Below are 125652 nucleotides of genomic sequence, written 5' to 3'. Positions count from 1 at the left end.
TTGTCTAAGAGTTGCCCTGTGACATAATATATGATCTATTTTTGAGAAGAATCCATGTGCTGCTGAGAAAAAAGTGTAACTGCTTGATGTTGGGTGGTATATTCTATATATGTCAATTAAGTCTAGGTTATTATTTGTGTTATTGAGTTCTATAGTTTCCTTATTCAACTTTTGTTTGGTAGGTCTGTCCAGTGGTGAGAGAGGTGTGTTGAAGTCTTTCATGATTATTGTATGGTGGTCTATTAGACTCTTGAATTTGAGAAGAGTTTGCTTGATGAACATAGGTGCTCCATTGTTTGGGGCATATATATTTATGATTGTTATGTCTTGTTGGTGTATGGTTCCCTTGAGCAGTATGTAGTGTCCCTCTTTATGCCTTTTGATTAACTTTGGCTTGAAATCTATTTTATTTGATATGAGTATGGACACTCCTGCTTGTTTCCGAAGTCCATATGAGTGATATGATTTTTCCCAACCTTTCACCTTCAGTCTATGTATGTCTTTTCCTAGCAAATGCGTCTCCTGTAGGCAGCATATTGTTGGGTCTTGTTTTGTGATCCATTCTACTAGCCTGTGTCTCTTAATTTGTGAGTTTAAGCCATTAACATTTAGGGTTATTATTGAGATATAGGTTGTTCTTCCAGCCATATTTGTTTATTTATGTTACTAAACATGATTTGTTTTCCTCTTTGATTATTTTCCCCCCTTTACTGTACTACCTCCCGCTGTTGGTTTTCATTGTTATTTTCCATTTCCTCTTTGTGTAATATTTTGCCGAGGATGTTTTGAAGAGATGGTTTTCCAGCTGCAAATTCTTTTAACTTTTGTTTATCGTGGAAGGTTTTAATTTCATCTTCCATCCTGAAGCTGGATATACAATTCTTGGTTGGAACCCATTTTCTTTCAGTGTTTGAAATATGTTATTCCAGGATCTTCTAGCTTTCAGAGTCTGTGTTGAAAGATCAGCTGTTATCCTGATTCGTTTACCCCTAAATGTAATCTGCTTCCTTTCTCTTGTAGCTTTTAAAATTCTTTCCTTATTCTGTGTATTGGGCATCTTCATTATAATGTGTCTAGGTGTGGATCTCTTATGATTTTGCACATTCGGCATCCTGTAGGCTTCTAGGATTTGGGATTCTGTCTCATTCTTCAAGTCTGGGAAGTTTTCTTGTATTATTTCATTGAATAGATTGCTCATTCCTTTGGTTTGGACTTCTATACCTTCCTGTATCCCAATGACTCTTAAGTTTGGTCTCTTTATGTTATCCCATATTTCTTGGATGTTCTGCTCATGGTTTCTTAGCAGTCTTGCTGAGCTGTCTATGTTCTTTTCAAGTTGAAATACTTTGTCTTCATTGTCTGATGTTCTATCTTCTAAGTGTTCTACTCTGCTGGTAGTATTCTCAATTGTGTTTTTAAGTTGGTTTATTGCTTCCTGCATTTCTAGGATTTCTGTTTGTTTGTTTTTTATAACCTCTATCTCCCTGTATATTTGATCTTTTGCTTCTTGGATTTGTTTATGTAATTCATTGTCGAAGTGATCTTTCATTGTCTGATTTTGCTGTCTCATGTCTTCCTTGAGACTCCAGATCATCTGAAGCATGTATATCCTGAATTCTTTATCTGACATTCCATCTGCTGCAGCTATTACCTCTTCTAAAGTTGAGTTGACGTGCATTGCTTGTGGTCCTTTCTTTCCTTGTTTTTTCACACTGCTCGCATTTCTTTCTGCTTGGTGAAACTGTTGTGTTATTGAATTTTCCCCCTATATATTTATATTGCTCTTGTATAGTTGAAAAGTCTCCCTTCCAGGGGCAAGCGGCGGCTGTGCTCCTCTTCCAATTGGGGTGATCTGTCTACCACGCTGATGGGTCGCTGGGCCTGTTCTGCCGGTCAGTCGCAGGTCTGCCTACCTTGCAGGCGCGGGCGGCGGCTCTGCTCTGCCCCTACTCCAATTGGGGTGACGTGACTACCATGCCGGCAGGCCGCTGGGCCTGTCCCGCCAGTCGGTCGCAGGTCTGCCTACCTTGCGGGCGCAGGCGGCGGCTCTGCTCTGCCCCTACTCCAATTGGGGTGACGTGACTACCACGCAGGCGGGTCGCTGGGCCTGTTCCGGGCGCGGGCGGCGGCTCTGCTCTGCCCCTACTCCAATTGGGGTGACGTGACTACCACGCCGGCGGGTCGCTGGGCCTGTTCCGGGCGCGGGCGGCGGCTCTGCTCTGTCCCTACTCCAATTGGGGTGATGTGTGTACCATGCCGGCAGGCCGCTGGGCCTGTTCCTCTGGTCGGTCGCAGGTCTGCCTACCTTGTGGGCGCGGGTGGCGGCTCTGCTCTGCCCCTACTCCAATTGGGGTGACGTGACTACCACGCCGGCGGGTCACTGGGCCTGTTCCGGGCACGGGTGGCGGCTCTGCTCTGCCCCTACTCCAATTGGGGTGATGTGACTACCACGCCGGCGGGTCGCTGGGCCTGTTCTGGGCGCGGGCGGCGGCTCTGCTCTGCCCCTACTCCAATTGGGGTGATGTGACTACCACGCCGGCGGGTCACTGGGCCTGTTCCGGGCACGGGCGGCGGCTCTGCTCTGCCCCTACTCCAATTGGGGTGATGTGACTACCACGCCGGCAGGTCGCTGGGCCTGTTCCGGGCGCGGGCGGCGGCTCTGCTCTGCCCCTACTCCAATTGGGGTGACGTGTCTACCATGCCAGCAGGCCGCTGGGCCTGTTCCGCCGGGCGGTCACAGGTCTGCCTACCTTGCGGGCGCGGGCGGCAGCTCTGCCCTGCCCCTACTCCAATTGGGGTGATGTGACTAACACGCCGGTGGGTCGCTGGGACTGTTTCGGGTCGGGTGGTATGATTTTTAAAGATAGAATTTTGGGTCCCACCAAGTCTTGGGAATCTTAATTTTCAACATATCGTAATTCTTATGTACACAAATGTTTGAGGACAGTGTAATTAGTCCAATAAAGACAGTAGTTTAAAATGGAAAAGGAATATTTGTATGTACCATCAGTCATTTAAAAAATATATGTTGTTTTTCAGTTGTAGTTAGACACAATACCTTTTTTTTTTTTTTTTTTAATGTGGTGCTGAGAAATGAACCCAGCATCCTGCACGTGCTAGGCAAGCGCTGTACTGCTGAGCCACAACCCCAGCCTCCCCATCAGTCATTTTATTCTATCTCCCCTTAAATATTCCAGCCACAGTTCACCCTCAGTTGAAACTGCACAAAATAAAACTGTTCATTCAGTTTAAAAGACAACAACTGAGAAGACATTCATGCATTTTACTATTAAATTGAAAACACCTAATTGCTAGCTCCCTGCCATGTTCATCTGTGTGAATTTATCTTAGCTACTGATATACACATGTTTGAGTATATGTAATAATAGTTGCTAAAGCTCACCTAAGAATTTATAAATGCAAACTAGCACTTTTTTTTGTATACATTTAGGCAGGGAATTATACCTAGAATTCTTTTATGGTTATATCTTTTATGATATAAATCATACCAGAATTGAATCATCCTTCAACATGCCAAGCCTTTCAAGAATACAAATATCTAACACTTAAATTTTATATGATAGAGTATATGATAAATTCATCCATTCAGTGTGAATTGTGTGCATGATTCTCTGTGGCCTGTGTTGAGTGCTGGACAAAGAGAGAGAGACACTAATCTCTGCTCACAAGGGACCCGTGCCCTCTTGGAAGATAGGCATATACTCTGTAATACAGTGAAATAATGGCTGTAATGGAATTTTATATGCAGTGTAATGAAAGACAGAAGTCATTAGTACAAGGAAATCTTTATGAGGAAATTGAACTTGAATGCAAATGTGAATGATTTTTTTTTTTTTCGGGAGAACATTTGGGAATGAGAAATCAAGGTCAGACTATCAAGTGTGAATGTACAGAGGTGTGAAAGAGCATCATTAGGGTGATCAAGCGATTTTGTCAAACAAGATACTTTTGAGAGTAAACAGAGGTATTTTCAGTACTGCTAAGAGCCACAGCAGAGTAATATGATGCATGCCATTTTTGGTTGAAAGGTGAGGCCAGCTAGCCATTGAGATGATATGATTATGTTAAGATTTACATTCATATGGATATTGGACTCCTGCTGTTCACCTTGGCCTGCTGCCAAGGACTCCTGGAGAGTTCCCATTGGTTGGGGAAGTGCAGTAGGAGGGAATTCCACGGGAGGAACTTGCTCTGGGGTTCCGGGAGAACTGGGGGGGGGGATGCCGCATGTGATCTTCCAGGGCGCGTACCGGGCGTTGGCGGCAGTTTCAAAAAATAAAGTTTGTTCCTGCTTGAGTGGCTCGTGATTTTGTGCTCAGCCAGACTGTGGCACAGTATTTGGCCTGGACAACAGGTGTACCATTGTAATATTCTAAGCACACCAGGGCTGCCAGAAAACGTGTCATTTACAAGAGAACATTTCACTACCCCTCAATGTTCAGATTCAGGGATTTTGACAATCAATGTACACTTCCATATTCAGGCTATGCATAGTACCAAACTAGACTTCTTTCATCAACAGAACTTTTGTCATACTAAAAAATGAATTTTCATTAAAGACACAGATAACTAAGTTTAATGAGACATTAGTGGTAAAGGACTGCAATTTCTATTTCTTGAAAAGGTTTATTACCTATTGAACAACTTCAAGAGACATAAATTAGACTTAATGAACATTGCATTTGAGATTCTTCAAAAATGTTACAATTTAGAAAATGAATTGTAAAAGCTTGCTTATATTTCATAGCCCCTGTAGCTGATAATGAAAAGATGTACAGTGATTTTTGAAATTCAAAATCACCTTGAACTCTGCAGAACAGTAGTTTTGCACATTTTAAAATACTGTTTTATCTGGCACATCTTCTGAAGTGAATGAAATTAATTGCTTTGGAGACAGAATAAGGAACTTGGGTTCTAGCCCCAGTTCTCTTATTTCCTCCTGGGTAACCTTGGGACAAACCTGTTAATAGTGCTGGAAGTTTAGTCCCTAATTTGCAAAGTGAGCTGGTTGAGCTAGATGACTACTGAAGGCAGTTCTGGAAACGATTAAAGGTTAATGCTAATTTCGAAAGCTTAGGCTTATGTGACATTTGCCAACATGTCATATTGACCTAAAAATGACTACACTCTGTGTCAGCTTCTCTGGTTTCAGATCCAGGGACCAAATGCTTAGTGCTGCTTCTATGTGCTGATTTCCTTCAGTTTTATTGTCAGTCCAATTCTATGGGATATTATATTTAGAAATACATATATTTTTAAGTCAGTATACAATAATCTTTAATAAGATTGTATAAGCTTCTTATATAATGACTTTTTTAACATTCTATTTATGATTTTTACATTACATTTATAATCAAACTTTGACAAGAATTCCTTTTGGGGCTACATAGAAAATAGCCACAAAATTCGAAACAGAACCTATTTACTAATTTTATATAATATAATTTTATATTTTCCTAATTCTATAGTTCAAAATTAGGATATTATTGATCAAAGGAGAAAGAAAGTTTTTACATTTAAAAAAAATTTTAAACTTGTTCTAATTAGTTATACATGACAGTAGAATGCATTTTGACAGATTGTACACAAATGGAGCACAACTTATTTCTCTGTGCAGTGTCACACCGGTAGTGTAGTCATACATGTATACAAGGGAGAAATGTAGTTTTGATTGGTATTTGCATCTGACAGAATGATTTGAAATTCTTTTAAACCTTAAAACCAAGATTGTAATTGTCCTTTCTAGCAGGGGAGGTAAACGGCATGCTCCTCTTTCTTGTTGAGTTTCTCTGATGAGGCCACATTTATTTTTTATTGAATATTAACTGGTGTGTGAGAGTTTCTTTTCCCTACCTAAAGAATGCTGTCCATATTTTATAAGGTCAATTTAGTTGGTAGATTTTCTTCTTATTCTTTAAAAATATATTTTATATAAAACATTTAAATATTTTAAGTAAATATATTATGCATATAATTATTAGGGATGATTTATTTTCAACAATAAATTCAAAGAAAAATGTTAGTGATAGATATTAGTATTCAAATGACAACATGGCCTAATGTAAACATAGTCTCATTCTTGTTTCTTAGGACCTCTTTGCTAAAGCATAAGAAGACATTGGTTTTGCTAATAGTGCTGTTATGGAACCAGTACAATTATAAACGAAGCAGCTGGATTCTGTGCTGCCTCCTGTATTTTCAGCAGCATTGTTATTTAAATTGTGATTGAAATGTCTTGATCACTGGTGAATAAGAGGGAGATGGGAGAGTCTGATTGTCAGACCTCAGGTGTGCCTATAGGCTTGATAGCAAGAAGAAGGACTATTTTATCACTAAATTAAGGCAATTAGATTCATAAGTCATTATGTAGGTAAAAAGATTACTATAAAATATGGAATTTTACTACAAAAGAGAACCAAGCAGAGAAATGAGGGTATGTAAGATAGGGAAAAGTCATTTATAAAAAGAGTGCTATTGTGGACATAGAATGGGAAAAAATAGTGATTAAGAGGAGAAAGTGGAGAACTATATGTGCAAAATTTATCAACAGTGAACCGAATCCAGGAGAACAAGCAGATTCTCCCCTGGGCTTCGGAGGGTTGAGGAGAAGCCAGGTGGGGATGTACTAGGTCCCTGTGGTAGTGAGAGCACATGGAAGTTCATTTTGTGATTGTTTCTGTGAAGTAGGAAGCAAGGTCTCAAGGAGAGTGAGAAGAGAGTTTTAGGTTTGAATGAGAGGTCTAGATAGGGTGACTAATGGAATGGAAATGTATTGATCATGAATTTCAATTTTTATAAGATTGTCCCAATTCCAATATTTATTGCAATATTATAATATTATAGTTGCCATGACAACCAAAAAAGTTATTTTCTCACATGAAATGAGTACAGAAGGTGGACAGGGTTTTTTTTTTTTTTTTTTTTTTTTTTTTTTTTTTTTTTTTTTTTTTTTTTTTGTTGGTGTTGTCTGTTTCTTTGTTTTTTTGGTATGGTAAACTCACATAGCCTTTATCTAGAGTTTTGTATGTCACTGTAGTCAGATCATTACGAAGTCTAAATAACATGCTAAAATGGAATTATGAAAGGTGGGGATTTTGTATCCTATTTTTTTTGTAGCTAGAATTAAATATATTATGGAAGGTCTGCTTCAGGAAGCCCTATCTGTCTTTTTTGTGTTAAGAGTCCATGAACACATCAGAGGATGCTTTTATCTTATTTTCTGAGGGTTGGTATAATTAGGAAACATTGCTAGTTATTGATTATAGCTATTTAAATTGTCTTAAAATTACTAGTTTCTTAGATTACAGTCTCCTCTTTGAACATAGTACAAGGATCATCAAACTTAGGGAGGAAGGATCAATTTTATAAATTACTCAAAATGTGTATGTTACTTCCTATATGTGAGAATCAGTTTTGAACTTGGCTATTTCTGTATCATAAGGCCTTATTACTTTTCTGTTCGCAATCTGTTTTTTTTTTAATGGAAGATCTTTATTTTTGTGTTTTGATAAGTTTTAAAATGCCTTTTACATTCTTCTTTTCCTAAATCCTTTTTATTTTTATTTTTGAATGTCACACAGACTTCTTGTTCTTGAGAAGTGAATCAATAGTGATGACATGTTAGCTTAATTGATTAGCATTTGTGAATATCACCCTGAAAAAATATCAAGTGTATCAAAACACACACACACACGCACACATACACTACTTGCACAGGCTCTGCATTCCATCATGAAATAGTTTTTTTCTACCCCTGGTAACATGATACGTATTACAGGATGCTGAGGAAGGACCCTAGGATCCAGAGTCTTGAAAGCAGGGAGTAGATTAGATTTTATATAAGAATTATATCAGGGAAGTAAAGTCATAGTAGTGTGTTAGAACCTTTGACTAGTTCTCCCTCTGAGAGACAGAGAACATTGCTCAGCATCCTCTCCATATACGGATGGGCAAAGTGGAGACCAAGAGTGCAGAGGATTTGCTCTGAGGTCAGAAAAGCTGAGAAGCGGCAGAGCTATGCTTTCCAGATTCCTCTTGTCTCTTAACTCTTGACCTCCATTTTCTTCTAGAGCATTTAACCATCAACTTCTGTTCAAAATACAAATCTGACTATAAATAACTGACATAAAAATTCTGGTTACTTTCACTAGTCAATTTTAAAGCTCATGTAGTTCAAAGTTCAGAGATGTATTTGCTCTAATAGGAGAGTTTATTTAAATAGTGACCTCACTAAGGATTAGGCCCATCTGTGGTTATCCTTATAAAATCCAGTTGTAACAAAGAACCCTAAATCAATTTAGCAAAAACCTCTCACCCTAGTTAATTGATCACCAGATATGATCAGGTTCCTTGTCCTTCTTCACCTCCAGGTAATGTCTGATCACCCTGGCCTGTCTTTAGCAAGAATCCTGTTAGGTCAGTTCACCAGAATCCCCTGACCCCTGAAATTTCCTTTTTTGTCAATTTTCCTTCCACTCACCCTTTATCTGCTTCTTGGCTATAAATCCCCTTTTGCCCATGCTGTGTTTGGAGTTGAGCCCAATCTCTGTACCCCACTGCAAGGTCTCATTGCTGTGATCCCTATACCTGTTACAATGGTCCTCAGTAATGTTTCCTTACTGTATTCAAAAAAAATATTGAATGGCTTGTTTTTCTTTAACAATTTTTAGACTATTCTTTGGTCTAATTTTAGGAATGAAGAGAAACCTCATGCTAAAACCAGTAAAGAAAATTAAGCAGCTCATAAATGATAAATTGATTGAAAACACGATGATTTGTTGCAAAAAAATAGGTTTATACAAATGATCAGAAATCATTTTTGGACTAAGCAAAGCACATTTTTACCTAGAAAGTGACTTGTATATTTACAGTTGATTTTTAGGAAGTAAAAAGGACCAAGGACAGAAGAAAGAAACATGCTGCAGAAGGAAGGAACAGACTTCTTGTCTGGATGTGGCTGCTTTTTAGTAACTCTTTTGTGAAAGTAGAATGGACAGTTCTTAAAAACCCATTTCCTTCTGAAGTATGCTTTGTTCCTTAAAAGTTCCCTCTGAATAATCTGTGGTTTCTGATGTAAGCAGAAGTTTGAAAGTATGACCTTTTGTGTGTCTCATTGTTTATAACCATAGCAATGAGTTTTTATTACTTCGTATGTTTCCAAAGAAAACAAAGCCCAGGATGCAGCAAATGTGAAAGAACCATTTTGATAGAGGTCAGTGATTACATTCATCCATCAGTGGTCTTCGGCCAGAATAATCGCTGTTTATAGTTGATGAGGTTTCCAGAGCTGTCTTATAATTCAAGATAATCAAATCAAATATTTTAAATTAAATCATGGAGGAGGAAAAGGGAGGATACAAATGGTGTCATAAAATCAAGTGTTGTGTAGTCAATTGATTATAGAAATAGATGTCAACATTACAGCATCACATTTCAAAATGTCCTTTCAAAATTTCATGAGATTGTTTAATAGTATTTCCTACTGAAAAAAAGAAAACTTGGAAGTGATATTTTGATTATATATCATGTGCCCAGTATTGTGTTAAGTATTGTTCAAAATTTTCAACTTACATAATGAGGCAGTAGTATGGTATTTATTTATATCACAAAGGCATTCTTCAGTTTGTGAAAGGACTCCCTCCCCTTTGGGCAAGTAGACACAGGAAGGAGCCGCAGGACAGGATCTCTCTCCCCTGAATGAGTGATACCTGAGGAATGTTTTTGGTCCCTGCTGGTCATTGCTGCTATGACTTAGAAAAATAAAGGGTAGGAGAAAGAAACAATCTCAAAACAGTGAATAATAAGAAGTTTAAACAGCCTGTGAACCGTAGATTGTTGGGTGGCTCATATAACAACTCTACCTACCAATGCACTCCTATCCATCTAATTTGTGCATACTTGATACCAACCTTATTCTTCTATTTCTTTGCCATTTTCTGTACTTCTAGTCTACTCTCTCTCTGGCCCCCACTCCAGCTTTCCTTCTCCCTCTGTGTCTGTGCCCTGTCTCCCTATCTCTGATAACTCCCTCCATTTCTTCCTGTCCCTTTTTCTCTATTGTATGACTCTCCCCCCCCCCCTTTTTTTTCTCATTGTCTTCTTAATACTTTGTTAACTGGATTCAATATAGCATTGAAGTACTTATCTAAAACATGTGAGACATTTTGTACTTTCTCTTCTTAATATGGTAATGAGGTGACTGACCTGGTTTTATTCCATTCCTTCGTTCATTCATCAAATATGTTTGGAGTGCCTATTGCCTGTTTTCTGCCAGGAGCTAGATAGGAGGGGTTCAGAATTAAGCAAGACCTAGTCGCTTTCAGAAACTAACAGTCCTGTGGTAGAAGAAAATAAAATAAGCATTACTATGGAAATCTTAATGCAGTTAAGTTACCTGTAAACGTAACTTAAAAAAAAAAAAACTTTGTGATTTTCCAACTTTTTAAAAATAAGTGGTCTTGAATTAATCAAGTTCTTGCATTCTTGTTTAAATCTCACTACATTTAAAATATGACTTGGCTTTTAAAAATTTAGTGAATATTTAATTGCCAGAAACAACTTTATTTAAGGAATAGAAGATCATGGTACTTAAAAATTTCATGAAATAGGAAGTTAATAAAAGTTTTATTTATCTCACCTTCTTATTTTTTCATCCTAATAAAATCTTTTCCATAATTATTCTATTGAAGTACAGAAAAAGGTTTCCAGGTAAAGAATAACACTATCTGAAAATTGTGTTTTAGAATTTCGTTATTATTAAAAAAACATAAAATCTCACTGATTGTTGAATAGTGTAGGAGTGTTACCTTGCATGACACCAGAGCATGATTTGTGTGGAGGTTTACTTGAACCCTCCCCTGCCCACCCCATCCTCTGTGCAGTGAAAAGCCTGTCCTGCTGTGTGTCGGAATGCTGGTTGGATAATAATCTCAGGTACCATACAGAAACCTAATTGATGGGCATTATGATCTTTGGATCAATATAGCCTTAAAAATTTTGTAGTAGACTTTTTTGACCCAAGACATAGTAATAGTTCCTAAGAAATTACTTGTATTAATCTTTTTAGGTTTGTAAGTCAAGTGGCTGATATTCTATCACATCTCCATTGGAAGTGTTCAAGTTAGTAAAAAGGTCTCTTATGTTATTTAATTTTCAAAGATATCCAACTTTATGATTTGGGAAATCTTTCTGGAATTTATATAGGGAAAAGGAAGCTCAGAAACAAATAATTCTGAACACTACAGGAAAATAGAGGTCAAATACAGGCATTTATATGAAGGCACCTAATCCATTGGCAAGATCAATAGGTGACATTGCATATTCCAGTGGCATGATCATGTGTCACTCAGCAATGCATGTGCAGGTGAGGCCAAGGCTGGGAGTCTGAGCCTCACAGGGAGTGTGTTTTCTCATAAAGGAGTTTATTTAGCTGTAAAAGTAATGATGTCCTGTCAGATGCAGCAAAATGTAGAGAAACAGAGGACATCATGTTAAATGAAATAAGTTGGATGCAGAAAGACAAATTCCACATGTTCTCCTTCATATGTGGGTGTTTTAAGAAAAAGATGATCAGATTGTGTAATAGTGACTATTAGAGGCTAGGAAGGGTGGGGAGGAGGAATACTGGGAGGTTAGATAATGGGGGCAAATGGGTAGAAGTTCTTATAGTAAATTTTTGTGTTCTGCAGAAGAATGGAGGGCTATGGTTCATATTGAATTAGAATATATTTTATGAATAACCTCAAGAGAGCAGCTTAGGGGCTCCAAACAAAAAGCAATGGGAAGGACATGGAAATGCAACTTGCTCAGTTCGTGTTTTGTACATGTGATGGAATATCACACTGAACCCCCCCAAAATAGGAACAGCTGTTATGTTATTAAAAAGCTAAGGAGATGGAAATGTTAACTACATTCTATAATTAATTATATACACATATTGAATTGACACACTGCACTCTGTAAACTACCACAATTAAAATAATAATTTAAAATAACAGTTAACTAATTCAGTTAAAATCAAAGCCACTTTTGAATTATGAAATCAGAAAACTATTGCATGTGCATGCAAACTAGTTTTTTTTAAATTGCTTAATTATGAATTGAATTTTAATGAAAACAACTTAATGTTCATCTGGAATTCAGTACATATGCCATTACAAAATAAAACTGAAATAAAGTCTTTTTGGTAGTATTTTAAATGAAAAGAATAGGAAGGACATCTGCTGGGATTTTTGCTTTTAGAAATAAAAAGCAATAATAACTAACTTTCAGGCTCAAATCATCTCAAAGTTGTAGTAATAGTAATGAGAAGGAGAAATAATGAGTTTAGGAGCAAAAGTCAGCTATTGTGTTGTAAATGGTGAATCTAAACTACAGATCCTCATTAAAAATAAGAAGCCCATAAATTTTAAAAATGTTATAGAGTTCAGAACAGGTCAGTCATTTAATGGAACATATCTATAATTAAAATGCAAAATAAAGAGAGGGTAAAATATGACTGCATGCTTGGATAGATGCAGACCGTATTTGCTCTCCAGCAACATGTATTTTATCTCATTGACTTAACTAATTTCTTCAACTTATTTAAAGATATTTGTCTGACTGCTTTCTGGCTAATGTAAATAGGTTATTAAAAATCAAAATGGTAAATATGGAGTGCACATAAACATACCTAGTGTAACTCAGAGAAAATAAAGAAGTTTTATTCCAGACATGTAGGAAGTGAACACATATTATGATGTACTAAGCTGATGGGAATTCAGTCTTCTTAGTTTAGGACAAAGTTGAAGGGCAGTCCAAAGAGTTGTATCACCTGAGTGCCGGATGCCTGAGTCTTGCAGACTCTGGGGACAGAGATTATAAATCTTCTACTGTTTTAAGAGCTAAATGACAGTCTTCTGATTAGAGAAAGAAATTGATCCTTAGGGTGAACTTGAAAATCTTTAAAGGCTGCACTCTGCTCCTAAAATTCTAGTAAAAATCTGGCCTGTGATAGCCTCAGATCCCAATTGACCAAACAGGTTGTTACAAAAATGCTGCTTAGAGTAAAAGTCAGATCCATTAACATGGATCAAATTTTTAAGAGAGAGAGAGAGAGTATAGAAGAAAAAGGATCAAATTAAAGAACAGGAATAGAGAAGAGTATAAATGAAAAAAAGGCTAGAGCCCCCAAGAAAAGCTAAATACACCCTAATGGTGAGAATAAGTCCTGTCCATTTCATATGAAGGAGGGCATCTGTAAAAAACTTTACAAGTCCTTTCTGGAAACAGAAGAAATCAGAAGGATTAAATTCTCAAAATCCTAAAGAGAGAGAGAGAGAGAGAGAGAGAGAGAGAGAGAGAGAGAGAGAGAGAGAGAGAGAGAGAGGTGTATACCTCCATGGGTGCATTCTCTTGTTTATTGTGATTTATCTTCAAATTTTTTTGTTGATTATAAACTTATTATTGAAATTCTGTACAACAAATCCTGTCTTATTTTATTAGTAGGCAAAAAGGAAAAAAAAACCCTAGCTTTTCCTAAAAATAAGTTAATAAACATAAATAAGAATAAAGAGAATGTTTTACCTTGAGCAGTGCAATATTGAGTTCTGCCTATTTTTATTTATAAGGCTGGGTAAATTCCATGCTGCCAGACAACTTTAAAAGAGTCATGTAGTTCAGAGATTTTTTTTAAACCTCAAATACTGTGCATGGCATTATGACTTTAATAGCATAAATAGACACATTGGATTGGGGAACCACCCTATCCAGCTGCATATAGATCCTTTGACCTTAGAACCTTGTCCCCTATTCTTACCTGTTGCTATCACGTCACCGTGTTGCTCTGTTCTGATATTGACCAGCTCCATCTCTAATGCCATCATCTCTGTGAGTCCTTTTCTGGGAGTGAGGGTAGAGACCTTTCCCGTTTCATTGACTTAAATTCCCAGCCTCGGTACAGTATTGCTTACTTGATTTTAAAGTTCAGTGATACATCTTAATTTTCCCTTAAAAAAAAAAACAGTATCTACTGCTACAGGGAAGGATATACATCTGAATTTAGCTTCATATCTGTTTACTGCTTTTAGCATGCTATTTGTATATAAAAAATGCTTACGTGTGTAGATAGAGTGGTGAATTTTGTGAAGTTTAATGTTTTATTATTCTTTGCCATCCTGGAATTTATTCAGAGCTTTTGAAACTCATCAGTAGGTCTTGTGTGGTGTCACAGGGTGGAGTGGAAGAGATGACAACTGAATTGCTACAGAATTGTAGTCTGGCCACCATCAGGCACAATGCCCTCTTCCCTTTTGAGTCTCTGGGCTGTCAGAATCTACTACATATTATTGGAAACTCAAAGGCAGTGATGTTTCCAGGTGTAACTAATTATGAACAGTACAATTTTTTGTGGATAATTGGACAGTAGGGAATGGAGAAGAGCAAGAAATCTAAATTAAAAGAAAATGAGAAACATAGAATTATAGACTCTTATAGTCAATCAATCTCAGATCATAAGGGAAACTCAGAGATGAAAGTGGTTGAGTGCTTCATGTTCACTCTGAAGAAAAGAGCAGGCCTGAAACTGCCTATTAGAAAGGCCTGCATACAACGGAGGCCTTTTTCTGGTCCCTGGTATTTGACTGGTAAATAGCTCCCTACACAAAACAAAGCACATTCCCTAAAAGACAAGGGTGGCTCTGTGTACTTAACCTGTGTAAAGAATGTGTTGGTGTCTAACACCTGCCTGCCTTTCAGGAGTCTAGAACTTTGGCAAATGCTAGTAGAGGGTGCCTCCCTACTTGCCACCAGCGAAAACCATTGGCAGAGAGCCTCCAGGGAGCTTCTCTGGTAGACACATTTACCCCGTGTTGCCACACTTGGAGGAGTTGAAAGTGCTTTGGGAAGTTCCCCTGGGATGGGACTCCAGGAACCTTGCACCAGGTTTCCTCCAGACCTTTCCCTGTGTCCTTTTCTCCTTTGCTGATTTTGCTGTGTATCTTTTCTTTGTAATAAATCTTTGTTGTGAGTACAACATTATGCTGGGCCCAGTGAGATCTAGCAAATTGCAGAACCTGACTGTCAATCCATTTGGGATGCTACAATGAAATACCATAAATACTGAAGTTTGTGAACAACAGAAATTTATTTCTCAGTTCGAGACAACTTCCGAAATCCTTCCCTCTTAACACTACCACCTTGCAAGTTAGGATTTCTTTTCTTCGAATTTTTAATTGGTATACTATATATACTATACTATATATCCTATTATATACTATAGTTATATATAGTAGTGAGATTTGTTGTCACATGTTCACAATACATGTGCACAATATATAATATAATTTGGTCCATTTCTTCCCCCAGTTCTTCCCCATTCCATCTCCTCCTTTCTTCCCCTAGTCCCCTTCCATACTACTGGTTTCCCTTCTATTTTCAGATATCTCCTCTCCCCGTTTTTCCCTGTCACTTCTTCATATGAGAGAAAAATACAACCCTTGACTTTCTGAGTTTGGCTTATTTAGTCCAACATAATGCTCTCAAGTTCCATCCAGTTTTCTGCAAGTTACATAATTTCATTCTTCTTTATGGCTGAATAAAACTCTGTTGTGATATTTCACATTTTCTTTATCCATCCATCCATTGAAGGACACCTAGTCTGGTACCATAGTTTGGCTATTATGAATTGTGCTGCTATAAACATGGGTATGCATGTATTGTAAAGTATGCTGAATTTAATTCTTTAGGATAAATACTAAGGAGTGGTATAGCTAGATCATTGGTGATTCCATTCCAAGTCTTGTAAGAAACCCTGAAGGCTACAATGTCATATGAATTTTTTAGGGGGACACAAGCATTCAGACCATAGAAGCGGGGGTAGTCTTGGGGAACCTTGGCACATTCACTTTGTAGGATCCAGTCCAGCTAATGTCCAAAGTCAATTCTGACCAGGATAGACAGGCTCAAAAAGCTCATCACCACCAGGGAATGGGGCTGTAGGTAACTATTTTACTCTAGCCCCATATCTGGTCAGGCCATGTGAATCCAGAGTATCTGTGTGCCTATTCTCTATGAGTGAATTTTTTTCCCACAAATTTCTGATTGTATAATGTAGTTTTCTAAAAATTCTGTGCTCTGAGTTGGATTGCCAGGGTTTGAATCACAGCTTTGCCACCGCTAGCAGTAAGATTTTGGGTAAAATAGTTAATTGCTGTCTATCATTTGTTGGATAATAACAATAAAACTTACCTTATGAGCTTGATGCTAGGATTAAATGAATAAAACATTATCACACTTATGAAGTATCTGAAACATGTTTGATTATTATCATAATAGGTTTTATAAATAAGCAACAATAATTTTTTATTATTTTATCTTTCAGAACTTAGCAGGGAGGTTTTCTCCCTGAGGATGAAAATCTGAATGGCTAAATAATAAAATCTGTATACTCAGTTGTAAAATGAAATCTTCATTTTCTTCTCAGAAGAATCACTACTGTGGAATAGTTTCAATTTTATTTAAAATAAAATATTTTTTCTTTGAATTCATTATTATTTATGTTGTATTAAAATATTAAGCTTTGATTTATTTTATAAATAATTTAAAGGTAAATAAATTAATGATAAATTTTTATGTAGCCACTTGTTTTACACATTTTGAAATTTCCAGGTCAATTACTTTGCTTATAGTATGCCTTTTATACTTAACATGTAGTTTGTTTTGTTCCTTGAATCACCGAGAAATTAGTTATTTTTAATTTATTGTTGTTGTTTGGGCAAATCCATTGATATTTAATGTTATAAAATTCTTGGTCTAAATTATACCATTTAACTATCCTATTTTTAGTGCTTTTAAAGTGTTTCCTTTTCGTTTGTTTGTTTGTTTGTTTTGGTACCAGGGATTGAACCCAGGTGTGCTTAGCCAATGAGCCACATCCCCAGCCCTTTTTATTTTTATATATTTATATATTTTTTCATTAAAAGATTTTTTTTAGTTGTAGATGGACACAGTACCTTTATTTTGTTTATTTATTTATTTTTTATGTGGTGCTGAGTATCAAACCCAGTGCCTCACACATGGTAGGTGAGCACTCTACCACTGAGCCACAACCCCAGCCCCTATTTGAGACAGGGTCTTGCTGAGTTGCTTAGGGCCTCACTAAGTAGCTGAGGCTGGCTTATGAATTTGGGATCCTCCTGACTCAGTCTCCTGGGGTTACAGGTGTTTGCCACTGCCATCCAGTTTAAATTATTTCCTTTTCTTTTTCTTTTATATATGATTATCTTTCTGATAAGGTATATAGAATGCTTCTTGGGCTGGGGATGTGGCTCAAGTGGTAGCGCGCTCGCCTGGCATGCGTGCGGCCCGGGTTCGATCCTCAGCACCACATACAAACAAAGATGTTGTGTCCGCTGATAACTAAAAAAAATATATATATATTAAAAAAAAAAGAATGCTTCTTGTTCTACTAAAGGTCCTCTTTTAGGTGATAGCATGTTATTGCTTCAAAGAACATAGATATTATAACATAACTCCTAGCCTTTTTGGCAATACTAATTTTATTATTAGCTGGGATTTTCCTCTGTTTCTTATTTTTATTTTTTTACTATATAGTTTTATAGGCAATGAATTGTTTTATAATATTAACCAATTATTTGGACTTAATCATGTTTTAACTAAGTTGCTTGCTAGTCATGTTTATTTCATACAATGACACTACCTATCCTAGCCCCCTTATTAGTTTGACTGGATTAATTAGCTAAATAAGAATTTTTAAAGAAGGATTCATGAGGTAATATTTTCTAAATTTTCCACATATTTAATATGCCTTTATATTATCTTTATACAGGAATGACAATTTGGTTTGATACTGATTTTTTGAATTGACTTCAAGTATCTTTAGCTATTGCTTTTTTAGCTCCTGTTTAATTATTGCTATGGTCAGGCTGACTGTTATTTTGTCCTTAATAGGTGACTTAATAATTTCTCCTAAAATCTTGAAAGTTCGCTTAATTTTTTCCAGGATATGCTTTCTGTTTGTAATTAATGTTTGTCCTCCCTCCTCTATGCTATATACAGGTCCCATCCCCGTCTGACCAATCTGGGTTAGTGGTCAATCAATAAGTATTTATAGAATTTAGTGCACCCGGCTTTGATCCTATGAAATGGACACCTTCAGGATCAGAAGTATTGTGCTGATTCTTTTAGTTTGGCTCAAATGGTTTTACATTTTGACCATTTCTTTAAATTAGTAGTGTAACATTATTATTTGCAGACTTGGTGATATATTGTTGACTATTTTGACTTTGTGTCTAGTTTGGAGAGGAAGATTGTTTCAAGCCTCTGTCTATACTGTCATTTTTCCTATAAGTAAATTTATCTTAAGATGTTAAAATTTATTATAAATAGAACTACAAGATGCTGATATTCATTTTTTTCTGAGTTCACAAGTAGCAGAGCAGTAGAAAACACCTACTTCATTAGTAAGAAAGGAGATTAAATTTCATTGAGCATCTTTTAACTTCTAAGTGCTGAGCCTATAAGTATTACCTCTAATTTCTTGCATTACATTTAAAAGTATTACATTTAATTCTTTCAACACTTTATAATATAGGCATTAGTCCCCCCTTTCTAATGATGAAGAAACTAATACACAGATAAGTGAAAGTTACTAACCACGCTTATTTAACTAGTAAGTTGCAGGATTGGAATTCAAACCTAGGACTGCTTGATTTTAAGGATGTTTGTCTATGTAACATACTATCTCATCAAAATGTGATAAAAATAAACACCAATTTTCAAAAATTAAAACAAGGGGTCAGGGGAGAAGACTCTTATTTACTGAATATAATTTTTTGATTGCATAAATATGGCCAAATTGTTAGATACTTTTCCAGCAGAATTTGTTTTCTGTGGTTTCATTTTTGTTCTCATTATGGACTTTTGGAAACTAAAGCTTTAACTTACCTTTTCTACACTCTTACATATTATTAGACTTCTGGGTTTGCTCTGAACATTTCCATTTTAAATCATGTAGGAAAAATAGGTCTTAGCTGAATGCTCAGATTGTATTTTTGGGTCAAACATTTAAAGATATTCAGTAATAGCAATATTTAGAAACATATTCATCACTAAGAAGCAAGATTATATCCTGCTTTGATACTGTTAATGTTTGGGTCATACATTTATGTATGTGTACCTTAACTTAAAAAAAAAATAATAATTTTTTAATCAGAAAATTCTAGTACTTTTTTTTCCTTTTTTTCCCCCAGTACCTACTTTTGTTTCATAAGGACTATTTCAGCAGAAACACCAACCAAAAGATTTTTATGTCAATCTCTAAAGAACTTCTTTTTTAAAGTTTTAGGGAAGTCTAAAGCCAACAAGCAAGATCCCTATCAAGTACTATATTCCTCATGACTTTGGGTCTTTTCAACATTAAATCTTTAAATATTTTGAAGTCATTTTGCTTTGTAAATTTGAAAATAAATTATGATTTCTAAATCTCAAATATTATTTTGGAGGACTAATATCACTGGGGAGATTTTCAGAGTTAGGAACTGTATTTTCTTTACCTTTGTATCCTTGCAACTTATTTCAATGTCTGGGTGCAGAGTACATTCTACATTGTTTCTGAACATTTCTTTGGATTGATTTTTTTTGTTTTTGTTTTAGTCACAGAAGTTATTCATGAGTAACTTTCACATGAGTGACTTTGCACTTCTTTAGCTCCTTGGACAGTACTCCAGATATACAACAATAGGTAATTAGGCATTTAAGTAGAAATGATAGAAGATAACGATAAGAGATCATTGGGAAACCAACCTGTTTTCATTTCACAAAAAAATTGCTCTTTGAAATAGCAGGTTCCTGAAACTTCCAAAAGTTCAAATTTGCTCCAGTGTTAGTGTGATGCTTATTTACTTGTGCACATGCACATACACACACATACATACACACACATACTCACACACATACATGCATATACACACAGGAACCCTGGAAACATGGGACTATTAGCCAAAACATCAATTTTGTTGAAATATAAGATTCAGACTAAATAGAATTGGTTTTAAGTTAAAACTAGCATCTCAGCTGCCAATTACTGACTTTTATCAGTCGAATCTTCTGCTTTATTTCACATTAACAGGGAGTGATGTCAATAAGAGATTACTTATGCCCACTGTTGCTGCAGAAATGAAGAAATGAGTTAGGCCCTAGGTCAGGTGTAGTGACAGACTTAGTAGACCTCTGTAGTCAACTTGGAATTTCTGTTGTATTCAGTATGGCAGATCAAAACAGTTTTTATATTTCTTAGAATCAAGAAAACTTTTAGTAACAGAGAAGTTTAAATTATTTTTGTTCTTTTGGTTACTACTTCCTGGTCCTAAAAGATTTTCTGCTTGTCTGTCTTTCACACAGTATTAGGATTACATATGTTATGCAGAGAATGGTAAAACTGACACTATAAAAATATCACCATGTTGACAAATATTTATAATGAGATCAGAGATTAGAACAGTGGAGGTTTATGAAATTTCAAGAAAATATTTCTGCTCTACTGTCCATTGGGAATAATAAGGCATCAATGCCTGGTAATTTTAGTAGCAATGTATAAACTAAACAAGCCAAGACGAGATCAGAATAGCACCTGAAAGACTGCCTGAGATACATACTTGTGATGGTTAATTTTATGTATCAACTTAGCTTAGCCACGATGCTCAAATATCTGGTCAATGTTTTTCTAGATATTTTTGTGAAGACATTTGTATTAGTTTTTTTTTACTACCATAATGAAAGACCTGAGATAAGCTAACTATAGGGAGAAGAGAAGTAGATTTAGCACATAGTTTGAGAAGTGGAAGCCCAAAGAGCCACAAGTTCTGGAAGGGCCCCCCACTTGACTGTTACCTGAGGTGAATAGCAATGGTGGGAATGCGTATAGGAGGTAGGCAGGTTCTCATTTCCATTTGAAAAGTCAGAGAGAGGCTGCATGGGCCAGAATCAGACTTTTATAACAACTCTCTTAAAAGAACTACTGAGGCCAAGGGGTCCTACGAGGACTATATTAATATTTTCCAAGACCAGTGCCCCCAGTGACCTAAACACCTCCCCAAAAGCCCCATCACTACTACTATTACTACTACTACTACTACTACTACTACTACTACTACTACTACTACTACTCCTCCTCTTACTACTACTTCTTCTTCTCCTTCTTCTTCACACCAGGGATTGAACTCAGGGGCACTTGACCGCTGAACCACATCCTCAGCCCAATTTTGTGTTTTATTTAGAGACAGGCTCTCACTGAGTTGCTTAGTGCCTCACTTTTGCTGAGTCTGGCTTTGAACTCACCATCCTTCTGTCTCAGCCTTCCGAGCTGCTGGGATTATGGGTATGTGCCACTGTTCCTGGATAGCCCCACTTCTTAAAATTTCCATCAGCTTCCACACTGCATCACTAGGAACCAAGCCTCCAACACATGGACCTGTGGGAGACAAACCATACCCAAAGTACAGCAGTAAATTTTAGATAATATTAATATTTAAATCAGTTGACTTTTGAGTCAAGCAGATTGCCCTCTGTAATTTGTGTAGACCTGAAGAGAAAAGACTGACTTCTCTGGAATAAGAGGGAATTCTGCCCTCTAACTGCCTTTGGACCTGACTGCATTGTCAGCTCCTCCCTGAGTCTTTAGCCAGCTGGTCTACCCTGCAGATTTGGACTTGCCAGTCTCTAATCAATGAGCCAATGTCTCTTTTCCTAACACACACACACACACACACACACACACACACACACCCTATTAATTCTTTTTCTCTGGAGAAAGCTGATTAACACAGAGCCAATGGCAGCTGAGTGTGATGGCCTAAGCAGAGAACATTGGCTAATGACGTGATTATCATATATCTCTCCTCTTACTTTCTTTTCCTGTGCTTAATCTTCTTTCCTAAATGGCGAGCTGCTAGAGGTCAGTGGGAACAATATCAAAGGTCTGGTATGAATAATGACTTTGAAGGAGAAGATCTTTTAATCCTTATGATTAAAGCAGTCAGAAGGAACTTGAATGCAAAAGAGGTCGCCTTGTCATACAGATTCCCATCTCCACTGGTTATTAGAAAGGCACTTCGAGGCTGCAGACATCCCGTGGAAGCACACTAGATGGAAAGTCTAGACTTTGCTCTTCAGGAGGTGCATGACATTACATGGCTTTTCCCATTTCTCCATGCCTCTGTTTCTACTTGTTGATTAATCAAGATAATAGAATTTCCTGTGCCTAGGAAACTGGGCAAAGCTAATCTGTGCCATTGTAAGCCAGGATAGTGGTAATCCGAAATAATGAGAAAGGGGCATACAGGTACATAGGGTAATAATGTCAGATTCATTCTACTAGCCTTCCTACTCCTATGCCTCCTTCCCTCTCTTCACTTCTGTCTACCTAGTCAAAAGTAACTCTAGTCTACCCTAGCCCCTCCCCCTCATTGTGAATTAGCATCCACATATCAGAGAAAACATTAGGCCTTTGGTTTTTTGGGATTAACTTATTTCATTTAGCACATTCTCCCAGCTCCATCCATTTACTGGCAAATGCCATAATTTCTTTCTTCTTTAAAGCTGAATAATATTCCATTGTGTATATATACCACATTTTCTTTATCCATTCACCTGTTGAAGAACACGGAGGTTGGTTCCACAGTTTAGCTACTGTGAGTTGAGCTGCTATAAACATTGATGTGGCTGTGTCACTGTAGTATGCTGATTTTAAGTGCTTTGGGTATAAATAGAGCAGTGGGATAGCAGGGTCAAATGGTGGTTCCATTCCAAGTTTTCTGAGGAATCTTCATACTGCTTTCCATAATGGTTACCAGCAATGTATGAGTGTACTTTTTCCCCCAAAATCCTTGCCAACATTTATTATTGCTTCTATTCTTGATAATTGACATTCTGACTGGAATGAGATGAAATCTTAGAGTAGCTGGACATTACATTTCAATAAAGTGTGTTTTGAAAGTGCATATACTCAGTGTTTTAAATATTAATATATTTTTTTTTCAGTAGGATGCTAAAGTCTTGCTGTGTCCTAAGAATAAATAATCAAAAACAACTTGTTGTTAGCAGTTCCCTTCACTAGTTTCCATGAGAAAATTAGATTCCCATTAAAGGCAAACAGAAAAGGTGGCAAAGATAGGCAAAAGAAAGACAAGCTTTTTGGAGGTGCATTAACTGATTTTCAGTACATCTACCTAAATTGTATTTTAGAACTTTGATGCTAATGCTTATCTCAGGACTGTAGTGAGGTGGAAAGGTTATATTTGTGAAAGTGCTTTTTGATATTTGTAAAAACTTGAAGGAAAAGTCACATAATGGTTGTACTGCCTCTTTATAGATCATAAAAGGAACAAATAATGTCTTAAAAGTGCAGCTTCCCAGGTCCCAGTCAGAAGACAGAATCATTTAGTGTTTTAATGAGGCATTGGGACTTCCCTCTCTTTACAGATCATCCACTTGCCTACTTTTAATATCAAGAAGAAAAGGATAGATAGAGTTTCACATACATAAACAGGTATTGGAAACAATAAAATATACAACATGTCCTGCAGATCCCCTTTGACCAACTATTTAACAAAAGAGCCAAGTCCCAAATTAATGAAGTTGTTTTTTTAAGTACCCAAGTTGCTGAGGGGCCTTTATATTGAAGATGTGTTGGTCACTAGGGCTGGATATCAGTATATCTCAGTATTCTTTTTTGGCCATTTCATATTCCTGACATTTTTTTTCTACTTTCCTTTTGCAAATATAAAGAAATACACCATTTAACTCCAGATTTCTATTGCATGAAAATGCTGGCTAGAGAAGGCAGTTCACTGGTAGCTCATTCAGTATTTCAGGTTACAGAAATGCTGTGCACTGCCTGCAGAGGAAGAGGCTCTCAGGAAGAGCTTCCTTTACATTGATCGAAGCAGGTGTTCTCTTTCAGTCGTCAAGTCAGCTCCCTTCTGAGAATCTCAGATAAGTGGTCCAAATTACATCTAAGGAAAATTTGCCACAGCATAATTACTTTTCATCAGGGTGCCACAAATAATGAAAGGAAAGGAACACTGGGAGTACATTGTAGTCTACTTAATCACCATCATTTTAAAGAGCTGATGTAGAATTCCTTACTTCAAGACAAATTGTATAGCTTTGGTGGTAAATTAGGCATATTTTCCAAACACTAAATTATATTTCTTCTAATTTACATTTGGCTAAGAAAAGCTGACTAGCATTGGAATATAAGAGATAAGGTTTGCAGCTGCCATTTTCAAATAGTGCATTTCTGTCTATTCTTCAATAGCTTCCTGTGTTTCTATTCACATTGAATGAATCCCCTACTTTATCTTTCTTGGTGAGATAAATTTCATAGGGCTGCTGTCTTTGCAGGATGCTGGCCGATTCCTTACTTCACCTTGCCTCTCCTTCCTGCATTCCCCCCACCCCACCCAAGAGCTAGACTTGCAGAGAGCAATAGATGATTAGTATGGGTAGAAATAGTAAAGATTTGCCTGATGATAAACCACTGTCCAGCCTATGAAATCCTCATCAACAGAATTTTATGTTATCCTTCTCTGTATTTAGAATTTGGGAGGAATTCTAGAATTGGATAATTTCAGTTGAGGCACAGTGGTACGTCTGAGACTGATAAATTGAGGTTTGATTACAAGTGCAAACACTGAATAGATATGGGGAACATGCTTAAACTCTGCATGCCTTGGTTTATTCCTCTATAAAATTAGGAGAACACCAATCCTATAAGGATCAAATAGCTTAGCAAGAACATTTTCAAGGATTGTGCTTGATTAATAATAGTAATCATAAAGGAAAGTGAATGTTTTTGAGAGGGTACATAGATTATTCCCCTCACATGAAAACATCTTTTAACCAGGGTTAAGACCTTCAGCTCAGCTGTTTCTCTTGTTGATCTCTATTTCTTCCCCACCAGTGGCTCTTCTGCAGTGCTCACTGTTGGTCCTGAATCATCAAGAGCCCCCCACCCCGACAGTGTCTTGCTCTTTGCACCCTGTATTTAGTGATTGTTCCCTTTCTTCCTTCAGGCAACTAACTAGATGAAATAGAAAAGCCCATTCATAAAATAGGCCTCGAAGGTGACATACTTTTTCAACCCTCTGAGGCACACAACATACTGATTCCATTTCTAGTAGAGGAATCCTGGGCACTGAGAGGTTAAGTAGCCTGCCCAAGGTGACAGAGCCAGTGGAGCTGGGATTCCAATTTAGGCATCCTGGCTCCAAATTGTTGCTCTTAGCCACCTCCCACCTCCACATACCATCTGCATGTCATTCTGCAAGAGCTGGGAAGGTTACTATTTCAGTCCAGTTATCTCTGTATGCACATTAGAAATAAGAACCCAGGAGACTCAAGTGACTTTGCTAAGGTAATGGGCATCATTGACAACTGAGATTATTCTATAGATTACTTAATCACTGCCGCTACCGAGGACTTAATGAAATGCTTCAATTTATCCTTCACAAACACATAAAATTCTTTTTTTTTTTTTTCGAGAGAGAGAGAGAGAGAAAGGATTTTTTAAAATATTTATTATTTATTTTTTTTAGTTTTTGGGCGGACACAACATCTTTGTATGTGGTGCTGAGGATTGAACCTGGGCCGCATGCATGCCAGGCGAGCGCGCTACCGCTTGAGCCACATCCCCAGCCCACATAAAATTCTTTTAAAAATGAATAATCACCTCTAATTTCTCCTTTTAAATGTATATTTCTATAACCAATTTCAATTTAATGGAACAAATATAGAGTTTGATTTTTAAAAGGTAGAATTTTAACATTCTGTTAGGCAATCCCCTATCAAGCTGCCTTTCTATCTTCAGCTCTGACCTTTTTCCCAGGCTCTAAATCAGTAATTCTTAAGCCTCAATGTACTTAGAATAAGTGATGCTGCCACCACCCCACTATCTGAGAAATTCTCATTCATTGAGGATCTGGTAGAAGATTTCAAAAGGAAACTCCAAGATCCTACTGTGTGGCCAGGGCTGTGAAGCACTCCTTTGCAATGTCATTTGATTTTGTCTGCCTAGAGTGTCTACCTGCATTAACAGCTCAGATTTAAAATACACCTGGCAGGAAACCTAACTGATGTTTATGATACACAGGATATAATCAATAAAGATGTGGCCACATTTCAACTACGAACAGAACTTGATAATTGCAGACGAACTGTACTAACAGCTATAATATTCAATCAGTTTCACATGAGTGAGACCTTTGGATTGACCTGCAGAGCTGCAGAACCAAACTGACCAAGAGTCCAGGATTCTATGAATCTGTATGGCTCAGATAGAGGTGGTTTTTTTCCTTTTATGTAGCTGTCATGCTGGGAGGGATGAAGATGGAAGAAACAAGTATTTTGAAGAATTAGGTTTGCCACCATTCTTCACCTACTTACAAATATATAATTATTTAAAATAGAAGACTTTGGAAAAGCAATCATGTGTAGAATAACAGGATAGAAAGAGATCATCTACCTATGAGAACAAATAGAATAAAAATTACCAGGGACTTGAGACAGTCTAATTACTAGTATTGCACACTAGATTCATCTGTAAGTTTTCTGGCAGTTAAGGCAAAAAAGGAAACATGTTGAGTTTAAAAACAGCTCTCACATTTGTCTGCAGATAAAATTGTTATTTTTTTTTTAAAGCTAAACTCAACCAATAATTTAACGCAATTATCCTTGAGATAACACAGTTGAAATTGTCTTCACCAAAATTTGCTGAAGTCATAGAAGTTAGTGGACGGTAGTTGAATGGATGAGCTAAAATATTATGAGCTAGTAAAGCCATTTCTGCAGTGGATCACTCATTCTTTTATTCCTTTAATCATTTATTTGCTTTTAACTCTATAGTTGGTACAATGTTAAGTTCTGGGGAGATGGTGGTGAATAAGGGGCTCTTCTTTTCAGGGAGCACTTTAAAGGCAGAAATGCTCAGGAAAACCAGCAGTTCCGAGCAGAGGCAGGAGCCTGAACTAAAGATGTATGATTGTTTGAACATACTTTTGTCAAAGGTAGGTAGGTGCTAAGTTTAAACTTGCTAAGTTTAACAAAGATAGGTGCAGTTGATATGAGATGCCATGGGAAAACAAAGAAGGAGCCACTGGGGGATCAGGAAAGATCACAGACTTAATCGGATACATAAGCAGTGCAAATGCATGCCAAGAGTCAGAAGCAGAAGAAGTGGGAAAACAGAGTGTGTAGAACTTTTGGAAAATTAAAAATATCCCCCCCCCTAAACTGAATGGTGGGGTTTATTTGGTAATGTGGAGTTAGAGATTCCAAAGGGTCCAAGGGTTAGGTCGAAACATGGGAAAAATCACTTCAGTATTTATGTAGTGGAATCCCATGATTTATGTTTTAGAAAGATCACTGTAGTTAAGTGTGGAAGGAAAACAGACTGGGAGTCACTTAGGAGGCTGTGGGTGTGATTCACTGCTTCCGTGTTAAGGACCTGGAGGAAAGCACGAGATTAGGGAAAGAGCCTACAACTAGTTTGGAGATTGGCTTGTTTGACTAGGTTCATGACTATGGGGAGGGAGGAGGAAGGAGGGAGGAGCCAAGTCAAGTTTCCTGGCTCTGGTGCCTGGGTTGCTGGTGGCACAATTCATGGAGATCAGGAACAATAGAGGAGAATCCCATTTGTGGGTAGGGAGCAAAGAGTGGAAGGTGGTGAGATGAATTCAGTTGATCCTTATGGGACATGCAGTGAAGAATTCCCATACAGTTGAGATCTGAGCAGAAGGCAATAGATTTGGAACTCACCAGCATGTAGATGGCAGCTAAAGCCATGTACGTCAGTGATCATCTAGTGATATGTAAAGAAAGAGAGCTTGGAACTCTGAGGAACACTCACACTTAGAAGGCATAGAGGAACACAGAGTTTATGAAAGTAAAAATAAACTAGGAGTATGCAGGGGGAAATAGAAATGGTAATAGGATGTATATAAACCACCTCCTAATGTAATTTGGAATAGAAATAGAAAGAAAGTGTGCATTAAACTGTCCCTGTGAAATGGCAATCATGCCAGGAGGGACTTGGTAAGGTGATGGGTCTCTGGCTGGTATGTTCTGATTTTCGTTCATTCTTTTCTTTTCCTTTTTTTTTTTTTCTGGTGATGCTGGGAATTGAACCTACAGCTCTGAACATGTAGGACAAGCAATCTTCCACTGAGCTACATCCTCAGCGCTTTTTATTTAATTTTGAGACAAGGTCTCTCTTTGTTGCTGAGGCCACCCTTGAACACACAATCCTCCTGCCTCAGCCTTCCAAGTACTTGGAATTACAGGCGTGAGCCACCATGTCTTGCTGAGAAATTTCTTAATAGGGACCTAAAATAGTTTATATGGTTCAGTGGACAGATTTAGATATCAGATGTATTTCAAAATTTGAGATCCAAACTCTTCTAACTTACATGTTATCTTTACACATTTGAATCCAGTTGTGAATGCAGAATGAATTTCCTCAAAAATCTTGAAAACAAGCACTTGGATAAAATGAGGTGAAAATGACAATGTCCCAGATGATTTTAGTTGACAAAAATTTGAGGCTACTTTTTATCAATTAAGCACTTCACTGAACAGAAACTAAGTGTGCTCAGCAGAATATATGATCTTAAATAAAACTATCCTGAAGTTCTTGCTAGGATGAATTAACTGCTGATAGGAGCACCATGTAACTGAATGCACCCTCAGGGTGAGTAGGGTTATTTGAGGCTTACCAATTTAAAAATGATGATTTTTAGTTTGGGTATGGTTAGTGCTTAATTTTCCAAAGGGAATTTTATTAGACTCTATGTTTAACTGCTTCTTAAAGACCTTTTCTTGTTAGGAATAACATAAATCAAGTTTCACTGATAGCTTGATCTTTTTTGCCTTATTTGTGGACCCTTAGCTTGCTGGATAACCTTTTGATTTTGTACGTCCTTGAAAGCTGTAGTCACACTGTGACTTCTCTCTGGACACCATGGAGGTACCCTGTGTACCCTGACTCCAGGCTGAATGGCAGAAGCAAAGCTCCCCGGGGGACTTTGTCAGTCCCAGGATTATAGTATTCTTAGTTATCTCTCCTCTGTTTCTGCCATCATAACTATTCACATTTCATAGGGGGGAGGACACATTATTGTTTGTTTTTCTGGAAACTTATCCACTTTCTGACGTTCCTGACCACAGCACCACTAATTGCATCAGAGTTCCCAACCATATACATTCCTTGGTGCCCCATAAATTTCAAGCATTATGTGTAGTTTCCCCAATTTTCAACATCCACTTATAAAAAATCTTAAACTGAATATTTTATACAACACAAAAGGGAATTTTAGGTCCATATCAAAATGCCAGTGTGTACCATAAATAAGGAGAAAGGAGAAATATTTTACAACCAAGGAAAGTCATTATATAAACACAACCATTTTGTTTCTAGCAGATTCTTCACTAAGGAATCAAGAAAGAGGACTAAAGAATTTAAAAATTTTCCTGCAATTGTAGAATTTTTAAAAACAGCCTCTGCATGATTAATATTAGACCTGTAATATTAATATCAACAATGGACATGTGATGCTTGTCTCTTTGTTTGCTGTAGAAGCAGGATCCCGTCTCATTGACTTCCCCACTGTACCTGAGCATTTTGAATGGTATCAAACCACTATGACACATATTAATAGCCTAATCTAGAGTAAATTATTAGAATAGTTGTTGCTCTTCAAAGTGTGGTTCACAGGCCAGCAGCACTTCTATTACATAGAAACTTGTGAAAATGCAGAATCTCAGGCTTCCACTTAGGTTTGCCGAATCAGTATCTGCATGGTAATGTGTTCCCCAATTTGTCTGCACATTAATATTTGAGAAGCAGTGGTCTAAATGAACAATAATCATATTTATTTCTAGAAAATTATAATGAAAAAGTCTGTTGCTCAAAATATTTAATAGAATCTTTACACCAGGCATTTTTTATATTTCACTGAATCAGATAATTAGCTGCAATGAAGAAGACATTAGCATTTTTTTACAGAGAAGAAAAATCGTGATTTTTTTTCCATTTTCCAACTGTTTCAGTTTCTAAATTCATTTTTGTTCTACAGTTGATTTAAAGATCCATAGATCTAAAGAATTAATTTTTAAAATGTCTCTTTAGTGACTTGATTAAGTAAATAAATCTCTTTAATTGTGTACCATTTTGTCTATAGTAGGTATTTCCTTGATATGAGTTAAATTTAATTGATGAGCTACACATCCCACATACAAAGCTCTTACATTAATAAAATTCCACCTTATTAATATTTCACTAATAGAAATAAAGACTGATGGAAAGGAAAGGAAGTTTAAAATACCTTGATATCATCCTGCTTTGGGGCATATGGATGCCATTAGCAAGATGCCCAATAAATACAATGTTGAATGAGTCTAAATTTTGTAAAGATACGTAGTAGAGAAACAGATATTGGCTTTCTTGAATGTGAACCTGGCTGGAAAATGTAGATTATAGTGTCACATCAGTAGATGCGGAATTGCTTTTGACTTTTCCCTCTCCCTTGGACATTGCACAGTTAACGTGCAGGTACAAGGTTTGGAGGGGATGAATACAGTGAGGGTGCAAATAGAGAGGAGTGGACACTACCCATGGTGTCCACCTTGAAAGTGTCCACTCCTCTCTATTTGCACCCTCACTGTATTCATCCCCTCCAAACCTGTACCTCTTTCTCTGTAATTTCTACTGCATCTCCTGCCTAATCCATTTTCCACATAATACCGGAGTCTCCTTTTAAAACTCTAAATTTTAAAGTCCATGTCACTGTCTTCTTAAAATTTTTTCAGCGATTTTATATTAGTATGCGGATTTCCTAGCATGTCCCTAAGGTGGTAGACATTTTAATCTGTCTGATCCCACATTCTTCATCATTTGTCTTGCTCCATGTCTCTAGGTTTTTTTTTTTTCAGTTCCTGAAGTATTCCTGATTCTCTCACCATAAGGACTTTGCCTATCTTGCTCCTTTTCCTATGTCCAAACTCAGTTATAATGTCACCTTTTCAGAGAGGACCTTTCTAATTGAAATATTGCCTCCACCTGGTTCTCTTCTTTACCCTTCTGCTGTTGCCCTCAAGAGCATGTTACTGCCGCAGTCCAGCTGCAGCAAAATATCTGCCGCAGTCCGGCTGCAGCAAAATACCGGGGGGGGGGGGGGGGGGGGGGGGGGGTGACGAGCAACTTGTGTAGATTGATACAGCAGGAGTGGGAGCCGTTTATTTTAGGGCGGGAGCGGTATATATACATTCCACACAGCTTATCTTAATTAACATAAACTAGATACAGCAGTCAACCAATAAGGAATCTCCACACTTAATGGCTTGCTGGCATTACTTCACAAACCACTCCCTCTGGCAAAATGCCAGACGCCATCTTGACTTGTTTACAGACCCTAACATGTTACCAATGAACTCTATAGATTTTGTACATTTTGTGTATTTTTTCCTCATCCTCCTCAAATGATGTGGGCTTGGGGGAGGATTGTCTTGCTCGCCACCAATGGCTGAGCACCTGGCAAGAAGCAGGCATCGCTCCATGTTTGTTGAACGGGCAGGATGACTTTAGGACAATATGAAAATTCATAAGTTGAATCTTTTATTACTTCTTGGATCTCTTGTGGTTCCAAATTCATTATGCAAGTGATTGATTTTAAATGAACCCTTCCAAGTTCATTATGTGAAAAAATTTTAAAAGATGGCATTTTACTCTTTTAAGGAATGCTCAGTTCTAGAAACAAAATAACATACCAAAAGGATATGTTAATGGGATCAAAAAACATATCAAGGTTACCAGTTGAGGCTGCAGGCCTAGTTATTTGTCTCAATATTTGTATCACCTGTAGTTGACCTTAAGCAAACAAAGTGTGCTAGTGGTCCTCTTTACCACCATAACTTCTTAGTGTGACATATAAATAAAATTCCAGGGCAACAACTACTTGAAAATAAGAAGACCTCTTTGGACTCAAGAGGCTTACAAAGTTAGGAGCCTAACTCTCAGCTATGAATTTGGGATGGGAAATTCCTTTTATTTACATTTCAGATGATGTCTCAATTGAGGCCCATTCTCTGAAATCCCATGTAAGGGGCTCAGTCAACACTATAGTCCATTTATTAAAACTGAAAACCAGGGGACTTGAGAATTGAGTCATGAGATCAAGAAGGAAGCCTGAATGGGTTAGGGCTTCAACCACATGGGAGGTGATTGGGGACAGGTTGAAGGACATGAATGAAGGATAGAAGGAGGGTACCATTGTGACTAAGAGAACAGTTGGGGCACCACAATCAAATGGTAATGGTATTTGTAGAATTACAGGCATCAAGACAAATGGTGAAGAATATCTGTTAGAATGCTTCCAGTACACCTGATCTACTCATCCCAAAAGAGTCTGGTTGGGTGCATTTTAAGCCTGGATGTTTAAACCTACTAGTCTGCTTGGACTGTCATAACAAAGTGGCTAAATGGTTGGCCCACATGGTAGAAATATTTTGTTTCACATTTCTGGATTCTGGGACCCAGGTTTCTGCAGGGCTGAGGTTTCTGAGGCTGTGAGAGAAGAATCTGTTCCAGGCCCCTCTCCTTGCAGTTGTCTTCTCCCTGATGTCTTCACATTATCCTCCCTCAGTGTCTTTATCCAAATGGACAACTTTCATCTTAGGATGTCCTGATGACCTCAGTTTGACTTGATTACTTCCATAGAGACCCTACCTTTAAATAAGTCTATACCCTGCAGAGCCGGGAGTCAGTTTTCAACACATGAATTTTGGGAGATGCAAACCATAAGAGGGCTTCATGATTAATTTAATTACATGATATTTAATAATATAGAAAGTAAAAGAACAGTATGTCAAAAATTGTTTATTTCATTTGGCTATAAACTACATAGCATATCTAAAAATGATATAAAGTAACTGCATTTATAGAAATTAGTGTGTGCTTTATATACACCGTAGTCTACCACTATAATAGAGCTATGTTTTAATAAAGAAGCTAATTAGTTGGGCTGGGGATGTGGTTCAAGCAGTAACACGCTCTCCTGGCATGGGTGCTGGGTTCGATCCTTCGCACCACATAAAAAATAAAATAAAGATGTTGGGTCCACCAAAAACTGAAAAATAAATATTAAAAAATTCTCTCTCTCTTTAAAAAAAAGAAGCTAATTAGTATAACTCTCTAAATTGGAATTTGTCTTGGAGCAGTTAATCAGCCTTAACCATAGCCTGGTAGAAGCACCCTTTTGGGGTAAAGCCATTTAACATTAACAACTTAACCCTTGATGTTAAGAGGACACATTTTTAGCAGAAGACGCTATCTAATGTGTGCTAATGAAGCTTGGAGTTTACTAGAGGTTGATTTTAATTTTTCTTTTGCTTTCCTACTAATGGGATCTAAATTATAGGACTGATAGACTTTTTCTTTATTCATTATTTAACAGCCAGTTCACATTTTAATTTTATATTTAATTGCTCATAATAAAATATTAAGTAAGGTAAATGTAGCACAATGATCCAAATTAGGAACTGTGCTTTAAATTTATCCATTTTAAAAAACCGTGGTCCCTTGGTGTGATAAGTAAACAAAAGCCTATGTTCGTGCATTGGTTTCATCAGTCCTGTCTCCTATGGACACACGAGAATGCTAATTTTCACCTTTAGGAAAAGGTTATTCTGCCACTTCTCATGGTCATTAGTGATGGCACCTCTGAAGCAGAGTCCATGTAATGGACTTGTCTCCTGGTATCTCTTGCCGTTTCCACACCAGCTCCTCCTGTCAATACCCTGCAGTGTTTTTTGCCAAGTGCTTGGTTGCTCATTCTGTCTGATGTCCTCATTATTGCCAGTGAGTCCTCCTTTGACTGATGGCTGAGGTGGAGCAAGCAGCTCTGATTCATATGCTTCAGTAGCTGTGGTACCACAGGCCTCTGCCTGACAGGTGAGGCAAACGGTGTAGTATTGTGATGTGACTACCTGCAACCACAAATCAGGATTCACTCAAATGAATTAAATTGATTTTGATTTGCAGTTCAGGAAAGTAAGGTTCCACAATGTCAGCCATCCATTTCTTTCCCCTGGTCCTTAGCTTAGTTTTAATATTACTAAGATGGATTTTTACTTCAGTCTAGATTGGTTGAATCACAGCAGACATAGTAAAAATTCAAGCTTATATTTTTGTTCTACAAAAGTTTATGCTTTGTTATGGTACTGGGAATTGAACTCAGGGACACTCTACCACTGAGTCACATCCCCAGCCTTATTTTGGATTTTATTTAAAGCTGGGGTCTTACTGAAGTTGCTTAGCACCTCACTTTGCAGAGGCTGGCTTTGAACTCGCAATCCTTCTGCCTCAGCCTCCCAAGATGCTGGGATGACAGGCGTGCACCACTGTGCATGGCCAAAAGTTTATTCTTTATTATTTTTTTTTTGTAGATGGACACAATACCTTCATTTTATTTATTTATTTTTATGTGGTGCTGAGGATCAAATCCAGTGCCTCACGTGTGCCAGGCAAGTGCTCTACCACTGAGATAAAACTCCAGCCCCCCAGAAGTATATTCTGAATACATGTAACTACATTAAATATTTCTCATGGTTCACAGGTAGATTTAGTGTTGACTTTTTAGAAGACATGAGTTCAACACATGGATACACATTTTCTCTCTTAGAACTTTCTCAAAACAGGTTCCCATTCCTTACTCTCTAGGAATCATTTGCAGCCTTGAAACTATTTTTGGAGAAAGGAGTGGACCTCACTTCATATGCACATGTGTAGAGCTAAGCAAGTCCATTTCCTCTCATCTCCAGATCTTTACTGCTTTTAAAAGGTACTGATGTCCATATACTAAGCTTCTCTGACAGGCTTTTTGGGACCTGCCAGGCTAATGGTCCTGAAATCTGTCTCTATAGGTAAACTGGTTTATTTCTAAAAACAACAAACAAACAAATTAACCTAAAAGACAAACAATCCACAGAATCACAGACCTCACTATAGAGCTCCTTTAACAATATCTCTTGGATGGATCCCGTTAATAGATGCTTTTATACAAGTACCTTGTGTGACCTGAATGTAAAGCCAGGTTTGGAAACTTGTGTCTGGAATGACAGTGTCATTATCCATTTGGTACAATGGTTCTCAGACTTTTCCAAATAATCTATAGTATAGCAGCCAGAAATCTCTGATATAACTCATAATCTATGGCAAATTATCCATAAAATACTTCTCTGGAGGTTTTATAATATAATTTGCAATAAAATTGTAAGCTATAACTTTTATTCCTTTATTACATCTTTGAATTTTGGTGTGTCTTGCATTAAAACTACTTTAACAGAATTTTTATTCCCTAAATCTCATATTTCAACAAGCTTTTTTTACCTTAAAAATCCTGATATTAAAAATTGTTTAAAGTACTGCTGACATCCAGAAGAAGATGAAATAAGTAAAAATGGTTTTTCAGTGGTGTTAAATTATTCTCTTTTCAATGGATAAGTAAAAATTAATTACTGTTTAGAAAGTACATCATACATCCTGTTACCTCTAGCGTATCATACAACTAGAAATATAGTCCCTTCCAATAGAGAACAAACTTAAATAGGATGCACAGAAAGGGCACTTCAGCTGTCTGTTAAGCAGAATCCACTGATTTGTGAGTTTCTCACAAGCTCCATTGTTATCTCCATGTTCCCTGTAGTAGCTCAGTACAATTCCCTTTATTAACTTAACTCTCCTTTCTTGAATAGAGTGTTTTTTGGGGTCTGTCTTTAGTTATCTGTCTCCTAGGTTCATTGCATTTTATTTTAGAAAATCACTTTATATTTGTTAAGTATGGTCTGAATTCTAGTAAATGTGGAGGAAAAGTCAACTATGTTACGAAAAATCTGGAAAGACCTGACACAGAAACTGGAGACTTTTTGTGACGAGAATATGTGGTTGTATATTCCAAGGCTCTATTTCCGTCAGAAACGGCATGTGGGAAGTTCATGTGTTAAGGCACCAAGTTTGAATTGTTCTAAGTTTCTCTATCATTAAACAAACAAACAACAACCAAACAAATAAGCAAAAAAAAAAAAAAAAAACAAAACATTTCAAGACCAGGGTAGAACAAGGTGGCAGAATAATACCTCTTTTAGCATCAACTTGTGACTGATTCTATGTGCTGACTCTGATTCGGGATTATGGTTTCTTACTTTAAAGACTCGGCTGTCCCAATTTATCCTTTGTGTATCTCTATAAATTATTCTTTAGCTTTTATGTAAATCTTATGTGATAAATCACCCTGCCACTTTATTTTTACATTCATTGACTAGTTAAATATTAAGGGCTACCCACTCCAAGAGTACAACATTCAAGAGAACCCTTGAATAACATTTGGAATTGAGCTTGCCTGTCATGAACATTCACTTTTAACATCTTACCAATTCCCTTTAAGATTTTTTCCAGCAAAACACCCATTACTGCTCAATAGGTTATATTGCTTGGCTAACTGAGGCGTCCATTTTTCTTTATTCCAGCATAGGAGACTTTAGTATGCTCAGTTAAACCTCAAAGTATACATCTGGAGCCCCAAATCCCCACCCCACTGGCATTCAGCAGATTCCTGGAGAAGTAATCTTTAAGGGATAATGGAAGGAGAGACGGACCATATAGATAGAGGCAAGTCCTGTTTTCACTCGAAGTTTCTACTCCGAGAAGACTAAATACTCAGATAACAATATCCTGGTCAGTCACAGATCTTGGACACTCTATAAATGTTCTTGCTTGTGGGTTTTCAGTTCACTGAGTCCAAAGGAGTATCTGAGAATTCTTTGGGGTCAGTAATAAGGTGAAAAGGCCTCGGGATCCCATGCCCTCTTTCTAACACCATTACGTCTTTCCTGCATTTCTTTTTTCTTTTATTCCTTTATTTTTACCATAGTAATCTGCAATAAGGATTTTCACAAGGAAATTTTAAAAAGAAAAAAAAATGGGAAATCGTCTTCTGTAGGACAATAAGGATGAGGCTTTGGAAAGTAGTGCTAGATCTTATAATTTCCCTGAGGATGAGTAATATGCACAATCAAAGATTAGCCAGGTGGCTTCTCATGTTGACATCATCAACAACAACAACAACCCAAAGGAAAAGGGCAAAAAAACCAAAACAAGTTAGATTCCATACTTTAAAAAAGTAGGGAGTGTTCTATACCTTGCAGCCTTCGAATGGAGAATATAGACAACAATGGAAAGTTACCCAAAGGGTCAGTATAATACAATACAAAGTAAATGACCCAAACCAGTAGATTATTGTAAACTCACATAAACTCCAATTGTGTTGCTTGTGCATTCATGATGGTCAGTTCTATCCAAATATATTATATATTATAATTATATATGCATTTATAACTATATTTCTTCTTTTTTTAAAGAGAGAGTGAGAGAGGAGAGAGAGAGAGAGAGAGAGAGAGAGAATTTTTTAATATTTATTTTTTTTAGTTCTCGGCGGACACAACATCTTTGTTGGTATGTGGTGCTGAGGATCGAACCCGGGCCGCACGCATGCCAGGCGAGCGTGCTACCGCTTGAGCCACATCCCCAGCCCTATATTTATTCTTTACAAAACTCCTAGGTATTAGTTATTCTTAGACTCTTTCTAAAGATGAGCACACCAAAATCTTAGAGATGACAAATACCTTGGCTTGACATCAGACAGGTTTTTCCATTGAAAATGTCATGTGAGAATCAGCATTGGAACTGTTTTCTGGCTGTGTTTATAAAAACATTATAGTGCTGTTTAGTATCTAATATTAGGCTTTTGTTTTACTCTCTAGACCCTCTCTTGTATACATTGTATACATATTTTAAAATATGACCTGAGCTGTCATATTACTGTCAGAACAGCACAACTGATGAGTCACAGACTCTCAGGTCAGATTCCTTCTCTCTTGAGAAATTGTTGGGAGCTCCACACTATCTTATTTTCCCATATCAAGTTTACATACTTTGGTTTACTGACATTTTGGATTAGATAGTTTGTTATTGTTGGGGCCTGACCCACACACTGTAGGATTTTATCAACATCCCAGGTCTTAATCTAGTAGGTACATATAGCATCACCCAGTGTGATGATCCAAACTGTCTCCATAATTATCACCAAATGTTTATAGAGCAAAATTTTGCCCCAGTCAAGAATCACAACTCTAAAGTCAGTATGAAGGAACTACCTGAATAATCCTTCTGCTCAATTTCTTTCCTGCATATTAAGAATTTCAAGAAATAAATTATTCAGGCATTGTATTTGTTAGAACAAGACAAATCATGCTGTGTAACAAACAAGGTTAAATGGCTTAACACAAGATGCCATTAACTCTCTAGGGAAGCTGTCCTCCTGCAGTAGTTTGATGATCCAGGTAGCTACAGACTTTCAATAGCTCAGTGTCCACACGCACTCACATATCATTACAGCAGTGAAAGAGTGTGGAGAACCATCCCAACTGTCTTACACAGGAAGTGGCACATCACTTCAGCTCATAGTTTATTGAAAAGAGCAAGTCACATGTTTGTGTGTAACTTGAGGCAGAGAGGAAGTTTGGTCCTCAATACTTGAAAAGGAATGTCTGGGAATACTGGTGAGCATCAATCATATGTACCCGTGTTATCTGATAACTATTGTCTGATTGCCTTGAGTTCCTGACAACATGATTCAAGTAAAATTTGATATACAGGACCTAACCATTGGTTCTGGACAGAATGTGTACATGTGAAACAATGAATAAACAAGATGATATGTATTACATGCAATAAATGATATGCATTAAATTTATGAATTAATTTATCAAAATACATTTTTGTGATTTTTAAACTTTATGATATTAAATCTTTCAATTAAAGAGTGTAGTAATTCTCTACTTTGTATTTTTTATTTATTTATTTTTTAATATGTATTTTTTTAGTTGTACACAGTTCCTTTATTTTGTTTATTTATTTTTATGTGGTGCTGAGGATCAAATCCAGGGCCTCACACATGCTAAGCGAGTGCTCTACCACTGAGCCACAACCCCAGCCCCTATTTTGTGTTTTTTAAATGTTCTCCAATAGATTTCATTGTTCTTTTTGGTTAAATGCATTGTTATTATTTTTAAATCAGAACTGCCCCTACCCCATTTCTTCCTGGCTATTTTTCATACGAAGAAAAGCTACTTGATTTTTGTACATTTTCCCTCTCCCAGGTGTTTTAACCTGAATAAGTTAAATACCTCACATATCTTTTGTAGTTGGATCACCTAGGGAGGTGGTTCTCCAGGTGTAGCTCCTGAACTGGCAGTGTTAGCATCACCTGGGAACTTGTTGGAGTCTCAAATCAGACCTACCAATTCAGAAACTGAGTGTGGCATCCAGGCTTAAGGATTTTCAGGTATAGGATAATACTTGAAAAAATGATATTATCTTCTTGTTTTTGCTCATGGTAATACTACCTTTTCTCAGCATTTAATGAAATAGTCCAATGTTGGGTGCTGATGGAGTTAATTTTGATTTTATTTGAAAGAAATTTGTCTTTTGTTAGTTTCTGGTGTTTAGCATATTTGAAATGTCCTAAACTATAAGAATTTTATATAGGGGTTTACTGGGGTGAAATGAAATCTTAGAGTGGTTTTGATTTTGATTTGCATTTCTCTAATTGCTACCAATGATGAACTTTTTTTTGAGAAGAGAGAGAGAGAGAGAGAGAGAGACAGAATTTTTTAATATTTATCTTTTATTTTTCGGTGGACACAACATCTTTGTTTGTATGTGGTGCTGAGGATTGAACATAGCGCCGAGTGCATGCCAGAAGAGCACGCTACCGCTTGAGCCACATCCCCAGAACATTTTTTCATATATTTGTTGATTGATTGTATATCCTCTTCTGAGAAGTGTCTGTTCAGGTCCTTGGCCCATTTATTGATTGGATTATTTGGTTTTTTTTGGTGTTTAGCCTTTTGAGTTCTTTATATACCCTAGAGATTAGCACTCTATATGATGTGTGAGGGGTAAAGATTTTCTCCCAAGATGCAGGCTCTCTATTCACTTCACAGGTGGTTTCCTTTGCTGCGAAGAAACTTTTTAGTTTGAGTCTGTCCCATTTATTGATTATTGATTTTAATTCTTGCACCAAAGGAGTCTTATTAAGGAAGTTGGGGCCTAATCTCATATGATGGAGATTAGGGTCTACTTTTTATTCTATTAGATGCAGGGTCTCTGGTTTTATTCCTAAGTCCTTGATCCATTTTGAGTTGAGTTTTGTGCATGGTGAGTGAAAGGGATTAATTTCATTTTGTTACATATGGATTTCAAGTTAGATGAACTCTAGATAGGGCAGAGGGGTTGGAGGGGAAGGGAGAGGGCACGGGGTTAGAAATGATGGTGGAATATGAAGGACATTATTATCCAAAGTACATGTGTGGAGACACAAATTGGTATGAATATACTTTGTATACAACTAGAGATATGAAAAATTATGATCTATATGTGTAATAAGAATTGTAATGCATTTTGCTGTGATATATAAATAAAAAATAAATAAAGAGAAAGAATTTTATATTGGGATTTAAACAGGAATGAATACTTTTAGCAAATGTTTTTCAGAATTTATTGAGGCAATTATAGAAGTTTTCACCTTTAATTTGCTGTCATTTGAAATGTTTTAATGGATTTGTGCACTTTATGCATTCATGGAATAAATACGACTTGATGAGCTTATTTTAATATATCGTTAGATTTGGTTTGCTAATGCCCATTTCCTGACATTCTTGTTAATTGAATTATTTGTTTTTTCCCTACAGTTATATCAGTACTCCTTACCTTATAATAATAATAATAATATTTATCTCAAATCCTTAAAAATCCAGTTTCTCTTGTGCCAGATTAAGAGGTTAATTGCTTTTTAATAGTATGTGTTTTATGCAGTTACTTAGAACTCAAATCAGAACAATAGTGACAGTTGACCTCATATGTTCTCATTAGAATTTTACCAAATATCTGGCTGGGTAGTTGCCCCCGCCAAGTGGAACATGTAACCATCAAACTGAAGCATGAGTTGGGGATCACGGCTGTCATGAATTTCCAGACGGAATGGGATATTGTCCAGAATTCCTCCGGCTGTAACCGCTACCCCGAACCCATGAGTCCAGACACTATGATTAAACTGTATAAGGAAGAAGGTTTGGTCTACATCTGGATGCCAACACCAGACATGAGCACTGAAGGTAAGGATCAGAAGAGCTGCTCTAGCTTCTTGTTGAATGTGTCTCAGTCTGTCTGTCCTTGTGTCTATAATTGAATGTCTTAAATATGAATGGTATAAATGTATAAATATAAGGTTTATATTTATAATGGTATAAATGTATAAATATAATGGTATAAATGTATAAATATAAGGTTTCAGATTTAATATATTTAATGTGTATCTTTTGGTGCTTTGGCTAAGATTCTGTTTAACTTGGCTTTTTAAATTTGCTTATTTATTAAATATATATTCATTGTGTATCTGCTATGTGTGTGACATTATGCTGGTTGCTGGGAACATGACATAGAAAGAAAGGCAGGTACAACTCCTGTCTTTGTGAAGGTTATAGTCCTATAGGGATGTTGTACATTAGTAAGTAAAAATAAAAAATTAAAAATATGAATTCCTTTGTTAGGAAGATACATAGATAATACTGTGAGAGCGACAGATAATCCAGGAAGGTTTCTCAGGAAGTGATGTCTGAGCTAAGGTCTGAGGGTAGACTGGAGGAAGAGTGAGTGGCAGAGAGACTCCCAGGCAGAGGGGCCGATTAGAATCCCTGTGGCAGGAGAGGGCGTGGAGTGTTGAGGGAACTGGAAGACCAATGGGGCTGCAAATGTGAGAAGGAGGGAAGACCTCTACCAGGATTTGGGCCACAGTAAGGACTTTATACTGTCCCAAAGCAGTGACAAGCAGATGAATGGTTGGGAATCTGGGAAATGCCAAGATTCATTTTTTTTTCTCCAGAAGTGCTCTTTGATTATAGTTGGGAGAATGGACTGAAGGTGAAGCTGGGGGGTCTGTGAGGGGGGTGAGTGAAATGGAGAGAGTGTGAGAGATAACACAGCGGAGCCAGGGTGTTGATAGGAGTCTTTATTGATTGCACAGGTGCTTGCTGAGCAGGTCTTTGTGAAAAAGGAATTGTGTGTGGCTAGGGTGTGGCCAAGGAACCAGAGACAAATAAGGCATGATTTGGACTGAATGGCAAGAGGCAGTAAGACAAGTACAGAGTGTAGTGCAGACGGAGGTGGATGTGAGAGGAATGAGGTACATGCTCTGGAGGACTATGGCTTTGCAGCAGCCCATTCTGTGAAGGAGCACAGGGAGGCTTTGTGAATGTCATGGCATTTGGAGTAGGCATGACCTAGACAGGCAGGTATGGCTGGAGAAAGGGCAGGCTAGGGGAGATCAGCAAGGTTCATAAGCAAGGGATTTTAAAGGAATGATCAATATCTCTCAGCCTGGTTGGAGAATGAAGTAATTGTTGCAAAGGAGCCCAGGCACCTGTAGCCGAGAGAACAAAGTAGCTGATAGTATCAGCATCCTGTCAGCAGGGGGCAGCAGAGAGCTGTGGAGATGGCATGGGCTAAGGGAATTTAGGGACCCGTTGTTCTGAAGGAAAGAAGAAAGGCAGGGCTGCCTAGACAGGAAACCAGGAAGTGTTTCCATAATCAGCCCTCTTCCCTACAATGCACATTAGGCATCAAACACAATACTGAAAAATTTGCATACATTAACTCATTTAATGCTTTAACAGGACTCTGGTTAGATGTTGTCATCTCCATTTTGCAGAGGAAGAGACAGGTACAAAAAGTTAAGTAACCTGGTCAGGCCATAGAACTAGAAAGAGGCACAGCCTGGATTTCAAGGCTGGCAACCTGACTCAGAACATTGCTCCAAAAACCAGACTACAAAGCTTCTCTCTGTGTTCTCACAAATACTCTTGCAGATCCTATGGACCAACTAGTTTAGTCTCTGACACTCATGACCAACTGTTGTTATGCACAGCCATGACTTGTAGGGAAGGTAGCTTATCTCCCCCAATGTCAATGGTATGCAAGGTGGGAAAACCTATCTCCCTGGCCACCTTGATCCTGTATCGACCTCAGGTGGTGCACGTGGCCAAACTGGGCCTCCTTGTGGGTCTGTGTCTGAACTGAACTATCACTGAGGTTGGAGTGTGATTTTTGTTTCTGAAGGTGTGGAGCATTATTGACAGTTTGTTTTTTTCCCCTTAGTAATCTGATCCAAGGGAGCCTGATTTAGTCTTGAAAGTTTGGCCCTTTCTTAAGGAAGAAAAACATATCAAAAAAGAAACTTCATTTACATAGAAGAGCGTTGGTTGAATATAGGTGATCCTTGCCCTGCCCAATTTGTTTCTCTGATTTCAAAGCCGAGAAAATTGTTAGGGTAGTATGACTAGTTCCCATGGAGCATTTTAATTTAAGTTTCTTTTATTCTGACCTGATAATATTGTTACCTGCTGAGCAACATGGTGGGGGGACAGACTGGGAAAAGTTGAGCTAACACTATGCAGAGCCTCCGTTCCCTCCTATGCACTGATCATGTGAAGGCCATGCTGCTAGGAGGTAATTTGCTTGATATTTTGGAGGTCTGCAGAAGCCTGAGGGAAAACAATCCATAAGCACACATTTTTGTTGTACTCAAATCTTTTTTGGGGTCATTGGGTCACTAGATCTGGTGCAGCCGTGACCATCTTTCACACAGAGGCAGTGGGTGGCAGCAAAATGAGACCTCCCATCGGAAACAGGTGAAACTCTAAGACTTAAAAAAAAAAAAAGAGTTTCTTTGGTTCACTAAACCTGAAACCTGGAGGAGTAAATCAAAGAGTTAACAACCATTCCTGAGCACCGGGAAACGTTTTACCAGTAGATTAATCTATGTGGCTTCACAATATTAGCACAATGAAAGTATAGATTAGTCCAGCTGAATATTTTTAGAACTCTAGAGAAAAGATCCACTTGGAAGCATTTTGCACCACAGCACAATGCTGTCAGATAAAGTCTGAGAAGGGAGACAGGCTGTTAGGCTGTCCTGTCACTACTGGTTGTCACAGACCTGTTACAATCAATGGTGCTATTGATCTTACTCTGGTATACTTTGTCATATGTGGAGGGGTCGTTTAGATTTCTTTTTCATATTTTTTTTTAAGAGAGAGAGAGAGAGAGAGAGAGAGAGAGAGAGAGAGAGAGAGAGAGAGAGAGAGAATTTTTTTTAATATTTATTTTTAGTTCTCGGCGGACACAACATCTTTGTTGGTATGTGGTGCTGAGCTGAGGATCGAACCCGGGCCGCACGCATGTGAGGCGAGCGCGCTACCGCCCGAGCCACATCCCCAGCCCCTCTTTTTCATATTTTTTAAAATGTAGTTTTTGTCTTTCACTTGAGAAATCAAAATCCCCCCCACCCCCCGCATCCAGCACCCACTTGTACAAAACAAACCAAATTTACTCATTAAAATGTCCCTCACATAGAAAGGATTCAGGTTGAGTCTTGACCTCTGTTCCTTCAGTGCTGCGTATGACAAATGGTCTTCCCTTGCCTCCCAGATGAGTTAACGTGCCTCCCGGAGTCCTCAGCAACCCCCCTGTTATTTCTTCCAGCCTGAGTTCTTTTCACTCAGCAGACTGCATTCGGCTCTGCCGTTGTGGGAAGATGCTGACTTTGGAGCCAGAACATCTGGCCGCCAGCCCCAGACCTCTTTGTGGCTTGTGATACTGGCAGGTTAGTTCCTGCATTGGGAAAGGGGAATAGTAATTTTTGCCTTACTGGAGGGTAACAATAGAATAAAGGGCTTTGAAAGTCAACAAGTTGGGATTATATGATTAGTGCCTAGTTGTAAGTTTCTACCAAAGACTGTTCTAGACGAGCTGAACCTTATAATCCAAAGGTGGAAAAGAAGATGTGCACAATATAATAATGACATTTTATGTGTCTGCCTCTGGAGTAAGAAAGGAAATGTGTGTGTTTGTGTGACTGAGGAAGGCTGAACAGTGTGCCATGAATAAACTCTTCAGGTCAACCTCAGGTAAAGCATGCCTTTGGGGTTTGAGACCCTCCCTTATCTCAGACCCTAATGCCCCAGGCTGCTCCACATTACCTGCCCAAATTCTCTCTCTCTTCTCATTCTCACAACCTTGCCTCACTCAGTGGTGCTCTCAGGATGCTATTTTAATCATTTTAGGATTGGGTTAGTCTGGAGCAGGTGTAGGTTACAGTTGGGAGAGAAGGGTCTAGCTCTGTCTCAGATCAAATAGGTACTTCTGTCTTCTTCTGTTGTTTCATTTTTGTTCATGGTTTAATGAATGTTTATTGAGCATCTACTGAGACCCAAGGCTCATTTTAAATTCCAAAGTGAGAAACACAGATGGTAGTGTGTTTTGTTTGACCTACATAGGGTTTACAGTTTTTCAACTTTGTTGCCAACACTTAAAATATGAAACATTTTAAATGAAAAGATCTGGAATTTTGCCTTACCATGAGGTATTACTGTCTTTAAGAATGGAAACTCCGTATCAGATTAAGTTCTGCATGGAGATTATATATAGGAAACTTAAAATTTATTGACTCTGACTGATATCAACTCTAAATTGTTTAGGGTATATTATGGTGAGCCCTGATCTTATCCATCTTCTTTTTGTTCCATGGTGGGTTTTGTATTACTCTGGGCTCCCTTGGATGGGTTTTCAAGCAGGGAGATGGGCTTGGGTGCAGAGAGTTTCTCTAGGGTGGGGCAGAGGTGCTACATCCCATGGAGGATGCTGCTCTTCAACGGGATAAGAACAGCATCATGACTGGGTAAGTAGGGTGGGAATTCAGACTCACAAGATGGGGGGGAGGAAAGTATCAGAAACCAGGTCAGTTAGAGAAGGACCTCAGTTAAGATCAGAGGCTCTGAACTGTCTTGGCTGGAGTGGCCACTTAGGGAATAACTTAGGGCAACCTTCTGTGACTCTGTTCCTTCATTTAAAAATTAGGAATAGAAATGGAAGTGGCCTCATAGTTGGTAAGAGGTGGTTATAAATGAGCAGTATCACGCAGAATATTTAGTGCAGAATGCTTGCCAGGTAAAAAGGGCTCAGTATGTATTATCTATAATTAGTCAGGGCAGGGTGCAGTCTCTAAAGGTCAAACTGAAGTAGGGCTCTGGCTGAGGCCAGGTTAGGATGGGAGAGCACTCTGCACTGGCTACTTCTCTGAGCCGCTTCCAGTGACTTATGTTTGTTACTTAAATATTTGACAGATCTTAAGTGGGATTTTTCAGTGATTCTGGAAGAAGGCTTCCAGTGACTGTTACCCCATGTTGGTGAAGCCCCTGTGAAGCTGGGCACCTTTGGTGCACATGGCAGCTGACACACACCCCTCAGAAGGATGTGTCTGACATGAGAGAGCCTCAAACTAACACGTATCCCTTTTTTAACTTGTGAACAGAGCACATGCTTCTTGATAAAACCTTTTACAGATAAAAAGGAAGGGGACGGTATTACATCAATTGGGCTCTTTGGAGCAGACCTGTCCTTGGGGGAACCTCTGAGCAGACGGAGGGAAGAGATCCTGGCTGGGTCTGTTGAAGACTTGGTTTGGCAGGCTGGCCACACTGGTGCCATGCAAGCTGAGCACTGGGGCTGGACTCCTGGGTTCAGCACCTTCTACTGCAAATGGCCACTGTAGTCTATTTATAGATTGGGCAATTGACAAAACAAAACAAAAACAAAAACTAAATTAACAACATTCTTTTTTATTTCCTGCCAAAGAACATAGTGTCTGGAGAAGCAGCCTTAGCAAAGAACTTGTCACCTGATGCTAGTGGTATCGGGAGCAGGAACTACAAGTGGGATTCCATTCCCACCCACCCAGAATTTCTTAGAGCAAACCTCCTTCCAACCCTGAGTAGGACACAAGCCCTGCAGTTAAGCAGGATACACGTCTCAGCAAGATCAACCAAACTAACCTAGGAGGCTTTGCCACCTCTGATCCCTGACTCAGATGGTGAATCCACCACACAGTGCTTTCCCTAAGACCGCAGTGAGGCGCCTCACTGGCTCATCAGATGCTCTCCACACCTTGCTGCATCTCCAGGACATTTAGTACCTTTGGGAGGGGACCACAAGGAACTATGGCAGCCCCGCCCAGCTCCACCTCAGAACACCTGAAACCAGGCCTGCAGCATTTCATGAGTTAAAATCCATGGCTCAGTTTAGACACTGGGATCAAGATAGAGCATATGTCAGGGCAACAGGCCCTAAGGAGAGAGTGATGAGGCCTAAGGCACCAACACATTCCTTTCAGACTCATTCTAAACTGCTGGCTGGTGCCTGTAGCTTTGAATCTCTTCATTAGGGAGACTCACAGAACATGGTGGCTAGGCTAGACTGTTATGCTGGCTTCTCTGCAGAGTCTCCCACTCCTGTCTCAGTGTGGTGGGTGTGAAGCTGAGGTAGACAGGTGACTGAGAGGACCTTCAAGGGGAGGGCGGTGTGTGTGTGTGTGTGTGTGTGTGTGTGTGTGTGTGTGTGTCCGTCCAATTCCATTGTGTTGTGTTAGCACCTTCAGGGCACTTGTGTTTCAAGAGGGCATCTAAAGAGGGAGGGCTAAATTCACTTGACTGCATTTCCTGGGGATCTTGGGGTAGGTCAGCAGGTGAGATCAGCAGGTGAGGGAGGGGCTTACCGCAACTTCAGTCATTCAGTGGGATGGAAGAATGTAGGCGGGCAGGGTTCCTCGGTGTGATCCTGAGAGGATCCTTCTGGGGCCATTGTGTCCTTCTGTGGAGGAAAGAGAGCACCTAGAGAACACAGAGGTATAAGTATCCATCTATAATCTGGGCTCTGTATAGTTTCTTTGTTTTATTTCTTCTCGATTTCATTTACTAAAAAACTTCAACTCACTATTAAAATCTCTCTAGTGGGAAGCTGTGAGCAGAAAGCATCCAGTAACTCCTTGGATGGTTTTAGGGGGCGCCTCTGCAGGATAAGAGGAGGGAGTCTCTCAGCACTCAGCAGGGCATAGGACATCTTCTCTCAGAAGGAGAAGACATTTGGATAACCTAATAATTGAAATAGCCAGCATAAAGTGGTAATAGCTATAATCATAATTGCCCAATAACATAGAAATTGAATCAGTTTTAGTATTCACTGCATCATGGTGAAGTAAATGATTGGTTATTCCACATATATCAATTATAAGTTAGCCATTCCATTTGACAAGTGAAAATTAACATGAAATTCTAGTTCAGGTTTCATCTGTCTAATTAATGAAAAAGATTGATTCTTTAACCAATGTGGACCAGTTCTGTGTTTTACATTTATATGGAAGAACATTTTATGTTAAATGAAATTCAGGTGACAGAATATAACATGTTTTCTTTGAAATCTTCCAAAACCACTGACCAATCTCTGTGAGCCCTGGTAACAGATGTAAATATCTATTTTGACCATGGATGACAGTTAACTTTTCTTTGGAGGGAAATTTGCATTGATGGTAAAGCCACTCAGAGGAGCAGTGACATTCAGTGAAGGTCAAAGGGACCCACCAGGTGTCTCTGGAATGCTCTTTCCACTTGGTTATCAGCCTCTAAGCTCGTCTCACCTCTGCCTTCGAAGCAGAGCCAGTGCTCATGGCCTTGCCTCACTCTGCCTGGCCCTGTGACGTGGCGGTGTGCTGGAGGAGGTAACAGTGACATACGGAGGTCTCATGTTCACTTGTGTGTGCTGTGCTCTCTCCATCAGGCCGAGTGCAGATGCTACCGCAGGCAGTGTGTCTCCTGCACGCGCTTCTGGAGAATGGACACACCCTGTATGTTCACTGCAACGCAGGGGTGGGCCGCTCCACCGCCGCGGTCTGCGGCTGGCTCCAGTACGTGCTGGGCTGGAATCTGAGGAAGGTGCAGTACTTTGTCATGGCCAAGAGGCCAGCGGTGTTCATTGATGAAGACGCCTTGGCCAGGGCACAAGAGGACTTTTTCCAGAAATTTGGGAAGGTTCATTCTTCGGTGTGTAGTCTGTAGCTGGCCAAGCTGCCGCCCCTTCTTCCCAGTTTTCTTAAGATTCCTGAAGTGATGTTAGTAAAATGACCTAGAAACAAAAGCCCCACTCGAACTGGGAGGACTGTGGTGTGTGCTCCTCCTCCAAGCTGCTACTGGGCTGCTGGGAGTGGCTTTCCATCAGGCCTTGGGCTGTACTTTACAAAGGAAGCTGTGATTGACACAAGAGAAAGGCAGAAAGCAGCTGGGTTGTGCAATGTTGTTCTAGCATCAGACACAAAAAGAATGCATGCAGTCCTGGCTGCCTGAAGGCAGAAGGGCCCTTTGCTTCACAGGTACTGCATGGGCTGTAGCATAGATTTGTAAGGGCAATTTCTCCTTGCATTGTGATTCTTTGACATGCAAAATTAAAGATCGAAGGTTATGTGGATCTCATCACTAGACTATTATATGCATGTGTTTACACCTGCATACACACACACAGCTTTTCTACTGAATTGAACTAACATTATGGTCATTTACCAAAGGAGGGAATAAGAGTCGAAACTGAACTATGACAAAAGAAGATCTCATATAGACAGAAAGCAGTGATTTTCTTGGTTTTTGTGTCCTGTTTTGTAGTGGTATAGTGTATTCCTAGGCATCTCCTTCCCTATGTACCTGAAGACCCCATGTGATAACCAAGGTAGACAAAGCTCTCTATTTGTTTTAGTTGAGTTTTAAAGCATTTTCCTAAAGTCTCACAACCAGTCAGGGAGGAGCTGGAGTTTGTAGCTCATGTTTATGTGACTCAGTGCTATTTTCCATCCAATTTTTTTTCCATCATAGAGTAGTGACTTCAGTTTTGTTCCTCTCAGAATAAGGTTGATCCCCTGCAGAAATTTCTACAGTGAGAAATGCAACAGTGTTCTAATCAATTACTAAAGAATTTAGGTAAGTATTTCTATTTTGTACAACCTAATTTAAGACATAGTGGGCTGTCTCAAGACTTAAGCCATAGCTCAGGAACTGTATCACAAAACAGAACTATATGAGAGGAACTGTATTACCAAAAAAAGCCCAAAGAGCCAAAATCTTTAGGTCATTGTTTCTCAGCTTGAGTCTGATCCTGGCTCAACCACCAGGTTAGTGCAACACACAGTTACTGTGCCTCCAGAACACACAATTCATTCCACTAAGTTCTACAGGAAACAAAGATGAGCAAGATTTTGCCTTCAAAAGTGTACACCTTGGAAATAGACCTGCGTTCAACCAACCATAATACAAAATTGAGTTGTTCTCACGAGGTAAGAATACAGGAAGAGAAACACCTTTCAGTTGAGTGCCTGTATGTGGTGTGTCTATCATTTTATTCAATTGTACCTTCATAGTACAGCATGAGGGAGGCTTCATTTTCTCCATTATTTAAATGAAGAAGCAAAAGCTAAGAGAGGTTAAATCAGTGTCAGTTGCCACATGCAGAGTAAATGGAGTGAGAGATAAAACTAGATTTGTTTGACTCACAGTTCACGCTTTAAAAACTTAAACTATAATGCTTATTTATTTTTCTGTTTCTTCTTTCTTCCACAAACATGTATTGATAGATAAGAGAGATTCTCATTCAGGAGGTATAGAAGGGGATAAGAAGGACCCAGGGTGAGTTCCAGTAGAGCTCAGAAGAGGGGGAGATGTCTTATGACACTGCAGGGGAGGTGACATTTTGATATTTGCTTTGGGCAGAGGAGGCTAGATAGGAAACATTTTTTTTTCTGACAGATTTACAAAATTCAATTTATAAACCAGCACTGGATAGTGGGAAGTTCAGTTCTCTTGCTAAAAATAGTTAGAAATAGTCATTGTATCCAGGAACCCATTTATAGTCATATGTGTTATATAAAATTTAATCTTAAAAATGGAATATTTTTAACTAATATACATAAGTGGTGTGTGTGTGTGTGTGAGTGAATTTCCTTAATGCCTAAGAAATACAGCTGTATAATTTCTAATTTATAATGGCCTTTTGGGATAGATTTCTTCCTTTTTTCCTTTTTTTGCTCTGGTAAAACCAGTTTAAGACTATTACAGAATGTTTTAGAATAACCTCTTTTGTCCTCAGTGAATGGAATGTCTAATATATTTTGAAATCACCAGGATTTTTGGTTAAATAAAAGCATTAGAAAAAGACCTTTGTCTCTGGAATTGTTTTAATGTCATTAACTTAGTCTGGAATCTAGAGAAATCAACTGGGTTTTTTTTATTTTTTAAAGGGGGCAGTGAGCTGAGCTAAATTGTTCTTTCTTTGTTGTCCTTATTCTGTCATTAACCTAGCAAAATTGGCAATTGATTGAGGAAGTCAACAGCAGGGCCACCACAAAGAAGTGATGAAAACTTGTAAGAATGGGTCTGACAAAAATCATATCACATATGGTGTCCTTAGCTGCTTGTCATTGGCATTAACTAAATTTTGTGGGGGAGGGTGCTGGGGATTGAACCCAGGGCCTTCCACATATTAAGCACCCATCCTACCACTGAGTTACACCCCAGGCCAGCAAACTTCAATCACAGACTTCTCAAAGAAAATTGTATTATGGTAAAGAAATATCCAAGTAGGGTTGTCTTCTTTCAGACTTTTAACATTATCCTTGTTTTATTTTATAGACAAAGAAATCTGAAAGAATACACATTCTCTTCTGGCCAACATTAAGGTGTAGGTGAAAACCACTTGGTTGGCCTAAGAAATAATGATTTAAAAATGTGGTTAGGATTTTGAAAATGATAAGGAGGTAATGGAAGGAGAGATTTGCAAATGTGTTAGAAAAGAAGTGAAAACTTGCCACAGGTGAAAAGAAAAACACCAAATAGCTAAACATGGAGTCAGATTAGAAGTTAAAACTGAAATTATCTTAAAGATTTATAAACCATCACTGGATAATGTAATTATTTTACAGAAGAGCAAAAGGCCCAGAAATATTAACTCAGTTTTCTGTAGCAAAAAAATTGTACTCCAGAGAAAGAGGGTATTTGAAAGAAGGACCAACTAGATGGAGTGTTGGCCATGGAGTGTGGGCGTATGGAGGTTTATTACTTTGCAGGAGATGAAAGAAAATCTGATGGGTGACAGAGCTAAGAATAAAGGAAAAAAAAAACAACTGAGGATGCTACCTCTCCTTGTAGCAAGAATGACTATAATATAGTAAAAGAAAGAGGAGCAACAATAGTACAACTTTGTTGTTTCCTTCCCTAAGCCATTATTCCAAAAGTCTTCCCCAATTCAGTTGATGAAAATGTATTTCCAGTTGCTCAGTTATTGTCTTAGTCTATTCTTCTTCTTTTTGTTGTTGCTATAACAGAACACTTGAGATTAGACTTGGTAATCCATAAAGAAAGGAAGTTTATTTTGTCTCATGATTGCACAGACTGGGAAGTCTAACACTATGGTTCTAGAATTGGATTGGCTTCTGGTGAGGGCCTCAGGCTGCTTCAATGCATGGCAGAAAGCAGAAGGGCAAGCAGAACATGTGAAAGAGGGGGAAGGGGGCCAAACTTCCATGACAGTTTAACCAATTCCTACAAAAGAGGCATTACCCCACCCATGAGGGCTTTATCCCGATGACCCAAACATCTCTTACCAAATCCCACCATGCCCCCCTCCCCAATTCTGATGCATTGAGGAATTAAGGTCACAACACTTGAACTTTTGTGGAACACACTCAAACCATAGTAGGTCTTAATCCTTGGAGTCATCCATGACTCCTCTCCTTCTTTCAAATACCTCATTTAATCCATCAGGAGAGCCTGTTATATCTATAGTCTCTATGCTTTTCCTCCTGTATCAAATAACTAGTTAGAGTCATCATGATCAGAAAACTGGATTCCAGAAGTAGATTCCGACCTAGGATTTCTGTTCTTGTTCTTCCTTCTCTTCTAGTTCCTATTACTATCAAATCTATAACCACACAATGGCAGGGATGGTCCTGTAAGAATGTACCCCAGACCATGTCACTCTTGTGCTCAAAACCTCCAGAGACCTCCCATGTCACTCAGGGCAGAGGCCAAAGCCTTTCAAGGACATATGCAGTCTGCTACCATATTACCCTTTGGGACTCATCTATTGCCTTCCATGTCATCCATTCTTCTCCACCCATGCAGGGCTTCTTGATGTCCTTTGAACATTGCAGGCTTTGATCTCAGGGCACTTGTGCTTGCAGTTATTTCTGCCTGTGCTGTGCTTTTGTTCATGTGTTGGAAGCCTGGTCCCTGATATGAAGTTGTCGAGTGGAACTTGAAGAGGCGGGGCCTAGCAGGAGGAAGTTAGTAACTTGAGAGATCTCTTCAGAAAGGACTAAGGAAGCTCTTGTGGGACCCAGGTTAGTTTTCATGGAAGTGTGCTCTAAGGTGGGTCCAACCCATGCACTTGGCCTCTAGGGAAAAAAATCATTTCTCTTTTTCCACCATGTTGTGACATAGTCAAAGGTGTCCTCACCAGAGGCTAAACCTGGGGAACTGTTTGATCTTGAACTTTCAGCTTCCCAAACTGAGAGCTAATTAAATCCCTTTTATTTATAAAGTATCTTGTGTTAGGCAATTTGTTGATAAAGCCTGTAATGCTCTTTTTCCAGGAAGCCCAAAGCTTACTCCCTCAATGCTACTTCTCTAATTTACCCTATTAAAAACTGTCTGTTCCTTCCTATACATAGTCTCTGCTTTATTTCTCTTCACAGGACTTAACATTGGCCAACATAATACATATTTTGCTTATTCATTTCATTGTCTGCATCCTGTCACTACAAAATAAACCTCATAGAGTGAGATATTTATGTTTTGATTGGTGATGTACCTGTAGTGTCCATAGCAGAGCCTGGTGTATAGCATGTAGTTCAATGAGTGAAGCACAAGAATAGCTAATAGCTACTGAGAACATACAACGTTAAAGGTATTGTTTTCCATCTTTCTCTCAATCTATATACATATGTGGGTATATATGTGATCATATATACATTTATATATGATTTTACATATGTAAGCTTATTTAACCCCTCCAACAATGTTGTGAGATATTATTATTATTCTTATTTTATAGATAAGAAAACTAGAGATATAGAGAGAATGTGAAATTACTCCCAGGCAAATAAGACGGTTTCACTCCTGGTTTGGTGGTTTAAGTTTCTAATCAACCACTTTTATAAACACTGAGCATTTAAAATATATTAGTTCTCTAGGTCAGGAGTAATAGTGCACTACAGACATAATGGCTTAAAAACAGAAATTTATCCTCTGATAGTTCTAGAGTCTAGAAGTTCAAAGTGTCAGCAGGGCTGGGTCCTTCTGAGAACTGTGGGAGGGGATCTGTTTCTTGCCTCTTTCATTTCCAGCCATCTTTGGCATTTCTTGATCTGCAGAAACATCACTGTGGTCTTCATCTTCAGAGTTCTCTCTGTGTAGGAGTCTGTGTCCTTTTCTGGTTTTTATAATGATACTGACAAGTCACACCTGATTATGTTTCTCTTTTCCAATATGACATCATCTTAATTGATTACATCTGCAATGACTTATGTTCAAGCATGGTCCCATTCTGAAGTAATGAGGTTATGACTTCAACATATGTTGTAGAAAACTACTTAAAGTCATGGACACTGGGAAAGAAAACCAGGCAGATTGGAAGGAGTGGAAATTTGAAAGAAAGGAGCAAGTAGAATGGGATATTTCCAATTTTCATAGGTTTATTTTGTAAAAGAGTACTACTGAAAAGTAGTCAAAGAGAGATGGAAAATTGGAACTGTTCAAATAAAAGAAGATGAATTCCTGTACTGTAATTATATTAGGTAATATACCAATATTATTAAAGGAAAGACTTAGGTCAGTGAAAAATATTGCTTTCCTTGAAAACCAAAGTGGATTAAGGACTGAAGCATAAAGTCTGAAACCATAAAACGAGAAGAAAACAAAAGAAAAAGCTCCCTGACACTGGTTTCAGTTACGATTTTTTGGATACTGAAATTACAAACAACACAGACAGAAACAAGCATCAAACTAAAAAGCCTTTTCACAGCTAAAAGAAAAAAAAAGTCAACTTGCAGAGTAGAAAAAAATATTTGTGAAGACTATGTCTAATAAGGGATTAATATCCAAAATATATAAGGAACTCAAATCAGAAGCAAAAAGACAAATAACTCAATTAAAAATGGACAAACAACCTGTAAAGACATCTCTAAAGACGTATGAATAGCCAACAGGTGTACAAGAAAATGCTCCACACCATTAATCACCAAGGAAGTGCAAATTAAAATCACAGTAATAGATCACCTCACGTGATAGATGGCTACTACAAAAACATAGAAGTAACTTCTGTTACATTTCGACTTGTTTGCATTTATTTAGTTTTTATTTAGAAAAAACTATTTTGATTTCTTGGTTTCTTGCTTTTATTTGTGATTATTATAGCTTCTCCCTCATAACAAAAATAATAGTGACTGTATGTCCACTGGCTTTTGCACCTTCTTCATATTGACATGATTGCAATTATAATTATGACTTAGTTTTTCACATTTGTCATTTATTTTCTCTTTTTCTTTTTGTGATCCTATTTTTTTAATGATACTTGAGATCAAACAGAGGGTCTTGTGCATGCTAGGCAGGTACTGTGCCCCTGAGCTACATCCCCAGCATTTTTTATTTTGTTTATTTCTGACACAGGGTGTTGCTCTTAGCTCAGGCTGCCCTAGAGCTTGTAATCCTCCTGCCTCAGCCTTTGGAATGAGTGGGATCACAGGTGTGCGCCACTGAGCTCAGGATCTTTTTTCTTAAGTTGTTAGGGAAGGTGAAGAAAATGTTGGTGGGGACCAAATCCTCATTGCTGGACCTACAATTACCACCATGCCTCATTTCTCACTTCCAGTTTCCATCATTACTGAGAAATTTAACCCGGTATTTCTCAAGGTTTCAGTGAGTACATTAATGCCCAGCTCCCCTGCAGTCCTGTATCTCTCGTGAGATATGCTGAGCCATATATGATAGTGTTCATCTATCATGTTATTTCCAAAAACACAATCATGCTGAAATATCTTTTCTGCTGGTAATCCTTCTTAACCGTCTCTTCATCATTGCAGGTGAATTTCTATCTTCAAGTTTTATATCATCATTTTTATTCATATGTCAGGAGGAATGGTGTGGTTGCCATTTTAAACCAGAATTTTCTCAATCATCATCTATACCAATGACATCCAAATCTCAATCCTCATTCTAATTTCTTTTCTGAGTGCCAGGCTCATATATCAAAAGAAAAAAAAAAATTTCCCCTGAACAGCTCTCAGGCCATCTCCCAACCTCAATACCCAACAAACTAAAGTTCTCTTCTTTTGGTCAAACCTCTCACACTTTTTCTGTTGGTCACGCAGTGGCAACCTTTCTCCCTCCCTAGTTGCCCCAGTTGGAAACCTGAATGAAACTTGAATGTTATTTTTGCCACCTGCCTTGTGTTTATCATCCTCCTCACTCCTCTGTAAGTCCTTTCAATTACACCTAAATACCTCTTACCTATGTTGTCTCTCCTCTACTAAAGTTTCCTGACTAGGCCTGAGGCATGTCTGGGTATGGAGAGTTTAGAAATCAAAGACACTGCCCTACTAAACCGAAAGGCACATTGCACAATATCCTTGTGCAGGAAAGAAGCTGAATCTCTCCCTGCTGCTTGCAGAGGACAGAGGAAGGAACCATTTTGCAGCCAGTGTGTGGGGGCCAGCAGCTGAGGGAGCTAATTCCTGGTAAAGCTGAGTCTGGCCCAAAATACAGGTTTGGCAAACCCACACTGCACGACATAGAGTGTGCCTCAGTGACCAGGAGAAAATCAAACAGAAAGATGTTTACACAGGGGAGAACTTGCTTTGGAAATCCACCTGGCTCTACCCTTCCCCCTCCAATCTGGCCGCTGGTAGGACCTGCTGGGAGAGAGATACCTGGCTGGGAGTTCAAAAGGGTGGGAGAAGGAGAGATTAAGTTTGGAGACTGAACCTGAGACCAGGAAATGTGGGGTCTGCAGGTGACACAGTGGACTAAGAATTGGTTTCTCCTTCACAAGAGTGGAACCCAGGGGAGATGCTGGGGTGCAGTCTTCTAGCATGGACCAGGAATTGCTGGGCCCTGGAGGTGCTGATTTAAAATTTCCAGATCAGGGAACTCCCTGGAGCCTACCTATGCTTCAACCCCACCTCAGGCATTCTCCCTGCAGGATTCTCTCTCTCACTCCTACAGCAACCCCACCCTGAGAGTGGAGCAAACATCACGCTCCAGACAGCTCACCCAGCAATGCGCAGAAGGGGCCGAGGGCCGCGGCAGCAGGGGGCCGGGCCGCGTGGGGCCGGGCCGCGTGGGGGCGGGGGGGCGGGGGGGGGCGGCGGGGGCCGGGCGCTCCGGGAGCCGCAGCGGCGCGGGGGGCCGGCTGTGTTCTGGAAGCACTGAATCCCCTGCACTAAGGACTAGGTTAGAACGTTCAGACCGGCGGGGCACCTGCCAGGCAATGAGGCATTCCAGGCGCCTGCACACTGTGACGTGTCTTGACTCCCGCCTCACTCTGTGTTTACATGGAGACGGAGATGGCGGTGACTACTGCTGTACTGGTGTGGACGAGGAGGACTCGCCAGTGATTGCAGCCACTGACTGGTTTTGTTCCGGCCAGGCTGGCCAGGCTCTGCAGCCTGGATCGCGGAGCTAGCCATCCAACCTCAGTCTGAACCGGTTTTTCCTTTCTACCCCCAACCCCCTCCCTGTTCTTTCCCTGCCTACCCCGCAGAAGCCATGGAGGACGAAGAAAGAAGGAGAAAGATAGAAGCTGGTAGAAAGAAGGTAGGAGAGCAGAGGACCGCCGGGCCAGAGGTGGGAGGCGGTGGCCTGGAAAGGGTGGGAGGAGGCCTGGGGAACGAGTTTGCGGCAGCCGGGTGCGCTGCGCACGGAGGGAGGTGCTGCAGGGTCTGGGTTTCCTCCCCTCCCTCCTGTCCCTTTTCCTTTTAAAAAATTCAACATAGGGGCTGGGGATGTGGCTCAAGCCATAGCGTGCTTGCCTGGCATGCGTGCGGCCCGGGTTCGATCCTCAACACCACATACAAACAAAGATGTTGTGTCTGCCGATAACTAAAAAATAAATATTAAAATATTCTCTCTCTCTCTGTCTCTCTCTCTCTCTCTGTCTCTCTCTCTTTTAAAAAAAATAGATAAAAATTCAACATACATTTATTTAATATTGCTCTAGGCTTTTAATATATAGAAGTAGGGAGGAAAAAAGTCCTTGCCCTCATGGGGTTTACCTTCTGGTTAATTTTTCTGAAAAAATAATATAACTCATATAATGAGTAATATAGGCCTAGAACATTATCTTTTTAATTATGTCTGTAGTAGTGATTCATTCTAAATACTATAATGGAACTACTTCTACTTTTTATTCCATATCTGTGTGCTACTTTTTGCATTTAGTAACAGATATTCTTATTTTGGAGGGTTTTTGTTGTTGTTGTTGTTGTTGTTTAAATCAAACTTTCCATTCTTTATTTATTTATCTTTCATTTTGTGCTGACGGTTTAACCTGGGCCCTGTGTGCATGCTAGGCAAGCACTCTACCACTGAGCCACATCCCCAGACCTAAGTCATTCTTTCTATAATGCAAAGTTAATAATTTTTTCCTTTGTTATATATTTAACATTTGAATAAATATTAGATATAAATTATTGATATAATCTGACACTTGGAATTTTAAGCAAAATCTTCATCTTTGCCTTGATAAATTTTGCTGACTAAATATATTCTAACGCAGAAACATGATATTTCAAGAAGTTTCTGAAATTGAGTATATTAGAAATCTCATTATTAGTATTTATTTTTTGGCATTGCATTCTCTCTAAGGGATGTTTTAAAATAATGCTCCTGGATTTTTGATTCTATTTATAGATAAAGTATTTGCCAATATTCTAGTTAGTTTATTTTTAAGAATGATCTGCTATGCTTCAAGTAGTTCAAGTACATTCCAGCAGCTTAATAATGTGCAAATAGAGGCAACTGGTCTTGCACCTGTTCCTCAATGCACTGGGTAGTTACTAAATAACTGGGAAAAATGTTAAATGTGAAATATTTTTATACTTTGTAAGTATAATCATGAGCTATTTTTGACTTATGAATTAAATATCTTCATTAAGGGAATAGGACATGTTTATATGCTTTTCTTCATCTACAGCAGATAATTTAAGTATAAAATGTTATTTATAAATAATATATTTGCCACATATTTTGATAGTAACATTAGCAAGATTGCTTTAATACTTTAGATAATAAGAAATTTATTTGCTGTCTTTGTAATTGGTCTGGTTAATAGTTATGGTAATTCTAAGCATATATTTCCTCTTTTTAAGGCGGAAAGGAACTTACATGTGGTCTTCTTTTTTCTCCTCTTAAGAGTGATTCAGGAGCTCAAATTAAATTTAAGAAGTCTTTGTCAGTAGTTGCTTTATATAAAAATCAGAAAACTTAACTCTATTTAAAAAAATACAGTAATAGCTCAGCAATAGATCCTTTGCCTAGCACGTACAAGGCTGTGGGTTTGATCCCCAGTACTACATAAAAATAAATAAAATAAAGGTATTGTGTCCATCAAAAAAAATTCATAAGAATAAATAAATAAAATGTAAGTGAGCAATAGGAAAAATACCTGTAATCTGAACTCCAAATATAAACAAAAGTTGTTAAGGTTGTAGTTTTCCAGAATTTATCTATGCCTATGAATATAATGATATTTAAATTCATACTGGATATAATCATTGAAAGCTATGAGCCTGAGACTTGCCTTATCTTTTTAAAAATGAAGTATAATTTTCCTTTCATGAAAAGAAATAGATATGCTACAATACTACTTTATGCCTGCTATTATATCACAAAGTCTTTAATAGCAATTGCTTGCATTGGTATTTTTAATATAAGTTCACCATAATTAGTCTAGTGTTACCTGGTATATAATGTGTACTTCTGATTTTAGGTGGTAAGAAAATATTTTAGGTCTTAAAAAACTTTGGATAGTATTGTAAGAAAGTTTTTACCGTTTTCAGTTTTCTTTCTGCTTATGATAACGAAAATCTGTTTGATGCTTGTCTGTCTTTAACAGTCTTTTATTTTGTCCATTTTTTTCATAGCCTTCAGCAACCTCTAACTAAAATTTCAAGAATAGATTTATCATTTCTTTTATTTTCAATTTATCTCTTAAAAGAAATAACAAGTGATATTAACTTTCAATTTAAAGAAAATACACTGTTTAAAATATATTAAGTAAATGATAACGTATCGATGACTAGGGTTTGGTACAAATTCTGATGATGACAGACAAATGATAAAACACTGCTGTTTAAAATTTTAAGTTACTTGTAAGTTTTTCCCACTATAAATATGGCTGCAGTGAGCATTTGTATAGCTAATAGGCTAATTATCTTTTTTGTATAAAAGATAATTATAGACGATATCTTTTGTATAAAGTAGTAGAACAGAACAAGTGTGTTTGGAGCTCCTTGTTTTTGTGTGTATTTTCATATAATCTTAAATCCAGAGATTATACTGTGAATGAGAATCCCTCTATTCCCCTGTTCTAGTTATAGAATAGTTATTCCCCTAACTCAGCTAATTTCCTCTTCTTTAGGCAGAAGCCATGGAGGACGAAGAAAGAAGGAGAATGATAGAAGCTGGTAGAAAGAAGGTAGGAGAGCAGGGGACCGCCGGGCCACAGGTGGGAGGCGGTGGCCGGGAAAGGGTGGGAGGAGGCCTGGGGAACGAGTTTGCGGCAGCCGGGTGCGCTCAAGCCGTAGCGTGCTTGCCTGGCATGCGTGCGGCCCGGGTTCGATCCTCAACACCACATACAAACAAAGATGTTGTGTCTGCCGATAACTAAAAAATAAATATTAAAATATTCTCTCTCTCTCTCTCTCTCTCTCTCTCTCTCTCTCTCTGTCTCTTTTAAAAAAATAGATAAAAAATTCAACATACATTTATTTAATATTGCTCTAGGCTTTTAATATATAGAAGTAGGGAGGAAAAAAAGTCCTTGCCCTCATGGGGTTTACCTTCTGGTTAATTTTTCTGAAAAAGTAATATAACTCATATAATGAGTAATATAGGCCTAGAACATTATCTTTTTAATTTCTAATTTCCTCTTCTTTAGACTTGACATGTTCATTTCTTACCCCTCAATATTTAATAAGTTCATTCACAAGTACCTAGTGTTACAAACTTTACAACCTGAATATTCAATCCAATAGTTATTCTGAAACTGTGAAGTCATCTATATTATTATCATCATTTTAATTTGGTGATAGTTTGATCTTTTAAAGAAAGTGATCCCAAAGAAAAATTATCATTGATGTTAATGATACTTTTTCCTGTAGCTTGCCAAGTTTCGAGAAAGAAGAGCTCGATTGGATGGACAAAACCCTCATAAGAAGCCAAAAAAGAAGAAAACCTCAAGCAATAAAAGTGATGTTCATGGCTTGAATATTGATCAATCAAAGAGTGAGGAGATGTTCATAAATAGTTCTCAGGGTGTTGGATCGGCCGTGATGCCTGAATCCACAATAATGAGAACTCTAAACAATGAAGAAACGCTTAAACATGAACAAGTCTTTTCTGGTGATGTAAGTATTCATCCAGATTTTAAAACATTCTACCCCTAACTAGAAAGTAGTGGCAGTGAAAAGTCATTAGCATCCACCTGAGGGAAGCTTGACAAAGTCATTGACTTTTTAGCATCAAGAACTGATAATTCTTTTAAAGAACTTGAATTTTTCTGATGGCATGTTAAGGATTTAGTTTTATTTAAAAGAGTTACATAAATTAGAGGAATGGTGTCTTTGATGCTTTTGGCTTACAGATGACATCTACTATATATGTAAAAGTTCTTGGTACTTTTGTATTTATAACAATGCCTTGTGATAAATTTTATATGCCTTATTATAAGTCATTGTAATTCATAATGAAATGAAAAGTTGGTTTTTTGCCTTCCCTTTAGCTTTATTTCTCAGAAATTATTCTTAGAATAAAAGTAGAGCAATCAAACTGATTTTTAAAAAGTCTCTTAGTTAGGACCCTCTCCCCCTTTTATTTGGCAGTTGTGGGTATTGGGCCTTGCACATACTAGGCAGATGCTCTACAACTGGGCTACAGCTTCAGTACTAGGATTTGTACTTTTTAAAGTGTCATGGCTCATATAGTCTTAATCCTAACTCTAGACATTCTGACTAGTCTGTCCTACATATTTCAGTGTTAACAATTTCATTCTCCTGGGTTCTATTAACATAGAATTGTGAAGGCTTAAGATATGGGCAGGAATGTGTGCAGGAATGAAGGTGGTTTTTGTACTCTATCATCCTCCTTTCTCTTACTACAACATATCTGTGCTACAGACAAGTGGTGATATGTTAAAGAAAACCCCCTCATCTGTCTGGATGGCGTGACTAGCAGTAGTACTATCCCCAGAGGAAAGTTCTTAGGGGAGTGTTCTTTACCTCTTTATTTCCCTTGGTTTGCTTACTAGCCTTTAATTAAATTTATACCAGTAAATGGTTTTATTTGAAAATAAATAGGGCTTAATTTTAAAAATATATTTAGCTAATTTTAAGGAAGCATTTTGTAAAAGAAGATCTAGTAACTTGAAGCGTTTAGTTATCTTTCTGAAGACTAAATAGGAACTGCACTTAGAACTTCAGTTACTTAAATGAAAGTGTCTTTTGCATTGTAAGAACTTAGATGTTTGAGGAATGATTGACATTTGATATGCCTCTTAGATACTTCAGTTAAATATAATCACCATATTTGTTTTGCTATTAAGGCATTTTCCCTAGATGTAAAAGATACAGTTAGTAGAAATATTATTGTTAGGTAAATAAAATTTGGTCTATCATAATATATCAGGAAATTTTTTTATACAGGTAAATGATTGCTGTAATGTGGTGAAAACAGAAAAGCCTACCAATTTATTAATGGTACAGTATATAAAACTACTCATGATACTAATGTTTTTTATTATTTAAAACCAGTTGACTTACTAACCAAGCTTTCTCCTGTATGTAATTCTTTCTGTATGTGATTTCTAAAAGTTACTAGATCTTCTTTACTGCTTAACAAAATAAAGTTACCTCATTTTCATTATAACATTGAATTGGAACAAAATTTGCAGATATGCTGTTTAGGTGCTTTTAAGGTAATATCACATTAATAGCAAACCAGATTGCTATAGAAGTGAACTTCAAAGTGAAGAGTGATGTTTTAAAGTGGATTTTGCTATGGAATTCAATATTCGAATTCCTATCTCAGGAATGTTGCTAGTACTGAATCATTAAAAATATTGGTTTGATTTAGGAAGAAGAATTTGGTGTCGTTGATTCTTATTCTGAACAAGGCACACACTATAGTGAGACTCGCCTAGAGTTGATAGAAAACGAATTAGTTGGGAAACCTGAACATGAGCCCGAAGAACTGAACAGAGAACTGGAAGAAATGAGGGCCACCTATGGGACTGAAGGATTGCATCAGGTACATTTACCTTCTGTGGCCTTTGTTTGCTACTCACAAAAACAAAAAAGGAAATTTTTTAAAAAATATTTATTTTTTAGTTTTTTTTAGGTAGACACATATCTTTATTTTACATTTATGTGGTGCTGAGAATCGAACCCAGTGCCTCACGCATGCTAGGCGAGGCACTACCACTTGAGCCACATTCCCAGCCCTCCAGGAAATTTTAATGATAGTTTATGTATTTAATGAGAATTACAGGTGTTAACTTAAGATTATCTCATTCATGAGAAAAATGGGGTTCTTGCGCATAGTATTAAGAATCCCATTTTACAACTAGAATTCAACTAATAGGGGTAACATGTATGTTACTTTGTTTATTTAACTTAATAAGATAGAGTAAAATAACTTTAGTGATTTCAGGATAGATGTTTTTCTAATGAGCCTGAAAGAAAATTGTGGTATAAATCACATTTTTTTAAAAAAATGATGACTTAAACCCATTAAGAATATCAGCAAGTCCCTGTAAATATTCTCTGCAGTTAGAGTGACCTCTCTTGTATTAAGTAATCAGTTATGAACTCAAGATGAAAATGGGACATTAATGAGGATGACAGAATAGATTTCAGTTTCATCCTCTCCAAAAACAAGTTTATGGTGTTGCCTTGTAACAGATTGGGGGAGCTCCCCAATATAAAGGCATTTGCTTCTAGAATTAGATATATAGAAAAGCCAGAACAAGTGAAAATTTTTTGCATGTGCACATTAATTTCTTTGAGATTGATTTGGAAGTAAAACAAATTTCTTAAAGCTCATAGCTTTCAAATGTGGGAGATAGCATATAAATTGTAAGAATTCCACTAATGTGCTTTGAATCTCATATTTTTTAAAAAGTTGCTTGTAATAATGATAATCAGTTTTATGTAAAATATAAGCCTAGAATGTAATTCTTTTCTCTGATTTCCTTTAGTTACAAGAATTTGAAGCAGCAGTTAAACAAAGAGATGCTATTATCACACAGCTCACCGCCAATATACAACAGGCAAGAAGGGAAAGGGATGAAACGGTGAGAGAACTTTTAGCATTGACGGAGCAAAGTCAAAAATTGCAGATTCAATTCCAACAAGTAAGTATTACAAGTAGAACAAGACTTACTCGATTTTTATAACGAATTTTTAAATTTTTTCACTTTCTAGAACAAATCTGTTATAAAGCCATTTGTTTATTCGTACTGGAAAAACTAGTGAATAAGTGTTATGTTAATCAAGAATTTAATTTATACTTCTTGGGTAGTTTCTTGCTGTTATTTTCTTTGTACTTTTCCCTGTCTCTATTTAAAAATTCTACAAAGTCTTATCAGGTGTATTTTTGCAGAAATTAACCTGCAGTTACACCCTACTTTTTCCAACCCTGGTATGGTTTTATGTTAATTAGGTTCTCAATTATAACTAGACTGACAACTGGATATATTCCATTAATCTTTAGTTGGAACTATAATCTAATTGGGGAATAATTGATTAGATGTTAGTAGCCATTCTTTAATTTGTATTCAACTAGGGTCACTTTGATCCATTTCTCTTTTGATTATGATTATGAAAAAATCCCAGGAGAAATGAATGAGATGAAAATTTGATTAAGACATTGCATTGTTTCGCTAATGGCTTTATTCAGCTTCTGTACTACTTCTTGCTTGCTTGCTTGCTGGTTGCCAAGTCAATCTGGATGTGGTTTTCGCCTTTAAATATCCTAAAATGTTGAGGCTCTAGGCTGTTTCCTGCAGAGACAACTTGTTCCTGTAGGGAGCAGTCCCAGACAGTCAGAATAAAGACTCTCCAATATGGACAAATTATAAGCTATACCAAATATCAAAATTTGCTATAAAATTGAGGTAATGATACTACTCTCCTTGAAAAAAGAAGTAGCTCAGTATAACTGAATGAAGAATGAAGAAAAAAATGTCATTGGTTCTCTTATGAAGTTTTAAACTATAATTTATTTCTCCTCTTGTTTTAGTATATGCAAAAAGTAAATTATTTTATAGTAAATTATTTTAAATTTTTCTAATATATATTCACTTTCAGAATGATTTAAGGCTACAGATGGAAGCTCAGCGCATATGCCTTTCAGTGGTTTATTCAGCTCATGTGGATCAGGTTCATGAATATATGGAAAATGAAAAAGATAAAGCTCTTTGCAGTCTTAAAGAGGAGCTTATTTCTACTCAAGAGGAAAAGATCAACGAACTTCAGAAAATATACCAGTTAGAACTACAGAATGTAAAAACACAAGAAACAGGTAAATAGTTTCTGACTTATAATTACCATGAAGCATCACTTAGAGTCCACCATTTCATAATTCTGTCCTTAGAACTCACAGGGGAAGGTGACTTGTGTATCTAAGCCCTAGTCTTATTTGTTCATATAATCATTGGCTATTCATTCAAGTGCTAGAGAAAACTAAAATTACTGAGTCATTTTCCCATAGGAAATCATAATCTATTGGGAAAGCATATATAAAATAAACTGAAAATTTCTGAAATATAATGAATGGAGGGAGAAAAAAGAGTCTTGTCTTTCCTGGGGAGATGACTAGGATGAGGGTATGGACAAGAGTAATTAGGTTGGAAATTTGGGGAAGGCTATGGAGTCTTAAGCATTGAGCTCTATCTAAGATTGCATCCATTTGGGAGAACTGGGAATTCAGTCGTGTTAGCTAGAAAAAACTGGAGAGATTGGAAGGAGCTTGATCAGGAAAGGTTTTATGTACCCTGATGAAACATGTTTATGTTTTATGCTATTGGTGATAAGCCCTACAGCAGGATTTTAAATAGTGGGAGTAACAATAAGATTTTTATTTTAAGGTGATACCATTAGGATCAGTTGGAAAGGATGAAATTATTGATGGGAAGACCAGCCAGATTGAATTGAGTATGATAGAAAGTTAAGTTCAACACTTAGAGTTAGGTTTTAGTTTGTCATTAATGTTAGCAGAAATTAAGGATGATACCCAAGTTTCTAGCTTAAGAAACTAGAGTATGGTTCTAGTCATAAAAAGGAACCAATTTGTGAAAAAAATAATAAATTCAGTTTTAAATATATTGAGTTAAGAATAGAATACTTACTGACTTTGAAAAAATATATAGGAGTTAGTTGAAAATAGAAGTCTGAAACCTGGGAGAAAAATTTTAAGTATGAGGCAAAGATTTATAATCAGCATGAATGTCAAGGACAAGAGGTCAAGGACAAGAATGAGTTATCCTGGGAAACTAGAGAGTGAGTTAAAAGACCAAGATGGCATAATGGAAAGCAACAATGTTAAGGGACCATACAATGAACCATAAACAATTAGTCACAGTTAATGTTTTTCTTTCATGAATATTTGGCCAGTTAACTAGACTTCTTGTGTTCAAGGTATCTCTAGGCCTTTACTTTTGCTTTTAGGAATGAGTATTATTATTGGAATTGCTTTGGTGAACAGAATAGAATTTCAAGCATATCAGATAATACCATGCTTTTTCACTTCAGGGGTTCTTTGAATATAGTAATATTTTAAGTTTGTATTTTTTTAATTGATATCTTCTTGAGGTAGTCTGTCCACTATTTCCCAAATTTCATGTTAACTAATGGTTCATTTAATTGGCAAAAAAGTTAGTTTAGTGATTAACTATCAGCATTTTTTAGAAATAAAAATAAAAGAGGAAAGTGAAAGGTATGAACTACTCTCCTCTGGTCCCTTTTCAACACCTCTTTTGTTTCATGTTTCTGAATTGTTTTAATGATATAAAATTGTTGAATTTAGAGATACTATACCATAAGGATAGGAGAAATGATGTTGAATCACACTGTTTTCTTGTTTTCATCAGTCAGAATGAGTCAAATTAAAACCTGAGTTTCACTCAAAACATTTTTCAAAGAATAGATATTTTTATACATTGAAATAAAATGATTGTTATTTCACTGAGAAGTTTGTATTGAAATGTGTATTGTCTTCTCTTCCTGTTATCTTCTCTGTAAGATACCAAAAAAATTAAACAACTTGAAGAACAAATTCAAGAATTAGAAAACTTCATATGCTTTTTGCGCCAACAATTGAAAGAAACTGAAGAAAATCATAGGGCAGAAATTTATTCTCTACAGGAGAAGCTTCAAGCCATTAGTGAGGCCACGGTGGACCCAAGGTATCTATTTACTTAAAACTTCATTCAGCGGTATTTGTAGCTTAGTAACAATGATAGTATCATCTGGAATGGTTATTTTAAGAATAAAATATAACTTTAACAAAGAGATAGGATGTAACATTTTTGAGAAATAAGAGCAGGAGATAATTCTGTAACATTGAAATGTGTGAAATAAATGTTGGTATAAACCAAAGACATTTTATTATAGGAATTTTACTTATACTCTTATAAAGATGTTATTATTAATCTATTTTCTGAATTAAAATAAGTCAGGTAGTAGACATTTACTTGTTTATTCTATGCCTAGGCTTTGATATGTTGATGTGGTGAATACTTAAATAGTCTAAGTATGATCATTCCACTATGACTTGAACATACTCCATTTGATTGTCTAATTGCTCAAATTCATCATGTCCCAAATAGAACCCTGATCTATGAGGAGAGAAGAAATGATCTTGAATTACCACTATTTATGTTTTCTTGGATCAGGATCTTCTAAAATTTGCTCCTTCTGTAGCCATCTTCATCCATCATGACTCCTTTCTGTCATAACTCTCTGCCATTCTATGAAAAAATCTTCGTTTTTTTTTTTTTTTAACCTTCAAAGTACATCAAAACTGTGCCACTCCTTACTGCTCCACTGGTCCCTGCCATTGTTGTGTGTTTCACCTGGATTATTCAACTTCTGTTTACAGTCTGTTCTCTATATAGTCAACACAAGCACCAGAACCTTTGCTTTTATAATTTCAGTTACATCATGTTACTCTAATCCTCTTCTGCTCTTTACAGTCTCACTAGGTCCTGAGGACCATGACATCTTTGACTTTCATTTCCTACTGTCTTTCTTATCACTTACTATTCTCAAACCATACAATCCCATGGTGTTGGGGTTGGAGCTCAGCGGTAAAGCCCTTGCCTGGCTTGTGTGAGGCCCTGGGTTTGATTCTCAGCACCACATATAAATAAACAAAGTAAAGGTCCATTGACAACTAAAAACAATTTTAAAAGATTAAAAAAAACCTCATACAACCCCACTGTGATCCTCAAATATATCACATATCAGTACGCTTCTGCTTTAGGGATTCATTGGCTTTTTCTTCTACCTAGAATGATTATTCTCCAGGTATTTGTATGCCCACACCCTCATCTCCTTTTGGATCTTTACTTAGATGTCATGTTCTTACATAAATTGAAATTGTCCCCAAAGAGTCTGTGTCTTACTTTTCTACTTCATTTTTTCTTAAAATTATTTGTTTTATATGTACACATACATTATAATCACTGTGTGTGTGCATGTATGTGTATATATAAATAATGTATGTATGCACTTTATATATCCAAATGTATATAAATTTAGAGGAAGTATTGTTTCATTTTGTTTGTCTTCAATTAAGGAATTTAAGCCTTTTTTTTTTAAAGAGAGAGTGAGAGAGGGGAGAGAGAGAGAGAGAGAGAGAGAGAGAGTTTTTTTAATATTTATTTTTTAGTTCTCAGTGGACACAACATCTTTGTTGGTATGTGGTGCTGAGGATCGAACCCGGGCCGCACGCATGCCAGGCGAGCGCGCTACCGCTTGAGCCACATCCCCAGCCCAAATTTAAGCCTTTTTAAAAAATATTTTTATTAGTTGTCATTTTATTTATTTATTTACATGCAGTGCTAATAATTGAACCCAGTGCCTCATACACGCTAGGCAAGTACTTTACCACTGAGCCACAACCCCAGCCTAGGAATTTAAGCTTATCTTTGTCTATTTAAGTCACTGATATATTCTAAATCCACATGATTCCTAAATACTAATCTTACCTTATTGTATAAGATTAGACATTTTAAGAAAACATTTTTACAAAGTATTGAATGCTTATATAACAATACAGAATTCAGACATACATACCAAAAGATATGTGGGTAGATATAATTAAAATTAAACTATTTGTAAGTTAAAATTAAACTAACTGTAAGTTAAGAATCTTCTCTTTACTGTTGCCACACTTCATTTCCAATATAAACAATCACTGTTACTTTTGATATGTATTCTTTCAGACATTTTCCTATTTATATAGACATATATGTTAAAACAGGTTTTTAATGCAAGTGAGAATTTACAAACTTTTTTTAAACTCAGTAATATATCTTAGATATATCTTTATATACATACATGCGCGCGCGCACACACACACGTTTGTGTGTTTGTGTGTGTGTGTGTGTATTGTATCAGGGATTGAATTCAGGGGCTCTTAATCACCAAGCCACATCCTCACCCCTCTTCTTTTTTTTTCAGAACTACTGTTTTTATTTAAAATAACTCATGTTCAGATCTACCACATACCAGTTGGGTAATGTTAGAGAAATCAAATTTAATGAACTATTATTTCTATATATGTAGTTTCAATAACTAATTATTTTTTTTTAGTTCTAGCAATTTTTTTTCTTCTAACTAGTTATCTAAGACAGTAGGATGCATTTTGACATCATACATAAATGAAGTATAACTTCTCATTCTTTGGTTGTACATGATGTAGAATATGTGATGTAATCATATATGCACCTAGGGTAATAATATCTGATTCATTCTACTATCCTTTCTTCCCTCATAACCCTTCCCCTCCCCTCATTGCCTGTTGTCTAATCCAAAGTATGTTTATTCTTCCCTATCCCCCCCACCCCATTGTGAATTAATATCCACATATCAGACAAAATATTCAGCCTTTGGTTCTTTGGGATTTGCTTATTTAGCTTAGCATGATATTCTCCAGGTCCATCCATTTGCCACCAAATGCCATAATTTCATTCTTCTTTAAGGCTGAGTAATACTCCATTGGGGAGATATATATCACACTTTCTTTATCCATTCATCTGTTGAAGGACACCTGGGTTGGTTCCCTAGTTTAGCTATTGTTAATTTAGCTGCTATAAACATGATGTGGCTGCATCACTGTATTATGCTGATTTAAAGTCCTTTGAGTATAAACCTAGGAGTGGGATAACTGGGTCAAATGGTGGTTCCATCCCAAGTTTTCTTAGGAATCTCCATGCTGCTTTCTATAGTAGTTGCACCAATTTGCAGTCCCACCAGCAATGTATGAGTGTATCTTTACCCCCACATGCTTGCCAACATTTATTGTTGCATATTTTTTCTTTCTTTTTTTTTTTGTGGTGCTGAGTATTGAACTAGGGCCTTGTGCATTCGAGGCAAGCACTCTACCAACTGAGCTATGTCCCTAGGCCTGTTGCTCATATTCTTGATAGTTGCCATTCTAACTGGAGTGAGATGGAATCTCGTTGTAGTTTTGATTTGCATTTCTCTAATTGCTAGAGATGTTGAACATATTTTCACATATTTGTTGATCGATTGTATGTCTTCTGTGAAGTGTCTGTTCAGTTCCTTAGCCCATTTATTGATTGGTTTGTTTTTCTGGTGTTTTTATTGTTTTTTAATTTTTTTTTTAGTTGTCGAACCTTTATTTTTTAAATTTATTTATATGTGGTGCTGAGAATCAAACTCTAGGTCCCTCGCACATGCCAGGCAAGCGCTGTACCACTGAACCACAACCCTAGCCCCTGGTGTTAAGTTTCTTGAGTTTTTTATATATCCTGGAGATTAATGCTCTGGGGTGTATGTGGTAAAGGTTTTCTCCCATTCTGTAGGCTCTCTCTTCATGTTATTGATTGTTTGATGTGAAGAACCATTTTAGTTTGAATCTTTTTATTGATTCTTGCTTATAGTTCTTGTGCTCTAGAAGTCTTGTTAAGGAAGTCAGTTCCTAAGCTGAGATGGTAGAGTTTGGACCTACTTTTTCTTCTGTTAAGTGCATGGTCTCTGTTCTAGTGCCTAAATCCTTGATCCACTTTGAATTGAGTTTTGTGCAAGATTAGAGATAGAGGTTTAATTTCATTTTGCTTCATGTGGATTTTCAGTTTTCCCAGCACCATTTTTTAGGCTATCTTTTCTCCAGTGAGTATTTTTGGCACCTTTGTCTAGTATGAGATAACTGTATTTATATGGGTTTGTCTCTGTGTCTTCTATTCTGTATCATTGGTCTATGTGTCAGTTTTGGTGCCAGTGTCATCCCATTTTTTGTTGTTGTTGTTGTTGTTATGGCTCTGTAGTATAATTTAAGTTCTGGTATCATGATGCCTCTTGCTTCACTTTTCTTGCTAAGGATTGCTTTGGCTATTCTGGGTCTCTTTTTTCCAAATGAATTTCATGATTGCTTTTTCTAGTTCTACAAAGAATGTCATTGGAATTTTAATAGGAATTTCATTAAATCTATATAATGCTTTTGGTAGTATGGCCATTTTGACAATGTTAATTCTGCCTATCCAAGAACATGGGAGATATTTTCATCTTCTAAGGTCTTCAATTTTTTTTCTTTAGTGTTCTGTGGTTTTCACTGTAGAGGTCTTTCACCTCTTTTGTTAGATTGATTCCAAATATTCTGTTTTATTTTTTGACTATAGTGTGAATGGGGTAGTTTTCCTAATTTTTTTTTCAGTGGCTTTATCACTGATTTGATGTATCATGCATTTGATGTATGGTTGTTAATTTTATGTCCTGCTGCTTTGCTGAATTTCATTCATTAATTCTAGAAGTTTTCTGGTGGAGTTTTTAGGTCTTCTAAATATAGAATCATATTGTCGGCAAATAGTAATAATTTGAGTTCTTTTTCTATTCGTATCCCTTTAATTTCTTTCTTCTGTCTACTTGCCCTGGCTAGTTTCCAGGATTATATTGAATAAAAGTGGTAAAAAGAGGGTTTTCTTGTCTTACTACAGTTCTTAGATGGAATGCCTTCAGTTTTTCTCCATTTAGAATGATTTTGGTCTTGGGTTTAGCATGTGTAGCTTTTACAGTGTTGAGATATGTTTCTATTATCCCTAGTTTTTCTAGTGTTTTAAACATGAAAGGGTGCTTTATTTTGTCAAATGCTTTTTGTGCTCCTATTGAAATGATCATATGATTCTTCTTGAAGTCTATTAATGTGGTGAATTACATTTATTTATTTCTGTATGTTGAACCAACCTTGAATCCCACTTGAATATGGTGCACTATTGTTTTAGTCAGCTTTTTTATTTCTGTTACTAAAGGATCTGACCAGAACAATTTTAGGAGAGGAAAAGGGCTCATGGTGTTATTTGAGGGCTCATGGTGTTTAGACACCTTAGTCCATAGAAGGCCAGCTCCATCCCTTGGGCTTTGAGGTAAGGCAGAACATCTGGAAGAAGAGTGTGGCAGAGGGAAAGAGCTCACATAGTGATCAGGAAACAGAGAGACAGAGACGACTCCACTCTCCAGATACAAAATATATACTCCATACAGAGACTCCACTCTCCAGATAAAAAATGTATACTCCATAGTCATCCCCTCAATTTCCATCTCCTCCAGCCATACCCTACCACTTCATTTAATTCCTATCAGGGGATTAATTCACTGATTGGGTTAGTCATTTCTCCTCTGAATCTTCTTGCATTGTCTTATGTGAACTTTTGGGGGATACCTCACAACCAAACCATAACAACTATATTTTTAATGTTTTTATATGCGAGTTGCCAGAATTGTATACAGAATTTTTGCATCTATGTTCATTAGGGATATTGGTCTGAAGTTATCTTTCCTTAATGTGTTTTTGTCTGATTTTGATATCAGGTGATACTAGCTTCATAGAATGAGTTTGGAAGAGTTCCCTCCTTTTCTGTTTCATGAAATAGTTTGAGGCTTATTGGTGTTAATTCATCAAAGGTCTTGTAGAACTGGTTAAGAATCTGTTTCGTCCTGGGCATTACTTAAATGGTTGGCTTTTGATGGCTTCTTCTATTTTATTGCTTGATATTGATCTGTTTAAATTGTGTATGTCCTCCTAATTCCATTTGGGTAGCTCATTTGTCTCTAGAAATTTGTTGATGTCTTTAAAATTTTCATTTTTATTGGAGTATAAATTTTCAAAATAGCTTCTGATTCTCTACTGTATTTCAACAGTATCTGTTGTAATATTTTTGGTGACTATGAATTTTAGTGATTTGAGTTTTCTGTCTTCATTAGCACAATTGAGTTTATCAATTTTATTTATTTTTTCAAAGAGCCAACTTTTTGTTTTGTTAATTTTTTAATTGTTCCATTTATTTCAATTTCATTTATTTCAGCTCTGATTTTAATTATTTCCTGTCTTCTAGTGCTTTTGGTGTTGATTTGTTTTTCTTTTCTAGGGCTTTGAGATCTTATGTTAGGTCATTTGCTCATTGAGTTTCCATTCTTTTAATGAATTTAGCTTAAATAGTGTCCCAGAGATTTTGATAAGTTGTATCAGTTCTCATTTATCTCTGGTAAGTATTTTAAAAATTTCATCCCTGATTTCTTCTTCTATCCATTGGTTAGTCAATAGCGTATTATTTAGTCTCTAGGTGTTGGAGTAGTTTTTATTTTTTATTGTATCAATGATTTCTAATTTCATTCCATTATGATCTGATAGAATGCAGGGTATTATCTCTTTTTTTATTTCATAATTGTTGCTTTGTGGCATAAGATATATCATCTATTTTAGAGAAGGGTCTGTGTGCTGCTGAGGAGAACATGTATTCGTTGATGGATGTAATACTCTTTATATGTCTGTTAAGTATAAATTATTGATTATATTATTAAGTTCTATAGTTTTTTTGTTTAGTTTTTGTTTGACTATCTATCCAGTAGTGAGAAAGGTTTGTTAAAGTCACTCAGTATTATTGTATTATGGTCTATTTAATTCTTGAAATTGAGGGAGGGTTTGTTTGATATATGTAGATGCTCCATTGTTTGGGGCATAAATATTTAACGTATTATGTCTTGTTGATGTATAATTCCCTTAAGCAGTATGAAATGTCTTCTTTGTCCCTTCTGATTAACTTTTGGCTTGAAGTACACTTTATCTGACATGGGGATAGAAACCCCTGCTTGTTTATTCAATCCATGTGAGTGATATGTTTTTTCCCGTCCTTTCATTTTCACTCTGTGGATGTCTTTGCTTATGAGGTGAGTCTCTGAGAGACAACAGATTTTGGGGTTTTGTTTTTTTTAATCCAATCTGCCAATCTATGTCTTTTGGGTTTATTAGTTTAGACCATTAACATTCAAGGTTATTTTTGAGATATGATTTGTGTTCCCAGTCATTTTAGTTTATTTCTACTTTTTACTTTGAATTAATTTATCCTTTGATTGATTATTCCTTTTGTATGGCTCCTTCCTTTGCTGATTTTGACTTTTTTTTTCCATCTTCATGGAATACTTTGTTGATAATGTTTTATAGCACAGATTTTCTAGTTGTGAATTCTTTTAACTTTTGTTTATTATGGAAGGTTTTTATTTCATCTTTAAATCTGAAGTTTTATTTTGTTAGATATAGAATTCTTGGTTGGCATCCATCTTCTTGCAGAACTAGGTATATATTATTCTAGGACCTCCTGGCTTTGAGGGTCTGGGTTGAAAAATCACCTGAGATCCTAATTAGTTTCCCTCTATATATAATCTGATATTTTTTCTCTCATAGCCGTTAAAATTCAATCCTTATTTTCTATAATTGACCTTTTTCTTTATGATGTGTCTTGATGTGGGTCTGTTGTGATCTGTACATTTGAGGTCCTCTTGTATTTGATTTTCCATTTCATTCTTCAGATTTTGGAAATTTATTCATATTATTTCATTGAAAAATTGGGCATTCCTTTGGTTTGTATCTCTATTCCTTCACCTATCCCAATAAATCTTAATTTGGTCTTTTCTTGTTATTTCATCATTCTTGGAAGGTCTGTTCATGGTTTCTTACCATCTTCCCTGTGTAGTCAACTTTATTTTCAAAATTATATATTTTGTCTTCATTGCCAGAGGTTCTATCTTCCAAATGGTGTAGTCTATTGATAATACTTTCCATTGAATTTTTAATTGGTTTATTGATTTTTCATTTTGAAGATTTCTGGGGTTGTTGTTGTTGTTGTTGTCATTTTCTGAGAATCTCTGCCTCTGCAATGATCTTTTACCTCCTCAAATTTATCTCTGATTTTATTCCCTATATCGTTCTTTATGTACCAGGTCAGTCTAATATGTACTTTCTAAACTCCTTTTCTACATTTCTTTTACTGTGTTGTCTATGGGTTTAATTATTGGATCATCTTGGTTTGTTTGGGCCACTTTGTTCCATTGTTTTCTCATGTTGTTCTTATGTCTGCCCTTCTAGCAGTGTGGATTTCAGGCAGTACAGTTTCTACCCTGTAGATTCATAGTGTCCCTGAAGATTTCTAGTACCTCGCCTTTAAGGAAGAGACAAATAATAACTGCACCCAATACAAACAATATACAGCCTTAAACCAAATAGCTCCTATTAAGGCATCCACAGTTTTGTTCCATTAAACTGAAATGATGTGTTCAATTATTGTCTGCAACATAAACAGTAAGTTTGCAAAAAAGTTTACAGTTTCCATTGGTGGACAAAGAGAGAACAAAAGTCATGTAGGGTGTGATGTTTATGAGGAAGGATCAGAAAAGATAGAAGTTAAAAAATTATAGGAAGAATGAAGGGAGGACTTAATAGAGGTTGGGTGTTAGCAAGAGAAAAGTGAGAAAGAGAATCCAAGGAGACAGATAAATGAGAGGGAAAAATAAATATATAATATATATATATATATATATATATATATATATATATATATATATATAGTAAAAATTTTTTTAAAAGAAAATAATAAACAACAAAACTATAATGTAGTATTCAGATATCCCAGTCCTCAGTAAACTGATCCATGAAAAATACTTGGTTTCAAAAATGGTAGACATGTGAGAGAAGAAAAAAAAGGAATCTGGATGAAAAATTGAACACTTTTTTCCATGGCAGTTCAAAAGTTTCTCAGCTTCTCTTCTGAGCAGTTAGGTATGTTGTCTGGAGTTTGATGCTAGCTCTACCCTCAGGGTAGTTAGGGTTGCTAGGGTGAGAGGGTTAGTCCTGGAAGTGGAACTACTAGAGCCAAGGTGTAGGCTTAGGTACGTTCCAATCTCTTCACTGCGTGCCTATTGGTCTGAAGATTTTAAGTCATCACACCTCCAAGGCTCAGCAATTGTCTGTCCACATTGGAAGACCGCACCTTGGGAACCTCCTTTAGGTTCTACACATGTGATGTAGGAATCTGTTCTTAGCCCACTACTTTGCCTGCAGACCCCATGAACCCTGGTCGTCATTTGGTCTCCAAACTTGATCTCTCCTTTGCCTGTCCTTTCAAATTCACAGTCAGGCACTTCTCTTCCATCCAGTACTGCAAGCAGCTGATTGGATGGGGAGGCGAAAGCCAGGTGGGTTTCCTTGATCAGTATTCTCCTGTGTAAATATCCCTCCATGCTTGATTTTCTCACTTTGGAACACTCTCTATCACACAGCATAGGTTTGCCTTGCACATTTTGGGGGCCAGACTTTGGTTTGCCAATAATTGACTCACCTAGCTGCAGGCCCCCCAGCCACTGCTTCGCAATGGTTCTTTCTGCTGTCCTCCATGCATGACGCCAAGAAAGCTGGTGGCTTCCCTCCTGTACACAGATGCTGTGCAGCACAGCTTACTGAGGTTTTTTGTTTGTTTGTTTGTTTGTTTTTTGTTTTTTGAGCAGTATCTCTGAGCTCTTAAGCTCTCCATACCGCAAAACACCTCCGTTTTCCTAGGAATGGGGGTTCCTTTAGTTCCTTTATTGCTTTACTACATTCACATAGGGATTATTCTGGTTTGTACTTCCAGCTATTTTACAGATTTATTATACAAGATCTCTTGAGTCCATGATCTGTTTTGAGTATCCAGTATTAAATTCCAGTTAAGTCCTTCCTAGTTCTGGACTATTCACCCACCCATCTTGTTGAAAAGTGGCCTTTCTGCTTTTCTTGGTTCACTCCACAGATCTGTCAGGGAAGCAAATACTTTATCCAGCCATCTTCCTGCATTTCCAACCCTTTTTTTTTTATTTTGAAAGAGAGTCTCACTAAATTGCTAAGGCTCGTCCTGAAATTTTGATCCTCCCAAATTTCTGGAGTTGCAAGCACGCACCACTGTACCTGCCTCTTTTAATATATTTAATCCAATATAATCTATTCTATATTATTATATGTTTTGTGTCTGTGTAATTTAGATATCCATGTAATATGAATAATATGTATCATATATCTTAGGTATATAAGTAGTGTGTAGTATCAGTGTATATAGTATATTATATTATGTACACTGTTGCTATATAAGCATATCTAAGATGTTATTTTTAAAAGACTTATTAAAAATGTTTTTTTACATAATACATTTTTTATCATACATTTATACTGAAATTCATTAAATGACATAATATTCATTGTTACTTTTAAATGGAAAACTTAGTCAAAAATATTTTAAGTTACAATACTTGTAACCCTGGGGGAACTATCATTTTTGTCTCCCCACTGCCTCAGTACACATTATGCATGGTAGAAACTTTGGATAAAACACATAACACTAATTTTTTTATACTTTTTCATTTATATTTAGCTTCTCTGTTGATTCAGTGGTAATTAAAGAATCTGATGTACAGAAATCAGTAGTACATCCTGGAAGTTGTCTAAAAAAGAATATTGATCATGCAATAGAGGTATGTTATTTTTAATCTTCATTTTTAAACAGTTATGTACACTGATACTTTTTTCTTACTATCAGTTTTATGTCTTCAGTTTTGTAATTATGTAGTAAATATTTGGCTAAGATTAAGCATAAAGCATGAGGATAATACCTTATGTAAAAGATTCAGAATGTCTATAGAAATATTTTCATAGCATAGGAAAAACACAGAGAAAGTTAAATTTGAGAATTTTCCTTCCTTGTTACAGTTTAAATTTTTTCTTTGTAACATTTCTTTATGAACTGTGTAATAAATCAGCTTCAGTACCATGGCCAACATAGTCTTTTCTTCCTCTTATGGAAGCAGAGGGTATCTTCAGAATGGTGTATAGGATTCCCTAAAATCCAAGGTGCTAGGGCTGGAATAATGGATCAGGCCATCTTCCAACAGAAGTAATGATAGAAAAGCCCTTTTTTTTACTGTGCTTGCCACTGAACCACTCTCTGCCTCTCCTCAACATTGTATTATTCAAAACTTTTTTCAAACCCCCAACTGCATCTTCATCTTCACTCAATAATTCTAAATTCTAGTAAAAATTAAAATCACTGCCTATTGCCCTTTCTCATTCTGGATATTAAGAAGAGATATGAGCCACACTCATCCCTTATTAAATGTCTGTTGGATGAAATTCAAATAATTTGTAAATAAACAAATACTTTCATGTTGACAGTATATCTACATTTCTAAAAGAAGATTTATTTTTTTAATTGATAAAAATAATTTGTATGTGGAAAATTGTGTTCTTTTAATAAATACCAAGAAGAAAATTTGCTCATAATTTCATTATCAAACATAGCCACTTGTTAACATTTTACTTAAAATAAATATACATTTATATATATATATGTCTTATTAATTATATTTAAGTATCCTTAACCCACCCTAGAATTTATGCTAATAATTACAGATATGTAAATATATTTCTCTCTTTGCATCTTTAAGTTTATAATAAGTGTAATTATTTCGTAGGATTATTAGATTAATATTTTTAGTTAAAGATAACTGAAATTTATTTTTATTTGAAAGTGTCCAAAAATAGTGATATTTTTGGAATAATGAGTACATCCTTAAAATTAATGGTATAAAATCAGTGTAAATTGTCATATTTCACCCTTTAATTTAGTTTTCTAATGAATGTGGAATGAAACAAGAAACAAATATGGTTAAATTGTTGGAAAAACAATACCAAGAAAGATTAGAAGAAGAAATAGCTAAGGTAAGTTTATAGTTTATCTGGAAGATTTTCTTGGTTTATAGATTTTCTTGATCTTTGAACTGTCAAAAAAAAGCATAGATTTTATTGATGGTATGTACTTTGTTTTTATTTGTAAGTTTCATATATAGTCCACCAAACAGTTGTATAACAGCATCAACTATAATTGCTGCTTCATAGAATGTTTTGCGGTGCTTTTCATCGAGAAGAACATTTTTTTTTCTTGATATAGAATAGTAATTACAATTTTTCAGAATGCCACAAGTTTTTATATATGTGTTACATTGTAAATAGTTACCTTGTGAAGGAGTTTGGCATTCTAAAAATGAGGGAAAAGTTATGAAGAGAAAAAGTGGTTGTATTACCCTGATAAATTATTGTAATGTTAGATAATAACTACAGATACTGATGGAGGATTGTCACGGAACATTATCACTCATGGCCAAGTGAATTTTTTTGGAAGGAAGAAATATAGAGACTTTTATTTTTTTTATTTTTTTACTGAGCATTTATTGATGTTATAGTTAGAAAAATTTTGCTTGTTTTATTTTAAAAGGCAGGCAGTAAAACACTTTGATGTTAAATTTATTGAAAAATAGCCTATCTCTGTATCACTTTATCAGAGGATTTATTTTTGTTTTTAAAACTATGAGGCCAGGCTTTTTTTCTAATTCATATAATTTTGAATAATGACCCACTTTTTAAATCCAGCTGGTATTTATAAATCTAATCCTTTTTGTTTGATTGATTGATTTCTTTAGGTCATTGTGTCAATGAGCGTTGCATTTGCTCACCAAACTGAACTATCTAGACTATCAAAGGGAAAAGAAAATACTATGTCATCAAAACAAGCACTTACTTTCTGTCAGCAAAATGAAAAACATTATTTTAATGAAATGAAATTATCTCAGGATCAAATTGATCTTCAGACCTCTGATGCATTGGACATGAAATTTAAAGAAGAATTTAAGCCACTTAGTAAAGAGTTAGGAGAAGATGGAGAAGTTCTGTTACCAAACAGTGATCATCTTGATGATATAGTAGAATCAGAGGTCCACCAACTAACTATTTCAGAAGAAATGTTTTCCAAAGACAAAACATTTATAGTTAGCGAATCTGTAAGTATGCTTCTTTGAATATAAAAAAGAAAAACTTATAAAATATCTTCAGTTTAAAACAGTAGCAATAATGCTGATTAATAGAGAATGAAAGTATGAAGTCCAGTCTTGACTTTAATGTGTTTTATTAATTATAAGGTATTTGATTAAGTGAAACAATATTGGTGTGAAGTATAAAATAAGTCAGGTCATAGTATTCTTGGTTGTCTTATGGACATAGTACATGTTAAGTTCTCATTGTAAATTATACCTGTGTTAATTTTATTTAAACTAATTGAAGGTTAATTATATTATAACTAGGTAATACCTGTGGCCAAAAGATTTGCTCAATTAAATGTAAGAACATAAAAGGAAATTGCGGGGGCTGGGGATGTGGCTCAAGCGGTAGCGCGCTCGCCTGGCATGCGTGTGGCCCGGGTTCGATCCTCAGCACCACATACCAACAAAGATGTTGTGTCCGCCAAAAACTAAAAAATAAATATTAAAAATTCTCTCTCTCTCTCTCTCTCTCTCTCTCTCTCTCTCTCTCTCTCTCTCTCTCCCCCCCTCTCACTCTATCTTTAAAAAAAAAAAGGAAATTGCTACAAATTCAAGAAGACAATTCAAAGTATCTTATTATCTATATACTAATCTTTTTTCTTGTTAGTTGAGGATCTGTTACCCCAACTAATTGCAGCCTTTATCAGAAAACAATAAATTCTACTTCTTTTAAAATTATCTGAATTTCAAATTTATTTTATGTGTTCACGATAGATATATCTTGTTCAGAGGAGTATTCAAATAAAACTGTCAGCTTTTTATGTAATGCAAAACTTGTGAAATGTTTATGAAAACTAATTTAGCTGTAGCTGTTGAAGGCAGAATGATTTTAATTAGTATCTTAAGGGATTGAAGTATTCATAGAACCTATTGACTTGTCATGAGTGAGAAACTCATAAATGTAAAGTATTTATTTCCAAATAAAATTTATTATAATTTTTCTCTGAATAAGCAGTTTTCTATAATACTATGATGACCAATGAATAAAAATTAAATAGGCAAAATTCTTTTATTTTGTGAACTTAATTTTTAAAAATATTTTTGTAGTTGTATATGGACACAATACCTTTATTTTATTTGTTTATTTTTATGTGGTTCCCGGGATTGAACCCAGTGCCTCATGCATGCTAGGCAAGTGCTCTACCACTGAGGCGCACAACCCTGGCCCTATAAACTTATATATATATATATATATATATATATTGTTGTTGTTGTTTATATTATTTCCCCATTATAAAATATCAGGAGTTATAACTTTATTAGGAGAAGGGGCTGGAGATGTAGCTTGGTGGTAGAGCACTTGCCCAGCATGTGTGAGGCCCTGGGATCAATCTCTAGTATGGGCGGAAAAAAAAGTGGAGGGGGTGGGGGTTGGAGGGGGTGGATAAAGAATCTTGAGTATTTTGTTTTTCTCTGTTAGAATTAGATTTTAGCTAAACTATCTGGTAAGTAGCTGTTTTCTTTTGGAAAATAACATATATGGTGGTAATAAATTAACTTCATGTTGTTTTGGAATTATAAGTAAGAAAAATACTTTTTTAAAAAAAGTGACTTATGGGCTGGAATTGTGGCTCAGTGGTAGAGCGCTTGCCTTGCATGGGTGAGGCACTAGGTTCGATCCTCAGCACCACATAAAATAAATGAATAAAGGTATTATGTTCATCTACAACTAAAAAATAATTTTTTAAAAAAGTGATTTATGCTTTTGTTTAATAATAAAACTAAAACTCAGATGCTTTATGTTGTTAATATACTAACAAATAAGTATAATGAGAAATGAAATTTTAAGTATTATTAATAAGGTTAACGGAATAGAACGTTATTTTGTTATTGTTTGGTATATACTGCTGCCCATTCATCCTAAATGTATCGAAGGGCTCAATTTGATCTAAAAGTCCCAACTTGGCTGTGTTCTTAATTCCAGAAAGCAGAATGAGATAATATTACACTTCTCCAGTGCCAGGTGAATTGTTTAAAAATATTCTGCTTGTCTTTAAGATTCTTGTTTTTGTATGTTTATGAATCCAATCCTGAATAAAAATGGGAATAAAAATGGAATGATTATATTTGAGAGAATAGGTATTGTGATACCTAGACCAGCTAAATGAATTGTTTACATCCATGACATACTGACAGTAGTTCCAGGCAAGGTAAAAGCAAACTTGGATTCTAGATTTTCTTACACCATAAGGAACTTATTTTTAGTTTTTTATATGTCAACTAATTCTGTAGAGAAATATTTTTTTCTGTTTTTAATGTGAAACTTATAAACATTGCTAAAGGTGTTTAGCATAAAGATACCTGCATATTCAGTATTCCAGGTTTATTTGATTCTCAAATATGTTGTGAATGATTGACTACAAGTTATTCAGCACTTTTTATAACTTTGGTGACTTTAACTGTACATGCTAGCTAATATTTAACAAACCAGATGGTTTTTAGAATAGTGTTGTTACCCCTTCTACAACTTTTGTTTTAAGTGTCATAATCTTTACTAAAGCTTATCCATACTTTAAGTATAATGGTGAGTTTACTAAATACTTTGAAAATATTGAGTTTAAAATTTTTATATAATTCATACTATTATAGATATTAGGAGTAAATCATACCTTAACTGGATAGAAGGTATTGTGTAAAGTATGTAAATGAGAATTTTAAGGGGGACTCTTATCCCAAATGCAGTGGATCCCAATTGCTATTGTAAATAAAATATATTAGTCTTACTTATTTGATTGCTTGAGGTTTTTGCTTTGTTTCTAAAATTGAAGGGTTTTTTCATGATTTCATGGTAAATATCTAAATGTATGTGAAGGTGGTTTAGATCTTGTCGTGAAATGGAGCATAGAGGCAAAGACTTATCAAATTTATCTAAAGCAAATATTTATTTTATTGTAAATACTCTATTGAATTTATGTAGTAAATTTGGAAAATAGTTCATCTTTTTTTAGTTATAACTTTGAACTCTATATTTCATGTATTTTCTAGGTCATTAGTATATAATAAAAATTATATACATATTGAAGCAATTGATGTATTTTAAAAAATGTATTGACTAAATTCAGGAGAGTAGTTGTGTACAGCATGTATACTTCATGGTCATTTTCTTTATAGTAAAAATTAAAATATAGTATTTATCCACATTCAAAGGAAAATACTGTTGGTAGTTAAAAGTGAACATGTTCATAAAATTTTTCCTTTTTAAAGTAACAATATATTTTCACAGATATTTTAGGAAATTAGTTACAAATTAAAATTTATGTTTAATTTTCCATTATGAGTCTTATATCTATGCTCATTTTTAAATAATAGATTATAAATAAATTTTAAACTTTCTTTTAAAACAACAATTATTGGGGTTGGGGTTGTAGCTCAGTGGTAGAGTGATTGCCTAACATGTGTGAGGCATTAGGTTCAATCCTCAGCACCACATAAAAATAAGTAAAACAAAGGTATTTTGTCCATCTACAACATAAAAAAATGAATTAAATTAAAAAAACAATAATTGTATACTGAATATTTTGGAAATTGATTTGGTTTGGCAATAACACTCAGGCGTGAGGAGCAGAAGTCTTTAAGAATAAGATTTTAAATATTATCAATTTTATAATACATTATTAATGTCTAATTACAAACCTTAGAAACCACTACATTTTATCATTTTAAGCTTAAAACATGGCAGTAATGTCTTTCTGATACACAAACTTATGTAAATTTACAAAATTTATTTAAGAGACTTGCTGTAAGCCTGTTGTCAATACATACAATTATTTCTTAAAATTCTGGGGCTAAGTACTGGAAACATTTGAGCTCAGTTTTTTGTTTTTGTGGAGGTTTTTTTTTTTCTGCATGTAGTTGTTTTAGTAAAAAACAGATAAGTAGATGGTGACATATAAAAGCTCAGATAACTAAAGCAAAGTTAGTGCTTTTTTGTAATTTCACACAAATGATTAAGTTATGGTGATTGAGAGCTTTGGCTTCAAGTGTGTATTACCATCTTAAAAACTATTTTAAAAATGGAGTCAGTATATGCCAATGATAGCATTCTAAGAAGGCTATATTTTTAATGCCTCCGAATTCTAAAGTGTTCAAAACAAATGTGGAGTCTACTATTGACTTATCCTACCCACAAATGTTAACATGCATTAGAATGTCTTAAGTGACTGTAAGTCAGAAATATGTCTTTTATTTGAAATCCTTACTTTAATGGAAAATGACACTGGTTTTCCAACACTTCATCTTCCTTTATGTATTCTTTCCCTTCTTGTTTAGCTTGAACATGCAAAAGTTACACAAACAGAATTGATGCGTGAGTCATTCAAACAGAAACAACAGGCAACAGAGTTCCTTAAATGCCAAGAAGAACTGCGAGAGCGCCTTCATGAAGAGTCTAGGGCCAGAGAACAGCTGGCAGTGGAGCTCAGTAAGGCTGAGGGTAAGTACCTTGCCTTTGGCAAGTCAGAGTAGCAGAACTTCAATCTTAAAATAGAGATTTTGATGTACAGCCAAATTCAGAAACAAATCTACTCTAATTTAGAGCAGCCATTGGAAAGTAGTTGTAGTTTGTCTTCAGAGTTTTTCCAAGCAGTTTTGAAAACTGCATATACACATTTAAATATAAAAGGAACTTGTAGAATTACTGAAAATATAAAGGAATTTTAGAAAATAGAGAAATGGATGGTGGAGAGTTGTTACCATGATCCCACCATCCTAAGACATGCCTGTAATTTAAAAATGAGAAAACCGAAGGTAAAGATGTTATTGAATTGTTTAAGGTAACCATTAAATAGTGACCATAGGCTTTAAGCCTCTAAACCTTGGGCTTTGCCTCTTCCCCCATGCTGTGGTATTGACCTTAACCTTCTAGAATTAAAATACCAACTTGAGAGAAAATGTTTTGTTAGAGCTTTATAGTCATACATAGTAGCTGAGTTCATCTCAACAAACTCATACATGCATGGAAATAAATTTCAGTTCATGATCCCCTTCTTTTCCCTCCCGTCTTCTTTCCCCTCTCCCATTCTCTTTACTCTATTAGAATTGTGATTCGATTTATAATATCTGATTTACATTAAGCTAGAAACTTGTCTATTTTTATCTTTTTACTAAAGTGAATTACGCATATACAATGTGATGATACTTCAGTATAGCAAAGTATTTGAAAGTTTAGAGAAATTTCACATTAATGTCAGGTTGGTAAACAAGAAGACTGCATTAGGCCAGGCACAGTGGCACATGCCTGTAATCCCAGTGACATGCCCAGGGACACTGAGGCAGGAAGATTATTAACTCAATGCCAGCCTCAGCAATTTAGCAATACCCTAAGAAACTTAGTGAGACCTTGTTTCTAAATAAAATAGAACTGGGGATGTAACTCAGTGGTAAAGCACCCCTGGGTTCAATTCCTGGTACTCAAAAAAGAAGACGATGACTAAATCAAATGTACATATTAAAAGTTAAGGGCTGGGGTTGTGGTTCAGTGGTAGAACATTTGATAGCACACATGAAGCACTGGCTTCAGTCCCCAGCACCACATAAAATATACTAAGTAAAGGTATTGTGTCCATCTTCAACTAAAAAAAAAAAAGTCAATAAGTTGCTGCTATTAATAGCAAATTCATTCAAGACTCTTAATAGGTTGGAATGATTTAAAGTTTTGCTAACAGCTCTTTTGTTCATATTAAAACATATTAATGTTCAAATTTAAATGAGTTGTAATTCCATTTCCTGTTCATTTTATCTTACAGGTATCATTGATGGCTACGCAGATGAAAAAACTCTTTTTGAAAGGCAAATTCAGGAAAAAACTGATATAATAGATCGCCTTGAGCAGGAGTTGTTACGTGCAGGTAATAGGTTGCAAGAATTGGAAGCAGAACAACAAGAAATCCAAGCAGAAAAAGAATTATTGTCAAGACAGAAGGCGGCAATGAAAGCAGAAGCAAGTCCAGTTGTACAACGTACGTATTTTCAGACTTTGGAACACTTTTCTTTTCATTTATATTCTTTAAACATTAAGAGTGATTTTTCCCCCTTTTTTTCAATGCCATTATTCATATACCATATAGGAACTTGAAAAATAATAGCAGAGTGGGCTGAGGTTGTGACTCAGTGATAGAGCACTTGCCTAGCAAGTGGGAGGCACTGGGATCCATCCTCAACACTGTATATAAGTAGAATAAAGATCCACTGACAACTAAAAAAAGTATATTCAAAAAAATTATAACCAAACATACCTATAGGTAATTGTCTTATTAGACAACCAAGTAGAACCAGGGTTTTCTTTTCTTTCTTTTTTAATCTCTGGCAGATGTTGACTGTTAACAGGAAAAGACAATTCTTTACTTAACCCCAAAAATCTGCCTCAAGAGAAGGTTACAAATAATGGGGCAGAATATTTTATAAATTGTGTAAGCTTTAGGCTTTTTAATAGAAAAGAGACAGCAAAAATGTATTGTCGGATTAAATAACTAAGAACTTGTTTTAGTAATAAGCAGGTCTGGGGCTTGCAAGCCAAATAGATGGAAAAGGTCAATGGCGCTAGAAGCAGGCTGACATCTAGTGTAGTAGGAGTTCAAAGAGAATTTAAATTTATAAATAACCTTAATTTTTCCTTAAATAAGAAATTAAATAATATCTTGACGTTAAAGTTTGTTTAGCAGTAAATGTCAATCTTTGTAATAGTAAAAATTTAAATTCAGTTTATTGTGTCCTCACTTTTATAGTAAACATAAGTTGGAATTATAAACTGTTTGTCTAATTTCATTTGATCAATTAAGAAATACAACATACATTTTTTTGTAAAATGATGAAATTAGTCTAACATGGGTTTAGGGTTGTAATTTTTAATGGGGAAAAACTTTGTGTCATACATGTAAAATATTCAAGAAATATTGGAACTTCTTAAAATCTCCAGTGATAATAATCAGTGGCTTCAGCGTCTGCTTTCTAATATATATGTGGGCACATGCATTATCTTATTTTAGCCAATAGAATATGTGTAATATTTTTGTTGTGTCTTGTCTTGTTTTCTATTTTCATAGGACTAGTAGATGCTGCAGTCGATGCAGCACCTGAAGCAGGTGTGTGCGTATAATTGCATGGACTATTTTTGAGTGGTAGATTTAGATGCAAATTTTGAGTAACCCTTGGATTTTCAACCAACTAACATGTCTCTAATTTCGCAGTTTTGCTGCTGTGATTCACTCTTAAAGTTGTTCTCTTTAACAACAAAACAACTTGTCTTACTATAAAAGTTCACATTTTCACTTGAAATTAACAACTGAGATTGATAATGATATCATCTTATTTTCTGTTATGCATGAAACTTAAAACAATTTCAATTTTTCAAAGAAAATGGTTTTTTTTGTTAACAAATATATTAAATCTTGTAGTCTATGACTTTCCAGAATCCTCTTCTAAGTCAGGAAGTTTATAAGATGATGGTAGTAAAAAGATCAATGGAATTTAGTAAGAGGCTTTCTGATTGATTTACTTTATGTTAACATCTAGTATCAGTGTTGTTTTCAAAGGAAAAATTTTTTCTGTTGATTCCTTGTCCTGAGTATAGTGTTGGTACATCAGTTAGTATAAAGATTCTAGAGATAAGTTCTTTCCATTTTCTTTATTAGAGGATTGGTTTACTTTTTCTTTTATACTTTATTATTATATTAATAATGATACTAACACAATAGTGCTTACTATACTACAGTTATTGTTTTACATATTTTAACTCATTTGATTCCAAATTTGCTGTAAGAGATTGGCAATGATATAGTTCCCATTTTACATATAAGGAAACCAAGGATCATCATATTGAATATCATGTAAAACAAAAGAGGCAAGCTAGGATTTGAAGACATAGTCTGTTTTTAGTGCTAACCACACTGCCTCTCACGTGTCAGTTTTCCCTTGATGCACATACATGTGAGCATGCAAAAACAACTCAGTAATATGGATCTAATAAGGAGTAAGAATAACAGGAAATTCTGGGTCTAGTCATATTTCTTCTTCTACAACTCTTCCTTGCTTGTTTAAAGATTTACAGTGATTTTTTGTGTATATTATGTATACATATGAAAGTGATTTATGGGTTTGGAATGAATTAATTTTTGTGTGAGGTAAATAAAAATGTTCTTTTTCTATGCTTAAATTTCATTCAATTTTGTTCTATTCTTAATAGTGAAAAGTGGCTTTTTTGTCATTTGCTATGTTTTTACAAAAATGGTGTTTTTGTGACGGGACTTTCTTTTTGTTAATTCTGCATAATTTTAATAATACTAGTTTATGTATGTGTAGCAGTAAGATATTTTGTTATTTCTATAAGAGAATATTTACTTTTTAATATGGACTTAAAATATTTCTCAGCCTTTATTTCATGAAGGTAAAATTTACTGGAAGCACCATTAATTATAATTAACTCTGAATGCTTTTGCATTTATAAACAGAATTACTACATGAGACAGAAAAATTAATGAAGGAAAAGCTAGAATTGCAGTGTCAGGCTGAGAAAGTACATGATGAACTTCAAAAACAAATGAAAGCTTTGGAAATAGATGTTGAAGAGCAAGTCAGTTGGTTTATAGAGATGGAACAAGAAAAAAATGCTGAAGTAATGGATTTAAGACAGCAAAACCAAGCACTGGAAAAGCAATTAGAAAAAATGAGAAAATTTTTAGATGTAAGTATTTGCAATTTGATATTGATTTTTCTCAGTAGAATACTATGTGATACTGTTCTATATTATTTTAACTTTAAATTATAGGGACTCTTAATATTTTTGCTTATGTGTGTATTCCACCAATGGGGAGAGTATTCCAATAATTTATTATGTAACAATCAAAATGAAAATAGTAAAACTAGGGCAGGGAATGTAGCTCAGTGGTAGAGTACTGCTTAGCATGAATGAAATGAGGCCAGCCCTAGGTTGAATCACCAGCACCAAAAAAAAAAAAAAAACCTAAACAACAACAAAACTTGTGCCACTAGCTTGTGAATAAGCCCTACTAGTTAACGTTCCAAAATTCATAGTTAATCTTCTACTAGTCTCTCATTTAATCAGTAGTCAAAGCAGGTAAGAATTCCAAGAGCTAATTGTCTACCATTGTGTCCACCTCAAAAGGTGTGAACACAGGTAACAACAGTGTGGCACTTGGACTGGAATAGTTGCCAAGCTTCCATTGCTCTCTTCCAAAAAGATGTTAAATCTTTAATTTCACATGGATATTCTTCTTTAAGATTTCTTATAAGCCAGATTTTCTCTTCACATATCAGAGAATTAGAGTCTTATACTATTTATAATTTTAGGTATAAAACTTAAGATTATAAGAAATTGATTTACCAGACAGTTTGATTATTTGCTTAATGACTGAGTTAGCAGTGTAATTTCTCCATTGTACAAGTACATTCATTGATGGAGGAGAATTATTTCATTCTGAGTTTAACATTACCTAAATGAAAACAAATGTACTTCAAATAAATTTTAAGTATTTAAATTTTGTGGAAGAACCCAAATAGGTAATGTGTCATACCAAAAATATTTTTGAATCTTTGTGATTCCATGGTCATCAGTCCTTTCTTTTCAAACAAACTTAACCTATAACTAAAGAGAGATAATCGGTTTAATAAATATCGTTTCTTCAATTACTATTGTTTTTATTATTGTTCAATTTCAGGAGCAAGCCATTGACAGAGAACGTGAGAGAGATGTGTTCCAACAAGAAATACAGAAGTTAGAACAACAACTTAAGGTTGTGCCTCGAATCCAGCCCGTTGGTGAACATCAAACTAGAGAGGTAAGAACTTTATTGGTATTGCCTATTTGTATCTTGAGTGTGAAGTAAGAGTTACATTATGAAAAACTTAAAAGTGAATAAGGTATAAATCTTAAAAATCAGGACATTGAATGTTACTTAAATGTGAGGAGGTCATTAACCCTAAAAAATGTTTATATTGGACTAGGGGTTATAGTTCATGGTAGAACACTTGCCTAGCATACCTGAAGTCCTGGATTTGATGCCAGCACCATCAAAAACAAAAAACAAAACATAAAAGTGTTGTACTTAAATTTGGAATTATTTCCATCTTTATATATTTTCTAGTATTAAATAAACTTCTCTGCCTAGTTCTCTACTCCCATCCCAACTAAACTGATAATTCTCTGTAGTCACTCTTTACTAATTATTTCCCTTTCTCTTCTCTTTTACAGTCCACTACAATGAAGTTTCCAACATCTTTTTCTTGGAATTTTATACCCCTTAGTATATTTAAACTGTTCCTATGAAGGTTACCCAAAGCCTCTTGGCTGTATCTAGTAATCACCTCTCTGTCTTTAATACTACTCAACCATTTAGAGACACTCATTACAGTCTTCTATAAGTATCGCCTTCTCTTGACTGCTGTGACACACCTACTGTAGAGTGTGGTCTCTCTCCTCCAGTATTTATTTGTCTTCTGCCTACCCAAAATAAATGAGGGGTACCTCATGACTTAGTCTTAGAGTCCTCGTTCTTCCGTTTTTACATTTTCTTCCCAGTCATCTGTAAATTGCCCCACAGATGTTCCTTTATTCCTAACATCTCTGTTTAACTCTGTACTTGAATTTTCAACTGCCTACTCCGTCTCCACGTAGATGTCTCATTTTTAACATATCCAGGAATCATATTCTTCCTGAATAGCCTTTATCAAAAAGACAAGAATAAAATTATTCCTTCTTCATCTCAATAAATGTTGTGCCTTCTAAATCATCTTCTTTGCTAAGTTCTAGAATTCTTCCTCAGTCCCACTCCTTCTCAGCCCTGATCCCAAACCATTAATGGATCAGATTTATACTATATCTTTTTATTCTTTTCACCTTTATTCATTTCCCTGTGTCTTAGTTGTCATTATTATTTGCCTATATGTGTGAGGTAGCCTCCTGACCAGTCTCCCTGCTTCTACTCTGTCACTCCCACTGTCCATTTTCCTCATACAGAAAACTCTACATTTATTAAACAAATGCTACATGGGAAATATTATACATATTTATATGTATATCACTTATATATATTTCTAAAGATGGCTTATCCCGGTTATAAAGAGATTGTGCTTGAGATAAGGCAATCCCAGTGTGGATCATGGCTGTGCTATGTAGTAGATGTGTGACAGTAACTAAGCTACTTAACCTTTTAAATCTATTTATTCATTTCTAAAATAAAGACAGTAATAGCTCCCACTGCATAGCAGTATTAGTGTGGCCCTTAGTTAACACTTAAATTCAACTACTGTTATTTCTGAAAATAATTTTATTGCTGAAAATTATCTACAATTTCTAAGAAGTTTACTTGATTCATTTCTCTTAAAAGTACCTCAATGAAGTATAAAATGCCTATAAGTTCATTGTAATGAAATTTTAAATCTGCTAGAATAGCAGAAAAGTCATCATTCCCCTTGTTTGTAGTCATTGCCCTTATTTCTAACAAATGTATTTTTAGCTTTTGAAAAACAGTGACTTATTCATTGAAACTCAAAAGATAATTCAAGATCTAGAACTTTGACTGCCATTTTCTACTATATAATTTTTTAAAAAATATTTGAAAGTTGACCTATCTCATTCATGAAACTTTAAGGTATGTTTGAGTTTCCTCAGGAACATTGTGACCCATTTGTTCTCTGCTTACCCTGCCAGAACTAATCCCAGCTTCTGTTTTTCTGAAGACCCAAAAATTCCAACTGTGAAAACATTATAATATGCCATTTCATTGTACCTGTTTTATAGCCTTTTCTTATGAACTTAATCCAAAACTTAGTCAACCTATTATTCTCAGTAGCTTTATTACTGTTAAAATTTAATCCTGTAATTATAATTAAGCTTGCATTTTTTAATGTTCTGAATAATGATTGTCATTTTGTATAATTGCCTCCAAGTATTTCACTGAATAAAGGCAGTATTCTTTTATTTCTTACCATCACTTATCTTTTTAGGAACTTCCTCTCCCTCTTGATCAGAACTAATTTCATAAATTATCTTATTAATCCTTCCTGTTTTCTTCTATCCCAGAGCCACTGAATTGAAGGCACTTGCATATCAGTCTTCAGGGATAAGTTCTGGGATGTGTCATCATTTATTTTGGATGCAGGAGAAACTATTAAGACACTAAATGTACAGCTCTCTCTTACCACCCATCCTCATCTCTATTCTGGGATGGTGCAATGTATAGATTGAAAGTGCTTTGTAAATAACTATTATCAAAAAATAATTCATGAAAGTTTTTTTTCAGGTTATCTTACTTCACATTCTGAGAGCAAGTCAGTAAGTACTCTACAAATTTGCCATCTTTAAGGTCATAGGTCTTAGTATGATTGTACCATTACTAGATAATTCAACATTATTCAAAATGTGGTTTTCCCCTCTTTCTAGCTAAAGTCTTAGTCTTAAGAGAAAGAAATTTTTCTAAAAAGGGTTGAGCAAAAGCAATATTTGTTGTTTACTAGTGCTGCCTAGTTCTTATCAACTTGGGAACTATCAACCTTTGTTTGAGATAATAGTTGCTATCCTTATAAAAATGAAATTAATATAGCATTTCAAAATGTTTTTTGAAAAAAAATGATTTTTGAGATGAATTAAAAGTTATGAACTTTTCAAATTTTTAGATTTTTTTTGTTTATTATATTTTCAGGTTGAACAGTTAACAAATGATCTAAAAGAAAAAACAGACAAGTGCAGTGAGCTGCTTCTATCAAAAGAACAGCTTCAGAGAGATGTACAAGAGAGGAATGAAGAAATTGAAAAGCTAGAGTTCAGAGTGAGAGAACTGGAACAAGCCTTACTTGTTAGCACAGACAATTTTCAAAAGGTGTGACATTTTGAGTTAACTTTATTAAGTGTTTTAATGAAGAAAAGTTTGATACACAAACATCAGAGCTTGAATAAGAAAGCTTGAGGGTGGGGGCAGATGGGAAAGAGCCTTCATTTTTATCTGAGAAATGCATTTTAAGTGTCAAAAGTTCCTGTTTGACTCTATGAATGTATTCAAGACTGAATATCTGTAACTTTTTGATATTCACTAATGTAGAGTTTGTCCTCCTAACTGGTCAGAGAGAATTGCTACTTATCCAAAAGGAAACACGAACACACACACACACACACACACACACACACACACACACTCTGAATAATCAGTATTTAATGTCTGAAAATTTGAGAATATTCTTATATATTTAAAGGTAGTGGACCAGAAACAATTTGGAGCCTTAGAAGCTAAAGCAGAATTGTCTCTAGAAGTGCAACTGCAAGCTGAGTGAGATGCTATCGACAGAAAAGAGAAAGAGGTAAGGACTTTTTTTTTCTTTCGTGTGTGTGTGTGTGTGTGTGTGTGTGTGTGTATTAGATGTAGATGGGCAAATATCTTTTGTTTTATTTACTTACATCGTTCTGAGGATTGAACCCAGTGCCTCACACATACTAGGCAAGCGCTCTACCACTTTATTTTTAAATGACAAAATATGTTTTGAGTTATTTTAAAATCAGTTACCTTGAAAATATCATTTGAACAAAATGAAGCTTGTGGTCTAAAACCAAAGTATAGACTTTCTCAATTCAGTGCCTAAATTGATCTTCAAGACAATAAACATGTGAACTGATAAGCTTATGAAGGAAGTTTATTCCAGGTTGAGAGGATAACTAGTGTGAGCACTTTGAAGCAAGAAGAAATTTAGAGAGGGAGAAAGGATAATTTAGCAGGTACGGGCTGAATGAAGAGGACAGTGGAGAAATGTAGTAGTTAGGACAAAAGGCAGCATCTCTTTTCTCCTGTTCGTGCTATGGGCATTGAGTTTTTGCTCCTCTCTACTGTGAATTTGGGTTTGCTTGCTTTCCTTTTTCTTTTTAAACTTTTCCCTGAGAATTGATAGTATTGTTTTACAACATATGAAGCTTGTGCTTAAAAGATTAATAATGAGCTAGGAATGGGAATTTAGCTCAATGTGGGTTTGAATCTGCAGCACCACAAAATAATAATAACAAGAAAGTAACTATAAAGTTATCCTGTGTTGCCCTTCTCCCTCCTTCTTAAAGAGAAGGATCCAATTAGGCATGGTGGTGCATGCCTGTAGTCCCTGCTTCTCAGGACTCTGAGGCAGGAGAATGAATCACTTGAGCCAAGGAGGTTAAGGTCAGCCTAGGCAACATAATAATACCCCTGTGAGAACAAGAAAAGAAAATTTACCTTTAGAGCTATAGTAATTTTAACTTTCTTTGTCTACTAGTAGTTTTCCTAAAACATATAATACTCAACATTGTATAGTAATAAATAATTTTAAATGTTTAAAATGTTTTTAATTATGTTTTTGTCTCTTTCCATAGAATTTTTCTCAGAACATTTAAATTTATTTTAACAATTACTTATTTTGCTTAAATATCGTAGAAGTATTTGGTAATAAGTACTTGGAAATCTGTTTACAAAACTAATTTAGACATCAGCTAAAATGACGGTTCAGTGAATTTGTAGTTCAAAGAAGAAAAAAGGAATCCATAGAAATTACTATAGTTGAAATGATCCATGAGAAGGATCGTTTTCCCATTTTTATGTAACATCTGAGAAGTTCTTGTTTATTAAGTTTGGAGTTTTCATGGAAGCAGTGAGCACATTTTTTGTGTGTGTAACTATTTCTGTATATTTGAAAGGAATTAATACTTAATGATTTATCTTAAATACTGAATAATCTCCTCCCCCAAAAAATGAACCTTCACAACTGGATCTAAAAGTAGTGGTAGTTGATTAAGGATACTTGATGTAGCTTACTAGTTGTTTCTCTTCATTTGTGTGTGTGTTCTGGGGCTCAAAGGGCCTCACACAAGCATTCCATCACTGAGTTATTTCCTTAGCCCTAATTCTACACACACACACACACACACACACACACACACACAGGTTTTTTTGTTTTTGTTTTTGTATTTTGAGATGGAAGCCATTAAGTATAGTGCCAGGCTGACTATAAACTCCAAATTACAGGGTTCAAGCAATCCTCTCACATCAGCTTCCTGAGTAGCTGGAACTACATTCATGTGCCACCATGCCCTATTATTTTTATTATCATTTGAATGTAATATATATCTACTAACACCTTAATTTCCTGAATTAAGTTTCTAATAAACATCTACCTTTTACTCAGGATCATAGTACTAGTAGTACAGAACTATAAGAAACCATAGAGAGCATCTGTTAACTGACTTTCAGTTTTTGCAGATAGAGACCCAGAGCCAAAGATGTTGAGTGAATATATACAAATTAAAATAACAGCTGACCTTCATTTACTTGCTTTAAATAACTATAATGAGTATTCTATCAGAACTCACTCCCTTACCTATAACTGAATAATGAGAGGTATGAATGTAGAATTAAAGCATATGTCTTTTAATGAAAATAACTTAAGCATTCTATCCTGAAAACTAGGCAAATGTTTTCAGATATCCTATTGAGTATAAACATAAAGATATCTTTATGTATCATTATAGTTGAGACGTTCAAATACTCCTAAAACCTAGATTTGTATAAAACATTTTTTTGAAAGTTCATTAGACTATTTAGAAATGTGGGATGAATAAAAAGAAGAAAACAGCTTCTTATAGGAGAAGGAAATATTGTGGAGACAATAGTTATTTTGAGAAAAGGATCAGTAAGTTTTAGCTCTCTGTAGAACTAATGAGCTCTAGTTTACCGATAGCAATAGTAAATAATAGTTAACTTTGCTGAGGGCTGAGGGCTAGAAAGTATATTAAATGCCTTGTCCTATTAACCCTTAACACTCCCCCTGGGAATAGATTCTGTTCTAAAATCTCCTAATTTGCCAATGTGTGACCTGGTCCTTAAGAGAGGTTAGTACTTAGTACAGACATAAAGAACTGATTCTGGAACCCTATGATGCTATGATGCCAGAACACTGAATATATTTTGCTTGTTAGTGAAAAATGTTAAAGACTGTCATTCAACATTTATTATTAAGCTGTTTCTGAATGTAGAGCACTTTTGTTCAGTTGTGAAATCAACACCAGACTTCAAGGAATATGCTATCTAATTAGTGGAACATATATAAGTTTTTTAACATTTTTTTAAGTTGTTGATGGACCTTTATTTTATTTTTTGATTATATGTGGTGCTGAGAATCGAACACAGTGGCTCACACATGCCAGGCAAATGCTCTACCACTGAGCCACAACCCCAGCCCCTATACTTTTTTTTTAAGAGAAAAAAACACTTAAAAAATAAAATAAGACTCAAATAGGTACAAATCAGTGTCATCCAAATAGTCTAGATATCAATTGGTAGATAAGTAAAACAAGTTTAAACCTTTCTAATGTTCTGGTTTGGGTGTTGTTATAAGACAGCCTGAAACTAGAGTCTGCTTGAATAACAAGAATGTTCCATAGTGTCATTTGGAGAAACTAAAGTCTGATGTGATGTCTAAAGTTCAGCTACTTAAAATAAAAAATGTTAGTACTTTAAACCAGTCCTTCTCTGCATATGAATCAGCTGGGGATCTTGTTAAAGTGCAGGTCTTTTTTTTTTAATCTTTTTTTTTTTAATTTTTAGTTGTAGAGAAACTAAATACCTTTTTTTTTAATGTGGTGCTGAAGATCAAACCCTGTGCCTCACGCATGCTAGGCAAGCGCTCTACCACTGAGCCACAACCTCAGCTTCCAAAATGCAGATCTTAAGTGCAGCACAAGATTCTGTGCATCAAACGTGCTCTCACATGATGCCTATTCTGCTGCTCCAGAGACTACACTTTGAGTAGCAGGGCTTTTAAGACATAGAGCTAAGAATTTGACTATTAAGTGATATTACAAGGAAAAAAAAAGGTCATGTGAGGGGGGGCAGCAATTTTACTTAAATAACTATGTGTATGTTGATTTTATAATACCTTGTCATTAAAATTTGTTATAGAAGAGAATAGGTGCAAATACTGTCAGATAACTTTGAAGAAGATACAGTCATCACAATTTTCAATAAACTAACCTGGAAATTATATATGTACAACCACTAAATGTATTTTAGTGTCTACAGAGTTCAATATCAGTGTTACAAAAAAAAATTAAGTAGAGGTCTTAGACATTAGTTATTAGAAACAGGATAAATTATAGTTTAGGACTGGAACTCCCCAGGTTCAAAAGGTGGTTTCACCACATAGTAGACATGTGACCTCAGGACAAGTTACTCCTTGCTGTAACTCCCTTCCTCAGTTCTGAAATGGGGTTAATCATAGAATAGAGCTCCTAAGGTTGTTACAGGCTTTTAAAAAAATAACAATATATAAAGTACTTTGTACCCATGCCTAGCAGTAATTCTCTATAAATAATAGCCATTATTTAGTATTGATACCATTTCTGTTTAAGAAATATTAGGCTGATTTTTTTTTCCTTGCTGATTTCTTTTTTTAGGCTGATTTTTAAGGCCTTGCCTTGCCTGTGCTAGAATGATTCTAATTATGTGATGTATCAGTATATAAGCAAGATATGCCCCTTTTCAACTTTAAGGCACTAAATGATTTAAAGTTGGCTCTGAGCCAGTTACTACTAAACACTGCTTCTGCATCTTAGGTTGCTGTTAATGCAACATTTTTGATCATCAAGTAAATATATGTTTATAAATTCATTTATTAAATATTAAGTAGTTGTGAAGCAGTGAGCTAAAGTGACTGCTAATGTCCTCAAACCCATTTTTTTAAATAGAGCAATAATTAGCTCTTAATATTCGTCATCAGGTTCATTTTTTTTTTGGATAACCATCAAAGAGGATTATTTTACTTTTATTACTAATAATCTATCTTCAAAAATTAAATTTCTGTTTTCCTATAAGTAAGAGCTCTCTGATTTTCTACTAAAATTATTTTGTTAACTTACTCTGCAATTCAGACCTAAGGATCTCTTGACCTTATTGTGTATCTCTGCTTCCATCTGCTTAATCAAACCACAAAGCAGCCAGGGCATTCAATGGATTATAATTAGATATTTGTGGGACTATATTAAGTTAGTTTTATTTGATACTAGAATAACTGAATTAATTCTACAATTTTTCTAAGCTTTTCAATAGCAACTAACTTAATTTTAACTGAATTTAACATAAGAGTTAGCATGTGGACTGCTCCTTTCTGTGACTCTTTCTGCTTATGGTAGAAAATGTTTCCTGGTGTCCTTCTTTAAGGTGTCTTCTAATTGGGCAAGATGGTTTAAGAATGTGCAGTGTGACAGGCACGGTGGCACACACCTATAATCCCACAACTCAGAAGTCTGAGGCAGGAAGATTGCAAGTTTGAGGCCAGCCTCAGCAACTTAGCAAGACCCTAAGCAACTTACTTAGCATGACTCTATCTAAAAACTATAAAATGTAAAAAAGGGCTGGGGATGTGGTTCCATGATAAAGCTCCCTTGGGTTCAGTCCCCAGTGCCAAAACAAAAAAAAAATAAACAAACCAAAAGACAAAAAAAAAGAATGTGCAGTGTGAGCATGTCTAGGAACCATACAGGTATGGCTGGCTTAGAAAACCACTTTCCTTTATTCTTATGAATTAAGCATATGTACTTTGTAAAGCAAATACGACATTCTTTTTTTAAATTTTTTTTTAGTTGTAGTTGGACACAATATCTTTATTTTTATGTGGTACTGAGGATCGAACCCAGTGCCTCACATGTGCACAGCAGGCGCTCTACCACTGAGCTACAGCCCCAGCCCCAACATTCTTAATTCTATCTTGACAAACATCTGTGTAAAGTTTTTTTTCTTTACTTTTCATAATTTTGATTAATTATGGAGAAACCTTGCAAACCCCACCCAAATGATCAGAATCAATATTACCAGTATTCAGGAAAGAAAGACATCGAGTACTTCCTAATACGAAGGAATTAATTTGTTGTACTTCTATGAAATGCATAATCAGAATCCACTTGGGGAAATATTAGACCACAACCAACTGAGGCCACCATGCATCTATTAGACTGGGCACAATAAAAAATAGTGACTCCACCAAGTGCTGGTAAAGAGGGAGTGAAACTGCATGTCACATACATTGCTGGTAAGCAGTGTAAAGTAGGACTGCTACTCTGGAAACTAAATCTGGCAGTGTCTTGTAAAGGTAAACGTACATCTGTTACACAGCCTAGCAGTCACACTTGTAGATATTTAATCAACAGAAATGAAAACTTGTGTCTATTTATGAACCTATTTATGAATGTTCACAGTAATTTTCTTTGTAATAATCAAATACTTGAAACAACCCAGATGTCTTCCAGTAAGTGAATGGATGGAGAAACTGTGATATATTCATACAATGAAATACTATTCACCAATTAAAAAAGGAACAATCAATACCCTAAACTTCCTGTGTGTTATGTAACTTCTAAAATGACAAAATTATAGTGATAGAGAACATATCAGTAGTTGCCAGAGGTTAGGATTAGGGAGAGAGGGTAGGACTACAGAGTAGTCTCCGTGGTGATTGAAATAATTTGTACCCTTATTGTGGTACATATATATGAACCTGTTCAAGTGATGAAATTTCATAGTACTGTATGCCAAGAGAAAAAATGAGTACATGTAAACAAATGAAATTTTATTAAAACCTATAGTTTAAATAGAATTTTATCCATGTCAGTTTCTTAGTTTTGATAATGTGCTCTGATTATATAAGCTATTATTGGGGAAAGCTGGCTGAACCCCTCAAGTAGTTTGACTTACATTAGTCCAAAAAAGTTTTTTTAAATTAATGGACATGTAACAAAATAACCTGTCTGTACTCTTTAAAAAATTTAAGATCACAAAAGACAAAGGAATGAATCACTTTTTTTTTCTTAAAGAACTTTTGGCAAAATTTGAATAAACTCTCTATACCAGATAATATTATGATAAGTTAATTACTCTTTTGATCATTGTACTGCAGTTATGTAAAAGAATGCTCTTATTTTTAGGAAATACACTACAGTATTTAGAGGTAAAGAAGCATCTATCTGCAAGAAATCTTCCCACATTTTAGACAAGAAAAATAATGAAATTTTTAAAAGAAAAAAACTTTAGCATGTGTGGTTCATTTATTCTTCAGACTTCTGGTTGTTAATTTTATTATCTTTACAACTCTCTTCACTTGATTTTTTCTTTTCCTTTGTTACAAAAAGGGTATTGAATATCAAGCAGCTATGGAATATCTCCAAAAAATAGACAGAAGAAGCTTATTATCTGAAATTGAAGTACTACGTGCTCAAATTAATGACAAGAAAATGACCTTGAAAAGAGAACAAGAAAATGATAAACCAAACCTAGGTATGTTACAAAACAGACTCATATAATTACACAAATGGGTGAAAATATTTCACTTTACATTATTATTACTCAGTTAAAACATTTCCTTTTAGTGGTATTGATTTCTCATTTTCATAACATTAATTATATTGATTACTGTAGTGGCTAGAGGATTGTCAAATTGGTTTTAAACAACTGTATCTAATTTTAAATACAGTAGCCTTACCTTGACCAAGTTAAACAAATTAATTTCATGGTCTCTTTTTGTTTGTTTGTTTGTTTTAATTAGTTATACATGACAGTAGAATTCATTTATGCACTTTGATATATCATGCATAGATGGGATATAATTTCTCATTTTTCTGAGTATACATGTTGAAGAATCATATTGGTCATGTAGTCACATATATACATACAGTAATAATATCTGTTTCATTCTACTATCTTTCCTATCTCCAAATTTCCTCCCCTCTTCTCCCATCACTTCCCTCTATCTAATCTAAGGTAACCCTATTCTTTCCTACTAACCCCCACCTTATTGTGAATTAGCATTCACAAATTAGAGAAAACATTTGGCCTTTAGTTTTATGGGATTGGCTTATTTTGCTTACCATGATATTCTCCTACTCCAACCATTTTCTGGCAAATGCCATAATTTCACTCTTCTTTAAAGCTCTGAGTAATATTCCATTGAGTATATATACCACATTTTCTTTATCCATTCATCTGTTGATTGACACCTAGGTTGGTTCCATAGATAAGCTATTGTGAATTGAGCTGCTATAAACATTGATACAGCTGCACCACTATAGTGTGCTGATTTTAAGTCCTTTGGGTATATAAACCAAGGAATGGGGTAGCTGGGTCAAAGGGTGGTTCCATTCCCAGTTTTCTGAGGAATCTCCATACTGCTTTCCATAGTGGTTGCACCAATTTGCAGTCCCTCCAGCAATGTATGAGTGTATGCCTTTTCCACCACATCCTCGCCAACATTTGTTGTTGCCTGTATTCTTGATGATTGATTGCCATTCTGACAGGAGTAAGATGAAATCTTAGAGTAGTTTTGATTTGCATTTCTCTAATTGCTAGAGATGTTGAACTCTCTTAAAGCTGTACATTAAGAAAGGTGTTTTACATACTAGAGGATAACTACCTAAAGGAAAAGGAAATCCATAATGAAAGTAGCCATTTCTTTTTAATCCCTCTTTTTAAAAATTTAACTATAACAACATACAGAAAAGTGAACAATTCAACTCTTCAGTATGACATTATTTTTTAAAATTTTTTTAATATTTATTTTTTAGTTGTAGTTGGACTTAATACCTTTTTTAAAATTTATTTATTTTTATGTGGTGCTGAGGATTGAACCCAGGGCCTCGCACATGCTAGGCGAGCACTCTACTGCTGAGCCACAACTCCAGCCCCAGTATAACATTATTATATGAATGTCTGTGGAGGAGACATTGCTTGTGTTAAGAAGTAGAACATTGCCCACGTCCTAAAGCCGCCCCCTCTTTAGTAACTTAGAGATTATCCTGATTTTTCTTTAGTTTTATTACTAATTTATATATTCCAAAATCATATATGTTAGTTTTTCTATTTTTGAACTTTATCTGTATATTTTATGTCTTGCTTCTGTCACCTTCCTGAATTATCCCAACTTACTGCATTTATCTATAGTTCATTTTTGTTACCATATAGAATTCTCTTGTTTGGATATTCTACAACTTATATAATATTTCATTCTGTGGTTGATTAGATTTGGATTGTTTCTGCTTTTTAGCTATTAGAGTCAATGCTGTTGTGGACACTGTTGCAAAGTGTTTCTAATGCAGTTGTGCTTATGTCTTTCTAGGAGTGAAATTGCTGGGTCCTAGGATTCATATCTTTAAATTTATTAGAGAACACCAAACTATTTTAAAGAGTAGTTTTGTTAGGGGCTGCGGTTGTGGCTCACAGGTAGAGTGCTCACCTAGCACATTGGAGGCCCTGGGTTTGATCCTCAGCACCACATAAAAATAAATAAAATAAAGATATTGTGCCCAACTACAACTAAAAAATAAATATCTTTTTAAAAAGTAGTTTTGTCAATTTGTGCATGCACTAGCAGTATGTGAGAGTTATGTTATATACAACTTTGCCAACTTTCCAATCCGTTTGGTGTGCAGTACATAATTGTAGTTTTAATTGATTTTAATTATTCAAGTGGCTTAGTGCTTTTTCATATGATTATCAACTATTTGGATTATTGTTTTTGTGATATGCTTGCTTGGATCTTTTCCCCACTTTCTGATAAAAGTCTATTTAATTTAACTATAAATGGAAATCGTTATTAAATTCTTATCGTATCTATTGAGGACACATGCATCTTTAGTAACTGTTTCATGTAGTGATGATAGAAACACCTGTGCTTTTGCAGACTTTAAAATCACAACACAAGCTCAAAATTTGTCATTGAAAAGCTGAATCATGTTAAAATTCTTCAGAGAAAACAGGTATAATAAGTTAAATTAAACATATCCCTGTAGACAAAGGCTTAATTGAAAAGTTTTAAAGGTAATTAATATTGTTTATATAGAATGCTATTGAAGTCTTATCTCTGTAGATTCATGTTTATATGTGTAAATTATTAACCTCTACCCCTAAGAAATAGTTTTAAAAGCTAAATTAACATGATTATCATCTAAAGTCAATGTTATGTCCTTCTTGTAATATCATTCTTACTAATTGTAATGTCTATTGATGAACTTTGCTAGAATTTTAAGTAAAAACTTTTCTTATTAAATATGTAGTGTTACATATTTATGGTGGGATAGAAAAACAAGAGAGTAAAAATCACATCTTGAGTCACATAAATCCTAAAATAATGACTATTTAACACCCAAGTAAATATGTCTACAGACCTTTTCAATGTCCATATGTACATAAGTATATTTTTTGTCATAAAAACAGGATCCTGATGCATATTTTGTAACCTGTTCTTATTTAACATGTATAAGATTTTAGTTCGGGGATTGAACTCAACCACTGAGCCCTCTTTTATATTTTATGTAAAGACAGAGTCTCACTGAGTTGCTTAGCACCTCACCATTCCTGAGGCTGGCTTTGAACTCATGATTCTCCTGCGCCACTAGGATTACAGGCTTGCACCACACACCTGGCCGAGATTTAAATTCTTGAGTTTGTTTTCATTGTAACAAACGTGTATTATGGAGGTTTTGGTTCGTTTTTATTGAAAAAAACAAGATCTCAACTGGAGTTTGGACTTCCATTTCTGGAACAATTATAAAAGTAAAGTTCCTAAGGACTGTCTGCAAAGAGAGGCTGAACAAAAGAAGCAACCATTATAGTCATAGATACATGAATGACTCCTACAAGTACTATGTGCGATTTTCAAAAGTTCTTAGAGGGCTGGGGTTGTGGCTAACTGTGTGAGGCACTGGGTTCAATCCCCAGTACCACATACAAATAAATAAATAAAAGTATTGTGTCCATCTACAACTAAAATTAATAAATAAATAAATTGGTTTTTTTTAATTTTTTTATATATTTTAGTTTTAGGTGGACACAATATCTTTGTTTTTACATTTACGTGGTGCTGAGGATAAAACCCAGTGCCTCATGCATGCTAGGCAAGCACTCTACCACTGAGCCACAACCCCAGCCCCTGTTGTTAAACTTTTATTATTTTCATAAATACTTCTGAAATCTTGGCCACTACCACTATGAGGAAAACATGCATAAAGTTTATTTGTATTAAACTTTGGGGACTGTAATCCTTTCATGATTGCTTTGCAGTTATCTCCTATGCTACAAATCAGTTCTTATCAATAAAATATTTATAAACCAAATAGGAGTTACTAGGTTAAATTATAAATATTGATCATTTTTTCTTTAGAACTTTTGGAATATACTGTGCAGCAGAAGCAGTCTCAAATTCTGGAGATGCAAGTGGAGCTCAGCAATATGAAAGACAAAGCAAGTGAACTTCAAGAACACCTGAGTTCAGAAAAAATGGTAGTTGCTGAACTAAAAAATGAACTTGCGCAAACGGAATCGGAACTTGAAACAACACTCAAGGCACAGCATAAGCATCTAAAGGAATTAGAAGCATTCAGGTATACCACACTTCCTTATTATAAACGTGTATTAGTGAAGGAATTGGAGTAAATTTGTCATAAATATTATGCAGATATTATAAAAATAAAATACATGTTGTTTAAGTAGCATGTGATTTTGTTATTCATAGGAAAAAACTACAGTAGAGGGTGAAAATCCCCAATTTTTCCAAATTATAAGTTTAAGATTGTTTTGGCCCAATCTGTATTGTGGCCCTCAGTTCTATTTGAAACTTGTATAAGATATACTTGTGATCTTTATTTTACCTGCAGCCAATATGAACTTAACCTTTATGATCTCAATATGTTTCAGAATTTAGTTAGCTAAAATACACAGTATTTGAAGATATAACGCTTATGAAAAGGATATATTTGTTGGTGTAAATACTAAGGTATTTCGTTTGTAAAAATGCATGACAATTCCCATGTTCAGTAAAAGACAAGGGAAATGTTTTGTTAATATTCTTTTCTAGAAACAGATTGGATAATTGTTACATTGGTAAATAATGGTAGTTGTACTACTAGGAACAGGTAATTTGAAATAAACCACAGTTAATCCTTAATCTCTAAATAGTTTATATTTTTCTATTAGGTAGTTTATAATATGCCTCAGCCCTTTAGTGAAAATGTTGCCTGTTTCTCTCAATACATAGAATAGTTTTATGAAAGTTCATTTATTCATTTTATTTAGATTGGAAGTAAAAGACAAGACCGATGAACTACGTTTGCTTAACGATACACTAGCAAGTGAACAGAAAAAATCAAGAGAGCTCCAGTGGGCCTTAGAGAAGGAAAAAGCCAAATTGGGACGCAATGAAGATAGAGATAAAGAACAACTTGAGGTATTCTCTTTGCCCTTCTATTTTTGGAAACTCTAAACTCTTGAGATTTTTCTCTGTCTAAAATGTCAACCTTGGGCTGGGGATGTGGCTCAAGTGGTAGCACGCTCGCCTGGCATGCGTGCAGCCCGGGTTCGATCCTCAGCACCACATACCAACAAAGATGTTGTGTCCGCCAAGAACTAAAAAATAAATATTAAAAATTCTTTCTCTCTCTCTCTCCTCTCTCACTCTCTCTTTAAAAAATAAATAAATAAATAAATAAAATGTCAACCTTAATCGCTGGGATTGTGGCTCAGTGGTAGAGCGCTTGCCTAGCACGTGTGAGGCACTGAGTTCAAACCTCAGCACCACGTAAAAATAAATAAATAAAGGTATTCTGTCCCTCTATAACTAAAAAGATATTTTTTAAAAAATGACAACCTTAGACTCTTGTATGTGTTGAATATTGTTGTAGTGTTATCTAAACTGAATTATGAAGAAATGTTAATGGTACGATAAATTTTTGTTACATCCAAGGAAGCAGACAGATTGCTCTGCTGCACCATATTTTTGGGATATGAATTAGTACACACACATTTTGATAAATAGGGCAGTTATGTCGGTTTAATACTAAAGTAGTTTTTTGGTTCCTGTTTCCTCTTAAAGAAGGGTAAAAAGAATACTTTCCTGGTACCAGGAGCCCTTCTGTTATACTTCAAGAAGATTTAAAATGAACATTGGGGGCTGGAGCTGGGGCTGGGGCTCATGTGGTAGAGTGCTCACCTAGCATGCGTGAGGCACTGGATTCGATTATCAGCACCACATAAAAAAAAAAAAAACAAAGGTATTGTGTCCACCTATAAATATATATAAATATATTTTTAAAAAACTAAAAAAAGAACAACATTAGGCTTTCTCAGAAACTTATTCATACAGAAGTACTTAACAATAAAAAAACACTATTAATATAGTGAAACTGTGAAGCAAAAACACATTTTTAAAGGTTGTTATTTGGAGAAATTTTCCCTGCTTCATATTTAACTATGTAAGATTAATATTTAAGATTAAAAGTGTTATTATTTTACCAAGCTTTTTCGGGGGGGGGGGTGCATTGTAACAACAATAGTGAGATTCATTATGCCACATTTGTACATGTACATAACATAATTTGATCAGTCTTATTCCCCAGTAGCTCCCCTTTCACCCTCCTCTTCTCCTCTGACTCCCTTCCTCTACTGGTCTGCCTTCTATTATTTTTTTAATTAGTACATTATAATTGTATGTAAAAGTGAGATTCATTGTGTTATATATGTACATGAACAGAGCATAATTGATTAGATTTCATTCCCCAGTACTTCTCTATGGCCTCCCTTTCTCTCTCCATCTTGATGCCTTTCTTCTACTGGTCTTCTTTCTGTTTTCATGAGATTCCTTCCCCCCTGCCCCCTCTCCTCCTGTCTCTCTAGCTTCCACAAATGAGAGAAAATTTAATAAACTGAACAAAAGTTTTATTTTCTATTACCAAATACTACCAATTTAATATTAATAAAGGTGTAATCATGTACTTACAAAGCTTTTTGGGGGGGAGTGGGGGATGCTGGGGATCAAACCCAGAGCCTTGTATATGCAAGGCAAGTATTCCACAACTGAGCTACATTCCCAGCCACTACAAAACATTTTTAATGAATCAAGTTATTTCTCTCACAAGGACTTGAAATTTTCACTTGAGGATCAAAAACAGAGAAATATTCAACTAAACCTACTTTTGGAAGAGCAGAGACAACTACTAAATGAATCACAGCAGAAAACATCTGTATGTAAAGTACATTTTTTACTTCAGATAAGAAAATTTTAAAAATGATCTTGGGAAATTTTTTCTCTATCACTAGAAAAAAAATTACTAATTTGAACTGGATTACTTGAAACAGTAATTAATTAGTTAATTTTCTATGCGTTAAAACATTTTATTTGCTCATTGCATTATGATTTTCTATACTTTGACCATTTTTTCTGGTTATCTCATAAACAGTAAGGTTGTGGATGCCATGAAATATTTATGACTTCATTTCCCTCACCTCTTTCAGTTCTTGATTTTTTGCTTAGTCCAAAGCTGGATCCCCTGCATTTACCTGAAATGTAATGGGATGGCTTGACAAAAATTTTGTTGTGTTTATCTTTTTTAGTATATATATGTGTGTGTGTGTGTGTGTGTGTGTGTGTGTGTATACACACACACATATATATATCAGTATTTCTACTGAAATCATAATGCATATTTTGTGTTCTGTTTTCACCTGGCAGATCATGGAAAATAAGAAATCTATAGAGAAGCTTAAAGATGTCATTTCAGTGAATACTTCTGAACTTACAGAGGTAAAGCTGCCAACTCTTGCTAACGGATATTAATACTACATCTTATTTTTGTTGCAGACCAAAAATTTGAGGTGTGCTAAAATGTGCAAAAAATGAGAACTATATGATGTCTGGTTTGGGAAAGTATAACTTTGTTTTTTCTTTGGAATTAATTCACTAACTGTAGTGTTTTGCATTAGCTTCAAATTCTCCTTAATGAAGCTAAGCTTCGTGAAGAGAAGGTGAAGTTGGAATGCTGTCAGCTTCAGAAAGAAAATACCATGCTTAAGAAGAAGAATGAACAGGTAAAGAAAATTTGATGTCATACATAATGTAAACTAGAGAAGTGAATATCATTATCTTGTATCTTTCTTGGATCTGTTTCTGAGGTAAGGAATATTCATGTAGGACCTTTTCTAGATATGCAATGCTCCCCAAATTGAGTGCATATATATGGTCTCCATCTGTTTTGGATTTTTGGATTATTGCTTTTCTTATCAAATGTCAATCAGTTATTAACTTGCATAGCCTCAAAGAAACTTTTTAAACCAGAAAATTAAGTATTTTATGATCCTCTTTTGAGTAGTTACTGATTCACCGGCCAAGGGAAGATTACATGATAAGGAATCTAAATTTAGGAGACAGTCATATGTGCCCAGCCATTCCTGCTGGAGGTAAATTATTTGAATTGGCAGCAATTTTCTGGGGAATGCAATAAACAGTGTCAACTTCCTGATAGCTCTGATGTTCTTACTGCAGCTGTGAGAGTTGGGGCCACTCTGCCCTCTTCCTTAACCAAGGTCTCAACCCCCTCGATTGAGGCAGGCCACTGAGGAGTATGGCTCTCTATTTCTTTGTCTAAGTCTTGTAGTCCTGATATATCCAGTGCAAAAACCCCTCCCTAACCCATAGGAATTCATGTGTTTTGACTTTTCAGTTGCAGCAGGAAGTCAAAGACTGGAGTACATCACACGCTGAGCTCAGTGAACAAATGAAATCATTTGAGAAGTCCCAGAAAGATTTACAAGTAGCTCTTAGTCACAAAGATGATACTATTAATGTAAGTTTATACTCCAAATACATGTTTCATCTCATGAATTCTCCTGAAATCTTCTGAATTAAAATCGAGAGTCTGCCAACCTTTTGCTTCTTTTCTAGGCTTTGACTAATTGCATCACACAGTTGAATCGGTTACAATGTGAATCTGAATCTGAGGATCAAAGTAGAGATGAGTCAGATGAATTAACCAATGGAGAGGTAGCAGGTAAGATCAGTCTCAGGGAGGTTGAATTCTTTTTTGCTTTCCTGTCTTTAATTAAGTATACAGATGCTACTTTTCAGCTGGCTGAATTTCTTCTTAAGCTTCAGGGTTGTAGACATATATCACTGGATCTATAGATATGTCTGTTGCATTGGCAGAGGTGGGTTGCTGGGGTATAATGTAGCAATAGGCATGTGAAGAACACTGACTTTTTCTATCCCATTGAAAACTAGTAAGTACACTGCAGCTACAATAGTCACATCCTATACCTCTAAGTATTGAACATTGTACAGTAAGAGAAATTTATTTCTTAACTTATGCAGATGATACTTGATTTTGATACTCATCATCTCTATGGCTCTGTGGTTTTAAGGTCCACAGTCAGTCTTAAGAGTCCAGAGGTAGTTGGAACCATAAACTAAGGCTGTGAGAACAGAGGCTAGAGACTATCAGAAAGCTAGAGAGGGAGTGTAACAGTGTTTACTGATGAGGAAAATATTTCCAGATGTTTTCTCCCAAGTTGGATATTGCTTACATAGCAAGTATTTCAAACCACACCTGGTAGTAGATTCAGGGAGAAAATAGAGGATTGAATCTTTCTAAACAAGACACTTACTTGCCCAGGTGAAGATAGATCTGAGAGAGAAGAAAATCTTTTATCTTACAAGAATAGCATAGATAACATTTTAGTTGTGCATACTAGAAATTCACTTTTTTTTAAGACAGACACAGTACTTTTATTTATTTTTATGCTGAGGATCAAACTCAGTGCCTCACACATGCTAGGTGAGCACTCTACCACTGAGCCACAACCCCAGTCTGAAATTCACCTCTCTCTTTTTTTCTTTTTTAAATCTAAGCTTGCAATTCTCTTAAAAGTCATTAGTCTAATCAGTTTAATTATTTAATTGATTTTTTTTTCTTTTGGTGTTTGAACACAATCATTCTTTAGTTTGGGGAAGTTAGGAGAATATAGAGTTAAAAGTAAGGAAAGAAAAAGCTAAAGTCTTTTGTTTTTTAGGTGATCAGAACGAGAAGATCAAAGATCAAATTAAGCAGATGATGGATGTCTCTCGGGTATAGTTCTTTGTAAGAGTCCCATAGTGCCTGTGAATTCTTCCTGTGCCTCACTTTTAAGAATACCTCTCTTTTCTGCAATTTTTAGACACAAACTACAATATCAGTAGTTGAAGAGGATCTAAAACTTGTACAACTTAAGCTAACAGCCTCGATGTCCACAAAATATAATCTAGAAGGTGGGTTCTTCTTGAGAAGAAATTGCCATGTTGGAAAGACTTAAAATTTTATTGGAAAGATAAAGAATGGCTTCTTGCTTTCATGCTTCTTACTTTTCTTGGCACTACTCCCTCAAACAAGTTCTTAAGTCCTTGTACACATATAGAGATAAGCTGTTTTATCCTTTACAGACCAAAAAAAGAAATTAGAAAGTGACTGCAATTCACTACGGTCTTCTAAAGTTGGACTGGAAGAGGAATGCAATACTCTTAGGCAGAAAGTGGAGATTTTAAATGAACTCTACCAGCAAAATGAGATGGCATTACAAAAGTAAGATTTTCATTGTTTGTTATTGTTATCACTGTGTGAACTAACAGATAATTTTATCTTTTCTTAAGATTATTTACAATTTCTTCTAGTTGTAATAAGTAGAGATTTGTCTTTTTTCCTTTGTGTTTTGTTTCCTATAAGTTGCATTTTTCTTTCCATCGTCAGTCTTAAGAGTCCTGAGGTAGTTGGAACCATAAACTAAGGCTGTGAGGACATCGTAATCAATTGTCAAATTCATATGAAGGCAGGAAGTGGTAAACTGGTATTAACAGTCACTGATGTGGAGATACCTCTCAAAGATCTAGACCCTTTCTATGGTCCCACTATTTATTTTAATTACCTTTCATTGTGATCAGTTATGTAATTCTAATGTTTTGAACTTGTATCTCTAACTCTGGACCTTTAAAAATACTGAGTGATTTGGAATGACATGTTTTAATAGAATAAAAACTTCAAAAAGGAATAATATTTACTTATTGATGGTACAAGTTTTGGACTTGAATATCTCAGATGTTCACACTAAAAATTGAACTGTGGCAAGGACCTTAGGAGTTATGATTACAGAAGTACTTGTTTGTAGTATATATTTATATATTAATCTTCTCAGTGTGGAGCTAGTTATTTTTTGAAAGTTCATTTGAAGTTTTTAATCCACAAAAATACTTGAATTCTCTAAAAATAGGTTTTTTTGTGTCATATTTTATTTGTTTGCACCTGATTTTACTCTTCGGCATATATATATATATATATAATCTTGTTAAAGCAAAGACAGACCTTCTTACAGACCTAACTATTTTTAGGTATTTTGACTTCTGTTGCCTAATTAATGCATTAAATATTGAAACCTTTCCATTAACTTTTCTAAAATTCTTTGATCTCCAAGCGACCTTTTTAGAATCTCGAATTTTTGTTCAGGCCAGTTCTAAATGCCTGGCCTGTTTCAAAGAAACATTTCTCATTTTATCACTTTTTTTAAAAAAGAACACTTGTTTTCTCTGTCCCTACTAGTAATATGAATGACCTAAATGGCAATTAATTTTCTTTGTAATGCAGTTAAATTGTAGCACTATTTTCCTCAACTCCTCCAAAATTCATTCAGTCATCATCTGTGGTTTGTACTCTTTTTACTCATCCCCAGGTACTATGTTAGTTCATGCCTCTGTCATCTTTTCTGTTTCTAACCTAGGTGATCTGTCTTCATTCTCTGTTATTTATATTTTTATATAATTTATTTCAAATTCTTAGTAATTTTCTCTATAGCCGCTTGAGTGGACTTTCTAAAATATAAGTCTGTCCATGTCAATATGTGCCTGTGGTTTATGAAGAATTTGCTTTCTATTTGATGACCTGTTCTTTTTTTCTTCCTTGTATCTTTTTAATAGTTTAAATATTTTTAATCATTTTCCTCATCCCCTGTATAAGCTTGATGTAATCATAAATTATAATGGAATTATAATTATATAATTATAATTTTATTCATCTTCTCATAATTTAAAGGCCATGGTATATATTCTGGATTTAATAAAAACCTGACATAGATTAATAGGTTTATTTTTTTTTATGGGCTTTAAGTAGCTCCTGAATCAGATAACTGTTGTGGCATTGTATGTTAGTACTTCATATACTGTGAACTCCACAAGACATTCATTCAATTTATACACATATTTAAAGTTTCTGTAGTTCTGCATTCTACACTGTTGGTTTCTTATTTGAAATTATTTTCATTCTATTTGAACATTGTCCTTTAATGATAGATTTGATTAGTGTATCAAAGGTAGTACAAGGATAAACAGAGAATAGTATTTTATCCACTAAATATTGCTACCTTTATAATCTGTATTAGGTTGACATGAACTTCATGATTAGAGTTAAAACCAGTTTCCATTTTTGAAGGATCTTTCTTTTGGCTACTGAATTTTGACTGTTACTTACTTTTAGCAATTTAAAAATATCCAATTAATTACCATCTGTTTTAAATTTTTTCTTTAAGGAGTCCATTATCATTGTTGTTTGGTCTTATCCCTCGCCTAGTTCCTGTAGTCATTTCTCTGTTTTTTTAACAGTTGTATTGGGAAGTGCCTAGGTGTAGTTTTCCCCACCCCACCCACATTTTCCTCTTGTAGTTATGTTGCTTGGGACCATTAAACATTTCTTGAATTTTCGAGTCTTTTTCTAAATGTTGATTTTACCTCATTCTCTCTTCTGATTATAATAATGCATATTAGAATTTGATTTCCCCTGCCTCCTACATTCTGGATTTATTTCTTCTGGATATTTTCTTCTGACCTGTCTTAAAAGTGCTAGGATTTATTTTACTTCCCAAATCTGCTGCTAAAATCATTCATTGAGTTTAGGATTTTAAAAAGTTCAGGGTTTAAAATATTATTTTAGTTGTAGATGGACATAATATTTTATTTTATTTTTTATAGGATTTTTTAAGAGAGAGAGAAAGAGAGAATCTTAATATTTATTTTTTAGTTTTTGGCGGACACAACATCTTTGTATGTGGTGCTGAGGATTGAACCCGGGCTGCACGCATGCCAGGCGAGCGCGCTACCGCTTGAGCCACATCCCCAGCCCGACACAATATTTTATTTATTTTATGTGGTGTTGAGGACTGATCCCAGTGCCCCGCACGTGCTTCATCACTGAGCCACAACCCCAGTCCTATTTCAGTACTACAGCTCAAACCCAGGACCTTGAGCCATGTGCTCTACTATTGAGCCACCTCCCCAGACTCCTTGCTCTTTCTCATAAGGGACTAGTGTCTTACTGCTTTCCAAGCCACCTTTAATCTCATCATTCTGCCTCTGCCTCCTGAGTATCTTCGACTGTAGGTAGGTCACCACACCCAACTATTTCTTGGTTTTATAGTTTCTAATCCTTTGACAAAATTCATAATCTTTTTTTTTTCCTCTTTTGTGGTGCTGGGGTTTGAACTCAGAGCCTTGTGCATGCAAGGCAGCACTCTACCAACTAAACTATATTCCCAGCCCTGAAATTCATAATCTTGACTTTACCTTTTTGACTATATAAAGCACAGTGATTTTAAAACATGTGCGGATAACCCCATTAGGTGGTTTCCTTTTCTGTGGGATTTTTTCTCACAGAATTTTGTCTTATGGAGTGCCTGGTCAGTTTTGATTGGCTAACATTGTTGTGATAATTATAGATGAAATTTGAGGACTAAGATGAAGTTATCTTCTTATAGAAAAGTGTTGAGGTTACTTGAGTAAGATTGTCACTTTAAACTTAGCAATTAAGATAATTCAAAAATGACTTGTCTTTTCAATGTTTCAGTGTTGTTCCTTTTGGATTTTTTGCCTGTTCATCACTTAAGTGTGCAGTACTTTCTAATCTAAACTCAAAGGCTAGGGCTTTTATTAAGGGTCCCTTTTTTTGTAGCCCCAAACACTTCTTTTTTCCTCTAAGCCCAGGAATTTGATGAAGGCTTAGTTCAGACTCATTATATCTTTGTGTTATCTTCAATATGTGGGTAAACCTAGGAGAAAAGTACCATAAAGTGCCAGCCTTACTTGTAATTCTGAGATTCCTTTTTCTAATGGATCTTGGCCACATACATATATCTTCACTGCCTTTTTAGCTTGGATCCTTTCAAACACAATTTTATATTCTTATAAAGATGTTTTAATTGTTCTTAGTGCTCTCAGACTAACTCTTTGATAATTGGAAACAAAATTCTCTCTGTCCTTCAAGATTCAGTTTTCTCCATGTTCCTTCTTAAGCCAGTGGGGAAAATTATTATTTTCCTTTAGGTGTCATTTATACCTGAAACAGTGAGCTCTTTTATTCTTTAGCATCTTACAAGGTAACTAGTATATTATAGCCACTCATAAAATACTTGCTGAAGAATTAAATGAGAAGCTATATAAGAATATATAATCCCCTTTTTCTATTTGGTATCAATAATCCTTTTTTACTATAATTCTTCTGATTTATGGAAAATTAAGTTTCAAGTTAATTATCTTTTGAATTGGAACTATGGCTAAAGTAGTACAAGGATAGCAGAAAATAGTATTTTTTAAATCATTAAATGTGGCTACCTTTGTCTCAATAGATGAACATCTTGAGTTTCATGATCAGAGTTAAAACTTGTCAGTAGATAATACTCTGATCGTGGGTCAGTTTGGCTTCTTTTTCTGGTTGACACACATTATCAAAACTCAGATTTGTCTTTTTGCTTAATTGCAATTCTTTTGAAATAGATATCTAAAGTGTGAAAAATGTTCTGTGGTTAATTGCATAGATAAAAGACATATTCTAGAAGATTTTTTCTTTGACTGACTATATCTTTATTATGGTACCAGTCTTGGATTGAGAAAAGAGTTCCTCCATGACAAAGATATACTTAGTGTCCTACCCATGGCAGAAACGAGAAAAGAATTATCCCCTGCTTTATCCTAATAAGTTTAATGATGTTAGGTTGATCAGTCCTGATCGTCCACATTGAAGTAAAGTGAGTTTTTATTATCTTACACACAGGATACTTGCCCTTGGGGCACATGTTGTTTTCACATTTATTTTATTTACTGGTAAGTAGAGAATTAAGAGGAGAAGTTAGAAAATGTAAGTGATTTGCCAGAGTTTGATTTACAAAATTGCAGGTTTGAATTCCTATTTTATGTGCTTAAGCATTTTATAGAATTGTGGGAAGTGATATTCACAGAGAGAAACTTTTGATTTGATAACTGGCTTTATTTTAGGAAACTAAGCCAGGAAGAATATGAGAGACTAGAAAAAGAGCAGTGGCTGTCAGCTGCAGATGAAAAGGTGGTTTCCGCTGTACAGGAAGTTAAAAATTACAAGTGAGTTCGGTTTCTAAAGGAGGGTGTCAATGTCTAATGAACTAGTGTTAGCTTTCTTTTTTAATCTTTTTTTACATTATGTAGATAGAAGAAAATAGCATGGAAGTATAAATAACGAGAGGATATGAATACATTCAGTTCACACAGGAGAAAAAATAAATTTCAACTTTACAAATGAAAAATGTTAACAAAAATTTACTTATACCCAATGGGCAAGACCATAGGGAACTTGGTCAATGCAAACAGTTCTGAGGGTTTTGTATGTTGTAGTAATTCTTTAAGAAATCAGTTTGCTGTGTGATGTATCAAGACCCACAAAAGTGTGGCATTTGATAGACCTTGGAAATCTTCTATGGATATAATTTGAAAAAAAGAAAAAAAGTTTTAAGGAGGAAGATATTTCTAGCAGAATTACTTGAGAACACACTGATAAACAGTTAAGGAAATTATAATTTATCATTCAGAATCTCTAGCAATTAAATGATAAAGAAGTTATTAGTATTAGGTTTTTATTTTATTTATTTATTTATTTTTGGTGCTTTACTACTAAGCTACATCCTTAGACCTTTTTTTTACTTTGAGACAGGGTCTCAGTTGCATAGGTTCCCACTTAATTGCTGAGACTGACCTCGAACTTGTGATCCTCCTGCCTCAGCTTCCCAATCATTGGGATTACTGGCATGTGGCATTGCACCTGGCCTGTAGTATTAGTTTTGATCACACTGGATTCATATAACTATAGAAATGTTTTTCTTATGTATGATAAAGTCTTTAAAAGTATAGCTGATGGAATAAAGGCAAAATGGTCAGAATGTTTCAAATGTTATTCAATTGTTGTAATTCTTAGGCAGAGAATTGAAGAGATGGAAGAAGAATTACAGAAAACCGAGCGCTCATTTAAAAACCAGGTAGTAATTAATACTGTCCTGTAGTTGCAGAATTCTTTGATATCTAATACAGACAATTATAGGCTATTATAATGAGTCCCTAAAAACATATTTTTTTAATGTGTTGTCCTTTTCAGATTGCTATGAATGAGAAGAAAGCTCATGATAACTGGGTAAGATTTTTTCCCCCTTTTCTTTATTTTGTGCATAGCCTACCGCAACTGAATTTGAATATTTTCTCTTTAATAGCTCAAAGCTCGGTCTGCCGAAAGAGCTATAGCTGAAGAGAAAAGGGAAGCTGCTAATTTGAGACAGAAGTATGTGATTTTGGTATCTTACTATATGTTTTATAGTGTTTTAAGGTTATGCTAGATATTATCTATGAAGGAATAGATTGCTGTTTCATAATTCAGCCCATTCTTTCTCAATATTCAAGACTATTGGAAATGGCCCAAAAGATGGCACTGCGGCAATATGAACCCGTGATTGTAAAACCTATGCCGGGAAGACCAAATTTACAAAATCCTCCTCGGAGAGGTAGGGGACACATTGTAAAAGGAGCTATTTTATTTCTTGGTGCAGAATGTATGTAAATTACTTTTTATTTCTGTGTGTAATGGTTATGAAATAATCTGAATGATTTGCTAAAGCGGGAGGTGAGGGTTGGTGTCAGGGAGAAGGCTGCCTTAAAGTAGTAACATGGCATTGTTGTCTTTAGGTCCACTGAGCCATAATGGCTCTTTTGGTCCATCCCCCGTGAGTGGTGGAGAATGTTCCCCTCCACTGACAACAGAGCCAGCTGGGAGACCTCCTTCTGCTACTCTTAATCGAAAGGATATGCCTAGAAACGGATTTGGTGAGCATTCACATGTTGCTTTATAGTAAACTGCTTCAAGGTTTTGGTTTTTTTTCCCCTTTTGAATATTCTAATGAAAACATAGAATTTGGGCCTGAACAATATATAGAAGGTAATTTCGTACTTTATCTTAGTGAATGTTTTCTGTAAAATCTGTTCTAGAATAGAAAACATTTTTTTTTTCCTGGAGGTCCCTGTATTATTTTTTTCTTTTAAATTTTACACTGTGAAGTGTAAACCTTTATCTTTAAATTAAATCTCTATGGTGTTCCTTTCCCAAATATTATAAAAGTAGTCTTAAACTTTATGTAGCATACATATTTCCAACATGAAATACTGAGTCTTATTTCCAATTCTAAACAGGACTGTAGTCTTGGTAAGATTGGAAGTCAGGTTATACAGACTAAAGAAAAGCCAGCCTATACATACTTCAAGTCTATAGCTTAAAGTTTAGGACCAGTACTTATTAATCTGCTGTTCTATCAACCCAAGGCAGTTCTTTATTTTACTTAAGTCTCTTCATAAATTGTGATTTACGTATTGGGCAACCCATTTTTTTTAAAAAATATTTTTAATTGTAGATGGACATGATATCTTTATTTATTTTTTAAATGTGTGCTGAGAATCAAACCCAGTGCCTCACACATGCTAGGCAAACACTCTACAACGGAGCTATGACCCCAACCCCTGGGAAACCCATGTTTCATGTTGCTTTCTAGTTATTGTTGAACCCTGACCTGTCCACCAGTGGTTTATTTCTTCTGAAAAATACATACAAGGGCTCTGATCTTCCTTTCCCAAGGGTCAATGGATGGACCTTTACCTTGTACTGGTCTTCTAAGGCATCTGGGAAACCCGTTGCCTCTGGTAAAGGGACCAAGTAATTTCAAAGAATCTGTAATTGTGGATGGAGGATTTTTATTCTTTTCATGTTAGAATAAGTCTGAATCCATTCTTTGATCTCTAACAGACCCAGGATGTGGTCCAGCTCACGTGAACAACAGCTCCAGAAGTTCTTCTCCAGCTAAGGTGACAAATGAGGGCAAGGTAAGTTCTGTAGTTACTGTGAATCATGTGGTCATGCAGGAACATGTAGCTTTCCTACAGTACTTGCTCTTTGCTTTATCCTTCTTTGTGTTCTATTTGTACTATCCCATTTGTTTTTTTAAAAAGCAAACTGTTCCCCAAGAACCTGAGACCCCCTCATTCTCCACCATTACTTCTTTGACTGAGCATCCAGTTGGAGTAAGTACTTAGAGGTTGAGAACTGAATTGGGTTTTATTCTGTGCATTTCTGGGAAGGATATTCAGAGCATGACACTGATCTTGTTTGCTTTAAACTGCATGCAATATTGAGCTTACTTTTCTCCTTCACTTGGGAATGTTGCTTAAGTGTGTACAACTATAATGAACTACAGAATGTGAAAAGTTATCACTCTAACTTTATATGGTGTTTTGTGTTGAATGTTCTAAGGCAAAGTAAATTCATTATAAATTACATAATTCATCATTTTTATTTTTGTTTGGAAGAATGTTATTTAAGAATTCCTCCATTTGTGCAAACCCTATTTTGAGTGATTTGAATTAGACTGGTATCAGATTTTCTGAAAGTGAAATACTGTTTCAGTTAAACAATGATAATCTGAAATGACCTCTTGAGCCAGTCCCAAGAAATGGTCTCATTTGTTCACATAAGTGTATTCTCTTGTAACTGTGTTGCTATTATATCTGGTAGGTCTTCTGCAGCTCTATAATAAAATAAATTTTTAATTGTTTAGTTTCAAACCCACTACTCATAGGAAATGATAAATCAATATCTCAAATGGTGTACAGTAAATGAAAGTAAATATTAAAGCCTTGTCTTCCTAATTTGTGTATATAGCACTGTGATGGAAAATACTTCTCAAGTTCCAGTGTATATATATTCCAGGAATATACATCTCTGGAGAAATCTAAGGGCAGCTTAGATTAGACCCCAAACCCCTTTGTAGTAGAAGATTTAAAAGAGCAAAGACCCATTGTTAGAGAGGAGTAAAGGTGGGAAAAGCATGGCTTGGAGGCAAACCTGGGATTGAGTTCCTTTAATATGCAGTGTGGCCTTCAACAAATTATGATATTCCATTTGCTTTTGTTCCCTCTTATTTAAAACAAGACAGTCTACTTAAAGATCTCAGAGGTTGAATAATATATGAAAGACTTACTGAAGATACTCTGAATAGTAGCTATTATTACATGGGTAGAGAATGGATTTTTCATTTTATTCTGTTCATTCTTAATATGGAAATAATGAGCTATTGTGATGAAAGGGAAGTGATGGGGAGGGGGGGACTCCCTTTGAAATAGATTGTAGTGAACACAGCATGACATACTGGTCAGAAATCACCTCTGTTAATAACCTCTGCCAGTTCTCTTGCCTTTCCCTTTCCTGTGCAGATATAATCAGTAACAAACTGCTCCCTCTTGTGGCATCCTTCCAACTTCTGTAAGCTGTCAGGGGGAATACACAGGAGGGGTGGGTAGAGTTTTGTTGCACTGATGGTGCTCTCTGGACAGGTGCCTGTTTTGGGTTTTAGCTTTTATCGGTGTTGGTACTTTGTCTTAATATATAGGAATTTTAAAACTTTTAACTGCTTTCAAATCTTAAATTGCAGGTTCATATGGCTATGAAAGGGCCCCCTCCTTTCTCAGGGGTACCCTTCATGGGCCCCCCGATGGGCCCCCTGATGGGACGGCCTCCACCACCTCCCATTTGGTATGGACCGCCACTTCAGCTCGTTGGGCCTTTTGGGCCTCGGCCAATTCCTCCACCATTTGGTATGATGATCTGAACAGTAGTGATTGACTTATAAATCACATTCATCTTTCATTTCTATTGCTTGCTAAAACGGTTGCTATCTCAGGTCTTAACAATGAAAGGATAAATCTGAGTACATTTTAACTTTTCCTCCAGTTTTCTGGGACATATGGGACACTACATAATCTTATACTGAGATAGGCAATAGCTATCTCTCATAGACAAGGATAAGGGGCTATATACAGAAAAGCCAGAAATATTACTTCTGCAGATGTTTGTTGAAAATCTGTTGATATGCACTGCAATAGATGGAAAGGTGGATGAGACGCATGCCATAACTTAAAATTTTGTCACAGATATGAAAATCCTATAACATAAAGTTTGTAATCACCCATAATGGAAGCATAAGCAGTAGGTTATAGAATATAGAAAAGGAAAAGTCAAACCCTCCTTACCTTGAGAAAAGTCAGGGAAGTGTTAAAGAGGAGGATTTAACAGTGACCTAATAAATGTTGCTGATTTAATTAGGTGGCTGTGGAAGGCCTTTTCCAGGAGGGCATGCACCTTGATTCTGATGGCATGTGTAAAGTCCATGCTGAAATACTTCATGAATTTTTAATGGATACAGTAATAAATAGTGGGATTTCCTTTTATCAAAATTTCTTTGATGTAGTAAAGTTCTTATTTCATAATCATCTTGTCATGGTAATATAGTACTTCCAAATATAAATGGAGCTCTTGTGAGATAGAAATAATTCTGCAATTATATAGTAGAGAAAGAAAAAAGACAAGCCTGGAGCTAGGTAGAGCCATGTTTAAATCCTTAATATGTTGCTTCATGGCTGGTTGGTCAAAGGCTATAACCTAAACTTGTTCCATCTCATTTTGCCTCATCTGGCAATTCAGGATGTTCACCAGTTGATGTTCTAGGCTTGGGAGAAATTAAAGACTATATTAACATACTTGAAATCACCCTAGTTCAGAAATTTCTGGGTATTTACATAACTTCCTTTTTATTTTCCAGGTCCTGGTATGCGTCCACCAATAGGCTTCAGAGAATATGCACCAGGTGTTCCACCTGGAAAACGGGATTTGCCTTTTGACCCTCTTGATTTTTTTTCCAGGACCCGCACCAGCACCATTTAGACCTTTAGGCTCATTTGGCCCAAGAGAGTACTTCATTCCTTGTGCCCCATTACCACCTCCAACTCATGGTCCACAAGACTATGGGCCACCACCTGCTGCAAAAGACTTAATGCCTTCAGGCTTTAAAGATGAACCTCCACCTACACCTAATTCTCAGAGTAGTGAGGGCCGTTCACAGGAGTTAAAACAGGGCCCATAAAATTAACCTCTGACACTTAGTCAGAAAATGGACTATGAACTATTCATCAAGTTAAAGGATTATTGGCTTCAAAATATAAAAGTTTATTTTAAATGGTTTATGTTTTTAGAATGAAGCTGCCTTGGCGCAGTATACATTTTGAGCCAAAATATTTTCCCCCTGAATATCCCCCACTTAAGCTAGAGTATCCTTCCAATTTTAAAATGTGCAATAAGGAATACCTTTGTTTTAGTTAATGTAGCATATACAATTGCTAAATGATTTAGAATGTCATAATTATGGACATTTCCTGTGGAAATGCTTTAAGAACATGTATTTCCATTATCCTATTTTTAGTGTATTCCAGTTGATAACAGAGAAATGGTGTTTTATAAGCTTGATTTTTTTCTCTTTCAATATCTGGTCAAAGAGACTATTACACTAAAAATGTTTACTCAAAGATCATACACTTCATTTTCCTTCTTGCTGAAGTTCTTTGTTGTAATAGTTCATAAAAAATTGTTTATTAACATTTCCCAAGTGTCTGTTGATTCATTGGATCGTCATGAGACTTTGTGCCATTGGGGAAGCATGTAAACTCACTCTCAGAACTGAAGATGGTGACTTGGCAGCATATTCCCTGTTGCTCACTGTTAAGGAGGCTGGACCTTGGTCAACTGTGGACTTCTACAGAGGATTTCTTTTACTTATGAGAAGTCTTGTGGCTCTATTTTTGTAGCACATTCATGTACTTTTTTCTAACCACTGTCCATGTGAGAATGGTTTTCTGAGAATGAGTTTACATTAGTAGCAAGAGTTGTTTGACCTGAAGTTCTACTGCTTTTGCCATTATTGCATTATAACAGTAAAATATAAGGTGGTATGTTGTGTCTATAAGAAATAAGGAAATTTCTTTTTAAAAATGTACACAACACACTCTTCTCTTTCCCATACCTTGCCACTGATTTTCAAGGAATATGATAAAAAAATTAGAAAAGTATAATCCTCTAAGAATGAGTGAAACTCTAAGGCTTATAATGTCTTTAATCAGCAACTATGGGCTGAATTAAATTCTTGTTTTTGATAGATACTCAAATATATTTTATTTAAAAATCAATTAAAGCAAGTCCTGAATCTGTAACTACTGTCTTTAAAACAATGTTTCTAAGAACTAGCTCTCCAGAACTGTAATTTTAATTACGGCAATTTTAACAGTACATTTTAAGAGGTTTAAGATTTAAATAAAATTATAAAAGCCTGGTAATTTTGTTTACTGCTAGACCATATTCTTCCATTCTTTTAAATTCTAGAAAGTAATAGGATTGTTGAAACCTAGAACATATCATTGTTCTTTTTATGTCCCCTAAGTATTCTCAAAATAGGGGCAAAAGCTTCAGTGTGAAACAAAATCTCTGTGAAACAAAATCTCTAAACTACTGAAGATAACTCAGAATCAAAAAGAATTTGAGTCCTTTAGGAAGAATTCAATCTACATAACCTCCATTTAATATTAGAAGCAGCAGCTGTGTGTAAGAGGAAAACCATATAATAGCTTATGCCATTTTTAACCATGTAAAATAAAATTTAAGTAACAAACACATTTTGAATGTATCTTTCAACCTCTACAGGACACAAGGCAATGCTGAAGTTACTATAACTTCTAATTTTAAAATAGCATTTAAATAAAGGTAATGTCAGCTAGGAAGATAGATTTTCAAGGAAAGGCAGATTTATTATTTTATTCAAAGCAACAGTAGTTTTCCCTCTAAAGCCTTTTTTGTATTTATTCTATTAGTAAGTTATAATGCGTTCTACGTAGTTTATCTGAGCAGTTCTGAACCCACCCATAGTTGCCTCTCCTTACATCCATCTGATTGTACCACTTCTGTAGCAAAGCCCAAGGTAGCTGCCCATATACAGGTTGTGTAGAGAATACTGTCCCTTGATTCAATTATACTTTTGTATCTCAAAAGTTTTAGAAGTCCTCTCCAGCAAATTGTGTTTGAGTTTAGTTACTAAAATCATTTCATTTGTGAAGCAGTAGTGTTTCAACCTGAAAGTATTACTGCTATAGTTGTAATTATTGTCCAGTGACTCATCCCCTCCCACACTAGAAAGTAAATTTATTTATTTTTTTTTATTCTTTTTTTTTTAAGAGAGAGTGAGAGAGGAGAGAGAGAGAGAGAGAGAGAATTTTTTTAATATTTATTTTTTAGTTCTCGGCGGACACAACATCTTTGTTGGTATGTGGTGCTGAGGATCGAACCCGGGCCGCACACATGCCAGGCGAGCGCGCTACCGCTTGAGCCACATCCCCAGCCCCTAGAAAGTAAATTTAAACAACTAATTTGTGAGATACAGATTGCTTTGTGTTAATTGCTTCAAGATAAAATCACCTTTTTTGCGGGGGGGAGGTTTGGTCATTCAGGTCTGAATTAAAGCTAAGCTGATGACAATGTTCAATTTAAGTTTGTTTAATGCTGATGAAAGACATTCATACAAAGCATCCTCTTTTTTTTTTCATATAACCCCATTCTTTGGTGGCAGCTGGGGTTGTGGCTCAGTGGTAGAGTACTTGCCTAGCACAGGCAAGGCCCTGGGTTTAATCCTCAGCACCACATAAATAAATAGAGGTTTTTAAAAAAAAGCATTCTTATGTGAAGGATGCTAAATGTTTCTTCATATAAATTATCACTTTGAGGGACTGGGGTTGCATGTGAGGCACTGGGTTTGATCCTCAGCACCACATATAAATATAAAGGTACTGTGTCCATCTACAACCAAAAAAAAGTTTTTTTTAAAAAATTATCACTTTGATATACATGTTTTATAGTATGAGAAAACAGAACAATGTATCAGTTTTGCTACATTTTAATAGTAGATTTTAAGGGAGCAACATCAAACATCAGTAACATCAAACAAAAAGGTACTGAGTACTCCACAGGGTACAGAGTGCTGCCAAGCACCTTGGAAAGTTTACATGACATGGAGAAGATGAGGCCCTTCTCTTGTGAAGTTTACAGTCTGGAAATTTTGACTACTCAGAGTTTCAGTTGGGTGAACATTTTAAGGCAAATTCTTCATTTCCTGGAACTACTGTAGACTGAACTATTTTTGCACTTGTGAAATTAACCCAATCCAGATGAAAGAAAAGACTAAATTTGGTTGATAATTCTTTCAGGCTCATATAGTTTTATTAACATTCATCTAGTAAACAAAACTGACCTAACAGACAACTGAAAAATTAAAGACTAGATCTCTTGAAGTGCAAGGGCTAAAATAACTGTTATTCGTTTTAAAAAGCAAACAGATGGTATGATTAGGGTTTACACTAGTTTAAAAATAGGCCAAGTATTGCATTCCCTTCATGCATTGTTCATTTAAAATAGTGAACATTAAAATACGTGGGTTCTACATGTAACCCACAAAAAAGCTCCTCACAAATCTTTATGTTCTGTGTATCAAATATCCACCTATGAAAGTTTTATTTATGTCTCATCATTAAGTTAAAAGTAATGTAAATAGTGAAATTATAATAGGCTAATGACCTGCATATTTTCATATGAATGTCAATATATCTAAATAGGAAATAAATGGCAGTTGTATCTACCTATATTAAAAAAATAGAGTATCTTTCCAGATTTTGCATACTCATCACTTTATAAAGACAAGGTATGCAGGTTTTAAGGTTTCACAATCAGTTGTCAGAAAAACAGCAGTTGTTCCTGCAGTATCTCATTAGCATCTGACTCAATTATTTTTAGATGACATGATTTAGAAGACGTAAATCCACC

The 125652-nt window shown here is 35.7% G+C and overlaps 3 protein-coding genes, 2 long non-coding RNA genes and 1 pseudogene across 6 annotated transcripts; all 6 read left to right on the top strand.

The window, feature by feature from the left end:
- Nucleotides 1–41060: 41060 nt before the first annotated feature.
- LOC308640554 (laforin-like) lies at nt 41061–50347 on the top strand. Its single transcript, XM_081312420.1, has 2 exons — nt 41061–41298; nt 48848–50347. Exons 1-2 carry the CDS (start codon nt 41148–41150, stop codon nt 49123–49125), a joined length of 429 nt encoding a protein of 142 aa, XP_081168546.1. The 5' UTR covers nt 41061–41147; the 3' UTR covers nt 49126–50347.
- Nucleotides 50348–62771: 12424 nt separating this feature from the next.
- Nucleotides 62772–65079, top strand: LOC308640558. The gene is made up of 3 exons (XR_014020302.1): nt 62772–63077; nt 63454–63627; nt 64577–65079. It is a non-coding gene; the product is annotated as an uncharacterized lncRNA (long non-coding RNA).
- A 615-nt stretch (nt 65080–65694) lies between these two features.
- LOC308640549 (A-kinase anchor protein 9-like) lies at nt 65695–90098 on the top strand (the record flags this gene model as incomplete). Its single annotated transcript, XM_081312417.1, has 10 exons — nt 65695–65901; nt 67621–67783; nt 78293–78392; nt 79543–79635; nt 80394–80750; nt 85059–85221; nt 86534–86746; nt 87830–87868; nt 89234–89466; nt 90093–90098. Exons 1-10 carry the CDS (start codon nt 65706–65708, stop codon nt 90096–90098), a joined length of 1563 nt encoding a protein of 520 aa, XP_081168543.1. The 5' UTR covers nt 65695–65705.
- Nucleotides 90099–90559: 461 nt separating this feature from the next.
- On the top strand, nt 90560–94064 carry LOC308640556. The gene is made up of 3 exons (XR_014020301.1): nt 90560–90580; nt 93443–93619; nt 93990–94064. It is a non-coding gene; the product is annotated as an uncharacterized lncRNA (long non-coding RNA).
- A 6866-nt stretch (nt 94065–100930) lies between these two features.
- LOC308640547 (A-kinase anchor protein 9-like) lies at nt 100931–108125 on the top strand (the record flags this gene model as incomplete). Its single annotated transcript, XM_081312416.1, has 5 exons — nt 100931–101074; nt 104952–105171; nt 105863–106013; nt 107701–107805; nt 108096–108125. The coding sequence occupies exons 1-5, from the start codon at nt 100951–100953 to the stop codon at nt 108123–108125; spliced, it is 630 nt and encodes a 209-aa protein (XP_081168542.1). The 5' UTR covers nt 100931–100950.
- Nucleotides 108126–108270: 145 nt separating this feature from the next.
- On the top strand, nt 108271–122388 carry LOC308640557 (transport and Golgi organization protein 1 homolog; annotated as a pseudogene). The gene is made up of 17 exons (XR_014024365.1): nt 108271–108365; nt 108545–108649; nt 109282–109404; nt 109503–109608; nt 110627–110682; nt 110771–110861; nt 111033–111171; nt 115896–115997; nt 116845–116905; nt 117022–117057; nt 117134–117201; nt 117321–117421; nt 117603–117740; nt 118711–118787; nt 118914–118985; nt 120392–120554; nt 121559–122388. The product of XR_014024365.1 is annotated as a transport and Golgi organization protein 1 homolog (transcript).
- Nucleotides 122389–125652: the final 3264 nt, after the last annotated feature.

This window comes from Spermophilus citellus, assembly GCF_964194105.1.
Source record: "Spermophilus citellus genome assembly, contig: SCAFFOLD_142, whole genome shotgun sequence".
Classification (NCBI taxonomy): Eukaryota; Metazoa; Chordata; class Mammalia; order Rodentia; family Sciuridae; genus Spermophilus; species Spermophilus citellus.
This window is presented reverse-complemented; position numbering and strand designations above follow the sequence as displayed.

Bases quoted from the DNA above. Each gene is read 5' to 3' on its own strand.
- LOC308640554 (XM_081312420.1), top strand. From the start codon at position 41,148: ATGAATTTCCAGACGGAATGGGATATTGTCCAGAATTCCTCCGGCTGT. The intron at 41,299-48,847 runs GTAAGGATCAGA...TCTCTCCATCAG, and splicing joins ACCAGACATGAGCACTGAAG to GCCGAGTGCAGATGCTACCG.